Source organism: Adiantum capillus-veneris, chromosome 19 (genome assembly GCF_014529385.1).
Source record: "Adiantum capillus-veneris isolate H3 chromosome 19, ASM1452938v2, whole genome shotgun sequence".
NCBI classification, from domain to species: domain Eukaryota; kingdom Viridiplantae; phylum Streptophyta; class Polypodiopsida; order Polypodiales; family Pteridaceae; genus Adiantum; species Adiantum capillus-veneris.
In genome coordinates, this window is record NC_140949.1 from 9,607,299 (window position 1) to 9,751,477 (window position 144,179).

Below are 144,179 nucleotides of genomic sequence, written 5' to 3' on the forward strand. Positions count from 1 at the left end.
CAAGCTTGTTCCTTGGTTATAGCACAAATTACTTCAATAACTTTAGAAGTCTGTGTGCTTATCCTCTTATCCATCTCTTCCTCTCTTCTTTGCACTCCACTCTCCATAGCTATGTCAATACAAGCCACTATTCGCTTTCGTGCATGAGCTCGACACTTTTTGGTCACCGTGAACTTCTTTGAAATTTGACAACAAGATCATCTTATCATAATCCTATTAGCAGTTAATTTACAACATTGCTTTTGTTAGAAATAATGTTGTGCCTAAACACAATTATATAAAGTAGAATAAGTTATGTAGATCATTTCAAGACCTTGGAGAGCATATTTGCGCTTGTTACTTGATGATTGATTGTGGATAATTTGAAGGCAAGAAAATTGATTGCTAAAGGGGTTGAATATTTTGGCTCACCCTAAAGATTCTCATCTTTCCCTTTCAGCCTTGCTTGGTTGTCTGACCAAATTGGTCAACATACTCCAAATGGAATTGTCATTTCAAGTGAACTTAGCCAAAATATTGATATGTTAACAAAAATACTTAAACACAAAAGAACACCAATTCGAAAGACGGATGCCTTTAGACAACACCAAAGTATTTTCACAAAAACCTTTTTGCATTTGAGTAATTTTTGTACAATAAAGTAAAAATGAGGAAACATTCCAATTACCACATACATTAAGACAAAAAATGAGTCTATGGATAAACTAGGTTTTCATCTTCAAGGTCAAATTGATGACTTTACCTCTTCAAGGAAGGATGGTATTCTTACATGCATCCATATAAACACGACAATATATTTTGTTAGCCTTGGATACATATTACAAGTACCCAAGAACCTATTAGTTGTTGCTTACAAATTTTTAGATAAGCTAATATCATATTTAACTTAGGAATAGTTTTGATAGTAAAGTTCTTTTGCAAAAAAGTATTTTAGCTCTTGATTTCCATCAAAAGTCCATTATCCCTTTTGATTAGAATGTCATTAAGTGTTGATATTTTTTTCTAGTCATTTTTTTATAAAATTCTTTAGATCACCTTCTATGCTTAAGAGATCATCCTTTCCCTTTTTAAAAAGGAACAACCAATTTTTCAAAAGAAATCTAAAGTGATCCAATTTCAACACCAATAAGTTTGAGGAATAGTTCAAGAGACCATCACTCTTTCAAAACCAGACTTCAATTTCCTCTTTCTCATGAATCAAGTAACAAAGATAGCTCCATACTTTCTAATTGAGGTTATGGTTAAGGAGGATAGGTACTAGTAGCATTCATAGGTATTAAACATAATGATATGTTAACCACATGACTCAAGTAACAAAGATTGCTCCATACTTTTTGATGTGGTTATGGTTAAGGAGGATAGGTACTAGTAGCATTCATGGGTATTAAACATAATGATATGTTAACCACATGACTCAAGCAACAAACATGTGGTTATGGTTAAGGAGGATAGGTACTAGTAGCATTCATGGGTATTAAACATAATGATATGTTAACCACATGACTCAAGTAACAAAGATAGCTCCATACTTTTTAAAGAGGTTATGGTTAAGGAGGATAGGTACTAGTAGAATTCATGGGTCATTGTGATTCATTGATATGTCATGGCTAGTTCTCTATGAATTTATTAGCCCATGGTTCACAAGGTGATCACTTTATTTTTCCCTAGGATCAAAATTGGAGTACAACATCATAATCAAGATAGCGTTCAATGCAATGACATGATCCATAAGATGTAGAAGCAGAGGGTTCATGGGGGTAGGGCTTATCCTACACTTTCATAGTGGTATCTGAACAATTAGAAGAGACATCTTAGTAACTTCTAATCATCGTAGAGCATACTTTGCCAAATATCCATCCCTTATACTAAGTAAAACATGGATAAAAAATGAAAGGTCCTTTGACACTTGTAATGTGTATCCAAGGGTAAGAAAATTTATTGTTTTGTTTATATAAATGCAAGAAAGAATCCTATCCTTCTCTCTATCTTTCTTGTTGTTGGTGACTCTCTATCATGCCTTATATATAAAGGGGAGAAAGTGGAGAAGGGAATCACCCTAGCATAGACTAATAACTCGATTCCCTTTGGAGTACTTGGCCTTAAGTTCAAAAAAATTCAAATAGATATGGTCTTTTGCTAATACCTCACTATCACCAAATCCCTAAACACACATAACTGACCCAATGACTACCTATGTGCTAAAAGAAAGATTACCCTAGAGCATAGAGGAAGCTTTTAGCTTAGGTGGTTAAATCCATGGCAGCGACACTAAACGTTAAACGAGTTTACAACTCCACTCTAACCATATTGCAAATATAGTGAGAACTTTACATCAATGTCAATACAAAGGACATGGTAGACTCAGCTAGGACATGGAGGCAACAAGACCTTGTTAGGCTCTTGGAAAGCAATATCAATGCAAAATAGATCCAAATATCCACTCTTAGAAGATCACAAAATCATCAAAAATTAGAATGTAATTGTAAGTTAATCCCAACCATTTCACAATAGATCCAAATATCCACTCTTAGAAGATCACCAAATCATCAAAAATTAGAATGTAACGTAAGTTAATCCCAACCATTTCACCTACCAAATGATACCCAAATGTAACCAAAATTACTAGAATGATAACCAAGACTACAATGGCCAATTCTATATAGTCTCAAAATTGGTCACAAAAATTATGCTCAACTTTACCCCTAAGTTTAGCAGGTCAAAATCAGCATTTAAGGTATCCTACAACTTAGGAATGTTGAGCTCTACCTAGCTCAATCAACAATTCATTAAAAAAAAACTAAAACTCAAGATATAGCACCAAAAAACACGTAGGGATTTATGAACCAAATTTAGAAATAGCGTGAGATACTTACATCAATGCGAAGATGTCACCTAGCAATGCTCAAAATTGAAATGCAATGTTTTATGGCGGAGATACGAGTAGATAAAGTCCATAAATACACATAGCTTAACAGTATGCTCGAAAAATTATCTTCAATGAAAATTAAGAGTCTAATTTACAAAAATGACATTTATACTTGGCCAAAGTTTGGAATTTTGGTCCTTGGTCCAAAATGGCTCACAACTAGGTTATGTTAGTGACGACACTGAAGATAATTACAACTTGGAACCTTGTAACCCTCACTAAATAATAATGGCTCATGTATACATCTGAAAGAATAAAAAATTACAACTCGAGAAACAAATTTAAGTGTCCAATATCATATAAAAATGGAAAATTTTACAAAGTAGTGCCACAAAATCTTCACGTGGCTACTAATGTTAGCTTGGCAACTAAGATCCTGTAGGGTAACAAATGTCAATTTGAGGATCACATTGGGTAAGTAGGATTGGACCTTGGTCCAGGTAGGGAATGGGGTCCCTATTTGAGGTGTGTAACAGAGTGCAAGAGGATGCCTCCTCGTGCTATGGACTCTACCTTATATCTTGTGAGAGTCTGTGTAACTCCTCTTATCCAATCAGATCCTATGTGGCAACTGGTATGTGATATTGGTGAAGTGTATAAGGACCCAAATGAGTTGTACTAAGAGCCAAAGGAGTCCCCTACCTTCATGGGTTGAACTCCCTTTTCTAGGGACTAATTTGGGACCTTCCTTGTGGCCTCAAAATTGTACACATTCTAGTGTTCAGTTTCAATAAAGCAAGTCTAGTTTGTTTTGGCTTATCTATATCCAAAACCTAACAAGTGGTATCAAAGCCACAAAGGGTTATCCAATACTATTCCATTTCGGCCTCATTAGTATTAGTAATAGCCACTCTCTCTAATGATTTTGTGAGATTAATAAAGCGTGATCATGTTCTTGGGTTTAATTTCCATGAACCACTAATCATCTTGGTAAATCAAGTCTTGATTAATAGGTAATTAGGCTCACTTAGTGTGAGTGTGTGTGTTGTGTAGTTTGCATTACATAGTTTTGCATTAATCTCCTTCTACATTTCCTAATTGCACCATTGATTGAGTCAATTTTATCTCTCAATTATAAGTTAGGGATTGCCCAAAAATATTTTACATTTAGAAACCCTTTTGAGCTTCATTCACTTTTGATTTGCATGTGATTTTGCTTGCATCAATATCCAAGCACAATGAAAAGCCCCATCTTGATAGCTTGAATATCCTCTGCACAAGCCTTTGATGGAGCCCTTATTAACCACCTAAATTTGAGCCAACTAGAGCTTTCTATTCAATTACCCAATTTTATTTGTGTGTGTGTGTGTGTGTGTGTGTGTGTGTGTGCACGTGCGTGCATGAGTGTGCGTGCGTGCGTGCATGCGTGCGCGTGTGTGTGTATAAAAAACTAAGAATAAGGAGTGTATTTTTGGCTCCTCTCACATACACCACCCATATGGGGTGAGGTGGGTAGCCTATATGCACTATAATTGGATTGTGATTTTGTGGGTTTGATGGCTGCCATTCCTAATTTGAGAGTGGAATTGTGGGTGAATCTCAAGCACTCAGTCAACTCCGCCTAAATTTGTGAATTCAAGTCCATGGTGTCTAATCACAAACAACACTACCTTATTGGTGGCATTCCTAATTTGAGAGTGGAATTGTGGGTGGATCTCAAGCACTCGGTCAACTATGCTTAAATTTGTGAATTCGAGTCCACGGTGGCCAATCACAGACAAAGTGGCGTCCCAAATGTCAAGACCAAATTCAAACTGGCTTTAGTGCTAGACCGGGTCTGTGTCCCCTCAAGCCAATCAAGCACTTGGCACATCCTACAAGAGGCTTCTCCCACCAAGAGCTGATGCTAGATTTCTTGCCAAGGAAGCAGTCCCACAATAGTCTATCCAGAGAAGACGTAAGAAATCACGTGCTAAAGATCCACTCATCTAAGACTTTACTTCAAAGGGAAATCTTTCTCACCATTCCTCTCTCTCTCTCTCTCTCTCTCTCTCTCTCTCTCTCTCTCTCTCTCTCTCTCTCTCTCTCTCTCTCTCTCTCTCTCTCTTAATTGAAAATATTTGTTATCCAAGCACAAAAAATATTTGTATGCAACATTTTTGAGTTATTGTGCTATTGTGAGGAGCTAGACACTAACCTTGGGGAGTCCCCAAGTGTCAAGACAACTCCATAGGTGGGACACACCATCAAGGGGAGGAGAATAAACTAGCTTAGCATTTTCATCTAATAAAGGAAAAAAGGAGTGCTATGAATGGAAGAACCTCGGCATATAGTTAGGGAACATTCCAATATCAAAACTTGCACACATTCTAGAAAGAAGGGGGATCCCTCTATGAAATGTAAAATGGATGAAATTAGCATTTTAGGAGTCAAGGATGATGAAATAAGTTGTGCATTTGTATCTAATAGAGGAACAACAAAGTGCTATGAATGTAGGAAACTTAAGACATATAGCTAGGGACTATTATCAAAATTTGCACACATTATGGGAAGAAAGGATGCTCCTCTTCCAAATGTCAAAGGGATAGTAGCACCAAGGAAGTAGCTGTTACCATATACATGTGGTCGTGATGTGTGTGAACACACTAGGACCGCCGGGGCATTTTTTCCCTCTTTAGGAGGTTTTTCCCCCGTGCATTGTATATACGCCCATCACTCTAGGGCTATCTATCTTTCCATTGCACACTAAGTAACACACTCTCTATTGTGTGCCTTGAGCTTCCTTCGTCTTCTCCAAGCTGTGTGCGTTTCTCTGCAACCCTAATTCCAACAATTGGTATCAGAGCAGGTTGCGTCCTCCCAGGCTTAGTCGCCAGCTGCTCCAGTACACGCTTGCTCACTTTCTCCGATTTCATTGAGCTTTGGCAAGTGTTCGCAGGTCGACAAATATTTTGGGACAACTTGTAGAGCTTGGTCTACTCAGAATTTTGATTTGGGCTCATTTCGGCCTCCGTTTCCACTACAGGCAGTTTTGCACATGCTATTTTGTCATTTTGTGCAGAATTTTTGTGACTGCCATTTTTTGCATAACAGGTGCCTTATAGTCTTCTACGGTTTGTGCTATATAGCACAGGTTGTTCCCGCTCTGTTTCTCCTATTTTCGGGCAGTTTTCACATTAGGTGCAGCATTTACCATGGCTGACAACAACAACACAGATGTGTTCAAGATGTTTGCTGCTGAGGATAGGTTGGATGGGGACAACTACCCTATGTGGGATTATATGATGCAACATGTTTTTGTGTCAAAGGGTGTCTGGAACATTGTGCAGGGCATTGATGTACGTCCTGGTTCTGAGGATGTAGGCGATGTTGAGGATATTGCAGGTCTTGCTGCAAGGATTGCAGTTGTTAGAGTTGTTTTGCCTATGGTAGAACAAGCTCCTTGGGATGTTTAGGATGCGCAGATTCATGCATTGATTGCGTTGTCTGTGAAGCGCACCATTGTTCCTCACATCCATTCAACAAAATCTGCAAAAACAGGCTTGGGATATTCTAGCAGGTCTTTATGCAAGCCGCAATGAGGCTAAAATTGCTTTGTTGCGTAAAGAGTTGGAGTCGAAGATTATGCATGAGGAAGATGATATGGACACTTTCCTTGCTAGTGTCAAGGATATCAATGAGCAACTTATTTCTGCAGGTGAAGTCATTTCAGACAGTTCCCTTGTGCAGACTGTTCTTGATGCCTTACCAGATTCCTACCAGACTTTTGCTAGTACTTGGAGACTGATGACCCAAGGAAATCCTGAAGTTGTCAAGTTTGATGCATTATGCACATTGCTATTGCAAGAGTCACTTTCTAGAAACAACAGGACTAGGCAGCATGCAGTTGAACAGGCTTTTATTGCTTCTCAAAGAAAGGGTGGTAACAGTAATGCAGCCACTTCTTATGGTTCTGCTGCGAGTGGAAAAAATTATGTTCCTAATGCTTCTGCTGGCACCACTTCGTCTGGCAATTTTGGTGATAAGGGCAAAAAGAAGATGCGTTGCCATTATTGTAAAGCCAATGATCACTTGATCAAGTCGTGTCCTAAGTTGAAGGCCAAAGAGGCTAAGAAGAAAGAGGGTGGTTCCACTGCAAATGCTAGTTCCACTACAAATGCAGCCCTTATTGAGTCTTCTGTGAAAGGAGACTGTGTTGTTGATGTTGATGCAGAATGGGCTTTTAGCGCAGAGTGCACTTACAATCCTACTGTCCATGATGCATGCTTGTCAGTTGGTGCAGATTCACATGTGTGGTATTTCGACAGTGGTGCTACAAAGCACATTACCTCACATCGTGAATTGTTTACCTCTCTCGAGTCTGTCCCTCATGGGAATTCAGTCACTTGTGCCAACAACGCCTCTTATCCAGTTCAGGGAGTTGGAAAGATTGTGCTCACTGCTGCTAATGGCAGTTCCTTTACACTTGTTGATGCACTTTATGTACCTGGGATCAAGAAGAATCTCTTGTCTGTATCCGCACTTGCTAGACTTGGACTTGTAGTCAAATTTGTGGATGACCGATGTACAGTTCATGATCTCAGTTTTGGTGATGAAATTGTTGCATCTGGGCTTTTGTGCCGTGGGCTGTATAAGCTCACTTTGTATGACAAGTGTGGACAAAATTTTGCAAATGCTGTTGTAGATTCAAGGGCTATTTCAGATGCAAAACTTTGGCATGCACGTTTTGGTCATATGAATTTTGCCAGTTTGCTGCGTTTGCAGAAATCTGATATGGTTGCTTCTTTGCAGCCTCTTGAAGCACCTGTTAAACATGTTTGTGAAGGCTGTATTTTGGGTAAGATGCAGCGTTCTAAATTTCCAAAGGATGGTTCAGTTTGGGCCACATGCAGGTTGCAGCTTGTGCATAGTGATGTTTGTGGGCCCATGCAAACTCCGTCCTTGGGCAATTACCTGTACTTCATGACTTTCATTGATGATTACTCCAGGCATGCATGGGTATTTCCGCTTAAAGCGAAGTCCGAAGTTTTTATGTGCTTCAAACAATTTCTTGCTATGGCTGAAAATGTCTCGAAATGTACTATGGGCACCCTCCGTTCAGATCGAGGGGGGGAGTATATGTCTCATGAATTTAATGCATTTCTGGCTAGTTGTGGGATAAAACACCAATGTACAGTGCCTTATACACCTTAGCAAAATGGTGTTGCTGAGAGGAAAAATAGGTCACTTACGAAAATGGCACGATGTATGGTCAAAAGTCAAGCTTTGCCGCATTCTTTTTGGCTTGAGGCCATCATGTGTGCCACTTATGTACTTAACAGGTGTCCTACGAAAGCTTTGTAGTCTATTACTCCATATGAAGCATGGCATGATAGAAAGCCTTCTATTGAGCACATGCGTGTTTTTGGTTGTTTGGCATATGCTTTGGTGCCACAAGTGCAACGCAAAAAATTGGATCATAAGGCTGTCAAATGTATTTTTGTTGGTTATAGTGCTGAAAGCAAAGGTTACAGGTTGTATCATCCGCAAACAAAACGTATTCTGGTTTCACGGGATGTAGTGTTAGTGGAAGATTCTGTTCAGCCCTTGCTGTCATGTACTAGAGATAATAATGTAAGCTCACAGGACATTTATGACACTTTGTTGCCTCTTTTCAGTGGTGGAAATACGAATGTAAGTTCCAATGAGGCAAATGTACAGCCTATGGGGGTTTCTGAAAATGTTTTAGATCAGCCTATTACTGATGCAGATGTACATGATGTACTTGATGAGGAAAGGGCTGAAAATGAGCAAGCTAGAGGTATGCCAAAATGGCTGGTGCACACTTTGCGTGATAGTAAATTGGATACACCTTTGTCTAGTCGTACTCGTTCAGGCTGTCGCCATGCATCTTATGCATCAGATTGTTATGCTTTGGCTGTGTCTAGTTTACATGATGTTGAGGAGCCTCTGTCTTTTGATGAAGCACATAATTTAGAAAATTGGATGGCTGCCATGCAATCAAAATATGATGCACTTATAGAGAATGACACATGGACTTTATGTGATTTGCCTCCTGGCGAAAAGGCCATTGGTACGAAGTGGGTTTACAAGTTGAAATGCAAGCCGGATGGTGAGATCGATCGCCATAAGGCTCAACTTGTTGCAAAGGGTTATGCACAACAAAAAGGCATAGATTATGAAGAGACTTTTTCTCCCACTTGTCGTATGACTACTGTGCATTTTCTATGTGCATTGGCAGCTCATTTTGGTTGGGATGTACATCAATCAGACATTGTTACTGCTTTCTTGAATGGTGACATATTTGAGGAAGTTTATGTAACGCAGCCTCGCGGTTTTGTCATAAAAGGACAAGAGGACAAAGTGTGCAGATGTAAGAAGGCTTTGTATGGGTTGAAGCAATCTCCTCATGCTTGGTATGAGAAAGCTGACACTCATTTGGTTAAACGAGGCTTTCGTAACAGTCTAACAGAACGCACATTGTATGTAAAGCGTGAGGGTGATGTACTTCTCATTGTGGTTCTTTATGTTGATGATTTGTTGATCACTGGACCAAATGAGAGACATATTGCTGAATTTAAGGCTGATTTGAATGCTACTTTCAAGATGAAAGATTTGGGGCTGTTGCATCATTTGTTGGGTATGCAGTTTAAGCAGTGTGATGGTGGTATTGCCTTGTGTCAGAAAAGTTACATAGAGACATTGCTATGTAAGTTTGGACTTGAGGATTGCAAACCTATTGCCACCCCCATGGAAACAGGTTTGAAGTTGAGTCTACATGATGTTGGCGATCTTGCTGATGTCACTCTTTACCAAACTGCTGTTGGCTGCCTCATTTATGTATGCAACACGAGGCTGGATATTCAGTTTGCAGTCTCACAGGTCATCAAATTTATGCATAGCCCAGGGTCTAAGCATTGGCAGGCTGTCAAGAGGATTTTCCGCTACCTTAGTGGCACTTTACATCTTGGCTTGTTTTATCCCAAGGGGGGATCATTGCCGCCAGACTTACATGCTTTTTCAGACTCAGATTGAGCTGGTTGTTTTGACACACAAGTGTGCACAAGTGGTTTTTGTTTCATGCTTGGCAGTTCATGTATATCATGGTTGAGCAAGAAGCAACCTACTGTGGCCACTTCGAGTTGTGAGGCTGAGTACAGGGAGGTCTTCACAGCTACGGTTGAGTGTGTATGGCTCAGACGCCTTATGGCTGATTTGGGTGTTGGACAAGACACTACCAACACTATCTACACTGACAGTCAGAGCGCATTGGCAGTTGCGAGGAACCCAGTTTTTCATGCTCGTAGAAAGCACATTGAGTTGCATTACCACTATGTCAGGGAGAGGCTCTCAGCAGGAGAGATCATCTTGGCTTATGTGCCAACACAGGACAACCTTGCAGATCTTTTCACAAAGGCATTGTCTCGTGAGAAGCTTGAAGCTTTCCGCAAAGCTTTGGGCTTACTCCCCTTTGTGGACTGATCTTGTCCTCAGGGCATGGCACTTCCCTTTACTCATGTGCCAGCTCTCGTTCACCACATCACTCCAGGGGGGATTTGTTACCATATACATGTGGTAGTGATGTGTGTGAACACACTAGGACCACCGGGGCATTTTTTCCCTCTTTAGGAGGTTTTTCCCCCCGTGCATTATATATACGCCCATCACTCTAGGGCTATCTATCTTTCTATTGCACACTAAGTAACACACTCTCTATTGTGTGCCTTGAGCTTCCTTCGTCTTCTCCAAGCTGTGTGTGTTTCTCTGCAACCCTAATTCCAACACGAGAAGCTACCCCTTGAGTGTGGCCCTAATTGTGAGTTGTGCCATCTAGGGTCTCTGCAAGTTGACCCTAAATGGCTGGTATGGCCCAAATTGTGAGTTGTGCCATCTAGGGTCTCTGCTGCAAGTTGACCCTAAATGGCTGGTATGGCCCAAACTGTGAGTTGTGCCATCTGGAGTCTCTCCAAGCTAGCCATGAACATGCATCTACATGTCACTAACCCCTATACACCATTTCATGTGATTTGGATGTGGAATGAACGACATCTCTTTGACCTATTTTTGGTATTGATGAGCCTTTTTCTACAAGTGATGTGATATGATGCCCTTGGTGATAGTGATATGATGCAAAAAATATAAGGAAAGATTATTTATACATGCTAAAAATGTTGTGTGAGAAGTCCGATACAAAACAATTGAGATAGCCTAAATTGCAATTCTTGGCATGGTTCAAATTACTATTTGTGTCGTGATGGACATTTGGTAAATTGCTTGCACCATCAGGTTCCCCATTTCTTGTTGAGTACTTTAATGAAGTTTGGACTTCAAGTTTGATAGGTTTCTGACTTTTTCAGTTGTTTGTCATAGATGAGTCTAGAGGTGGACTTTGGACCTAATTTTGGGCATGAAGATGATGCCTTATGAGTTATATACTACTATGAGCCTCTTGTGTTCATCATTTTGTATCTTTGGCCCTATTCTTGTAGAGCACTAGACTCCAAAAGTCTCTAATTGGAGCATGGGGGATAAGCCAGTGGCTATAAGCATTTAAGCTTTCTTATTTGGCTGGTTGGAATGCTTGTGGTGGTGTTTTGAGTGGAGTTGCCCCTTCTTTGATGTTGAAATTTGGACTCTCGCGTCAAGCTCTCTGACTTCCATACATGGACCATATGCAATCATGACGATGATTTGAGACTAGATAGGTGGCCTCCTAGGTTCATAGGTCGTTCGCTTTATGGTGGTTGCACATTTCCTTGTAGTAGTTGTCTATGACCCAAATTGTGAATTGCACGAATTGTGATTTGGGTCAAATAAAGACTTTGGAAAAAATTTGATATCTTTTGGAAGCTATTTTGACATGTCTTTCTAATTTTTCATGATTGCATTAATTCTTGAGTTGGGAAGGTCTTGGTGAATGATGGGTTGCACTCTTTGAATACTGCAAATTTTACCATGCTAACTCATTCTGTTGTTTTGAAGTACAAGCTATCATTTTTCCAATCTATATGTGCTTGATATAGTCTCTTCCATGTTTCTCCCAATAATAGATTTGCTTCCATATGTCACGGCGGCATGACCAAAACTTATGTGGGCATTTGAGACCATTGACATATATTGGTAGTACGAGTTATGTTGGCAAACTAGAAACTTCACATGTAAATGAAAAAATATCATTATCCTCTTAATGTAGTGTGCCATTCTGTAGTTGTTTGTGCACCTCATAGCTGACGATGTTTGCATGTGCTCCCAGGCCAACCAGTGCATTGGTCTCTACTAGGTTTTGTCTCACATAGATCTTGTTGTAAGGAGCCACATTCTTCTAGTCTAGTCGTTTGTTTGATCTTGAGCTTCACAGTTTGTGGATCCAATGTAGCATCTTGATGCTTGCATTTGGCAGATCATCCCTTGACTTTTGCTTGTGCTTTCTTAATGATGTGTTGTTGCTCTAGTTTTTGCTCCATAGTTGCATGAGTCATTTTAGTGGTTAGTGACATATGGTATTTCTTTAAACAAAAACCAATAATCCAATTTGTCATCTCTTTGTCATCAAGTTTGATGATACCACTCAATGACATGGAGTTGATTATGAATGGGTCCATCCCTTGGCCTTTTAGCTTCTTAATGGTCTACTTTAGAGTGTATAGTGACACAAAACCACCTTTTTTAATTTTTATTATTGTATATACCTAGCATGAAATTCCTTCATTCTCCTCTTATGCACATGAATTCCTGTGATAAGTCTCAAAGTCAAAACTCAATCTAACTTTTCTAACTAGTTAGAAAATTTTGAAAAGGCATGGCCAATCCAATCTAATCGTATTGCTATTATAGTGTCGGAATAAGGAATTTAATGGGTTCTTAAGATGGCATTAAATTTAAACCAAGTTAAATGGCATATTACTCAATAATGTCTTTTATGTAGCTTTGATGCTTGAATCTGAGTTTTGATCCTAGTTTGATCTTGAGTCACTCATAACTTAGTCATCACTACTTTAACTATTTTTTCAGCTAAGAATGACCGCTAGCTTGTCCTTACTTTGCTTTCGCTACAAGATAGGCAAATATTCACCTTCAGGAGCACGTAATCTCAACTAATCATTTTCTCCTCTCTTGTAGAGTCATAAGCAATAAGGTTGCAATTGTGTATTGAAATCTTAATAGTTTTTGTATGAAATTTTCCCATGCCTTCAAGGAACCTCCTACTGGTTAAATACTCAACAATGTAGTTTTTCCATTTGGGCATAATTGAGACATCAAACAATGTTGCATACAAAATGGGTGGACATTTTTGAGTACGTTTGCTGACATAGACATGTACATCTCATTGCATCATAGCCCAAAACACCACAAATCTCATGAACCTTTGATAGGCCTATAGTCTAGAGCAATGGAAGCTAGATGGCTCCAAGTCCCTATCAATATACTTCAATGCACTCAATGCCTTACTCAATGCACAATCAGAGAGAATACCATTTGATCCCAACTTGTGTAATCTTGCACCAATTAATAAATGCAACCTAGTTTGCTCAAATAACCTTTTCTCCTTGCTTATTTTAACTTTCTCTCTAAAGCTTCCGTATATTGAAAGATAATTACATCTTCACTCCATTGGGCACAAATTCTATGTTTAAGAGATATGCATAAAAAAGATCATCATCCATTCCTTTTGACAATTCCCAATTGAGGACCCAAGTATGTAATGTAGCCAATACTACTACCAATAGGCTTGTTTGGGCATTCAGGGTGTTAGAGAGCGATGGTGTGTATGCCTATCTAGGGTTCAGGGGTAAGGGCATCTGCGATGGAGAGCATGAGCGACCAGACTAGTGTGGGTATGCAAGCCACTACCTATAGCCTGATGATGAGAGCTTTCTCATCATTCTATATGGTTGGGTGGAGACCCCAAACCTAGTCCCTCCCACGATTCGAAGCATCCATTGGTGACTTGTTTGGTTAGTAAGCTAACATTGATATTAGAGCTTGGCTTTATAGAGTGCATCGTCAATTCCTTTTGCATTATGCAGCCAACACAAATTGAGCTAAGTCCCACTTGTTTTTCTCTTTAGCATTATTCTATTCAATGATTATTGAAATCGAGCATAAGGTTATTTGTGATTTTCATTGTATAGGAAAGTAACAAGTAGAAGGTGACCAATTGAAGCCCATCATTAGGACAATCCAACCAAATACTTACCACTATATTAATGCCACACCACCGTGGATTAAAAAAGGGGAGCACCATGGCCTCTTGAAAAGGGGCTGTCTCGGACCACCTGGCATTGCCAAAACGTGGCCACATGACACCCCCATTGGCAATGCCAAAAGCTACCTAAGCAGTGTCACAGTTAAAGAGAACGTTGTAACAGCACCTAACGGTGGATGATGCGCAAGTGGCACCATATAGGACCATAGGGGGGAGGAGAAGGGACTGAAGGGCACCACACAAAGAGAGATGAGCCACGAGAAAGATCTATAGGGTTTCCTACAACCCCATTGATCTCCTTCATTGAGTTATTCCATGCATTGTATTGTTAAGAGACATTTTTGATCCATTTGTTTGGAAATTGAACTATTCACTAAATATATTTTATTGTTAAGAGACACTTTTGCTAGTTATAAGATAAATGATGTAGTCACTACACAAAGGAATTAAAGGATCTCTAAATATGCTTCATTGTTAAGAGGCATCTTTGCTAGTTATAAGGTGAATTATGGGTAGTCATAGTCACCACACAAAGGAATTGAAGGATCTCTAATAAAATATTCCACCAAGAGTGGATCATGTACCAAATCTTAATTTTCTGGTTCAATCTAGTATTTTAAACATTTTTCTTAAAGTTGCTAGTTTCTAACAATTGTAAACAAGGAGACACTCCACAAACGTTTATATTGGGGTTGCTCAAGTTGTTTTCTCATGGTTTAATCTTCTAGGATTTTTAACATCTTTCTTAAGGTTGCTATTTTCTCACAATTGTTGTAGACACGGGAGACACGTGAAGCTTGTAGTTTTACTTGGAAGACATGTAATTTTACTTGTCAAGAAATTGCATCTAGTCAAATCGTAGGGACTTACTGACCTTCATTAATTAATTTGCAACCCCGATTCGTTTGGAATCACGAATTCAGAAGGGAAAGTGACCCTCCACGTCACAGGGCCTCGTCACCCTTGTAGCATCAAATCTCTGATGGCCATGGACGCTCGCCTGCATCATCATCCTGCCTGCCTTCTCCAAGGCCAGAGCAAAGCGGAGCCTGACTTGGCGCATCTCCTACCTGACTCGGCTCCCTTCCCTGCCTCACTCGGAATAGTGTTAGCGGGCTGCAAAAAGAAGCCTGTTTATCCTCTTCTCTTTCTTGGGTGAAAGAAGCCGCGCCTGGAGAGGCGCTTTTCCCATCATGAATCAGTAGCATCCGTCAGCTCGAGACTTCTATTGACTCTCTCTCTCTGGCCTGCCCAGCCTTGCGCATCTACCAGCGTTGCCTTTGTCTGCCCCTCATCGGTATGTCGCCTGCCCCTGGCCCCTCATGGGAAAAACGGCGCATCTCCTGCCATGAGATTCAGTCCGCCATCGCAAGCGCCATCACGACGTAGTCGATGCAGAGAATTGCAAAACTGCCTTGCCAAAAAATCATGTTCAATTATGACAGATGCCATCTCTCTCTCTCTCTCTCTCTCTCTCTACACGTGCCCTACCCTCGATTTTCTCTCTCTCTCTCTCTCTCTCCACATGTGTCCTCCCTCCCTCTTTGCTCCACAAAATTCTCAAGAGCATCTCGGTAGATTCTGCTTAATTAGACATGCTCGAAAAATTTGGGGGACATACTCATGGGATAGAGGTCTTATCCATTTTAGTGTGTTGCATTTTCTTATACTCATATTTTTAAGTAGCTTGGTATGAGTTAAATTTTGAGTTTGTATCATCACCCTCCAGCAAAATTTTTATATTGCAATTGCATATATCACTATGTTATGGCCAAGCAATCAAATAGGTATAACCTTCATATTCATAGTAGTTAAAATGGACGGCTTTGGATTCTTGTTTTAGTCTTAGTGTTACTGAGGAGAAAATACTTATCTATTACTAAATGATCGGTGCTGATTTAGTGTTTGCAAAAATGAGAGCAAACCTTTGTTTAAGTTAGCATTTCTATATACAAATCTGGAGTCACATAAATGTGACATACGTTTTCAAATACGAACAAGTACAATGCATGATGTCTCACTTTTTCTATGGCCATACAACCATAGGTCTTCTAACAGTGGTATAAGAAGACAAAGGTTGCTCTATTTGCTTCTTCTCCTAGTTCTAAATCAACCAAAAAACCAGTTATACACGAGATGCTACTAGGGGTGCCCAATTTTGACAAGCAGGTGAATTAACAAGAATGTAGGAAGATTCTCCAAAGGGTGAGGAAAAAAAAAAAAAGGCTTGGAAGCCACCAAGAGAGGGGGAGATGCCATGTGTAAAAATTATTTTATTGCGACGAGGCGTAGAGAAGGAAATTGGGGATGCACACTTGTCGGATGTCTTTTGCAGGGTCGGACTCGCAGGCCAGGGCAGTGCGCGCGAGGTAATTGGGGATGCGCACTTGTCGGATGTCTTTTGCAGGGTCGGACTCGCAGGCCAGGCTAGTGGACGTAGGTGAAGCAGGGCATGGGCTTCAATATTAGTTGCATGCTCGGCATGAAGGTGAAGCTTTGCAGTCAAGATGGAAAAAGACAGGAGCATGATATTATGCTTGCCGACTTTGGTACGGCCGCGGTGCTCTCGCACGAGCAAACCTAGCTGTTTAGATCATGCAGTGCAAGAGGGCAAGGGACGTCTCTGTCTCTCTCTCTCTCTCTCTATGTCTCTCTGAGCGTGCGCAGGGAGAACACATGCATGCTTGTGTCTTGCTACTTTGAGCTCGGATGTGCACAGCCAGAGGAGGGGGGGGGTTTGCGCTGATCCGCGATAGAGCTTCTAAACACGCGGGCGGAGACAGAGGAGAGACGAAAGAGAGAGGAGAGAGAGAGGCGCTCTTTTGGGGAATCTCGTGAGATTCCGCTTAATGCGCATGCTGATCGAGATGCTATTATCATGACACAAGAGACTTTGTTTTCTCTTTTTGATATCTTAATGTTTGCTTTTGTCACATAAAATTTCCACTACAAGGTTGATAAAAGGTTGGCACGCCTCCTGAGTCTAAGTGCCTCTTGATTAATTAATTAACGTCGAAGATTCCACTGAGCCTAAAAGCTGGAGTCGATGCATGCGTGCTGTTCCCCCTGCTTTAGGACGCTTAGATGCAGAGCCCGCGCCATCTCGCAGCTAGCTTGTTGACTGTCCCCCCTTGCTCACAAGGTGCCGCCATTCTCAAGCAAACTCACGAAGTTTGCTTCCCTCACTCAGACAATCCGCTTGCCTCGCTTGCCTTACCTTGGTTCATGACTAGCTCTCTCTCTCACACACACACAGCCATGAAGGTCATGCCATCCATCCACCTGCTCGCAGCATATCTGTGTCACCTCCTTCGCGCTCACCCATGGGCTCCCCTGCAGATCACGAACGAGAGAGACAGAGAGAGATAGAGACAGAGATGGATGCAGACGTTCTCTGTGAGCCCCTTTGCCCTCACTCATGGCGTCCCCGGGCAGATCACGAACGAGAGAGAGAGAGAGAGAGAGAGAGAGAGAGAGAGAGAGAGAGAGAGAGAGAGAGAGAGAGAGAGAGAGAGAGAGATGCAGTGAGATGTTCTCCCTGCATGCGCTTCGCTGCTTCTGCCTGGCTGCAGTCCACGACACACACACAAAAAAATTGTAGCTCCCTCTCTCTCAACACCTGCCGACACTCGTCACTGCACTTTCCCTTTATTTATCTTTTTGGAGGGTATCTCATGAGATACTCTATAGTTTGACCTGCTTACAAAGATTTGGACGACATATTGGGCTATGGCTGAAAATGTCTCGAAATGTACTATGGGCACCCTCCGTTCCGATGGAGGGGGGGAGTATATGTCTCATGAATTTAATGCATTTCTGGCTAGACATGGGATAAAACACCAATATACAGTGCCTTATACACCTCAACAAAATGGTGTTGTTGAGAGGAAAAACAGGTCACTGACGGAAATGGCACGATGTATGGTCAAAAGTCAAGCTTTGCCGCATTCTTTTTGGCTTGAGGCCATCATGTGTGCCACTTATGTACTTAACAGGTGTCCTACGAAAGCTTTGCAGTCTATTACTCCATATGAAGCATGGCATGATAGAAAGCCTTCTATTGAGCACATGCGTGTTTTTGGCTGTTTGGCATATGCTTTGGTGCCACAACTGCAGCGCAGAAAATTGGATGATAAGGCTATCAAATGTATTTTTGCTGGTTATAGTGCTGAAAGCAAAGGTTACAGGTTGTATCATCCGCAAACAAAACGTATTCTGGTTTCACGGGACGTAGTGTTTGTGGAAGATTCTGTTCAGCCCTTGCTGTCATGTACTAGAGACAGTAATGTAAGCTCACATGACATTTATGACACTTTGTTGCCTCTTTTTCAGTGGTGGAAATACGAATGTAAGCTGCAATGAGGCAAATGTACAGCCTATGGGGACTTCTGAAAATGTTTTAGATCAGCCTATTACTGATGCAAATGTACATGATGTACTTGATGAGGAAACGGTTGAAAATGAGCAGGCTAGAGGTATGCCAAAATGGCTGCTGCACACTTTGCGTGACAGTAAATTAGATGCACCTTTGTCTAGTCGTACTCGTTCAGGCTCTCGCCATGCATCTTATGCATCAGATTGTTATGCTTTGGATGTGTCTAGCTTACATGATTTTGAGGAGCCTCTCTCTTTTGATGAAGCACAGAATTCATAAAATTGGATGGCTGCCATACAATCAGAATATGATGCACTCATAGAAAATGACACATGGACTTTATGTGATTTGCCCCCTGGCAAAAAGGCCATTGGTACAAAGTGGGTTTACAAGTTGAAACGCAAGCCGGATGGTGAGATTGATCGCCATAAGGCTCGACTTGTTGCAAAAGGTTAAGCACAGCAAAGAGCATTGATTATGAAGAGACTTTTTCTCCCACTTGTCGTATGACTACTGTGCGTTTTCTATGTGCATTGGCAACTCATTTTAGTTGGGATGTACATCAATCAGACATTGTTACTGCTTTCTTGAATGGTGACATATTTGAGGAAGTTTATGTAACGCAGCCTCGCGGTTTTTTCATAAAAGGACAAGAGGACAAAGTGTGCAGATGTAAGAAGGCTTTGTATGGGTTGAAGCAATCTCCTCATGCTTGGTATGAAAAAGCTAACACTCATTTGGTTAAACGAGGCTTTTGTAACAGTCTAACAGAAAGCACACTGTATGTAAAGCGTGAGGGTGATGTACTTCTCATTGTGGTTCTTTATGTTGATGATTTGCTGATCACTGGACCAAATGAGAGACATATTGCTGAATTTAAGGCTAATCTGAATGCTACTTTCAAGATGAAAGATTTGGGGCTGTTGCATCATTACTTGGGTATATAGTTTAAGCAGTGTGATGGTGGTATTGCCTTGTGTCAGAAAAGTTACATAGAGACATTGCTATGTAAGTTTGGACTTGAGGATTGCAAACCTATTGCCACTCCCATGGAAACACGTTTGAAGTTGAGTCTACATGATGCTGGCGATCCTACTGATGTCACTCTTTACCAAACTGCTGTTGGCTGCCTCATTTATGTATGCAACACGAGGCTGGATATTCAGTTTGCAGTCTCACAGGTCAGCAGATTTATGCATAGCCCAGGGTCTAAGCATTGGCAGGCTGTCAAGAGGATTTTCCGCTACCTTAGTGGCACTTTACATCTTGGCTTGTTTTATCCCAAGGGGGGATCATTGCCGCCAGACTTACATGCTTTTTCGGACTCAGATTGGGCTGGTTGTTTTGACACGTGAGTGTCCATAAGTGGTTTTTGTTTCATGCTTGGCAGTTCACGTATATCATGGTTGAGCAAGAAGCAACCTACTGTGGCCACTTCGAGTTGTGAGGCTGAGTACAGGGCAGTCTTCACAGCTACGGTTGAGTGTGTATGGCTCAGACGCCTTATGGCTGATTTGGGTGTTGGACAGGACACTGCCAACACTATCTACACTGACAGTCAGAGCGCATTGGCAGTTGCGAGGAACCCAGTTTTTCATGCTCGCACAAAGCACATTGAGGTGCATTACCACTATGTCAGGGAGAGGCTCTCAGCAGGAGAGATTAGCTTGGCTTATGTGCCAACACAGGACAACCTTGCAGATCTTTTCACAAAGGCATTGTCTTGTTAGAATCTTGAAGCTTTCCGCAAAGCTTTGGGCTTACTCCCCTTTGTGGACTGATTGTGTCCTCAGGGCATGGCACTTCCCTTTAATCATGTGCCACCTCTCATTCACCGCATCACTCCAGGGGGGATTTGTTACCATATACATGTGGTAGTGATGTGTGTGAACACACTAGGACCGCCAGGGCATTTTTTCCCTCTTTAGGAGTTTTGTCCCCCGTGCATTGTATATACGCCCATCACTCTAGGGCTATCTATCTTTCCATTGCACACTAAGTAACACACTCTCTATTGTGTGCCTTGAGCTTCCTTCGTCTTCTCCAAGCTGTGTGCGTTTCTCTGCAACCCTAATTCCAATAGTAGCACAATAGGAGAGAACAACAAAGAGAAAATACTTGATGGCGATAGTACCAATCGATAGACCATATGGGTGCTCCTCGGGCTCATTAACATAGCCTATATGGATACCTTGGTTTTATGTGGTTTTTTTGTTTGAGGGAAGGGATCTTCAACCTAGGTGGCACAGTAGTTCAATGAGGACTTCTATAGCCTATGTGGATACCTTGGTTTTATGTGGTTTTTTTGTTTGAAGGAAGGGATGTTCAACCTATGTGGCACACTAGTCCATTGAGGAATTCTATAGTCAGTGTGGTGGTGTTGTTTTTGTGCAGTGAGTCATTGGTCCGTGAGGTTCATTGGGTGTGTGGGATTTCTCCCATGACATCAACTCCTCTTTCAGAAAGCTCTACCTTGTATCTTGTCATGTGTAGCACCTCTTGTCCAGTCAAATCCTATGCGGCAACTGGTCATGTGATATTGATGAGGTGTAGCTGGATTCAAATGATTTGTCCTAGGAGCCAAAGGAGTCCCGTACCTTCATAGTTAAAACCCTTTTTCTAAGGTCTTATTCGAGAGCTTCCTCGTATCCTCATATGCATGTACTACCTTTTTCTAATAGCACACTAGATGTTCTTGCTACTCCTACTTAAGGAGCCATCTCTGTTCATTTTCAATAAGGCACGTCTAATTGGTTTTGGGTTCTTTCTTTTTTCATTAATTAATCTCTTTATTTCTATGAATGCTTCATTGCTTTATCCACCTCCTAACAAGTTGTATCAAAGCCAAATAGGGGACTACTTGCTAAGTCATTTGGGGATAATCAATAAAAGTAATAGTCATTCTCTCTAATCTTTGTGAGATAAACCAAGCGGGATTATGTTCTTGGGTTCTACTGCCATGAGCCACTAATCATCTTGGCAACTCAAGCTTTGAGTAGGGAATAAGATGCAATTTATGTGTGGATCTTGCATTACATAGTTTTGCATTAATCTCCTTCTACATTCCCTAATTGCACCATTGGTTGAGTCACTACTATCTCTCAAATTAATTAGGAATTTCCCAAAAAGATTTTGCACTTAAAACACCACTTGAACTACATGCACTTTCATTTCTGTGGGATTTGGTGCAACCTTGCAAATTCCATGCACAATGAAAAGCCCAATACTTGACCATTTGCATAGGTGCTTTAATACCCTTTGCACAAGATTTTATTGAAGCAAACTTGAGGCCACTTTCTAACATTCACGTTCTTCTCATTTAGCTTTCATAGTCAATATGGACCTCATTTTATGGGCTTGAATATTCGCAATTCTAACAAGATAATATTGTGTGACAACACCCAAAGCGAGAAGGTAGTAAGGACCTGTACAAAACAAAAGATCATATGAATGGGAAACTTCTAACCATCGAGACTCACATCAAAGATTTAAGAGAGTCTAGGGAGACTGCTTTAGTTCCATTACCTAGATGAGTGGGAGAATGAAGACCACTTCATTAGTGAAGAAAATCGTCACTACTTCACATGCCAAAGAGTACATGTTTTCTAGAAGAACCAAAAGATGGGGTAGACATAGAGACCATAGGCAAAAGACATCATCCCATAACCCCTCTTGAGACGACCTTCCTTTTGATAGGGGTTAAAATCTTTCCTTAGAGGGGGCTACTAAAGTATCTTTGTTTCATTGAAATGGTTATGTCCATATCAAACGTTCAAACTATAATATAATGCAATAAAGTTTGGTTTCAAGTTTTCTAGAAATTTTTCAAGTCTTAAAAATGTGGGGTACATTGTGAATGTTAGTAGACCTTTGCATGAAACATGCTAGAAGTGGTCAAAATTCACGTTTTGAACTTTTTGTCATTTGAGACCTCTGTGTATGCTATATGGGTGTCCACTATGCACTTTTAAATGTACTTGAAACCCAAAAGATCGATTTGGGCCAAAATTCAAAATTCAAATCTGACTAGAATTTTGAATGATTTTCTTGCAATGAAAAGAATGCTAGCCATATAACCTATTGTAAAAATCTTCCAAGAGAAAGCTCTAGTGTTAAAGCTACATATTTTGTTGCCTTTATTATCCCTTCAATTTACAAGCCTTTTATAAAAGAAAGACCTAAATTGCATATACTTCAAGAGCTTATAGCTAGCACATGGATGTAGGCACATTTTTTATAATGGTTCTCTAGTGAAACTAGCAGCATTTGTCAAGCTCTTTGGAGCATCTAGAGTACGGGAAGAGTCTTGATAGTGACCACCTTCGAGAGGTAAGGCGTTACTTCAATTTACAAGTCTTGGAATTGCTTTAACGGGTTGCTAAAAAATAGGGTGACCCATATAGCTTTGGCATTCAAGAACTCTTACATTACATTGCACCACAACCACTTGCTACAAATTGGGGACAACACAAATACACTTATAAATACAAGCAAGACTTTAGTAGCCCATTTTTATGGCCAAATGTGTTAAGTCTTTTGATATTGAGCCTCATGAGACTTTCTTGTAATCTAAAAAAAGTGCTTAGGCAAGAAACACTTTTTGATTTTCATATATTCCTATATTTAGCTTACACCTCCAATGAGACTTGTGGAATAAAACATAGACATCAACTTGAAAGAATGCGCAATGGACATTTTGCACATTGCTTAAAAGGTGAAAGATGAACAGATTGCAGATTTCCATACTCAGTATGAGGGATTTGAATTGACATTAGAAGGAACGGATTTGACGTGGATCCAACCACTACATAGAGATGTCCTGTGAGAGAGTTACCACAAGATGAGAGGTTATCAATTCTCTTCATAGAGCTTCCTTCACTTATCTATTTAATCAAGTGTCCATAATTTGGTGCTACATGAAGAAGGTGAGGGAGTGGAGCAACGACAAATTTCTACTTTGAAAATTTGGCAAAGTTATGGAGGGAGAGATGGGGGGCGGGGGGGGGGGGTAAGCTTTATCCCATTAAAACCACAATTCCTAAAACCCTTTGTAACAATTCCTAGAGCCCCAAGAAACTTTCCATGAAAACACAAATCTTGTTTTTAGAAGGAAAAAACGCGTGTGAATAATTCCATAGCGGATCTAGAACCATTTTGCAATGCAATGGCAAGTGTTTAGAGCAAAAAGTAACATGAATGTCTCTTAGAAAGTAATTAAGGTACTTGGAAGTGCTATGCTTGGACACTACCAAAATATCTTACAAGCCTCAAATCCTAGACCAACCATTTGTGAATCTCAATGAGGCTTCCTATCGTAGTTATTTAACATTTACTCCATAGTTCTGGCAACCAAAAATAAAATGAAAATGCTAGTGCAATATCATGGTCCTTCGAGCTTCTAACCTCCCAATCAATTCTCAATCTTGAAAGGTTGAGCATGGTTGTTTGCCAGAAGCATGTCCTCATCCTAGTACAAACACCAACCTACTTTGGTAGTGCTTGAATCAATAGATGTCAACACATGACTCTCCAAGTCAATCACATAATCAATTCCACAGAGGAAAAGACACTAAATGTGAGCTTTACTTGAAACCCTAATCAATCAAACAAGCACTTATCAAACATAAGGGATTCCCAATCCATCCATCTCTTTCAAAGCATAGTTGTCACCAATTTGTAATTACACAAGAGACGAGTTGCAGAAGGAAAGAGGATTTCTGAATAATATCTTACCATCACAATTTTCAAGTGTCATTTATCATAAGTTGGATGATACACGAGATGCTGACAGATGTGTCCGAGGTTACCTTCGTTTCAAAAGATCAAGAGCATAATGGACTTGAAATAAAGTGCGCTACTAATATGAATCTAACTTGCTCAAATAGACTAAGAAAACTTTGGGCTCAATTCACAATCTTCCATATGGAGTCCCTCTCATGGAGCAACATTATCCAGACTTGGGGAATAGTTTATTCGTGATCCAAAAGATGGTACCTTTTGCATGCAACCACAAAGCTAATAGATAACTGAAAAGAGATGATCACCCAACCTTGGAATCAATGCCAATCCTTGCAGAGCAGCTTTGATGTCATAGCATTACATGAGCGTTACAAATTGCACTACAAATCATTTAGGTATCTACATAGAAATACTGCCGAGCTACCAAGATTTACATGCCCCACAAAGGGAGGATCTTCAAATAGTTACATCCATAAAATATATTTCATGTCCCTGGTGTTGTAGCAAAAAGCACAGCCAGATCCATGGCATCCATAACAAAAGCAATCCATGCCATTCCATGTGATCTGCCACACACTAAGTGAAGCATACAGCTCTCTGCAATTTGGCATCAAAGCAAACAATCATATAATGACAGTTAACTGGGTCAGTCTACTTTTGGGGAACTCTTAACCCACCAAAGGCCAAAATGCAAAAAGTAGTCTTCAAATAACTTATCCACATTAACGTGGTGAGTTATGGACAACCTTCATTCCAAACTGCAAAAGGCCAAAGAAGAAGAGCTTAAGTATCTTTTGCACTAATGAAAGCCACCCATATTAACACAACCAATTCGACCCCAATATGCACCAAGGATAGAAGGACCAGACTTAAGTCAGCTGTTAACTAGACATCAATTTGATTCGGCTTGGATAAATGAAAGAAACCTTCTTGTGACTATAAAAGGTTATGACATTGCAGGCAGATTGTTTCAAATGTTCTCCCTCAATTGACTTTTCTGATGAAGCGGTGAAAGTCATTTGATCAGTCAATCACTAAGTAAAAAATAAGGCATGCAATCTCCTACATGAAGTACAAAATATTGCCCCTTACCATTTGTTTACAAAGATGTAGTCAACCAATCTCCCTTCACAACAAAGGAACTAGATTGTTTTTCTTTCAACATCGTCCCAGCTCTATTTTTCTATAGAAGGCTGCCTCCATAAATTTCTCTAGTTGCTTCCTGAAAAAGAAATGATTACATACATAAACTGGGATGTGAGAGAAACTCAAATCCACACACTCATCCAGCCTTTGCTTGCCTCTCCTCATTTTATTTACCTGTATGGAAGGAAGGATCACGCGAAAAATTTTGTCCCAGAAGTGGCCTTCCCTGGCTAGACTACATTTCAAAAAAATTGACATCAGAAACATCTAAGGCATGTCTTAATGTATGGAATGTCCAAGAGAATTGCATTACCGTTTTAATACCCGAACAACTGTGAACACTTCCTCTAGATTGCCGGAAACTTGTGGCAAAAGATACTGTTTAAACAATTCCAGGCAGCACCTGAATGCTACTGAATCTTTGCTATCTTGCTTTACACCATTATACACAATGAACTTGTGAAAACACATTGCATGGAGCAGAATGCATGAAAACTGTTTAGGACAACCACAATCAAAGAAAGCTTTTGAGAGGAGGTGAAGAGCGTCAGTTCCAGCTCCTTCCATTGTCTCAAACTGCAAAACCCATTTGGGAGGGTCACCACACCAGAGACCATCAAGTTGAAGAACATCTTTGGAGATACTCGCTGGATTGGATATCTTTGCCAAGGGCAATATGGACTGTGGTTGTTCAGGCACCCCCAAGAGTTCCACTTCACTTGAATTACTGCACCGATGTGGAGGAAGAGATCTTAGAATGTCCTTCCTTAGTTCAAAGGGCAATTCCTCCAAAGTGGCCATATCAACTTGGGATAAGGACAAAGGAGCAATTGACTCTGAGTCAGCTCCTGTGCCTCCTAAGCAAAATGTTTGAGCCCTTTCATCCAATGGGCAGGATTCCTGCTAAAACAATTACTCAATCCAGCTATTCACAATACCTTAGTGAAACAACTACAAAGTAATACACACCATGTTGGATATCCTTAAATGACCATCTAAGGCTCCAGAGAATTCTTCTTCTTCTCTAATGAGTTTGATAGCATAGTTTTTGTTTGCAACAGCTACAACAGACTCCGGTTGCACTAGAGCAGGTGGTCCACCTAACACTGAAACAGTGGTTAAAGAATGCGGCTTCTGGGTTGATGAAAAATGTTGAGTCACTGCTCGATTATAGACATCATCCAACTCTTCTATAATATCTGGGGGCAAGGATGCCAAAACAGACTGGTCCAATTCTGAATGATGGGGCAAACAGCTAAGAGCCTGCTTGCCTTTTTCCTTCCTTAAACTGGATCGTTTAAGGCCAGAAAAAGGGCCCTTGCATATTTTTCCCAAGCTTAGCATTCCCTTCTTTTCCTTGAGTTGGCTTCTGTTGATGCCCCACAGTAAAGCTGCATGTTTTCCAGAACAAAATGAGAAAGACTGGTGCTTGAGCTGATGTTAAAACAAAAACTGTGAAATAATGCCATGCGATTGGCAGCTAAATCAAGCTCTCCTGTGATTGTTTTGGCAATCACTTACCATCCTCCACAGATGACAGTGTCTCTTTTGATGGTTTAGTCAAGCTTTTGTTGTCCACTACACATTTTCTAGAGTTGCCTGTTGGAAAAGATTGCAAACATGCCCCCAATGCCTTCTGATGCTGCTGACCTGCACAATCAAAATACGTTGACACACAATCTGCAGCCCTAACGAATGCAAGTCTGGACAGCTAAGGAGCTTCCCTACCTTCATCAGTGGAACGTGTTGGGTGTGATTCTAGCCTGGTCACTTGAAGGCCCATTCCTCGAATCTCGCGGACATCTGCGCTCTCTCTCTCTCTCTCTCTCTCTCTCTCTCTCTCTCTCTCTCTCTCTCTCTCTCTCTCTCTCTCTCTCTCTCTCTCTCTCTCTCTCTCTCTCTCTCTCTCTCTCTCTCTCTCTCTATGTGTGTGTGTGTGTGTGTGTGTGTGTGCGCGCGCGCGCACGAATAAAAGTGGGGCTTTGACCCTTCGCATCACATAAAAATCGACCATTGGTCCATATACAAGAAATATGGGAAAAACCCTAAAAGATGTACAATGAGATCATAGGGAACATACCACATGAAACATTTGGGTATAAAAGATACTCTAATCAGGGACATTTGTTGGAGATGGGAAGCCTATTGAATAGTTGAAATGCTCTCCAAACTGCGAAGACTCACTCATCTGCTCCCCCCTGAACAGTGCCTATGTTGAGAGGCGCCTACGACTGAATCTCCAAGAGATCCAAGGTTTGTTGGACTGTCCTATTCTAGGGCAACTCAGTTTTCTCCTGGACTGCCATCAACTGTTGGTCCTCCTATATCCCTCCGTCCAACTGTCCTGGTACCTCTTCTCGATCCTAGTCTGGTATCCTCTCCTCCGAGGGTCTGTCTGGGGGTTGCTCTGCCTCTGCCACTTTTGTCTCACTACCTTTTTTGCCAGTGCCACAGCAGACAAGGAAACTCACACAGCCAATAGAGCCCGTTGAGTCTCAAGCCCAGGTCCTTCATGCGTCCCAGCAAGATAGGGAGCACTCGCACGCTGTTGGGGCTCCAAGACAGGTTCCTTCCGTCCATGAATAGGTGGTTAGGATGCCAATTCCACAGGTTTTTCCAAGTCATTCTGCCACCTTTCAAAGTCCACATGTTGCATTAAATGGACAAGGAACCAGTTTCCAGGCAATGCATTAGGTTTTTCCACCACCCACGGTACATCATGCGTATTTCGGGGGTGGATCTGTGTTCCAAGTATGGCAAGTTATGTGCCTAAAAACCAACAATATATGCCAGGAACAATCTTTTGGGGGTATGCAAGGCATGATGCCAAACCCCATGTATGGTAATATCGGCATGCAGCAAGGCTTTCAGAGCAATCAGGGCCAGTTTGGAGTGCCACAGGGCAATTCTGGCATGGCTGGTTTTTCTGGACCGCAGCCAAATATGGCACCTACGACGCAAAATGTCAATGCCCAAGGGGCGCCGATAAGCCCCATTATGGTGCCCATGTTGCAGGCAATACCCTATGATAATCTGGGAGCTTTGGAGAAGCCATGGAGAGATGTGGATGCCTTTGTGCGAGCATGCGTGATTTTCCAAAAGGTCAAATTTGACACACAAAAGGCACCAGGGTTGTTACAGCCACTGCCGATTCCAGATAAGCCATGGGAAAGCATTGCTATGGATTTTATTTTTTATCTTCCAAGAACGCTGATAGGGAATGATGGTATATGGACCATTATCTACAGGTTCAGCAAACAAGCCCATCTCATTCCTATCAGAAGGAAGATAAAATCCGATCAAATAGCATGGTTGGTCATGTACAATGTGTTTAAGTACCATGGTATGCCACAGTCAATTGTCAGTGATCGTGATCCTCGCATGACGAGTTTGTTTTGGAGAGGATTGTTTAAGAACATGGGCACTACGCTCAAGTTCTCGTCTTTGTTTCATCCACAAAGTGATGGACAGTCAGAAGAGGCTAATTCTACCCGTCTTGGATCTACTGAAATGTTATGTGTCAAATAATAAGGGCAAGTGGAACAATATTTGCCTATGCTTGAGTATACGTACAACAATATGGTGCATTCGTCCACAGGCAAGGCACCTTTTGAGATTGTTGAAGGTGGCAAAAAGGTTCCTCCCATTTTGCATACAAAGGGCAAGATCTTTGAGGCAGATCGATATGTTGAGAACATGGATGAAATGTATAGAAAAATCAAAGTTGCCTCACGCAAATCAGAAAAGGGTTGTTGATCGTCACCGACGTGAACTGTTGTTTTCACCTGGTGATTGGGTTTTATTGAGGTTTGAAAAGGCAAGCTTAAAGAAGATGAAGGGCAAGGAACGGTTGTTTCCTAAGCTTAATATGCGCTACTTGGGCCTTTTCAAGTGCTTGATAAGATCAGCAATGCTGCTTATAGGCTGAAATTGCCTGGCACTTGAAGATTCATAATGCGTTTCACGTGAGTCTTCTAAGACCCTTTGTGGGTGATGTGTTAGAAGATATGCCACAAGAGGATCAGCCAGAAGTTGATGAGCTTGATGAGGTTTTGGTTCCTGAGCAGATTTTGGCACATAAGGAAAGAAAAGTTAAGGGACAGGTTGCAATACGCTATTTGGTGAAGTTCAAGAACTATCCACCTATGGATGCAAAGTGGATGGAAGAGTATGAACACTCAGAGTCACCAAATGTATTGCAGCTTTACCTTGAGGTCTCTAGGTTACAGCCTACGTATGTCCCAACCCAACGTGTATAAAGCAGGGGTAATGACGGAGCTAGCACATCAAATGTACATATGGATTTAGTGTAATAGAAGTGTGCATCGCTCTTCAAGTGTTAAAGGTATAATGTTCACTTCTATAATAGAAGGAAATGACAAGAGTATAAAGGTCTCATTAAGTCATTTGTATCTATGTTTTATGACCTTTCTTGCAGGTACATGCGATGATAAAAGGGTGCTAACAACACAAGATCATCAATGGCATGTATATATGGCATGCAATCAAGGACGTTTGCGATTTCAAGAGGGGGGTATGTGACGAGGACGTGGCAACTGCTAACCTTAGTTGTTGGTTTCTTTCCGATGATTTTTAGTTAATTTTTGGGACCCTCTTTTTGAAGTTGCAACTAGGCGGACATTGTCTAGCAAGTGTGAAAGGGCCGACGGCCGAGAGTTTCACCTGCAGACGGGAAGGCCTTGTCGCCACGAGTTGGTCGGGCCGACCGGCACTGGAATCCATGCAGTAAAAGTATGTCTAGGCTCAGTTCAAAGTCATGTAGGCCTCGCACGACACTTATAAGTTGGTGGGTACTAGGAAATCAACTCAAAAGAGACAAAGTGGACACATGGCGGCTCCAGGTCAGTTTGCCAAGTCTAGCAGCAAGAGGGGACGCCCAAAATGAGAGAGGAGGCTGATTTTATTGACTGTGAGCTCTACTGAGTGTGTGTGTGTGTGGGAGTAGTTGATGCACGGATGAAGCTAAAATGGAAAGCTTGCCTTTTTCCTTGCACAATGTAGCACGACAATACCGCTCTCGCGCACACCTCTCCCCTTTTGAAAACAAAATCATGATGCCCCGCTCGAGGGCTACTCATCTGTATGTATAGTTATGTGGGTTAATGCACGTATGCTGTCACAAAACGGGAGCGTACACGAGCACTTGAAAATCTGAAAATTAAAATACTTTGCAAATGTGAGAGAAGGGAGAAGATCGACACAGTATTGGGGACCAGAAGATGGGCTAGTCCCCCCCCGTTAAGAGTATTCTTTTATTCAGGGAGAATTCGTATACAAGCACGAGAACCCGAGGAAACCCCTCCGTGCTGTAATCTTAGACCCGAAGGTCGTTCCTTCCCGTAAGGGACTTAGGCACGAGGCCGTACTTTCCCGTAAAGGGACTTAGGCATGAAGCCGTACTTTCCTGTAAAGGGCTTGGGCACAAGGCCGTTCCTTCCAGTAAGGGACTTAGGCGCGAAGCCATACTTTCCCGTAAGGGACTTAGGCGTGAAGCCGTACTTCCCGTGAAGGGCCTTCCCGTAAGACGGGAGATTCCTGCAAAACAAACCACACAAACACGCGACAACAATTCGTATGGCGAATCCACAATAGATACCTGTCACTCTTGCGCGGGAAAAGCGACTTCCGTGCTTCGTAGTCTCGTGATCTCTTGCGGCAGAGTCTTCTCTTGCTGATGTTGGTACCTCCCGTGAGTGAGGGCATGTGGTGCTTTTATAGCTCCCTGGCCACGGCACGAATAACTGCTCGCGTCGAGATCGCGGGTTTTTTTTTTTTTTTTTTGCGCTGTTCTACCCGAAATAGGGAGAGAGAATTTGCTGGCTGGTTTTGTTGCTTTATTTTCTAAGTGGCTGCCCACTTATTAGGTGGGCGGCCGGCATATTTTAAAATTGGTATGAACCTGCCCAAAAACTCAATAAAATCTTATAAGTTAAAACCAATGCATTTAACAACACTTCCCAGGCGTCCCTGGATGCAACCACATGCACGAATGCAATGCAAACATAGATTCCTCGCGGGAAAGCGTCTGCCTTCTCGCGATTGTTCCTGCTTTTCGTAAAAAGATTCATTGGACCCATCTTTATTCTTGTGCTTGCGTTCTTACGCGTATTTTCTTACTCAGTTCGGATTTCCTCCTTAGCCTATGGGATGCCCCCTTACTGATCCACCCGTCACCCATCATGTGACGCATCGGGGGCACTCATAACCCGGCCCTTTCCACCTAACTTACGGAAACTCCTTCGCAATGTTTACCGTCACCCATCAAATGACACATCAGAGTTGTCCGTTCCTGATGGCATTTCCTGTAGCTACAATCTTTTAACAGTTCTTAGTGTACACATTAAAATATCCTAATTTCATAAAAAGAAATTAATCATTAGAAATAAGAAATAGTCCAATTAGCAACATATGCAGAGGAAAGAGCCTCTTGTCCAGGTACTGGATTAGCGAATTGCTAATCCCCCGCAGGTACAGGTGAATTCGGAGAGATTTCTCACGAGAAATCTCGTCCGATTCAAAGGGCAAGTAGCCCAACAGGTACGGGAGTACGAGGGCTCGCTACGAATGCGTTCGGCTCGTAAAACAGAGCCCAGAACAGGAAATTACAGCCTGCTGTGTAAATTTGTAGGTTTAGGCCGCCCTAAACGGTCCCTAATACCCCCAGGAGGTTCGCAGAAGCGAGGGGATCGTTAGATAGGTGATCTGGCCCAATTTCAGGGCAGAAAACAGAGAATTCAGCGGGGAAAGTCATCCATTGCGTGGGGATTTTGTCTATGAAATTTCCTAGTACGGTTATGCTCCCGAAATCGGGCCAGAACAAGTCTTTTTCAGCTCGGATTATGCGGGACAGCTCGTAGGAAATCACATAATTTATTCCCTTTTTTATAATAATAAAGAAATACCGAAAGGGGCGCCAATCTTTGGGGCCAACAGGTTGTTGGCGTTTGCTTGGAGCGCTCTAGCTTCCAAGCCGTGTGTGTTCGAAGTGTTAATTCCAGTTACAGGTTTTATTTGCAAAGTTTCTTTGTGTCCTAAAGTCTAAAGTAAAGTTTCGGGTGAAAGCCAAAGTCTACCGCCCTACGGGCCTGTACACACATATCATGTGTTAGGAGTTAGGGTAGGTACCTATGGGTAGGGTTACTTCCCAACAATCCTCCCCTTAAACCTAGTTATGGTGTACATAGGACTATGATTCATCTAGGGTGTGATGATCACTTAGTCCCTAGGTTCAACTAATGTCATTGTCATGGAGTCGAGGTTCATGCTTGTCGTCGTCTTGATCTCCTTGATGTTGCCTCTTCATGATGGTCTTGGTCGTTTGATCATCTCGTTCATAGTCGTAGCTTGATATTTTTCCTTGTAATTACCAAATCTCCTTCCCTTGAGCTTGGGCTAGGAGGTAGCTCATGCTAGAAGCACCTCCTAGTGAATTGCCTTGATAGGCATGCCATACAGCGGAATGGAATTTGGTGCTCTTCATTTGTGTGAGTATCCTCAAGAATGGTATTACCTTGATGCAAGGCAGCCTCTGATTCTCCAAGGCATACGATTACAACAGCATACATTGCAGGACAATGTGTGATAACACACTTAAGATTTGTGCTAACGAAGGGCTAAGGCATGAGTGCTAGACTCTCTTAGGGGGGAAACAAAAAAGTTATTTGATTATGAGGAGCCAATTACGGCTACAGTAGAGGAAGCGTGGTTGTAGAGGATGGCACAACACCCTGAAATCCTGGCTTGTGTTGATGAGGCTTAAGCTTGGGTTAAGCTCAAAGGCTAAGGCGTCCTATTGACCTCCAACTATTTGTATCTTGGACGAGTTGATTATCAAGCTAAAGTAGCTTGATTGGTAGCCATAAGCTATGCTTGATGATAGCGCAATCGCTTTTCTGTAGCAGCACGTGAAGAGGCTCAGATTTTCTATAGCAGCTCGTGATGAGGCTCTGAATTTTCTCTAGGGCAGCCAATTGACGAGGTGATGGCAGGCTTGCAATGGCGATGGTGCACGCCAACTTGGCATACAATACGTGTGCAGTGGCCTAGTGTGGCGCAGGAATAGCTATGGCTATGGCGAGCTTGGAGCATACGTTGCTGGGCCGAGCCCATGATGCAAGAGGAGCGAGCAAATTGGGCACGGTAGTCTAATCCACTGTGACAACTTGAGAGCAACCAAAATGGTGGGTGCAGGTAGTTAACCCTATGCTGCAACCCGTAGACAGCTCGAGGGTGATGATGACAGATGTGCAAAGCTCAAGGTAGTTGAGGTCGAGCACAAAGCCGATATAACTGGCCTGTACACAGTAGAGGCCAGGACGGTACTATTTCAATTACCTGTTAACATTACACAAAGCACTGTGAAGAAAAGAGAACACAAATACATCCAACGACTCGAATGTCACTGCGCACACGAAGACCGACACCTTATAGGCCCCAAAGACTGGCGCCCCTTTCGGTATTTGTTTATTCAATTAAGAACAGACGATCCGAACACAGAGATCAAAGTCTCACAAAGCTGTTCAAACTTGGCGAGGGCTGAAATTGCAGGTTTCAGACCCAATTTCGGCAACATGACAATGCCAAAACCCCTGTAGGTCAAAAGCACATGTCTAGGACGGATTCCCTCGCAATTAAAGAACAGCGTGCTGTAATTCCCTGTTTTGTCACTGCCAGGTGCCCAAAGCCCTGTCTAAGCATCCCAAGGACTTCTCGAGGCTCCCCCGGTGTTCTCTTGCAGTTTAGGTGGAAAAGCTTAACCCTGCAAAAAAACACAGCAGGCTATAATTCTCTGTTTTGGATCGTTTTTAGCGGAGCGAACACGTCTACGCGTGTCCCAAGGGCTCCCGCACACAATGGGCCAGTCCCCCTGTGACTTGGATGAGTTTTCAAGCGAGAAAACTCTCCAAATTCGCAATCTTTTGCAATGGAACTGTGCATACATGTGGGGGATTAGCAATTAGCTAATCCCGGTTTCTGTTCAGAAGGCTCTTGCGTTGGCAAACGCGCATAGAACCCCCAAAATTGTACATAGTCGACAGAGAAGCCCAACTAGTGGGGCATTACCATATGTGCAAAGGGGAGAGAGAGATGCACGAGAGCAACTCATCGCGCTACATGAGACAAAGGAGAAGGTGTCACAAATTGCTAACGTGTCAAGTCAGTGAAGAGCCAACCTTCACATCACGGCCGAGGGGCAGAGCAAGCAACAATAGAAGAAGAAGTCCTACCAACTTATGGGACCCCGTCCAATGGGGCCCAAGAGACATAAAAGAATTAAAATAAAGCAGGACCCACACACACACACACACAAAGGCTTGCGCAGCCAACTGATGACGGGGCAGACCTGTACGGACGCTCCGAAAATTGTGCTGTCATGATGACGTGGCAGATTGTACGGATTTTCGCGTTTTGCGCTGAGATAAATGATATCTCCGTTAGACTAAAGCTGCCCGATACTTGGAGAATTCACAATGCTTTTCATGTGAGTCTCTTGAAGCCTTTTAAAGGCGATGTGCCCGATGATGGGGAGCTAGATGAGCAACCCGAAGTGGAGGAAAGCGAGGAGATACTCGTTCCAGAATAGATCTTGGCACATAAAGATAGAAAGATTAAAGGTAAAGTGATGAGGCAGTTCTTGGTTAAACTCAAGAACTATCCCGCATTGGATGCGAATTGGAGGACCTAGCAGATACTCCTCAGATTGTGAACCTTTACCTTGAAGCATTCGGTTTAGCATAGTCTACTCCGATAGAACCCCGATTTCAGCATGGGCGAATCCAGTGCAACGGGTTTGCACAAGAGGGGAGTCACTCCGCTCCTTTGTCGACAGATTGCCCCGATTTTTCATATAGAGTCATTGATGTCCCTTTGGGTTTCAGGGATACTGCTGGGCTGGTAGTACTCTGTTGTATGACTTTATGAACTGGAATTCCCGAAAACGATACTAATTGCTTTGTACTGACTTGTTTGAGTGCAGGAACTGATAGACGAAATGACTGTAGCATTTCGGTCTCATAAATCTCTATAGACATGATTGCAATATGGATAAGTTAATCGAGCATCTGTGAGGTCCCGACTGGATCTAGATGCGATTGCTAAATACGTTGTCGATTAATCATGGTTTAAGATTTGGAATGAATTTTTTAATGTGATTTGTCATGTGATGTCCTGTGATGTGACTGTCGATTGGTACATGTGCTACATGTGTTGTTCCTAGTGCGTCGATACTAACAGTCAGTGTCTGCTAAGACAGTTTATGGCCTCTGTCTGTTTTGTAGGCGTAATCGAGGTCGATTACAATGCTTTCAAGAGGGGGGTATGTCACAAATGGGTGACGTGGCATGCTCTTGGACACACATGGACACGTGGCAGCAGTACGCACCCCACGCACCATGCACCGAAAGGCTATACGGACTGCCATACCGATTTCCGGATTTTGCGGCGCAAAACGCAGAAGCTGCTAATGTGGCATTTGCGTACGGAAATTCTGCTTTTAGGCTGGCTGGATTTACGCTGGCTGAATTCACTTATAGGCTTTTGGGATAATTGCTTTATTTGAGCAAGCTTTTGATTTTGGGGCTCTGCTTTTGGGCATCCCTTATATCAAAAAATAAGTGGGTCAGGCCCTCACTTCTCAAAGCATTTGGACGCAGAGTCTGAGAGTTAGCACCTACCCACTCTCTTGTACATTGAACACAGATTAATACAAAAAGAAATACTAAAAGGGGCGCTTGTCTTTGGGGCCAATATCTCTAGGCACGGAACTCCGCCGGGCCGTGTCGAATCAAGTGTGAATTGTGAACTGTTTTGAAGCGAATCTCCGCTGTGTCGCAGTAGAATCTTGACTTGGAGTGTCCAAGTTTGTTACATAGTGGGTGCGAGTTTCACATCTTAATTAAAAGCTTGCCTTCTCCGTTGTCTCATGTAGAGTGACCATTTGCTCTCGCGCATCTCTCTCTCCCCTTTTGCACATATGGTAATGCCCCACTAGTTGGGCTTCTCAGTTGACTATGTACAGTTCTGGGGGGTTTATGCGCATTTGCCAAGGCAAGAGCCTTCTGAACAGGTGCCGAATTAACTAATTGCTAATCTCCTAGAGGTACGCACAGTTACATCGCGAAACTTGTCCGATTCAAAGGGGAATTGTGCCATTGCGTGCGGGAGCACTTGAGACATGCGTAGGCGAGTCGCTCCGCTCAAAACGATCCAAAGCAAAAAATAACAGCCTGCTGTGTTTTTCCGCAAGTTTAGGGTTTCGCACCTAAACTGCAAGAGATTACCAGGGGAGCCTCAAGAAGCTTGTCATCCCCATAGCATGACCTATCTTGGTTGCAGTAAGGGGTGTGGCCTTTGACTTTGGGAAAAAATTTCACAAGCTCATTACCATATAGATGGGTACATCATTTGGTAAGGTAGCATCAACCAGTGCCTCCAAGCCCAATGTCTACAGCTAATCTCGTGATAGGACATTGCGCGAAGATATGGACTAGGGGGTTGCACGTGAAAATTGAGTGAGAGCTTCATGTGGCTCTTAGTCTTTGCAAGTCGGTTAATGTTAGTCCCTTGTCGGATCCATCCTGCGCACATGACATGACACAGGTCCAACTCACACCTAGACACACATAGTGAACGGACATCAGGCTCACCTCCCAGCCATAGAGCCAATACGGGCTCACCCTCGAGCCTACAACCAAGCGGGCTAGTCTTTGCCACAAGGGCCGGTGTCCCATACCACCAAGCCCACACCAATATGGGTGTGTGGGCAGAGCTACCAAGGGCCTAGAGTCCAAGTGTAGTGATTACACAAGATGTCTCACAAATGAGACTCGAGTCATATTTATAGGACTTCATAACCAAAGGGGGAGGTTCACACTGGTCGGACATAGTGCAACGCCCTTCCTGATGTCTGGGGACGTAACACTCCCCCTCTTATTTTTAATTGGTGTCCTCAGCAATATCCTCGGTTATAAAGCCGGGGAAACAATTCCTTAAGGATTTAATTGACTCCCAAGTGGCTTGGGATTCATGATGATGCTTCCACTTGATCAAATATTTGGGGTACGAAGATCTGCGAAACTTGCGGACCCTTTGATCGAGAACTAATACGGGTTCAAGTGGAATGTAATGGGTGGTGTCTTCCAAGTTCGGAATTTGCTGAGGAGGAATCATTAGGTCATCCTGCCCCAGCCGTTCCTTTAGACGGCTTACGTGGAACATGGGATGTACAACAATGCCTCGAGGCATGTCCAACTTATAAGAAACCCCACTTATCTTCTTTGTGATCTGAAATGGACCACAATAATGAGAAGACAATTTGGAGCATTGGCCAGTTCGGATCGTTTCGGACTCCTTCGATACCCTAAGGTACACCCACATGCCCTCGAGTTTGCGGGTCGTCGATGTTGATTAGCGTAAAAAGTGGCTCGATCTTATGCCGCTTTCTTTTGCAATCTGGAGCATTTCTTGCATCTCATGCAAGAAATCGGCTACTGATCGCATCTTGATCCCCTTGAATCCAGTGGCGATTGATGGTTTCGGCTCATAATCGTACATAAGCATACACGGGTTGTAGCCATTAGCCGAGTGCTTTGTACTATTATAAGCCAACTCAATCAGCAGGAGATAACGTTCCCAATCAGGTTGACGTCGAGAGAGGTATGCTCGTAGCATGTCCTCCATAGTTTAAAACCAGTACTGGGCCAATCGTCAACTTCTCTTTGAGAGTCTTTAAACGTTGCAATCGTAGATGGTCCCCAAGTGAAAGGATACCCTTTCTGTGTCAAAGCATGTAGAGGAGAAGCAATCTCCACAAATCTTCGAATGAACTGTCGGTAGTAAGAGAACAAACCCAAAATGCTTTGACCTTCATGAACATTCTTCAAATCAGGCCAATCTCTGATGGTCTTTGTCACAAACTGCTAACGTGTCAATCCATTGAAGAACGGAGCGAACCTGCAGATCCCGGCTCAAAGGCCTAAACCCTAAGTAAAGAAGCCTGCAGAAAAAGTTTTACCGACTTACAAAGTCTTGCCAAGTGGCATATTTTTAAAGAAGAGTTCCCACCAACTTATGGTATCCCGTCCGATGGGGCCCAAGTGACACAAAGACAATAAATAAAGCTAGACCCCACGATTTGCGTCGATGACGTGGCAGCCGGTACGGACTTCCGCGAATTGCTTTGTGACATGGCAGGTGTACAGATTTCCGTAATTCGCTTGACAGCTTTTGGGCAAGTTGCTTTCGAACCATATGCTTTTGAGTTTGAAGCTTTTCATGTAAACCACTTTTCATAGGCCAAGGACCTTTAAATATGTGCACAAGGCTCATTCTCTGACACGCTTCTGGGTGAAGGTGCAGAGTGTTTGAGTACCGGCATTGTACAGAGTTCAAGTAATATAAAGAAATACCGAAAGGGACGCCAAGGTTTGGGGCCAATACTCTCGGGGGTGGAATTCCGCCACTCCGTGTCACGTGTGCTCTCTCTCTCTTTCAGTTCAGTTGTTATTGAAGTGCTAAAAGTCTGTTCATTCTGTTCTTTTCCATTGGCACGTAGTGCCCGCCTCGTGACAGTGGTATTAGAGCTTCTGTCGTGTGCTTTTCTGAAAGCATACCGGTCCCACCAAAGAGCAGACAGAGTAAACCGGCCCTTCCAAAGTCTATTGGAATTTTATTTGGAGAATCTTCGTGCCACGACCCTGGACTTATTAGCCACTCCCACCCTTACTTCATCGCGCATCGGGCACGCTCCCGTCTTCACCGCTCTGTCTTACACAGCATAATCCATAAAGAACCCAAGACATGGCGTTCATGGATTCAGCATAATACTTGCAGTTTCTCCTCAATGAGCTTCGGGACATTCTTTTGTGGCATCCTCAGCAGAATCTTCTGATACTACAAAGTTTTTAACAGTTTTTGGACTACATGTTACCCTTGTTGGAATTAGGGTTGCAGAGAAACACACACAGCTTGGAGAAGACGAAGGAAGCTCAAGGCACACAATAGAGAGTGTGTTACTTAGTGTGCAATGGAAAGATAGATAGCCCTAGAGTGATGGGCGTATATACAATGCACGGGGGAAAAAACCTCCTAAAGAGGGAAAAAATGCCCCGGCGGTCCTAGTGTGTTCACACACATCACTACCACATGTATATGGTAACAAATCCCCCCTGGAGTGATGCGGTGAACGAGAGCTGGCACATGAGTAAAGGGAAGTGCCATGCCCTGAGGACAGGATCAGTCCACAAAGGGGAGTAAGCCCAAAGCTTTGCGGAAAGCTTCAAGCTTCTCACGAGACAATGCCTTTGTGAAAAGATCTGCAAGGTTGTCCTGTGTTGGCACATAAGCCAAGCTGATCTCTCCTGCTGAGAGCCTCTCCCTGACATAGTGGTAATGCACCTCAATGTGCTTTGTGCGAGCATGAAAAACTGGGTTCCTCGCAACTGCCAATGCGCTCTGACTGTCAGTGTAGATAGTGTTGGCAGTGTCCTGTCCAACACCCAAGTTAGCCATAAGGCGTCTGAGCCATACACACTCAACCGTAGCTGTGAAGACTGCCCTGTACTCAGCCTCACAACTCGAAGTGGCCACAGTAGGTTGCTTCTTGCTCAACCATGATATACATGAACTGCCAAGCATGAAACAAAAACCACTTGTGGACACTCGCGTGTCAAAACAACCAGCCCAATCTGAGTCCGAAAAAGCATGTAAGTCTGGCGGCAATGATCCCCCCTTGGGATAAAACAAGCCAAGATGTAAAGTGCCACTAAGGTAGCGGAAAATCCTCTTGACAGCCTGCCAATGCTTAGACCCTGGGCTATGCATAAATCTGCTGACCTGCGAGACTGCAAATTGAATATCTGGCCTCGTGTTGCATACATAAATGAGGCAGCCAACAGCAGTTTGGTAAAGAGTGACATCAGCAGGATCGCCAGCATCATGTAGACTCAACTTCAAACCTGTTTCCATGGGAGTGGCAATAGGTTTGCAATCCTCAAGTCCAAACTTACATAGCAATGTCTCTATGTAACTTTTCTGACACAAGGCAATACCACCATCACACTGCTTAAACTGTATACCCAAGTAATGATGCAACAGCCCCAAATCTTTCATCTTGAAAGTAGCATTCAAATCAGCCTTAAATTCAGCAATATGTCTCTCAGATGGTCCAGTGATCAGCAAATCATCAACATAAAGAACCACAATGAGAAATACATCATCCTCACGCTTTACATACAATGTGCTTTCTGTTGGACTGTTACGAAAGCCTCGTTTAACCAAATGAGTGTCAGCTTTCTCATACCAAGCACGAGGAGATTGCTTCAACCCATACAAAGCCTTCCTACATTTGCACACTTTGTCCTCTTGTCCTTTTATGACAAAACCGCGAGGCTGCGTTACATAAACTTCCTCAAATATGTCACCATTCAAGAAAGCAGTAACAATGTTTGATTGATGTACATCCCAACCAAAATGAGCTGCCAATGCACATAGAAAACGCACAGTAGTCATACGACAAGTGGGAGCAAAAGTCTCTTCATAATCTATGCCTTTTTGTTGTGCATAACCCTTTGCAACAAGTCGAGCCTTATGGCGATCGATCTCACCATCCGGCTTGCGTTTCAACTTGTAAACCCACTTCGTACCAATGGCCTTTTTGCCAGGAGGCAAATCACATAAAGTCCATGTGTCATTCTCTATAAGTGCATCATATTCTGATTTCATGGCAGCAATCCAATTTTCTGAATTCTGTGCTTCATCAAAAGACAGAGGCTCCTCAACATCATGTAAACTAGACACAGCCAAAGCATAACAATCTGATGCATAAGATGCATGGCGAGAGCCTGAACGAGTACGACTAGATAAAGGTGCATCCAATTTACTGTCACGCAAAGTGTGCACCAGCCATTTTGGCATACTTCTAGCCTGCTCATTTTCAGCCCTTTCCTCATCAAGTACATCATGTACATCTGCATCAGTAATAGGCTGTTCTAAAACATTTTCAGAAACCCCCATAGGCTGTACATTTGCCTCATTGGAACTTACATTCGTATTTCCACCACTGAAAAGAGGCAACAAAGTGTCATAAATGTCCTGTGAGCTTACATTACTGTCTCTAGTACATGACAGCAAGGGTTGAACAGAATCTTCCACAAACACTACATCCCGTGAAACCAAAATACGTTTTGTTTGCGGATGATACAACCTGTAACCTTTGCTTTCAGCACTATAACCAACAAAAATACATTTGACAGCCTTATCATCCAATTTTCTGCGCTGCACTTGTGGCACCAAAGCATATGCCAAACAGCCAAAAACACGCATGTGCTCAATAGAAGGTTTTCTATCATGCCATGCTTCATATGGAGTAATAGACTGCAAAGCTTTCGTAGGACACCTGTTAAGTACATAAGTGGCACACATGATGGCCTCAAGCCAAAAAGAATGCGGCAAAGCTTGACTTTTGACCATACATCGTGCCATTTCCGTTAGTGACCTGTTTTTCCTCTCAGCAACACCATTTTGCTGAGGTGTATAAGGCACTGTACATTGGTGTTTTATCCCACGACTAGCCAGAAATGCATTAAATTCATGAGACATATACTCCCCCCCTCGATCGGAACGGAGGGTGCCCATAGTACATTTTGAGACATTTTCAGCCATAGCCAAAAATTGTTTGAAGCACATAAAAACTTCGGACTTCGCTTTAAGCGGAAATACCCACGCATGCCTGGAGTAATCATCAATGAAAGTCACGAAGTACAGGTAATTGCCCAAGGACGGAGTTTGCATGGGCCCACAAACGTCACTATGCACAAGCTGCAACCTGCATGTGGCCCTAACTGAACCATCCCTTGGAAACTTAGAACGCTGCATTTTACCCAGAATACAGCCTTCACAAACATGTTTGATAGGTGCTTCAAGAGGCGGCAAAGAAGCAACCATATCAGATTTCTGCAAACGCAGCAAACTGGCAAAATTCAGATGACCAAAACGTGCATGCCAAAGTTTTGCATCTGAAATAGCCCTTGAATCTGCAACAGCATTTGCAAAATTTTGTCCACACTTGTCATACAAAGTGAGCTTATACAGCCCACGGCACAAAAGCCCAGATGCAACAATTTCATCACCAAAACTGAGATCATGAACTGTACATCTGTCATCCACAAATTTGACTACAAGTCCAAGTCTAGCAAGTGCGGATACAGACAAGAGATTCTTCTTGATCCCAGGTACATAAAGTGCATCAACAAGTGTGAAGGAACTGCCATTAGCAGCAGTGAGCACAATCTTTCCAACTCCCTGAACTGGATAAGAGGCGTTGTTGGCACAAGTGACTGAATTCCCATGAGGGACAGACTCGAGAGAGGTAAACAATTCACGATGTGAGGTAATGTGCTTTGTAGCACCACTATCGAAGTACCACACATGTGAATCTGCAGCAATTGACAAGCATGCATCATGGACAGCAGGATTGTAAGTGCACTCTGCGCTAAAAGCCCATTCTGCATCAACATCAGCATCACAATCTCCTTTCACAGAAGACTCAACAATGGCTGCATTTGTAGTGGAACCAGCATTTGCAGTGGAACCACCCTCTTTCTTCTTAGCCTCTTTGGCCTTCAACTTAGGACACGACTTGATCAAGTGATCATTGGCTTTACAATAATGGCAACGCATTTTCTTTTTGCCCTTATCACCAGAATTGCCAGACGAAGTGCTGCCAGCAGAAGCATTAGGAACAGAAATTTTGCCACTCGCAGCAGAACCATAAGAAGTGGCTGCATTACTGTTACCACCCTTTCTTTGAGAAGCAATAAAAGCCTGTTCAACTGCACGCTGCCTAGTCCTGTTTTTTCTAGAAAGTGACTCTTGCAACAGCAATGTGCATAATGCATCAAACTTGACAACTTCAGGATTTCCTTGGGTCATCAGTCTCCAAGTACTAGCAAAAGTCTGGTAGGAATCTGGTAAGGCATCAAGAACAGTCTGCACAAGGGAACTGTCAGAAATGACTTCACCTGCAGAAATGAGTTGCTCATTGATATCCTTGACACTAGCAAGGAAAGTGTCCATATCATCTTCCTCATGCATAATCTTCGACTCTAGCTCTTTACGCAGCAAAGCAATTTTAGCCTCATTGCGGCTTGCATAAAGACCTGCTAGAATATCCCAAGCCTGTTTTGCAGATTTTGCTGAACGGATGTGAGGAATAATGGTGCGCTTCACAGACAACGCAATCAATGCATGAGCCTGCGCATCCTTAACATCCCAACGAGCTTGTTCTGCTGTAGGCAAAACAACTCTAACAGCTGCAATCCTTGCAGCAAGACCTGCAACATCCTCAATATCGCCTACATCTTCAGAACCAGGACGTACATCAATGCCCTGCACAATGTTCCAGACACCTTTTGACACAAGAACATGTTGCATCATATAAGCCCACATAGGGTAGTTGTCCCCATCCAACCTGTCCTCAGCAGCAAACATCTTGAACACATCTGTGTTGTTGTTGTCAGCCATGGTAAATGCTGCACCTGATGTGAAAACTGCCCGAAAATAGGAGAAATGGAGCGGGAACAACTTGTGCTATATAGCACAAACCGTAGAAGACTATAAGGCACCTGTTATGCAGAAAACGGCACTGACAGAAAATCTGCACTAAATGACGAAATAACCTGTGCAGTACTGCCCGTAGTGGAAACGGAGGCCGAAATGAGCCCAAATCAAAATTCTGAGCAGACCAAGCTCTTCGAGCTCTCCCAAAATATTTGTCGACCTGCGAACGCTTGCCAAAGCTCACTGAAATCGGAGAAAGTGAGCAGGCGTGTGCTGGAGCAGCTGGCGACTAAGCCCGGGAGGACGTGACCTGCTCTGATACCAATTGTTGGAATTAGGGTTGCAGAGAAACACACACAGCTTGGAGAAGACGAAGGAAGCTCAAGGCACACAATAGAGAGTGTGTTACTTAGTGTGCAATGGAAAGATAGATAGCCCTAGAGTGATGGGCGTATATACAATGCACGGGGGAAAAAACCTCCTAAAGAGGGAAAAAATGCCCCGGCGGTCCTAGTGTGTTCACACACATCACTACCACATGTATATGGTAACAACCCTCTCTGATGCCCCACGTGGTACCTCCTCCTCTGGCACCAGAAAGTACGAGAGCTTCAATTCGGCAACCTTCCCAACCGTCTGTTCCGATCGGGGGAGTCCTCAGGAATATGGTGCAGACATCTGACCCTGACCCTATGCAACCGCCTTTGCCACCGACGTTGCCCCCACCACCACCGCCACCAGGCTACAATGGTTGGAGCCCATATGGATACCCTTATTATCCACAACCGGGATACGTGCCTACAGAAAAATCCAAGATTTCTCAAGCAATGGGATTTCTTAAAGATAATGCGATGCAGTGGTGGAGTTCAATCGCGACACAACCGCATGCTCCAAGGACCCTGCAAGCTTTCAAGGTAGTATTTGCATGCAGTTATATGACTTCTCTCTTTGAAGTCCGAATTTTGGCAGAGTGGGGCAAATTGAAAATGCTTGCCACCAAAACCATGGACGACTATAACTCAAAATTCTCTCTTTGAAGTCTAGATTTGGCAGAGTGGTGTCCTTCTTTAGGTTCGTTCCCTTGGACGCCCAATGCGAGTGATACACCATTCGACTACCATCACCATTGCAGGAATATTGTCTCTCCAAGCAAGTCTCCACCATGCAAGAGCTTATGGACCATGCCGCAGTTGGCTACAAACTGATGAAGGGAAAGCTAGAGTTTACCACTGAAGAACCTCCCGTGACTACCACTACTATCGACAACAACGAACAAATTCTCGAGAGCCTCGTGAAAGTCAACCGCAAAGGCCTCGTTTGACGCCTCAACAACGCCGGAGCGGATTTTACTGTCTTTACAGACCATCAGAGTTTGCACTACTTCTTGTCACAGAAGCAGCTTTCGGAAGAGCAGATGCGGTGGGCGAACATCTTGTCACAGTTTCACTTCCAGATTGTCCACGTGCAGGGACAGAAGAATGTGGTGGCAAATGCTTTGTCTCGGAAGCCGTTGGTTCTGGCTATTTCCGCAATACATCATAGGAGCTTCGAGGATATGGTTGACCAGTATGCCACAGATACAGATTTTGCAGATATTTTTACACGGATATGGGATGGGGAGACAGTAGCAGGATACTCCATTCGGGAAGGCTACTTGATGAGAAAAACCATGTTGTGCATTACACAACCGTTGAGGGAAAAGGTTATGACTGAATGCCACTATCCACCTTTTACGGGTCACCGCGGCATTGCTACCACCATGAAAGGGGTAGAGAGATACTTCTTTTGGCCGAGACTCAAAAAGGATGTGGAAGAGTTTGTGCGCAGTTGCTTAGTATGCCAGAAGGTCAAGTTTGTAACGCATAAGGCACGGGGATTGTTACAGCCTTTACCCATACCCACTCGCCCCTGGGAAAGTATTGCAATGGATTTCATTTTTGATCTCCCAAGAACACAGAATGATCACGATGATTTTCCGATTACATGGCATGCCTGAGACGATTGTCTCCGACAGAGACCCCAAATTTACGAGTTTGTTTTGAAAGGCAATTTGGGAGAACATGGACACGCGGTTGCAAGTTCTTGTCATCATTCCACTTGCAAACTGACGGGCAATCTGAGATTGCCAATTCAATGGTTCTAGATTTATTGAAGTCTTATATCTCAGATCAGAAGACTCAGTGGTTCTGATCTTATATCTCAGATCAGAAGACTCAATGGGAAAAGTACCTACCTTTGGTGGAATTTGCCTACAATAACACGATACACTCTTCGACGGGGGAAGGCGCCATTTGAGATTGTTGAAGGTGCTGTGAAGGTTCCACCCTTCCTAAGCATGAAAGATAAGATCTTTGAAGCGGATGAATATACGCAAGATTTGGTACGGCTTTTGCCAAGGTTCGCGAGACTTTGCAGAAGTCTCACGAACGACTGAAAAAGGCAGCAGATCGCCATCATCGCGACTTGAAATTGAAGGAGGATGATTGGGTGCTCTTACGTTTTGAGAAGGCACGCCTAAGAAAGAAAAAGGGAAAGGAGAGGCTTTTTCCGAAGCTTAGTATGCGATACTACGGACCTTTCCAGATCATTGAAAAGATAAATGATGTCTCCTTCCGACTGAAACTGCCAGATACTTGGAGGATTCACAATGCATTCCATGTGAGTCTCTTGAAACCTTTTAAGGGTAATGTGCTTGATGATGGGGAGCCTGATGAGCCCCGAAGTGGAAGAAAACGAGGAGATCCTTGTTCCTGAACATATTTTGGCACATAAGGATACGAAGAAAAAAGGTAAAGTCCAAAGGCGGTTCTTGGTTAAGTTCAAGAACTATCCTGCATTTGATGCGAAGTGGATGGAGGAGAGGACCTAGCAGATACTCCTCAGATTGTGAAACTTTACCTCGATGCTTTTGGTTTAGCATAGTCTACTCCAAATGGAACCTAGAATTCAGCTTGGCCGGAGATCTGGTGAAGTGGGATGCACAAGAGGAGAGTCACTCCTCTCCTTTCTCAACAGATGCCTCGATATTGATACTAAAGTCATTGATGTCTCTTTGAGCTTCAGCGATACTGAGAGCTGACAGTATTCTACTGCATGACTTTATGAAATGGAATTCTTAATTAGATACTGATTTGTTATTGACTTCTTTTGAGTGCAGGAATTGATAGACGAAATGACTGCAACATTTTGGTCTGATTGATCTCGAATAGACATGGTTGCAATAGGGGTTAGTCAATCAGACATCGATGAGGTCCCGATTAGACCTACATGCAATTGCTAGCTACATTGCCGATAAATCATGGTCTAAGATCCGAATGAATGTTGAATGTCATGTGATGTCTAGTGATGTCCTGTGATGTCGTGTGATGTGACTGTCGATTTGGTACATGTGCTAGATGTGTGTTCCTGGTACGTAGGTACTAACAGTCAGTGTCTGCTAAGACGGTTTATGGCTTCTATCGGATTTTGCAGTAGGCGTAATCGAGGGCAATTACAATGCTTTCAAGAGGGGGGTATGCCACAAAGTGATGACGTGGCTACCGAGGGCAGATACTGCCAAAAACCCTAATTTGCAGAAACCCTAATTTCTGCCAGAAACCCTAACCCTAATTGCTGGCTGAAACCTTAAAGTAGTTGGAAACCCTAAAACAAGCGGCAGAAATGCCACGTGGCAGCAGTACGGACCTCCGGATTTTACGGCGCTGTAAAAGGCTGATTTGGGCGACGCAAATTGGGGATAGAGAGAGAGAAGGAAAGCTCTGCTTTATTTTATTAAAGCCACAGAGAGAGAACTTATGAGAGAGAACACTTGCTTTTGTTCTGGAAGATTTTGGGGCTCTGCTTTTGGGCATCCCTTGTAATCTTTAAATAAGTGGTTTAGGGCTCACTCTGTAGAGCATCTGGACGCAGAGTCTGAGAGTGAAACCCTAACCGCTCTTTGTACTTTGACATTGATTTAATACATAAAGAAATACCGAAAGGGACGCCAGTCTTTGGGGCCAATATCTCTAGGCACGGAACTCTGCCGGGCCAGTGCAAATCTATTGTGATTTGTGAATTGTTTTGAAGTGGTTATTTGGTGCTATCGCAATTGATTCTTGACTTGGAGTGTCCAAGTCTGTTACAGTATCAGGTGCCCAAAGCCTTGTTTAAGCATCCCAAGGCCTTCTCGAGGCTCCCCTGGTGATCTCTTGTGATTTAGGTGCGAAACCCTAAACCTGGAGAAAAACATAGCAGGCTGTAATTTCTGTGTTGGATTTCTAAGCAGAGCGAACACGCCTACGCGTATCTTAGGTGCTCCTGCATGCAATGGGACAGTTTCCCTTTGAATCGGCAGTTTTCATGCGAGAAAACTCCCCGTTTTCGCAATCCTTCGCAATGGAACTGTGCGTACCTGTAGGGGATTAGCAATAAGCCAATCCGGTACCTGTTCAGAAGGCTCTTGCCTTGGCAAACGCGCATAAAGAGAAGCCCAACTAGTGGGGCATTACCATATCTGCAAAAGGGGAGAGAGAGACGCGCGAGAGCAAATCGTCGTGCTACATGCGACAAGGGAGAAGGCAAGCTTTCCATTAACTCTGAGAAACATGCATGCGCTACTCACACACACTCTCTATGATCACAATGAGCCAAAAAGCAATCTCCCCTCTCAAAATTGGGCGCCCTCAGCTCGGATGAGTCTGGAAATTTGCTCTAGAGCCGCCATGTGTCCCCTACACCCTTAGAGTTAAATTCCTAGTACCCACCAACCTATAAGTGTCGCGTGGGGCCTAAATGACTTTGAACTAAGCCTAGCCACCCTTTAACTACTCGATTTTAGTGACGATTGGCCCAACCATTTTGTGGCAACCTGCCCTTCATTGCTACGGGTGAAACTCTCGGTCGTTGGCCGTTTCACGCTGGCCACACAATGTCCGACCATTTGTGACTTCAAAAAGAGAGTCCCAAAAATTAATTAAATATCAAGGAGAAAAAACCAACAACTAAGGTTAGTGTCACAAATTGATGACGTGGCAGACTGTACGAGCTGATGACGTGGCAGAATTGTACGGCAGGCCCGCATTTTGCGCTGACAATGCTAACGTGGCAGCACTACGGACTTCCGCGATTTGCAATGTGCCACGTGGCAGGCTGTACGAATTTCTGTGAATCACGCTGGTTGCTCTTGGGTCAGCAGCTTTTGAGTTAAAAGCTTTTCATATAAAATTGCTTTTGAGTTTGATGCCAAGGGCCTTTAAATAAGAACCCAAGGCCTCTCTTTTCCACAGTGTGCTGACGAGCAACTAAGCAGAGAGGGCCCATGGGAGTTGTAACTAAAAATAAATACCGAAAGGGGCACCAGATTTTGGGGCCAATAGCTCTGGGCACGGAACTACGCCGAGCCGTTTTAACTCTCTAATTAAAAGTGTGATAAAATTGTGAAGTATTTAAAGGGATATTTGTGTTAGCCGTTGGCTGCACTTTATAGTTGTATGTATGCTCAATTGATTTAGTTGTTGTAGGCATCCTAGATGTATGAGTCATTGAGTCTTGAGTCTTGTGTTCAGTCTAGCACTTGCACATCTGCACTCTCCTTGCAAAGTTGAAGCCTCGACACCCCCATTGTATCTGTGAGTCTTGGCTTGGAGCTGAGTGACGTACAAGCCAGAGTCTGGATTGGTTCCATGAGTTAAAAGGAGTTCCATTGAGTTTGAAGTCTACTATTTTGTCATTTGAGTACAGTTTTTCTTTGTTCCATTGCTCTATAGTGTCTATTATATTTAAAGTGAGATTTCTTGCACATTGCACTGAGGAGAACCCACAATAGAGAGCACGACATAGTTTTCTTGCTACAAGAAACGGTGCACTCTACCTACCTTGTCGTTACCCAACTTATGGCAGCACTGCCTTGGGGGCTCTAAATGGCAATTCCAAACAATTGGGGAGATTAATCCTTTGCAGACGACTTTAATATGTACCCTGGCACTATAAGTGGCAGAGTAGCCTTGCTCCTACCATCCACTGAGATTCAGCCCGCTCCCACACTAAGTTGTCCCCTCTCCACATTGCACCATGAAGTTCAACCTTGCCCTTGGCCTATGAGATTGGCTAAGTTCCCCCCTCCCCTCCCCAACACACATGCACGCACGCTTGCGCACCTCTAAAGCCCCTTGTCCCTCTCCCTGAACACATACGCAGGCACACATGTGGACCTTACACACACACACACACACACACACACACACACACACACACACACACACACACACAGAGAGAGAGAGAGAGAGAGAGAGAGAGAGAGAGAGAGAGAGAGAGAGAGAGAGAGATCTGAGGGGGCGGGGGGGAGGGGGGGGTTTGTGTGTGTGGCATAATCAAGGATAAAGGACCAACCAAGGTGGAAAGATGCAAAGACTTGCTTGCTCACACGAAGCATAACATGGACACTATTTGTCGCGCAACCCAACTGCATTTACAAGAAGTACATTTGTGAAAAGCAGAGAAACCATGAAGATAGTCAATGTGTACTGAATAGGTTGTTACCGTGATGGATTTGCTTAGATTGTCACAGGTTCCACATCCCATGAATTTCTGGGGTTCTGCAGCACCTTCTTTTCTCCTTTTGATCTGAAAAGATTCATCTATTGTATGTAAGCAAGAAGGCAATTCAAAATGAAAAAACGATTCACACAGACATGATTTTGACATTCAAGGTTCACCCTCCAATAGATAACCAGTGCATTGTGGAACATATAAAATGAAACTACAAAGCTTCATTCCACCTTAATAGTAAATGTTCGGCCAGCAACAAGAGTATTTTGCAACCTTTCAGAGACCTCTTCGCATAACTTGGTCAAGAAATGTTCTGCCTGAAAAAATATAATCAAATACTGGCAAAGATAGAATGGGTCAAAAGGAAAAACAAAAAGATAGACCTTACGTCAGAAGTAGTTTCGAAACGAACCCCCCAATTGACCTCTGCGCCTATCGACTTACGTTCCTGAAAATCCAAAATAACAAGTATAGTATTCATAAATGGCTCACCAAACTTCATCAGAGTTGCTTACTTGATGAGTTACAACTTGGCGGTTATCAATTCCTCGTGCATAACACCACAGCATATCACCGGTTTTTACACCAAAATCATGTTGCAATGTCTCCTGCAAAATTACAATCCCAGACAGAAGGTCTTAACATAGAGGTTCGTTACACAGTCTTTATACCTTGGCAGCAGTAATAACAAAGGATACAGGAAAAAACATCCAAAAATAAAAACCCCACAGTTGGAGACTACTGAGAAACCCTTTGTTCTATATAGACAATTATGTTCCACGACAAAACAAGTTTGCAAATCACTTCTTTGGCTAAAGCTAGTACAGTTACGCTATGTTATTAAATGCAAAGAAGAAACTATGCAGAATTCCTCGTGTGGAATACACAGTTCATTACAAGATTACAATACCTGTATCATAATAGTTCTGTGTAAAGAATGCCAAAAATTATAGTCACGCCAAGAAAATGAGACTCAACCTTGGAAACACACTGGAGTTGCTTGCAATTGTAAATTTTCTTGCTATGCAATCGCTCTTGCAATGACCACCCAACTCCAGGCAATTCCTTGACTGACAACCCTGAAAGAAACCCTTCCACCTGAGAAGGACAAGTGAAGTTAAATCTTCTCACACGTGACGGAAACCCTTCCACCTGAGAAGGACAAGTGAAGTTAAATCTTCTCACACGTGACGGAAACCCTTCCACCAGATTAATGGCAATGTTCACAACAAAGTTGGAATGACCGGGACAAAGAGTAAAATCTTAACCAGAGCAGCAAGGGCTGGAAGAAAGGCATAGAAAGAGGTGTGATGGTGCACTGATTAATAGTAGTGAAAACATAAGAGAAAATGTTAAGAGTGAGACAAACACAAAATCTGAGAAATAGCCAACAGGCACAGTAGCTCTCATACATGACAAGGAAGAATTCTGAATTGGCCGTCTGGTTTTGCCTTCTTCGTCGCCATTCGTGCCAGCAATAAGTTTCCAGCAATGCCAACACTTGCAGTACACCTTGTCAAATCAAACACTTCTTCCCGGATACATGAAGCCAAGGTCTCTGGATCTTCGACACCTGTGACATCCACATATGCTTCATCACAACTAACTGCCTGCAAGAAATATCAGCCTTGTAAATCCACCAAACAGGCAGCATAAAGCAAATAAGAGGAAACGTGACACAGGCAAACCAGATGAGACTCACCTGTACTTTCTTGCAATGCTTGTGAAGAACATCATAGAATTGATCAGCCACCTGCTTCAAGAATTATCTGAGCATAAATAGACTTTTATTCCATGAAGATATAATGTCACTCATTAAGCACAGATCCTGCCTTCACTACACCCCAAAATTGGCATTGTTGCTTTTTTCTAAGATAAAAAATTAACATCCCACACCCATCATAATTGCCACAAACTGCTGACGTGTCAAGCCACTGAAGAATGGAGCCAACATGCAGATCCCAACCAAGGGGCCAAGACCCTAGAAGAAGCAGCAGAAGAAGTTTTACCAACTTGCAAAGTCTTGCCGAGTGGCCTATTTTCAAAGACGAGTTCCCACCAACTTACGGGACCCAATTCGATGGAGCCCACGGGACCTAAAGTCATTAAACTAAAGCGGGACCCACACACACACACACACACAAAAAGCATAGAAGATGATCACGTGGAAACCTGTACAGAAGACCCACAAATTTCGTTGGACTGCTGACGTGGCAACCTATACAGAATTCCCAGATTTTTCACTGACATGATGATGTGGCAGCTGTACCGATTTTCAGAAAACACGCTGGCAGCTTTTGAGCGCTAAAGCTTTTGGGACCATATGCTTTTGAGTTTGAAGCTTTTCATGTAACTGCTTTTCATAGGCCAAGGGCCTTTATATATGTGCAGAGGGCTCACTCTCGCACTCTTCCGGGTAAAGGTGCAAAGCGCGAGTACCGGCATTGTACCGAGTTCAAGCAATATAAAGAAATACCGAAAGGGGTGCCAAGGTTTGGAGCCAGTGCTCTCTTGGGGTGGAGCTCCACCATTCCCTGTCCTGTGTCATGCATCTCTTTTCGTTCAGTTGTTATTTGAAGCGCTTAAACTTGTTTAGTCTGTTCTTTTCCGTTGGCACGTGGTGCCCGTCCCCATAACAGTGGTATCAGAGCTTCAAGTGTGTGCTTTTCTGAAAGCATACCCCTACCAAAGAGCAGACAAAGCAAGATGGCACTTCCAAGTTTTTACAGGCAATCCTATTGAAGAATCTTCGTGCCTTGACCCCGGACTTACTAGCTACTCCCACCCTTACTCCATCGCGCATTGGGCGCGCTCTGTCTTACAAGGCATAAGCCATAAAGATCATGGTCGGCTACAACCTTATGGAAGAAATATAACCCTAATCTTGGTGCAGGTTTCAGGATGGAAAGCCAGTCGTCTTTTCGAGCTTGACTAATGTAGAGATTGCTTTTTAAGTTTGAGTTGTATTTGAGAACTTGTTTGGTGATCCTCTTTGGAATTTATTTGAAATGGATGGTATCTGTTTTAAACCTGTCTTGGTGCCGATTTGAATTGTTTGACTCTAGTTTCAATACTAGTTTCAATGATTGGTGATTTTGCTCCCGAGCGGAGTAGTGAGAAATGATGTTTGAGAATGCTTGCTCATACTCATGTGGTTATTTATGGGGGGAGTAGTGAATGTTTGAAAAGTGTTGTTTTTACTGATGGCCCGGACCCTTGTGGTTATTTACGGGGGGAGTACTGTTGTTGTTACTCATGGCCCGGACCTGGATGGTTATTTACGGGGGGAGTATTAATAAGTCTGAGCAGTGATTACTCTCAGCACCTCCAAATGACGCAAGATGCGGTCTGGGGGGCGTTTGGTTGTCAAAAGGCCTCTATATCTCATGGCCGGACCTTTTTAGGTTATTTGCGGGAGGAGTGATGAGGGAGTCGTTGAACAGCTCATGCATTGTTCGTTGTGTCTTGTTACATGCATAAGTGAGCATTTGGGTTGCATTGTGATGTGCCAACCACTAAATATTCCTTATTGGATGAGATTTTTCTGGGAAGCCAACGACCCAGGATATCAAGAGCTCCAATCTGGATTGAGAAAACTGTTTGTCCCTCGGAAATTTTTGAGCCTTTTGCAGATATGATGTAATCGCGAACGATTACTTTCTTTCAAGAAGGGGGGATGTGAAACCGGCATGTACTTTTAGAAAAGGGCAATAGACCTTAGACTTGAACCTTATTTGCTTTCACCCATTTAATTTATCACCCACTTTACCTGTACTTTCAAGACACAACAAAGGGGAAAGGGATACAGGCTGCTAGAATGCACTTGTACTAGAAGACCGACACCAGATTGGCCCCTAACTTAGACGCCCCTTTCGTATTGTTTAAAAGAGGGAATAAACATTGTGGTTCCCTACAAGCTGCCCCGCACAAGCTTGGCTGAATTTCAACTGTTCCGGCCTGATTTCGACAACATAACTGTACTAGGACCCTTCACAGTCAGTATTCCCACGCATTGAATGACTTTCCCGACGCATACGAGCACTTTGCAAAACTTGGCGAGAATCTGCAGCACGCTGAATTCTCTGTTTTCAGCCCCGAAAATGCGCCAGATCACCTGTACAGCGGTCCCCTCGTGTCCCTGAACCTCCTGGGGGTATTAGGGTCCGTTTAGGGCCAAAACCCTAAACCTGCAAAAATACACAGCAGGCTGTAATTAAATGTTTCGGGCTCTGTTTCGCGTGCCTGTCGCATCCGTAGCAAGTCCTCGAGCTCCCGCACCTGTAGGGCTACTTGCCCTTTGAATCGGACGAGATTTCTGGCGTGAAACCTCTCCAAATTCACCTGTACCTGCGGGGGATTAACGGCTAACTAATCCAGTACCTGTGCAAGGGGCTCTTGCCTCGGCAATCGCGCATGAGCCCACACAACCGTACATTGGTCAATTGAAAAGCCCACTAGAGGGGCATAACATACTGCCATAGGGGAGAGAGAGAGCAGTGCGTAGCGTGCAGGGCATCACTCCTGGCACCACACTGTACACAGGAGGGAAAGGAAGCACTCCATAGCTCTTAACCTGTGACAGGAACTTGCAAAATGAGCCTCCCAGCTATAAATTCAGCGCCACTTCTTCTTGCATGAGGAAAGTGCACAGAAATGTGCCACTTGGCACATTTACAGCCTATTTCCCGTTTCGGGGTTGCCGCCTAAAAATTTCCCGACCGCTTGCCCAGTTGACTTCACTGCAGAGTAATAAAATATTCCCCTTGTCATTCCGGAGGTAATGACGCGAACACATTTTCAGGTCCCAAAATAGCAGTTCCCTAAATTTTAGGAGATGCTGCCATTGTATCTTTCTAGGTCATCTGACCCCCTTTGTACACTACAACCACACCCAGAACTGAAATGTAGCCTCTGTAACAAAGGATTCCACTTTGGCTAGTCAATGATCCCACTTTGCCTAACCATAGTCCTTGTCCAACCTTAGTGCTCTCTTGCCCTCAGGCCTGGACTCCCTCTGCACAGTTCCACACTAGCTATGACATAGTGGTAGCTGCGCACTCTGCCATTGCTTTGAGTCACTAACTTTCCAATGACAAAATGGTAGCCACACATTTTGCCACTGTCTTATAGTACACGTTGTGAAGGAGTACGAGCGGAAGTGCGACGCGAGAGAGAGTGCGAGAAGAAGAGCACGACGATATGGTGAACTCGCTCTACTGTAATGTGTAGAGCATAGTGAGTTCTTATTAGGTTTTTACAAAAGAATATGTGTACATACCTGGCGGCCCGCCCACTTACCTGGGCGACCACATTGGGCTTTATACCCCAACAACCTCCCACTTAAAGTCCAATGTGGTACTTTAAGTGTGAGAGAAGCTACTATACAAGCTAATATACAAGAGATGTAGAGAAGTGATATACTACCCTACACCTATCTGCTTGCGAAAATGCACAAAGCTCTCTGAGGGAAGCCCTTTTGTAAGTAGATCAGCAGAATTTTCTATGGTGTGAACTTTGACAAGCTGAAGTTGCTTATCCTCGAGCATTTCCCTGATGAAATGATACTTCACATCCACATGCTTTGTCTTTGAGTGATAAACTGGATTGCGAGCCAATTGTATGGCACTTTGACTATCACAATATAACACAGGCATCTCTTCTTTGATTCCCAAATCTGTTACTAGTCGATTAAGCCAAATTGATTCTTTGCATGCCTCTGATGCTGCAACATATTCAGCCTCTGTAGTAGATTGAGTAACACAATCTTGTAATCTAGAACGCCATGATACTGCTCCACCAGCCAATGTAAAGACATACCCTGACGTAGACCTTCGGTTGTCTAGGTCACCTGCATAATCTGAGTCTGTAAAACCCTTTACACTTAGCTCCCGACTCCCATAGCATATACGCATACTCTTTGTAGCTTTCAGGTATCTCAATATTCCTTTCACTGCCTCCCAATGTTTCTTGGCTGGGTTTGACATGTATCGACTTACTACTCCCACTGCAAATGCAATGTCTGGGCGAGTAGCAATCATTGCATACATCAAACTACCCACTGCAGACGCATATGGAATCTTATCCATTCAGCCTGTTCTTCCTCAGACACAGGACAATCCTGTTTGCTAAGTTTCACATATGGTGGCCATGGAACACTCAATGCCTTTCCCTTCTCCATATTGAAACGTTGCAAAACCTTGTCAATATACTCTGTTTGAGATAACCAAATCAACTTCTTTGATCTGTCTCTCTCAATGCGCATACCAAGTATATGACTTGCCTCTCCCATGTCTTTCATGTCAAACGATTTTGCCATCTTTGACTTGAAAGCTGAAATTTCTTCCAAGTGGTTGCCAGCAATCAACATGTCATCCACATACAAAATAAGGATCAGCCAACTACCATCCTTAGCCTTCTTTGTATATAGACAGTGATCGAACTCACTACGTTTGTAGCCTTGAGAAAGCATAAACTTGTGGAATTTATGATACCATGCCCTCGGTGATTGTTTTAAGCCATAAAGACTCTTTAACAACTGGCATACCCAATCTTCCTTGCCTTTCTCAACAAACCTTTCTGGCTGCTGCATGTAAATTTCCACATCTAAATCACCATGCAAGAACGCTGTCTTGACATCCATTTGGTGCAACACCAAATCTAATATGGAAACCAATGCAAGAAAGCATCTCAATGTAGTCATCTTGACCACCGGAGAGAAGACTTCATCAAAGTCAATGCCTTGTTCTTGCTTAAAGCCCTTGGCAACAAGCCTTGCTTTGTACTTTGGCTGACTATCATGAGCGGTGATCTTATACCTGTAAACCCATTTACAGGGTAGAGCCTTTTTGCCCCGTGGTAATTTAACTAGCTTCCATGTCTGGTTTTTATGCAGAGCTGTCATCTCTGACTGCATGGCCAATTGCCAATTCCCGGAGTCCTTCATTTGCACTGCTTCCTTGTAACATGAAGGCTCATTGCAATCAGTCAACATGACATAATTCATAGATGGAACAAACCTATCAGGAGGTCGCGTGACACGTCCAGATCTACGCACAATAGGTGGCTCAGGCTCAGCCACAACTTGTGATTCCACTCTATCCTGTCCTTGCTCCTCTTGAGCCCTGACATTATGTCTTGCATGTGCAGGTCCATCTTCTTGGAAGACAACTCTTCTAATCTCCTCAACCCTCTCTGGTTTAGAATGATATTTGGATTCATTAAAGTGAACATCATTGCTGCGGACAACCTTTTTGGATTCGGGATCCCAAAGTCTGTACCCCATCTCACCAGAATTACCATAGCCTAGAAAGATGCACTTTCTACTCTTTGGCTCAAGTTTGTTCCTAAATTCCTTTGGAACGTGAGTATATGCCTCACAGCAAAAGACTCTGAGATGTTTGTATGAGGGCATTTTGCCTGACCATACCATCTCTGGCACTGAATCCTTCTGCAAAACCTTGCTAGGAGATCTATGTACAAGATGAACAGCTGTTGATACAGCTTCAGCCCAAAACCCATTTGGCAGTTGGGCATTAGACAACATACTTCTGACCTTCTCTTGTATGGTCCTATTCATCCTCTCAGCAACACCATTTTGAGGAGGATTGTAAGGAGCAGTAAGTTCACGTTTTATACCTTTTGACTCACAAAAGTCCTGAAAGGCCTTTGAAACATACTCTCCACCATTGTCAGTGCGTAAACATTTAAGCTTCTTGCCACTCTGATTCTCCACAAGTGTCACAAACGTTTTGAAAACACTAAACGCTTCATCCTTGTGCTTGAGAAAGTAAACCCATACTTTCCTCGAGTAATCATCTATAAATGTCATAAAGTAAGAAGCTCCCCCTAGAGATAGGTTAGGCATAGGTCCACACAAATCACTATGAACAAGTGCCAACTGTGTATCTCTTCTACTGCTTCTATGCTTATGTGGCTGCTGTGTTTGCTTACCATACAAACAATGTTCACAGAATTCAAAATCATTAAATGAAAAGCCAGGTAAATAACCAGAACGAGACAAGATTTCCATTCCCTTCTTGGACATATGTCCTAACCGGCTATGCCACAAAGAAACGTTCGGCTGCTCGGTTACATTGATTACATTTTTAGAGACATTTGATACATAAATCATGTAAAGTCCTCCAGACTTTACTCCATGTGCTACTGTCATAGAACCCTTGGATATCTTCCACATGTTCTGTCCAAAAGTGGTGACGTAGCCAGCATCATCAAGTAAACATACTTTGAGCCGAGTTCTTGAAGCAGGTCTCACAATACTTTAGAAGCACTTTGCCCCCCAACCGCTTCAAGAACTCGGCTCAAAGTATGTTGTGGTTGCTGATGAAAGCAACCACCTTGGACGTGGATGCAATGAGAGGCTCTATCCAAGGTAGTTTGCCAAAATCCTTCAAGAGGTTGTTAAGACAATGTGTCATGCAAAAGGGCACCGTGATGTGAGGATAAGCGCCTTCCAAAATAGCTTCGGCTGCCCTATTTGATGTCTCCCCATCGGTGACTAGACCTATCACAAGGTCTGACCCAATGGTCTCTACGGCGGAGGCCCACTCACCCGCAAGGACATCTGCTGATTTTCCTGTCTCAGTGGCGTCATGGGAGTGGGCAAAATACATCTCCCCTTTGGAATAGGCAATGCACTTCATCCCACCATGAAGCTTCATCCTTCTTCTTCTTCGCGCCCAAGGACACACATTCACTTGATACGGAAGCTTGGGCCATGAGACTCGTCACTCGAGAGAGGGAGGGAGCTTGAGAGAGAGAGAGAGAGAGAGAGAGAGAGAGAGAGAGAGAGAGAGAGAGAGAGAGATTGTGGCATGGAGCTTGAAACTTGAGCCTTGAGGCTTGAGCGAAAGAGGGAGAAATGAAATGAAATGAAATGTTATATTAACGTCTTCAAAAGGCCAGAGTGACCTATGAGACCAAACTGATACAAAAGTGGTGAATCTGTTACAATGTCTGAAAAGTGTGAAAGTGTGAAAATAAATGCGAAAAACTAAATACAAAGTATTAGATAAACTTCTTAGGAGCATTCTTGGTGCCTTTGGTATGAATGTGGGTACTCCTTTGTGCTTGCTGCTGGCCTCTTGCTTCTCCTTCCATTCTTGCGTCTCTCGATCCAAAGAAATCTGTGATCTGCCTCTGAGGCTCTAGTGCTCTTTGTCTTCTCATTAGATTATTTGTCACCAGCCAGTGGCATTTTTGTTTATTTTCTCTTTCTTTGGGGAATTTCGTTTGTTTTACCTTTTGGAAACACCCCTCTGGAAATCTAACTGCCCTGCATTGCATAGCCAGTGTGGAACTGTTCAGAGAGAGTCCAGGCCTAAGGGCTAAAGAGCACTAAGGTTGGACAAGGACTATGGTTAGCCAAAGTGGGGTCATTGGCAAGCCAAAGCGGAATCCTTTGCTACTTTCACTTCTGGGTGTGGCTGCAGTGTACAAAGAGGGTCAGATGACCTAGAAGAATGTAATGGCAGAAACTCCTAAATTTTAGGGATTGCTATTTTTGGACGGCAAAATGTCTTCGCGTCATTACGTGCAATTTGACATGGGGATCATTTTGTTACTCTGTGGCCAAGTGAACAGAGGCTGCAGGTGATATATTTTTAGACCCGAGGGTCTAAAGCGGGAAAATGCACAAATGAGTGACACTTGGCACTCTGAGGCCAGTTTACTACTTAAAGAGAAGGCAAAAACGTGATTTTCAGCTGTGAGCTCGTTTTTGAGTGCTGTCACAGGTGGGAGAGCTTCAATGGAGTGCTGGTTTACCCTCTATGTACACTGAGGTGCAGGATGTCATGACCTGCACACCTCTCACTGCTCTCTCTCTCCCCTATTCTTTATGGTTATGCCCCTCTAGTGGGCTCATCAGATTGACCAATGTACAGTTGTGTGGGTTCATGCGCGATTGCCGAGGCAAGAGCCTCTTGCACAGGTACTGGATTAGCTAGCGGCTAATCCCCCGTAGGTACAAGTGATTCGGAGAGGTTTCACGTGCGAAATCTCGTCCGATTCAAAGGGCAAGTAGCCCTACAGGGCGGGAGCTCGAGGACTTGCTACGAATGCGACCGGCACGCGAAACGGAGCCCGAGACAGTGAATTGTACAGCCTGTTGTGTATTTTTGCAGGTTTAGGGTTTTGGCCCTAAACGGACCCTAATACCCCCAGGAGGTTCGGGGACGCAAGGGAACCGCAGTACAGGTGATCTGGCGCATTTTCGGGGCAAAAAACAGAGAATTCAGCGTGCTGCAGATTCTCGCCAGGTTTTGCAAAGTGTCCGTATGCGTCGGGAAAGTCATCCAATGCGTGGGAATACTGATGGTGAAGGGTCCTAGTACAGTTATGCTGTTGAAATCAGGCCAGAACAGTTGAAATTCAGCCAAGATTGTGCGGGGCAGCTTGTAGGGAACCACAACTTTTATTCCCTCTGTTAAAGAATAAAGAAATACCAAAAGGGGCGCCTAATTTAGGGGCCAGTTTGGTGTCGGTCTTCGCATACAGATGCATTCTAGCATCTGTATCCCATTCCCCTCTCTTGTGTCATTATAGCACAGGTAGAATAGACGACTAATAATGGGTGAAAGCTAAATCAAGGTTTGAAGTAAAGCCTACCGCCCTTTTTGAAGTTAAACAAGCCGGTTACATTATCCCTGTGCCGATGTAGTTCCAGTAGGTACAGGCCTAAGCACCTTTGATCTTGGTATTGCATGACTCTATCTAGAGGTCCAAAGCCTTCTTTAAATAGGCAATGGAAACGCCCACGTATCTCATAGTATACGGTGCAATGGCATATGTAGTGTAATTCTGTCTCCGGCTCCATTCCGCATAACTTGCAAATTCTGCTCTCATGTGGGATTCCCCTAAATCTGCCAAATTCAATTTCCAGCTGGTGTGAGGATGTACGAATCTGACCAGTAGCACATCTCAAACCATGAGACAGGTGGGTATCCATGTAGCTCGGGCGAATCACAAAACCATCTTCAGATAGCTGTAGGAAGTTTTCTTTGTAGTCGGCCATCTTCGTGCCCAATTCTTGTGTAGGGTCTACCCGTGTCCAACTGTATAAGATCTTGGCGGATGATTTTATTAATCTCCGCTCGTGTGATTGCCAGTGATGGAGCCTCAAGAGAGTATTGGAAGGGGGGTAATCTTTCCATACTGAACCCGTGTCTCTGAAACCACGAGGCCAGTTGCGCATACCAGCATGATGTATCTCCTTTCGTTGCTAATTGTCGAGAGGATTCGAGGGCCAATCTAGTATATCGGCAATTATTTGTATCCCATAAACCATGTATAAAGGACACTGATCTGGTAAGAGCTTCAATTTCTATCGGAGGGGTAGCTAGTTCCGCTCGGATAATTGCGTGTGGTACGGAGGCCTTGGCTCTAATCATTCGGGAAATCATAGATACCAAAGGTCTCTCCATTGACTTCCAAGTATCTTGATCCACAAATGGTCCCCAAATATGGACCCCATAAAGCATAGTTGAAGCCACCTCAGTATCAAAGAGCCAAAGTTTTGTTCGTGGTTCCTGAAACTGCACTTGTGACACATCCTCTCCAACCCTCCCAAGGCCGCAGAGGCTCTGGACAATCTAGCATCTGTTGCTTTCTTAAGAGTAAACTTCGGTCCTGTAAATACCACACCAAGGTATGTGTATGCATCTGTGTACTCTACTGTATCCTGGCCATATGCAAATGTAGGTGCCGATCTCCTAACCCACTGCGGTGTGGTGTTAAACACCATAACTTTGGTTTTACCCAAATTTACCGACAGTCCGCTGTCCTCCGCGAATTTATGTAATGCATCTAACTGCCTCTGCATTCGATCCGGTGATTCTGCTATCAATACAATATCATCTGCATACAACAACAAAGGGATCCATGACCCTGCAAGTGGGGCACCTCTGTCACCCTCTCTATCAATGTAATCTGATACCTCATCTATATACATACCAAATAAAGTAGGGGACAGTGGGCATCCCTGCTTTACTCCAACGGTGGAATGAACAATGTCGGAATCCCCTTCTGGATTACGTACATAACCAGTTACTGACCCGTATAAGGCCATGATCCCCCAGATAATCTCTTTGGGGACCCCTAACTCTTGCATTCTGCGCATCAATCTGGCCCTTGGTACTGTATCAAAAGCTTTCCGAAAATCCACAAAGCAACAATACATCCTTCTCCCGCTTGCTCTTCCTTCCTCAATAATGGCTCTGAGCGTAAGAATATGATCTAAAGTGGAATAACCTCTCCTGAATCGAGCTTGTCCTGTTGCCCTTATGCCCTCATTCTCTGCCCATCTACTCAGTTTTTGTTCCAGAATGGATGCGTACAGTCGGGTCAATGTGTGACCCACTGTAATGGTACGGTAGTTCCCGGGTATCATAGGATCTCCCGACTTGAAAATAGGTACGATAGTAGATAATTTCTAAGATTCAGGTAATCCTTCACACATGCCCGATTAAACAGACGAGCAAGGACTTCTGAAAGTAGATCCCTTGCATGGGTCAGAGACTTGAAGCTTGAGGGCTTGAAAGTTGACTCTTGAGCCTTGAGGCTTGAAAGTTGAGGCCCAAGTGGCAAGAGAGGGGGGGAGAGACCGTAGACGAGGGAGAGAGGGAGAGACTTGAAGCTTGAGGGCTTGAAAGTTGACTCTTGAGCCTTGAGGCTTAAAGCCTTGAGGCCCAAGTGGCAAGAGAGGGGGGGAGAGACCGTAGACAAGACTTAGAGGGAGAATGAATGGAGAGAGCTCCGAGCTTCAAGCTTGAGCCTTGAAGGCTTGAGGCCCAAGGGATGGGGAGAGGCTAGAGCATGTGAGGCTTGAGGCTTGAGCGACGTCACAGGCGGCGGCGAGCCTTGAGGCTTGAGGTTGAGTCTTGAGAGCTTGAAGACTTGAGGGAGGGATGAGGCATTATATAGGAAAGCCACCCCCCCCCCCCCCAAAAAAAAAACGTTCTAACACGCTGCCACGATCGGCTCTTTTTTTTTTAAACGATCATAAATTTTCAAATGCCGTTTCGTACAGGCTGCTGTTCCGGCGTTCCGACTAACATTCCGGCCCCGTTCTGGTTACACAGTTGGGCGTAACGCTGTTCCGTGTATGTTCCTGTTTCGAGTGCATGGCTCGGGTGGGAACACGTTCCGGAAACGGCAAGGGCCCGTTCCGGTCGTTCCCTGTTACTCTGGTATAACCCCCAGAGGAGACATTATGCCAGGTATGAGCCAGAGACAGAGGAGCACTATACCTGCCAATGCACAGCATACGATGAGATCCGCAGGCGTTTTCATTGCTTATTCAGAGAGGGCTTTGGCCCCTTATCCCGCATCATGGATTACTATGATCAGAGGTGCCTAGGTCTCTTCTTGCTCGAGATCCGTGGACTCAGAGAGACTACCCTTAGAAGCAGAGAACCTGCACATAGAGGATCCATACAGAGCCCGATCACTACTTTGTAAGGGACTACTCGGGATGGCCTACCACAGGTTACCCACTCACACCCTCATTGGGGCATTCTTCTTGATCGAGCCATCCAGCTTGGCCGCTCATGACCCCCGGGGATGCAAGGATCTTCACACCATAGACGAGGTCTACATCAGAGGCTACGGAGCATCATTGAGCAAAAGCGAGCACGCCCACGCCCCCCCCACCCCCCCCCCCCCCCCCCCCCCCCCCCCCCCCCCCCCGGCCCAAAGAGCTGACCATGGAGGACACTAAGGTCATACTGAACGGACCCATGAGAGAGCTCATGAGATGATCACCATTGTCTACTATCCTGGGTGCACCTCATTAGACCTTGTGTGATTTTAACCCTCACCATATGTTTTCGTGTGATTTTATCCCCACTGTGCACCTCATTAGCCCTCGTGTGATTTTACCCCTCCCCATATGTTTTGAGCTGATGCATTATGTGATGCCGATGTTGATGACAATGAGGATGTAGGTTAGGCTTGCATACCTACCTAGTCTAGGGGTTTTCAGTGGATGCACCATCCCTCACCCTCACACATTCAAAGATAAGCAAGATTATTAGACATGATCTTATTCAGCTTGATACTGGGAGGACTTGGCTGTCTCTGTCACATGAGTTGGGGACAAAGATGGCTTCTTATCGAGATCATCTTCTCCAGACGACAGATGATGGGTTTATCTCACGCCCCAAGTATATGGGCACCCACCTATCCCACGGCATTAGATGTGTTATTGATCAGTTACGGCGTACGCACCTCATCTCACCAGTTGGGGATCATAACCTCTGTGAATAGCCCATGTGCCAACCCACCAGGAGCAATTAACCATCCATATTAAATACATGATTCTGGGAGCTACTCTGCCCTTTCAAAAATTGTGCTTCAAAATCGATCAAATAACCGGGAATGGAGGCAAGTCGGTTAAATCCAAGTGGAATCTCAAAAAACAGAGACAACAGCATTAGGAGATGACCAAACCCACTGGTCTGGAATCCAAAAAGCTGACCCCATGGTTTTCCTTCTAAATCCGTAATCGCCATTGATCAGCAACCACAAAAGAATCCGCTGAAAAACTGATTCCTACTTATTGAAACAAAGAAGTGACAGGCATCTGCACAACAGTCATTTTGTCCTTTCAAGCAGCATGTTTACTTGAAGATAGAAAGGGTATAAGGTGCACTAATTAAAGTCGGAAAAAACTTGTCACAAGCCCCCTTGAGACACTGCTTAAATGAAAAATGGATCCAAACTAAGCACGGATCCCATGAAGTACTTTAGTGGATGTAGGCTGCACCTGTTCATAAGCTCCAAAATCATAGGGAACAACCTGTAGTTCAGGGCATAATGCTTTAGCATCTCGGATGAACATGCCAGATCTGACACCTACAAAACATGCTTTATCGATGAGAGCGCACAACAAAACCCTGGAGTTTCAAGTCGATCCAATAAAAGCTTTACAAAAGCACCAAACACATAAATTAAAGGGATTATGTGTTGCAACAAGACCAACAAGATGCATACCAAACGCACGTGCTGCATAGTTAGATGATGAGATCTCAGCTGTCCCCTGTGTTTTTTCTGAATGGCATACAACAACTGGCTTTCCAGCAAGTTCAGACTGATTCCTCACTACTACAGAAACAAAGAAGCAGTCCTGTCCATTGAACACTGGTGCTGCTTATAGTTTTGACAAGATTCAACTCAGAACAGACAAATGTTTGGCTCAGCAGTACTACACGGCTTACCATGTCAACATGCATGACTATTCGATGCCCATTGTCAGCTAGCATACGTGAATTTTCAAGCTGTTGATCTTTCTCTACCCTGCTACTATTAAAACGATTATGATAGCGTGATCTCCAAGTTCCAATGAAGTGGAGCCTCGAGTTCTACCCAAAAAAAAAAGGATAAATTGTTGCCATCTCCAGGAAAAATGTACACCATAACTGAAAATTTTGAAACTCAGATGAAATCAAGAAAATTGTCCTTCATCAGCTCCATTTCCTGATACTACAACATTGCCACTAATGTCATCAATTCACAACATTGGGTGTTAGAAAGAGATGAAATATATCCTCACATGCATCCAAACACATAAGTACACCGGCATATACATTGAGACAAAGGTCTGGCTATTAAGTTCCTATCGTGGCTCCAGAGGTGCAAGACAGAGTTATCTAGTATGTACCAACGATCCTACCCTTCTCTAAAACTTGGGCCACTCAGCGAGGATCTGTAAGTTAGCGAGAACTTCGTCTTGTTCTGCTTCTATTAGGGTTTGAGCCCCTCAGCCAGGTTGGCTAGGGTTAGGCTCGGGGAGCCCTAACCCTCTGGGTCTTCAGTGGCTTGACACATCAACAGTTTGTGACACCGTCCTTGTCGAGCTTGCCTTTGCCTTTGTCCTCTAGCAAACTCGTGCATTTGCCTTTGGCTTCACATTCCCGAGCCAAACAAATTGACGGATTCCTTGAGAGCTTCATCCGTGCATAGGCTGCTAATTGGGTGCTGGTCGAACCACTTTCCATAGCTGAGAGTTCGTTTTGGTTCGTCTTCGTTTCTTGAGATCACCTTGAGAACAACCTCTTGCCACTGTCCTTTGGGCCTCTCATGCCATGCACTTCAAGATGGAATACATAGAAACCCCCCTCCTTCCTCCAGCGTTTCAAAACGCTGCCCCTTGCAAGTAGCAAAAGGAAGCAGTGTTGGCCGTTGGAGCTTCACGGTGATGAGGTTGTTGCAGACGGCATCTCAAAACCCCGCAGAAAGCACTGTCGAAATCCACCCCTTGCGTCGTCGGCATATCAAAACGCTGTGGGCAGTGGCCAAATTCGGTGCCGCTGAGGACCTGCCTCTAAGAACACACCTGAAAACGATGACCGTGGAGGCGCCACCACTTGGAAGGTCGAGCGGGCATCTCAAAACGCTTGTGCCGATGGAACCCAAAGACAATGCTGCAGATCAAAACGCAAGCAACCTGGAGCCGATCTTCTATTCCTCTTCTCCATGCAGCAATCTCCTCCCTTGGCTTTGATACCATGTCAAAGTCGGAAGCGTAGAGCAATGGGAAGAATACACGAGAGAGAGAGAGAGAGAGAGAGAGAGAGAGAGAGAGAGAGAGAGAGAGAGAGAATGAAATGAAATGAAATGTTATATCAACGTCTTCAAAAGGCCAAAGTGACCTATGAGACCAGAAAGTTACAATGCGGTGTATCTAATACGAAGTTAGATTAACAAAATAAATTAAACTAGGATAACCAAATATAAATACTGCGGAATCCTAAACTAAGCTTATAGGTGTGAAAGGTGAAAGCGTGAAATGTGTGAACTAAGCAGTACAATGTGTAGACAATATGGGAGGAAAGTAGAGATCCATCTTCATTTGCCCTCTGGACGACGAAAAAGTATGGCTCGAATCCTTTGTTGTAGCCTCCTTCGATACTGTGTAGCTCCTCTTCTCCATCGGGGTCGTCTAGATCTGCCTAGCTCCAATGCTCGGTCTATGAGAATGCCATAGTGCGGGCAGACCTCTCCACTGTTGGCTGCTCCTCTATCTGTTCTTCTGGGTGAACACTATCTAGTGTGAAGAAATCTGTGATTTGTCTCTGGGGTTGTCTCTCTTCAGCTCTCCTCAGTAAAGTTTCTCTATGCCTATGTAACTCAAGTAGATATATCCCAAGACATCTCCTGATCCTCATACCTCATGACCCTAGCTAGAGGCCCAAAACCTTCTCTGAATAGACAATGAAAACGGCCTCGTATCTCATAGTACATTGTGCAATGACATAAGTAATATCATAGTTACCCGGAACGCGGAACGGGAATGGCAACGGGATCCCCGCGGAACGGGGGAACGGCTAGGGGTCCGGAACGGGAACGTCGCGGAACGGGAGGTATAAAAAACACCCAAATAGTGAAATTTTTAGCTCCTTGTGTTTAAATACAAGGAGTATTAGAGTGCTTTGACTCTAATACTCACAAAAAACTCGTTTTGAAGACCATTCAACCTTGCTATGACTAGATGATGAGAGAGAGAGAGAGAGAGAGAGAGAGAGAGAGATGGAGAGGGAGAGATTTGAGAGAGTGGGAGGGAGAGGAAGAGAGCTTGAAGGCTTGAAGCCTTGAGCCTTGAGAGAGTGAGTCTTGAGAGGGAGAGATCTTGAGAGTGAGAGGGAGAGAGCTTGAGCCTTGAGGATTAGCTTGTGAAGAGAAAGGGGGAGGGGGGTGCATTTTATGAGTCCTTGAGGCCTTGCACACTTTCAAAAGAAGCCCAAACATTAACTTCAATTTTTTCAATTTTTGCCAAATTTGTTTGTAGCCGTTGGCCGTTCCAGGGGCATTCCGGAACGTTCCGGGGGCGTTTCGGAACGTTCCGGAACGGCCGTTCCGGTTTGCATTGGCCACCCGGAACGTCAGACATTCCGGGACGTTCCGGAACGTTCGGGAAGGGAACTGCCCCCCGGAACGCCGGAACGAGGGCTAGGGGGCGTTCCCCGGTAACTATGAGTAATATACCTCTGTCTCTGGCTCTAGATGGCATAAGCGGCATATCCTGCTATCTGCTGGTGTCTCTCTGAATCTGCCAGTCTCAATCTCGAGCTGATGTGAGGACGTGCGTATCTGGCCAATGGCACAACGCAAACCATGAGAAAGATGCGTGTCCATATAGCTAGGTCGAATCACAAACCCCTCCCCCGTGAGGTGGAGAAGATGCTCTCTATAGAAAGCCATCTTTGTGCCCAACTCCTGTATCGGCTCTATCCATGTCCGAGAGAGAGAGAGAGAGAGAGAGAGAGAGAGAGAGAGAGAGAGAGAGAGAGAGAGAGATTGTTGAACCAGCCAACTAGAAAATAAATTAGTAATTTACAATGGGGGCTTGGATGCTCCTTATATGCTAGCTTTGCGGGCCTTAAGTACCCCCCTCAACAAATTGCCCTACCCAAGTCTTTGACAAATCAATAGAATATATACCTAAAGCCAAAATAAATATTCGGATCACGTAGGGCTATTCACTTGAGATGCTATGAGGGGAGGAAGGGGGGGGGGGATAGATATCCCTCTTCACATATGTGCACACACACACACATACATATATACATGTATACATGTGTGTGTGTGTGTACATATCCCTCTGCTTGGGACGGGGTTCAATGTATAGTACAATGTTGCCCTCTTCCTAGGTTTTCTCTTGTCTGGGCCAAGCAGCTTTTGCTCATAGAGAATATGTTTTCAATCTTGTCGTACCTAGGTTCAGTGAGCTTTCAGTTGTGCGAAAGTTGGGTTGTGTCCTGTTATGTAGGTAGCCAGTGAGGTAAGGTTTGGGTTTGATTGTCAACACCTTCATGTTTCTCTTTGCTATTCGTAGTGCATAAAGAAAGTTGAGTTTTGCTGAGTCACATTACATCGTCACCTGGGATAATATCAGCCATTGAATTGCTTTGTATATCTGAAGATAAGATGCTTTACCTGGCATGCTATGAGCTTGTATTAGCTTGCCATGTTAATCTTGATTTTCTTGTCATCATCATGTAAACATTTTTCGTTTGCGATGTAGTCATTATTATACGCTTGTATGTTTGTACTAAAAAAAGTGTGTGTGTGTGGGGGGGGGCTTTCTGATTGGCATCTCGGCCATATTAGGACGAACTGCATATCCGCTGGGTCTGTTTATGCCTTGTTGTAGTCTGATGCATGGATTGTGGCTCATGGAAATCAATTGTGGTCACTCTCCAAATATCAATTGTGGTGGCAAAAAACACTCTCTCGCATTTGGAAGAATCAGTTACCACTCAAGGAACGCGTTTTCTTGTGGAGATGCATGGTGGGCTCTCTACCGGTTGGTACTTTGTTGCATGCACGACGCATTGCTTCCACTCGTTGTGTCCGGTGTATTGGTGTTGACGAGTCTGTTACGCATTTGCTTTGGGATTGCCACTGCTCCGGGACTTTCATCATGCAGGTGTCCTCTGCTTTGCGCCTTCGTTTCCCATATGGAATCTTTCATAGATGGTTTTGGATTTTTGGCGTTCTTCAACCGCCACAGTCTCAGTTTGAGACCTTCAGTTGGGTCAAATTTTGGGTTATGTGGACCATATGGCACCAGCCCAACTCTCGGATGTTTCATGCATTACAAATTGACCCTTTCCCTTACTTCAAGTTTTTGCTCGGACAAGCCCTACATTATGCTTATGATGTGGAGATATCTCTCTTGAAGCTTACAAGATTTTCTTTGATTGTTTCTAGCTATCGGAGCATCACAAAGCTCCGCTTGTTGTACTTTTTTACTGTGGGTTTTCCTCGTTTTGAGGTTTCCCACTTGTAAATCAAAGCATGATTTACACAAAAAAAAATAAAAAATGTGTGTGAGCGCGCGCGTGCAGAATATGTTATGTCAAGGAAAGTGCTCCAACATGTTTATAGAGAAAAGCTTGGAAAATAAAAACCTTAAAGTAGTTCTGTACAAAGTTTGCATCTCCCAATGCACAGTGTGATCGAACATTTTCTGAACAGCTCACAGGCTTTTTATCATCCCGTGCACCTGAAGAAACCAAGTTCTTTATATGCAAATCAGACTCGAGGTTTTCTTTGCACAAAGGTTCTTGAATTGATTGCAAGTGCCTCGTATCATGCACCACATCAGTATTGACTATGCACTCCTGTCCCTCATAAGGTGTCTCTTCACGGATGCATGTAGATGGTTCTGACGCTGGAATGATGCCTCGATAGTATGAGGGCTTTCTTGCATCCTCTTTTGTGTAATCAAAAAATTTTGACATCGTAAGTTGGTTGGGATGACTGTGTGCAATCCGCTCATGAGCATACAATGAAACTGTCGGGCAACAAAACATAGCATCAGTTCACAACAAGAGAGGAGACAAGGAGAAAAGCAGCAAATGCAGATGACTAACTAGGTAGAACTCTTCCACAAGATATGGAATCCACAATCCATGAAGGCTTAACAATCGGCAAGCCTCTACTGAAAGACCTGCCACCACAAAATAAAGACCTTATCAATTAATGACTGTTGATATATAAAAAGCAAGAGTTTCATTTCTTTGAATACCTATGATCTCTTATTTTGCTGTCAGGAAGAGTGGTACATATTATGTGTGTCACAAGATCCCGCGAGAAGTAATTTTGAAACATCCCCCCATGTTCGAGCATGAGATCGCGCAAATCCTGGAACGTACACCACATTGCTGAGATCTGAACTCCAGCAAGCAAAAACCCTTTTTTCAAAGCCTACCTGATGAGATGGAGTAGTGAAACCGTCCACAAAGATTGAGATTCCGTTAAAAAGCTTGGTTAATTCATTACATGGAACTGCTGCATTGGAACCATTGACACTTGTAACAAGCTCTGCAGTCCAGGATGATGAACCAAAGGTAGACGATGTCGAGGTACTGGCACAAATATGTTAACGCTCCCACAGTCAGATTGCACCGTAAATAGGAGACAGCAAGAAAATTGCAGTTTTGCTAGACGAGGAAACTGCACCTTAGAACTCTGTTGCTTGCATCAGCTTGGTACTGTAAGGCTAACTTTCTCTTCTTCTCAGCCATATACCTAGCAAAAGCATTCAAAAGAACACTTGAAAAATGCAAATCCTCTCTCTCTCTCTCTCTCTCTCTCTCTCTCTCAAATCTCTCAAATCTCTTTTAAAACTTCGATGGGCAATAGGTACATTATGAATTCTAGTGGTCGTTAGCTAGTAGCATTAATTAACTTGCTGTGTTTTTTGTAAAAAGAGAAACTCAATAAGACCTCAAGGGCATGGCATTGGTGGGATTTGTGGGGTTCTCTCTCTCTCTCTCTCTCTCTCTCTCTCTCTCTCTCTCTCTCTCTCTCTCTCTCTCTCACCAGCGTGTGACTACTATCTATCCTTTTTGTTGATTTCTTTCTTATTATCTATTTACTTTCACTTTTTGGAAACACCCCTCGGGAAATCTAACTGCCCTGCATTGCATAGCTAGTGTGGAACTGTCCAGAGGGAGTCCAGGCCTGAGGGCAAGAGAGCACTAAGGTTGGACAAGGACTATGGTTAGCCAAGTGGGGTCATTGACTAGCCAAAGTGGAATCCTTTGCTACAGAGGCTACATTTCAGTTCTGGATGTGGCCGCAGTGTACGAAGAGGGTCGGATGACCTAGAAAGATACAATGGCAGCATCTCCTAAAATTTAGGGAACTGCTATTTTGGGACCTGAAAGTGTGTTGACGTCATTACCTCCGGAATGACAAAGGGAACATTTTCTTACTCTGCCGTGAAGTCAACTAGGCAGCCGGTTGGGAGATTTTTAGGTGGCAACCCCGAAACGGGAAAATGCTTGTAAATGTGCCAAGTGGCACCTTCTGGTGCACTTGCCTCATGCAACAAGAAGTGGCGCTGAATTTTAAGCTGGGAGAGCCTCATTTTCAGTTTTTGTCACAGGTTAAGAGCTATGGAGTGTTTGCTTTCCCTCTTATGCACAGTGCGGTGCCAGGAGTGATGCCCTGCACGCTACGCACTGCCCTCTGTCTCCCCTTTGGCAGTATGTTATGCCCCTCTAGTGGGCTTTTCATTTGACCAATGTACAGTTGTGTGGGTTCATGCGCGATTGCCGAGGCAAGAGCCTCTTGCACAGGTACTGGATTAGCTAGTGGCTAATCCCCCCGCAGGTACAGGTGAATTCGGAGAGGTTTCACGCCAGAAATCTCGTCCGATTCAAAGGGCAAGTAGCCCTACAGGTGCGGGAGCTCAAGGACTTGCTATGGATGCGACCGGCACGCGAAATGGAGCCCAAAACAGTAAATTACAGCCTGCTGTGTATTTTTGCAGGTTTAGGGTTTTGGCCCTAAACGGACCCTAATACCCCCAGGAGGTTCGGGGACGCAAGGGGACCGCTGTACAGGTGATCTGGCGCATTTTCAGGGCTGAAAACAGAGAATTCAGCGTGCTGCAGATTCTCGCCAGGTTTTGCAAAGTGCCCGTATGCGTCGGGAAAGTCATTTAATGCGTGGGCATACTGACCGTGAAGGGTTCTAGTACAGTTATGCTGCCGAAATCGGGCTGGAACAGTGGAAATTCAGCCAAGTTTGTGCGGGGGAGCTTGTAGGGAACCACAGCGTTTATTCCCTCTTTTGAACAATAAAGAAATACCGAAAGGGGCGCCTAAGTTAGGGGCCAATCTGGTGTCCGTCTACTCATACAGGTGCAATCTAGCAACCTGTATCCCTCTCCCCTTTGTTGTGTCTTGAAAGTACTGGTAAAATAGACGACTAATAATGGGTGAAAGCTAAATCAAGGTTTGAAGTAAAGTCTACCGCCCTTTTTGCATTGAACAGGCCGGTTACATGGTTCCATCGACGGGATTAAATCACTTTTTCCCATAGAAGTGAGCCTTGGTCAGGTTGGGCTTGAAGACACAGGGGATCATAGACCAGACACAGGGAATTGCAATTATGGCTGACAGACCAGATGATGTGACTGAAGAGGTTTCCTCTTCACAGGGTCTACAGACACATGAAGTGGGTGAGTCCTCAAGACCACCACAGACGGATGATGATATATTCAGGACCCAGTTGGCCACTGCTGTGGCTATGTTCACACAAGTAATGCAGAACCTGAGGCTTTTAGCCTTTCTGCAACCTCCTGTTCCGTCTCAGCAAGTTGGGTCACTGGATCATATTCAAAAGCTTGTTAAGGCTCGAGCACAGGTGATTCATACCGCACAGTCAATGGAAACACCTGCACACTTGACGGAGAACATGCAGTCTCCACAACCTGTGCCTAAGGTACAAGAACAGGTGGTTGAGATGCCAGTCTTTCAAGCTGTACCAGTTCAGCCCGCCACCTTTCAGCAGCCTAGAGCTGGTTCTAATGGGCAGGGAAGCAACCTACAAGCTATGCAACAGGTCTTTCCACCACCTTCAGTACACCCTGGCTATTTTGGAGGTGGATCGGTATTCCTGAGCATGGCTGGTCATGCACCTGGAAATCGGTTTTACACGCCAGGAACAGTGTTTGACGGTGCTCAAACGATGATGCCTAACCCCATGTACAGTGTCATGGGTATGCAACCAGGGTTTCAGAGCACTCAGGGCCAATTTGGGATGCCACAAGCAAATTTTAGTATGGCTGGAATTACAAATCAGCAGCCAAATATCGCATTTCCAGGTCAAGTTAATAGCGGCCAAGGAACACAGATGAACCCTAATAGTGTTCCCATGTTTCAGTCACTTCCATATGACAATTTAACGCCGCTAAAGAGGCCAACTCCGTACAAAGAAGGTGGCAAAGGTGTGACATTCACGACCTTTACAGGGTTTGATGACAGGAAGAAGGCTCTCTCATTCCTCCAGCAGTTTGACAAGGCTTATGCAGGGGGAAACTTTACAGAGGCTTCAAAGGTCCGCAAGGCAGCCACTTTCTTGACAGGGAATGCGGGACAATGGTGGACAACTTTATTGGTTCAAGGGCAAGCTCCGTCCACATGGATTTACTTCAAGCAGATTTTTGCAGCAGCATGGTTATCTGATGACTTTGAAGCAGATGTCATGACAGAATGGCACCAGCTAAATGCTGCCACTTGCAGAAATCTGGATGATTACAATCGGAAGTTTTGGAAAGCTCTACTTCCAGTAACTTCCTATAGGTTTGTGCCATTGACAGAACAGATTGAAAAATACTGTTGTGGCCTACCCAAAGGATTGAGAAAGTACTGCACGAAGACAAAAGTCACTACTTTGACGCAGCTCATTGAGGTAGCAAACACTGGCAATGGTTTGCTCAAGGGAGAAGATTGTGAATTTTACACTGGCGTCAAGGCAGGATCAGGTAGGAAAAATTCAGCCAAGAAAAACGTTCGCAATGAGGCTCCTAAAGGGACTCAGGAGTCAATCAGGGAAAGACAAAGCTACGGCTGAATCAGAAAAAGGACCAGCAAAGAAATGGAAAAGACGTTTTCCTCGCAAGTCAGAAGAGCAAAAGGTCCTGAGGACAAAGAACAAATGCTTTATATGTGAGCAGCCTGGCCACATTGCTTACAATTGGCGTACAAAGAAAAGGCCAGCTGATTCTGATGACAAGGAAGACAGGAAAGGAAAGAAGCCCATGGCTGGTCTAGTGCCAGATATGGTGGGCGACAAGCCAAATTCAGATGCAAGTGAGCTTTGCAGAGCATGGGGAAAGGTCAAGGATCAAACAGTGCTTATCTTCTTTGATCCAGGTGCCAAAGCCAACTTCATTTCCCCAGAATTGGCTTCAAAGTTGGGAATCAGAGCTGAAGAGATGGGGTATACAGCAGAGGCAGGTTTGGCATGTCCTGGCCATACAGAGGCTATGACGCCCATCATTGGAAAGTTGCGTCTACATATCCAGTCCTATGTATAGATGCTGAAGAATTTTACATCATGCCACTGGACGGATGTGATGTGTTGTTAGGTATTCCTTGGTTGTTTCGTGTACAGGGAATTCTTGATGCCTACAACAAAAAGATCACTGTACAGAGCAGGAGAAAGACTCACATTCTGGATGTAAAGCTTAAAGGGGAGTCTATTCCTACTGTATCAGCTTCTGCTATTACTTCTGTAATGAAAAAGCATCTTTCTGCGTACTTGGTTTTTGCACGTGAAGTGTCAGATTGTGATGAATCAAATTTATCTGTGCTAGATAAAGAAAGGTCAATGTTTTTACAACAGTACAGTGACTATTTTTCCGATTCATTACCGTCTCAATTACCGCCAGAGAGACCCGAGGACCATGCGATAGATTTGGTGCCAGGCAGTAGCCCACCAAATAAGCCTCCGTACAGGGTTAGTGCGGCTCAGCAGAAAGAGATAATGGGCCAAGTACAGGAGCTGTTAGAAAAGGGGCTGATTCAGCCCAATTCATCTCCATTCTGTTCTCCAGTGTTGTTGGTGCAGAAAAAGGATGGCTCATGGCGTATGTGCATCAACTACCGTGCACTGAACAAGAATACCATCAAGAATAGGTTTCCAATACCTAGAATTGATGATATTATGGACAAATTAGAAGGAGCAGCTATATTTAGCAAGATAGATCTAAAGAGTGGGTACCATCAGATCCGCATTAGATCAGAGGATGTGCACAAGACTGCTTTTAGAACAACGTTTGGCCTTTACGAATTTTTAGTGATGCCCTTTGGTCTCACAAATGCTCCTACTACATTCAATAGGATGATGGACAGAATTTTCCGTCCACACTAGCAGTTTGTTGGTACATTCTTTGATGACATGATAGTCTACTCAAAGAATGAAGAGGAGCATAGGCATCACTTGGCCATTGTGTTCAAAGAGCTACACAGTCATAGGTTGCTCATCAATGCAAAGAAAAGTGAGTTTTTTCTAGAAGAGATTCACTTTCTGGGAGACATTGTCTCAAAGGATGGTGTCAGAATGGATCCTGCAAAAGTTGAAGCGATCAAGTCATGGCCAAATTTGAAGACGGTGCATGATGTCCGAAGCTTTTTGGGACTATGCTCCTATTACAGAAGGTTTATCCGAAAGTTCGCTGAGATTGCTTCACCTTTACATGCTCTTCAAAAGAAGGCAGTCACCTTTAGATGGACACACAAAGAGATTTCAGCTTTTAATCTCTTAAAGGAAAAGATGACTTCAGATCCAGTCATTGTGTTGCCAGATCTTAGGAAGTCATTTGTGGTCCAGTGTGACGCCTGCGGTAGCAGCATTGGTGCAGTGCTAATGCAAGATGGCAGGGTAGTAGCCTATGAGAGCAGAATTTTGCAAGGGCCAGAGATGACCATGTAGGTCTATGAGAAAGAGTTACTGGCTGTGATTCATGCGCTCTTAAGTTGGAAACACTACTTGCTAGGTGCAGATTTCGTTGTCCAAACGGATCATCAGACCTTGCGATACTTCTTGACACAAACAAAGTTATCTGAGAAGCATATGCGATGGGCAAATATTTTGTCCATGTTCCATTTTCAGATTGTGCATGTGGAAGGCAAGAAGAACGTTGTGGCTGATGCCTTGTCAAGGAAGCCACAAATTTCAGCTGTGTCGATTCCTTATCATCATGAACTTGATGATATGAGAGAACAGTATGCAAATGATGAAGATTTTGCAAGGGTCTTGGAGCAACTAATGGATGGACAACGTCATGAACACTATCTTCTTAGAGACGGGTTCATGATGATGCATGGCAGATTGTGTGTCACAAAGCCATTGCGACGGAAAGTTATGGAAGAGAGTCATGTCCCACCGTATGCAGGGCATCGTGGTATCGATGCTACAGTTAAAGCGGTTGAGACATTCTTCTATTGGCCTACATTGAGAAGAGATGTGGATGCCTTTGTGCGAGAATGCCTAATATGCCAAAAGGTCAAGTTTGACAGGCAAAAGGCACCAGGGTTATTGCAACCACTACCTATTCCAGATAAACCATGGGAAAGTATTGCTATGGATTTTATCTTTGATCTTCCGAGAACGCAGACAGGAAACGATGGTATTTGGACCATTATTTGCAGATTCAGCAAGCAGGCTCATTTTATTCCTGTCAGGAAGAAGATAAAGCCAGATCAGATGGCACGCTTGTTTATGAGCAATATTTTCAAGTATCATGGCATGCCACAGTCGATTGTTAGCGACCGTGATCCACGCATGACAAGTTTGTTCTGGAGAGGTTTCTTTGAGAATATGGGCACCACGCTCAAATTCTCTTCGTCATTTCATCCTCAAACAGATGGACAGTCAGAAGAGGCAAATTCTATTGTCCTAGATCTGCTGAAGTGTTGTGTGTCAGAGCATAAAGGAAAGTGGGAGCAGTATTTGCCATTGGTGGAGTATGCATACAATAATACAGTGCATTCATCAACTGGCAAGGCACCCTTTGAGATAGTTGAAGGTGGCAAGAAAGTTCCTCCCATACTGCATACAAAGGACAAGATATTTGAAGCAGATAAGTATGTTCAAGACATGGATGAAATGTACAAGAAGGTCAAAGTGGCCTTAGAAAGGACTCAGGCAAAGCAAAAGAAAGCAGCTAATCGTCACCGTCGTGAAGTGGTATATTCACTTGGTGATTGGGTGCTTTTACGCTTTGAAAAGGCAAGGTTAAAGAAGATGAAGGGCAAGGAAAGATTGTTTCCAAAGCTCAGCATGCGTTAATATGGGCCTTTTCAAGTATGCGACATAATCAGTGATGTTGCATATAGGCTGAAATTGCCTGCCAGTTGGAAGATTCACAATGCGTTTCATGTGAATCTTCTCAGACCCTATGTGGGTGATGTGCTAGAAGATATGCCAGCTGAAGATCAGCCGGAAGTCGAGGAACTTGATGAGATCTTGGTCCCGGAACAGATTTTGGCACACAAAGAAAGGAAAGTGAAAGGCAAGGTTGCTAGGCGTTACTTGGTAAAGTTCAGAAACTATCCACCAATGGATGCTAAATGGATGGAAGAAGGTGAACTTGCAGAGTCACCAACTGTGTTATCACTTTACCTTGAAGCCTTCGATTTGCAACCTACCTTGACCCCTTGAGTTTCAGAGCTAAATGGATTGTCAGTGTGACAATGGCTTCTGAAACAAATGATGTACATGGTATTTAAAGTGAGCTCAAATGAAATACCTGTTACATGAATGTTAGAGCTGTACAGATTGTCAGTTTGGCAATTGCTCTTATGGAATGTCCAAAAGTTTGGTTAGTGCTATAGAAGTGAGTATTTCTTGTCAGTTTGTCAAGGATACAGTGATTGCTTCTATTGAAGAGTACATGTGTAACTGCATTCTTAAACTGTCGGTTTGGGTATGCTCGAAAGTGTTACGGGATCCAACGTGTACTATAAGACAGTGGCAAAATGTGCAGCTACCATTTTGTCATTGGAAAGTTAGTGACTCAAAGCAATGGCAGAGTGCGCAGCTACCACTATGTCATTGGGACAGGGTTCACACGCAGGCAATACATGAGTCGACGAGGTGTTGAGTACACCAGGGTTGACAATGAGCATGTATGTGTCGTATATGTGTCGACAGGTGTTGAATACATCAGTGTTGACAGTAAGCATGTACGACATAGATGCAAACGAGGACGTTTGAGATTTCAAGAGGGAGGTATGTCACCAGCGTGTGACTACTATCTATCCTTTTTGTTGATTTCTTTCTTATTATCTATTTACTTTAACTTTTTGGAAACACCCCTCGGGAAATCTAACTGCCCTACATTGCATAGCTAGTGTGGAACTGTCCAGAGGGAGTCCAGGCCTGAGGGCAAGAGAGCACTAAGGTTGGACAAGGACTATGGTTAGCCAAGTGGTGTCATTGACTAGCCAAAGTGGAATCCTTTGCTACAGAGGCTACATTTCAGTTCTGGATGTGGCCGCAGTGTACAAAGAGGGTCGGATGACCTAGAAAGATACAATGGCAGCATCTCCTAAAATTTAGGGAACTGCTATTTTGGGACCTGAAAATGTGTTGACGTCATTACCTCCGGAATGACAAAGGGAACATTTTCTTACTCTGCCGTGAAGTCAATTGGGCAGCAGGTTGGGAGATTTTTAGGCGGCAACCCCGAAACGGGAAATGCTTGTAAATGTGCCAAGTGGCCCCTTCTGGTGCACTTGCCTCATGCAACAAGAAGTGGCGCTGAATTTTAAGCTGGGAGAGCCTCATTTTCAGTTTTTGTCACAGGTTAAGAGCTATGGAGTGCTTGCTTTCCCTCTTATGCACAGTGCGGTGCCAGGAGTGATGCCCTGCACGCTACGCACTGCCCTCTCTCCCCCCTTTGGCACTATGTTATGCCCCTCTAGTGGGCTTTTCATTTGACCAATGTACAGTTGTGTGGGTTCATGCGCGATTGCCGAGGCAAGAGCCTCTTGCACAGGTACTGGATTAGCTCGCGGCTAATCCCCCCGCAGGTACAGGTGAATTCGGAGAGGTTTCACACCAGAAATCTCGTCCGATTCAAAGGGCAAGTAGCCCTACAGGTGCGGGAGCTCGAGGACTTGCTATGGATGCGACCGGCACGCGAAATGGAGCCCAAAACAGTAAATTACAGCCTGCTGTGTATTTTTGCATGTTTAGGGTTTTGACCCTAAACGGACCCTAATACCCCCAGGAGGTTCGGGGACGCAAGGGGACCGCTGTACAGGTGATCTGGCGCATTTTCAGGGCTGAAAACAGAGAATTCAGCGTGCTGCAGATTCTCGCCAGGTTTTGCAAAGTGCCCGTATGCGTCGGGAAAGTCATTTAATGCGTGGGCATACTGACCGTGAAGGGTTCTAGTACAGTTATGCTGCCGAAATCGAGCTGGAACAGTGGAAATTCAGCCGAGTTTGTGCGGGGCAGCTTGTAGGGAACCACAACGTTTATTCCCTCTTTTGAACAATAAAGAAATACCGAAAGGGGCGCCTAAGTTAGGGGCCAATCTGGTGTCCGTCTACTCATACAGGTGCAATCTAGCAGCCTGTATCCCTCTCCCCTTTGTTGTGTCTTGAAAGTACAGGTAAAATAGACGACTAATAATGGGTGAAAGCTAAATCAAGGTTTGAAGTAATGTCTACCGCCCTTTTTGGATTGAACAGGCCGGTTACACTCTCTCTCTCTCTCTCACACAAAATAAAACCCCCCCCCCCCCCCCCCCCCCCCCCCAAGGACGTTGAAGGCGACTTTCATGCTCACACACAAACGGCTCACAAAGATGGAGTGGAAAGCGGAGATGGAAGGTTGGAGGAAGGAAAAGGCAGTTTTCCTCCACAGAGCAAGCGAGCCTCGCAGCAGAAGCGCCTCCAGGCAACCTCCGTCATCTGCAAGATTCTCGGCACCAGACCCAGCAGAGAAGAGCTGCGTGATCTTCTCAAGGCCGCCTTCTCGCAGAGGTGGGCAAGATCTTGGATGTTCAGTTCCTCGGACGTGGCTACTATCAGATAGAGTTTGAGACCTCCGAGATGGCGTCCAAGGTCATCGCAATGAGCCCCATGACCATCCGAGCAGTTCGAGCCCACTTTCGACAGTGGAGACATGGTTTTGACCCAGCTTCAGATGTTCTGGTAGAGGAGGTAGACCTCCCCATCTCCGTCTGCTTTCCTGGTTTGAGGAGGGAGTACCTACCACTTTTGTCCGGGATAGGCTCAGCAATTGGGACTGTCCTGGAGACGCCTCGCACGGCAGCCTCAGTAGCTGCCAAGGCGGCCGGCATTCCCTCAGTACGTGTTCTGGTTAGGGACACCCACACTCTCTTGAAAATCATCCTTCTTCCTCGGGTGAGTGGGGGTTGGTTTAGACAAAACGTGGAGTATTTGGGCCTCCCGAATCAGTGCTTCATTTTTCGACAGATGGGCCATCTTGCGAAGGCGTGTCCGCAAAGGAGGCCCCAACCTACACCACAGGCACAGCCCCAGTCCTCATGGGCTGGCCAGCAGCAGCAGGCAGAGCCACAGAGCACACAGATAGAGCCACCCTCCGAGCCTGGGGCTCAAGCGGAGGAGGGCTCGCAGTAGGTTCGTGGTCGACGCCGGCAGGGGCCACCGCGAGACAGCCTGGCACTCAAAGTGGTCCTTAGCCACCTGCCCAGCGCAGTGGGTTCCCACGGGGAACCAATTCGGCCCTCTTCAGCAGGACGAGGTCCCTGCTACAACCTCCACCTCAGCCTCACCCTCGACAACCCCTCCTCCCCCCAAGTTCCCCCCCTCTACAGCCCCCCCCCCCCCCCCCCCTCCTTCTCCCTCCGCCTCTCCACCTCGCCCTCCTACCTTTACCGATCCCCCTCGCTCCCCCCCCTCTTCCCCTGCTCCCACACCCCCTCCGCTCCCGTCTCACAGCCGTCCCAAGCGGCAGGGCCATCCTTAACTGCTAGGAGATCTCTTCGCAACGCCTTTGCCACGAGTCGCTTAGCGAGAGAGGGATAGCCTTTCTTGCGACCCCGTCTTTTGGTGCAGACGTCTCCCTTTGCAACAATTCCTCGTGGTCTGGCGAGCTTTGACGTTTGGCGTCGGTGGGACTTCTTTACCTACGACTTTACACGGTTTCTCGGCGACCCCTCACCAGACCTTGAAACAGCCTGCTTCAGAGTTCATGTACTGTTTCTTGCAGCTAGGGGGATAGAGGCCTTGGACTCGGCGGTTGGCTTCTCTTTTCCCCTTTGCGGCAAGGACTAGACTGAGTGGACTATAGACTCAGTGTTGGAGTGGCTACAGACATGGGCCTTAGAGTTCTCTCATCACATGGGAGACCTAGGGATTACAGACATGCTTCAGACTCTTTGGCCATTGGCCAAGTTTGTTGTGACACCTCCAGACGCAACAGGATGTAGACACATTGTGGTTTATTTTTTTGTTGATACACAGTGCCCGCCTTCCTATGTACACATACATGAGGACTCCTGGACAGAGGAGGTTGCTTTACGCACGGCTCGGTCTACTTGGGCTTGAGCTAAACACTCTTTGCAGTCACGCCTATCTTGAGGACGCTCGGAGAGGTTTTGTATAACTCTGCAGGTTTCACATGTGTGGCAGCATTCCAGCTTTGTGAGGCCCCCAGACTATAACCGGCCTGTACAACGTAGAGGGCGACTACTATTTCAATTACCTGTTAACTTTACACAAAGCACTGAGAAGGGAAGAGAACACAGTTGCGTCCAGCGACTAGAATGTCACTGCGCACACGAGACCGACACTCTGTAGGCCCCAAAGACTGGCGCCCCTTTCGGTATTTCTTTATTCAAATTAAGGTAGACGATCCGACCACTTCGCACAAGCTTTCACAAAGCTGTCCAAACCTGGCGAGGGCTGAAAACGCAGGTTTTCGACCTGATTTTGGCAACATAACGGCGCAAAAACCCCTGTAGGTCAAAAGCACCTGTATAGGACGGATTCCCTCGCTATCTGGAAGCTTTCTGGTGAGCTGTCACAGAATTTCAGCGGGCTGTAATTCCCTGTTTTTCACTGCCGGGTGCCCAAAAGCTTGTACACGCATCCCAAGGCTCTCATGAGGCTCCCCCGGTGTTCCCTTGCAATTTAGGTGCGAAACCCTAAACCTGCAGAAAAACACAGCAGGCTGTAATTCGCTGCTTTGGATCGTTTTTAGCGGAGCGAACACGCCTAAGCGTGTCCCAAGGGCTCCCGCACGCAATGGGACAGTTCCCCTGTGAATCGAACGAGTTTTCACGCGACAAAACTCTCCAAACTCGCAATCTTTCGCGATGGAACTATGCGTACCTGTGGGGGATTAGCAATTAGCTAATCCGGTTCCTGTTCAGAAGGCTCTTGCCTTGGCAAACACGCATAAACCCCCAAAACTGTACATGTTCATCTAAGTAGCCCAACTAGTGGGGCATTACCATATGTGCCAAAGGGGAGAGAGAGATGCACGAGAGCAAATCATCGCACTACATGAGACAAAGGAGAAGGCAAGCTTTCCATTAAAGCTGTAGACCTGCACCCACTACTCACACACACTGTAGGTCACTTCTGTGTGAAAAATCAGCCCCCTCTCTCTCTTGGGCGCCTCCTCCAGCTGAGGTGTCCTGCAGACTGACCTCTTCCTGCCAAGTGTCCAGTTTGCCCCTTTGAGTTAATTCTCTAGTTCCCACTCACTTATAAAGTTGTGACTTTCCGAGTGGCCCAGATTTCGTTTGGTGGGCACAGGCTTCCATACTCATCAGAATTCAGTGCGAACTGGACCGACCAGTCCCAGACTGACCGACCCAGACTCCCACTGTGAGAAACCTATTCGGCCGCAGTCGTTTCACACTGGCCATGCAATGTCCACTCGCACCTTTTCAAGGGTTCCGGGGAAAACAAGTAAAAGTAAAAATAAATAAAAATATCTAGTACTTATTTATGGAAGGCAACAGGAAAAATACACCTCTTGGTGACACACCCCACGCTTGAAATACTGCAAGCGACCTCGCTTGCATGCCAATGCAATATCTCCTGATATCACATATATTCTATGATGGGAAACCAAGATATACATGCTTCCGGAAATGTAGTGTTGGACGATTAAACAATCCCACCAACCTGGCTACGACACATATATCAAGCATAGAAGCCTTCTAGTGTACTCTGAAGCACAAACTTCTCTAGCTAAATTCTGTATGGAAAGAGTAGATACAATTGCTTAACTACTCTCTTGAGCATCATGAACCATGCTCTTGCCTTGCTCCAGAAAAGGCTACATCAAGTCACAGTGGGTTCCATCTGAAAGGCTTCAAGATACAATTGCAATAGCTGAGGTGAATCAACCAATTCAGACTCTTCCATCCATTTGGCATCCAACGATGGATAGTTCTTGAACTTCACCAAATAGCGTCTTGCAACCTTTCCTCTAACCTTTCTTTCTTTATGTGCCAATATCTGTTCAGGAACAAGGATTTCATCCAATTCTTCCACTTCGGGTTGTTCCTCATCAAGCATATTCTCTTGCACATCACCAACAAAGGGTCTTAGAAGGCTGACATGAAAAGCATTATGTATTTTCCAGCCTTCTGTTAGCTTTAACCTGTAAGCTACATCGCTGATCTTTTCTGAAATCTGAAAAGGACCATAATATCGCATACTGAGCTTAGGAAACAAGCGTTCCTTGCCTTTCCTTTTCCTTAACCTGGCCTTCTCAAAGCACAAAAGCACCCAATCACCAAGTGAAAATACAAGTTCACGACGGTGACGATCAGCAGCTTTCTTTTGCTTAGCCTGAGTCTTCTCAAGAGCAATCTTTATCTTCCTGTATGTTTCATCCATATCTTGCACATACTTGTCTGCCTCAAAAATCTTGTCCTTAGTCTGCAAAATGGGCGGGACTTTCTTCCCTCCTTCCACTATCTCAAATGGTGTCTTACCTGTTGAGGTATGCATAGTGTTATTGTAAGCATATTCAACCAATGGAAGATGGTGTTCCCAAGTTGCCTTGTGCTCTGACACATAACATTTGAGCAGGTCCAGAACAATAGAATTTGCCTCTTCTGACTGCCCATCAGTTTGCGGATGAAACGAAGAAGAGAACTTTAGCGTAGTGCCCATGTTCTCAAACAATGCCTTCCAGAAAAGACTCGTCATACGTGGATCCCTATCACTGACAATTGACTGAGGCATCCCGTGATATTTAAAGATATTGCTCATAAATATCTTGACCATGTGTTATGGATTTATCTTCTTCCTCACAGGAATGAAATGGGCCTGCTTACTGAACCTACAAATGATAGTCCAAATCCCATCATTGCCTGTTTGCGTCCTTGGAAGATCAAAGATAAAGTCCATTGCTATGCTTTCCCATGGCCTATCTGAGATCGGCAATGGCTGCAACAATCCCGGTTGCTTTTGTCTGTCAAATTTGACTTTTTGGCATACTAAGCATGATCTTACAAACGTGTCAACATCTTGACGCAAAGCTGGCAAATAGAAGAATGCCTCAACCCCTTTCACTGTCGCATCAATTCCACGATGCCCAGCATAAGGTGGAGCATGACTTTCCATCAAAATCTTTGGCCGTAACTGTTTAGTAACGCATAACTTTCCATGTATCATGAGAAAGTCATTCTTAAGCATATAGTGCTCATGATGTTGCCCATCAACAAGCTGGTCATAGATCCTTGCAAAATCTGAATCTTCAGCATATTGTGTCTTCATCTCGTCTAGTTCACAATGGTACGGAATTGACACTGCTGAAATTTGGGGCTTTCGTGACAACGCATCAGCCACCACGTTCTTTTTCCCTTGCACATGCACAATCTGAAAATGGAACATTGACAAGATATTTGCCCATCGCATGTGCTTCTCAGACAACTTCGTCTGTGTGAGAAAATATCGCAAGGTTTGATGATCCGTTTGGACAACAAAATCAGCCCCTAGCAAATAGTGTTTCCAACTAGTGAGAGCATGAATTACTGCCAGCAATTCTTTCTCATAGACTTGCAAGTTTCTTTCAGTCTTCAAAAGAATTCTGCTCTCATATGCGACTACTCGGCCATTCTGCATTAGAACTGCACCAAGACTATGGCCACACGCATCACACTGAACGACAAAAGGTTTCGAAAGATCTGGCAAAATAATTACCGGGTCTGAAGTCAGCTTCTCTTTCAAGTGTTTGAACGCTAAAATTTCCTTCGCTGTCCACTTGAAAGTAACTCCTTTTCCTTGTAGTGCATGGAGTGGAGAAGCAATCTCAGCAAAATTTTGGATGAACCTCCTGTAGTAGGAACATAAGCCTAGAAAGCTTCGAATGTCATGTACGTACTTCAAGTCTGGCCATGACCTAATTGCTTCCACTTTAGCAGGATCCATGCGTACCCCATCCTTTGAAACAATGTGCCCAAGGAAGTGAATCTCTTGCAAAAAGAATTCACTCTTCTTCACATTAATGAGTAGCCTGTTCTTACGTAACTCATTGAAAATTGCAGTCAAGTGATCCCTATGCTCCTCTTCAGACTTGGAATAGACAATCATGTCATCAAAGAAGGTACCCATGAAGTTTCTATGTGGTCTAAAAATTCTGTCCATCATTCTATTAAACGTGGCAGGAGCATTTGTGAGACCAAATGGCATGACAAGAAACTCATAGAGACCAAATGTTGTCCTGGACGCAGTCTTATGGACATCTTCTGGCCTAATGCGTATCTGATGGTACCCACTCTTTAGGTCTATTCTTGTAAACAATGACGCTCCCTCAAGCCGATCGAGAATGTCATCTATCCTCGGTATGGGGAACCTATTCTTGATGGTATTCTTATTCAAGGCGCGATAGTCAATGCACATGCGCCATGAACCATCCTTCTTCTGCACTAAGAGTACAGGCGAACAAAAAGGGGATGAACTGGGCTGAATCAGCCCCTTCTCTAACAGCTCGTTGACCTAACTCATAATCTCTTTCTGCTAGGCTGCACTAACCCTGTATGGTGGTCTATTCGGTGGACTAGAACCTGGCACAAGATCTATAGTATGATCCTCAGGTCTCTCAGGAGGTAACTCCCCTAGCAAAGAGTCCGAAAAACAATCATTGAAACCACTCAAAAAAGTTGACCCGTCTTTATCTAAGGTAGACAAATTAGATACAACTTGAGGTACTTCTTTTGCAAAGATCAAGTACGCAGAAAGATGATTCTTTATTACACATGAAATAGCAGAAGCAGAAACAACTGGAACAGACTCGCCTTTAAGCTTTACATCAAGGACATGAGTCTTTCCTCTATGTACAAGGGTAATCTTTTTGTTGTAAGTATCCACCATAGCATGCAACCTGTAACACCATGGGATACCCAGTAACACATCACAGCTATCACCAGCGTGTGACTACTATCTATCCTTTTTGTTGATTTCTTTCTTATTATCTATTTACTTTCACCTTTTGGAAACACCCCTCGGGAAATCTAACTGCCCTGTATTGCATAGCTAGTGTGGAACTGTCCAGAGGGAGTCCAGGCCTGAGGGCAAGAGAGCACTAAAGTTGGACAAAGACTATGGTTAGCCAAAGTGGGGTCATTGACTAGCCAAAGTGGAATCCTTTGCTACAGAGGCTACAGTTCAATTCTGGGTGTGGCTGCAGTGTACAAAGGGGGTCAAATGACCTAGAAAGATACAATGGCAATATCTCCTAAAATTTAGGGAACTGCTATTTTGGGACCTGAAAATGTGTTTGCGTCATTACCTCGGGAATGACAAGGGGAACATTTTCTTACTCTGCCGTGAAGTCAACTGGGCAACCGGTTGGGAGATTTTTAGGCGGCAACCCCGAAACGGGAAAATGCTTATAAATGTGCCAAGTGGCACCTTCTGGTGCACTTTCCTCATGCAAGAGAAGGGGGCGCTGATTTTTAAGCTGGGAGAGGCTCATTTTCAGCTTCTGTCACATGTTAAGAGCTATGGAGTGCTTGCTTTCCCTCTTATGCACGGTGCAGTGCCAGGAGTGATGCCCTGCACGCTACGCACTGCCCTCTCTCTCCTCTATGGCAGTATGTTATGCCCCACTAGTGGGCTCTTCATTTGACCAATGTACAGTTGTGTGGGTTCATGCGCGATTGCCGAGGCAAGAGCCTCTTGCACAGGTACTGGATTAGCTAGCGGCTAATCCCCCGCAGGTACAGGTGATTCGGACAGGTTTCACGCTCGAAATCTCATCCGATTCAAAGGGCAAGTAGCCCTACAGGTGCGGGAGCTCGAGGACTTGCTACGGATGCGACCGGCACGCGAAACGGAGCCCGAAACAGTAAATTACAGCCTGCTGTGTATTTTTGCAGGTTTAGGGTTTTAGCCCTAAACGGACCCTAATACCCCGAGGAGGTTCGGGGACACGAGGGGACCGCTGTACAGGTGATTTGGCGCATTTTCGGGGCTGAAAACAGAGAATTCAGCGTGCTGCAGATTCTCGCCAGGTTTTGCAAAGTGCCCGTATGCGTCGGGAAAGTCAGTCAATGCGTGGGAATACTCACTGTGGAGGGTTCTGGTACAATTATGCTGCCGAAATCAGGCTGGAATAGTTGAAATTCAGCCGAGCTTGTGCGGGGGAGCTTGTAGGGATCCACAGCATTTATTCCCTCTGTTAAACAATAAAGAAATACCGAAAGGGGCGCCTAAGTTAGAGGCCAATCTGGTGTCGGACTTCTCATACAGGTGCATTCTAGCATCTGTATCATTATAGCAGAGGTAGAATAGACGACTAATAATGGGTGAAAGCTAAATCAAGGTTTGAAGTAAAGTCTACCGCCCTTTTTGGATTGAACAGGCCGGTTTCATGGTTCCATCAACGGGATTAAATCACTTTTTCCCATACAAGTGAGCCTTGGTCAGGTTTGGGCTTAAAGACACAGGGGATCATGGACCAGACAGAGGAAATAGCAATTATGGCTGACAGACCAGATGATGTGACTGAAGAGGTTTCCTCTTCACAGGGTCAACAGACACATGAAGTGGGTGAGTCCTCAAGACCACCACAGACAGATGATGATATATTCAAGACCCAGTTGGCTACTGCTGTGGCTATGTTTACACAAGTAATGCAGAATCCGAGGTTTTTAGTCTTTCTGCAACCTCCTGTTCCGTCTCAGCAAGTTGGGTCACTGGATCATATTCAAAAGCCTATTAAGGCTCAAGCACAGGTGATTCATACTGCACAGTCAATGGAAACACCTGTACACTTGACGGAGAACATGCAATCTCCACAACCTGTGCCTAAGGTGCAAGAACAGGTGGCTGAGATGCCAGTCTTTCAAACTGTACCAGTTCAGCCCGCCACCTTTCAGCAGCCTATAGCTGGTTCTAATGGGCAAGGAAGCAACCTACAGGCTATGCAACAGGTCTTCCCACCACCTTCAGTCCACCCTGGCTATTTTGGAGGTGGATCGGTATTCCAGAGCATGGTTGATCATGCACCTGGAAATCAGTTTTACACGCCAGGAACAGTGTTCGGGAGTGCTCAAACGATGATGCCTAACCCCATGTATGGTGTCACGGGAATGCTACCAGGGTTTCAGAGCACTCAGGGCGAATTTGGGATGCCACAGGCAAATTTTGGTATGGCTGGAATTACAAATCAGCAGCCAAATATGGCGTTTCCAGGTCAACTTAATAGCGGCCAAGGAACACAGATGAACCCTAATAGTGTTCCCATGTTTCAGTCACTTCCATATGACAATTTAATGTCGCTGGAGAGGCCAACTCCGTACAAAGAAGGTGGCAAAGGTGTAACTTTCACGACCTTTACAGGGTTTGATGACAGGAAGAAGGCTCTCTCATTCCTCCAACAGTTTGACAAGGCCTATGCAGGGGGAAACTTTACAGAGGCTTCAAAGGTCCGCAAGGCAGCCACTTTCTTGACAGGGAATGCGGGACAATGGTGGACAACTTTATTGGTTCAAGGGCAAGCTCCGTCCACATGGATTTACTTCAAGCAGATTTTTGTAACAGCGTGGTTATCTGATGACTTTGAAGCAGATGTCATGACAGAATGGCACCAGCTTAATGCTGCTACTTGCAAGAATCTGGATGATTACAATCGGAAGTTTTGGAAAGCTCTACTTCCAATAACTTCCTATAGGTTTGTGCCATTGACAGAACAGATTGAAAAATACTGTTGTGGCCTACCCAAAGGATTGAGAAAATATTGCACGAAGACCAAAGTAACTACTTTGACGTAGCTCATCGAGGTAGCAAACACTGGCAATGGTTTGCTCAAGGGAGAAGATTGTGAATTCAATACTGACGTTAAGGAAGGATCAGCCAAGAAAAATTCAGCGAATAAGCACGTTCCCAATGAGGCTCCAAGAGGGACTCAGGAGCCAGCCAACGTAGGGAAAGGCAAAGCTTCGGCTGAATCAAAAAAGGGACCAGCGAAGAAATGAAAAAGACGTTTTCCTCGCAAGTCTGAAGAGCAAAAGAAGGTCCTGAGGACAGAGAACAAATGCTTTATATGTGAGCAGCCTGGCCACATTGCTTACAATTGTCCTACAAAAGAAAAGGCCAGCTGATTCTGATGACAAGGAGGACAGGAAAGGAAAGAAGCCCATGGCTGGTCTAGTGCCAGATATGGTGGGCGATAAGCCAAATTCAGATGTAAGTGAGCTTTGCAGAGCATGGGGAAAGGTCAAGGATCAAACAGTGCTTATCTTCTTTGATCCAGGTGCCAAAGCCAACTTCATTTCCCCAGAATTGGCTTCAAAGTTGGGAATCAGAGCTGAAGAGATGGGGTATACAGCAGAGGCAGGTTTGGCATGTCCTGGCCATACAGAGGCTGTGACGCCCATCATTGGAAAGTTGCGTCTACATATCCAGTCCTATGTAGATGCTGAAGAATTTTACATCATGCCACTGGACGGATGTGATGTGTTGTTAGGTATTCCTTGGTTATTTCGTGTACAGGGAATCATGGATGCCTACAACAAAAAGATCACTGTACACAGCAGGGGAAAGACTCACATTCTGGATGTAAATCTTAAAGGGGAGTCTATTCCCACTGTATCAGCTTCTGCTATTACTTCTGTAATGAAAAAGCATCTTTCTGCGTAATTGGTTTTTGCTCGTGAAGTGTCAGATTGTGATGAATCAAATTTATCTGTGCTAGATAAAGAAAGGTCAATGTTTTTACAACAGTATAGTGACTGTTTTTCCGATTCATTACCGTCTCAATTACCGCCAGAGAGACCCGAGGACCATGCGATAGATTTGGTGCCAGGCAGTAGCCCACCAAATAAGCCTCCGTACAGGGTCAGTGCGGCTCAGCAGAAAGAGATAATGGGCCAAGTACAGGAGCTGTTAGAAAAGGGGCTGATTCAGCCCGGTTCATCTCCATTCTGTTCTCCAGTGTTGTTGGTGCAGAAAAAGGATGGCTCATGGCGTATGTGCATAGACTACCGTGCACTGAACAAGAATACCATCAAGATTAGGTTCCCTATACCTAGAATTGATGATATTATGGACAAATTAGAAGGAGCAGCCATGTTTAGCAGGATAGATCTAAAGATTGGGTACCATCAGATCCGGCATTAGATCAGAGGATGTGCACAAGACTGCTTTTAGAACAACGTTTGGCCTTTACGAATTTTTAGTGATGCCCTTTGGTCTCACAAATGCTCCTGCTACGTTCAATAGGATGATGGACAGAATTTTCCGTCCACACCAACAGTTTGTTGGTACATTCTTTGATGACATGATAGTCTACTCAAAGAATGAAGAGGAGCATAGGCATCACTTGGCCATTGTGTTCAAAGAGTTACGCAGTCATAGGTTGCTCATCAATGCAAAGAAAAGTGAATTTTTTCTGGAAGAGATTCATTTTCTCGGACACATTGTCTCAAAGGATGGTGTCAGAATGGATCCTGCTCAAGTTGAAGCGATCAAGTCATGGCCAGATTTGAAGACGGTGCACGATGTCCGAAGTTTCTTGGGACTATGCTCCTATTACAGAAGGTTTATCCGAAATTTCGCTGAGATTGCTTCACCTTTACATGCTCTTCAAAAGAAGGCAGTCACCTTTAGATGGACACACAAAGAGATTTCAGCTTTTAATCTCTTAAAGGAAAAGATGACTTCAGATCCAATCATTGTGTTGCCAGATCTTAGGAAGTCATTTGTGGTCCAGTGTGACGCCTGCGGTAGCAGCATTGGTGCAGTGCTAATGCAAGATGGCAGGGTAGTAGCCTATGAGAGCAGAATTTTGCAAGGGCCAGAGATGACCATGTAGGTCTATGAGAAAGAGTTACTGGCTGTGATTCATGCGCTCTTAAGTTGGAAACACTACTTGCTAGGTGCAGATTTCGTTGTCCAAACGGATCATCAGACCTTGCGATACTTCTTGACACAAACAAAGTTATCTGAGAAGCATATGCGATGGGCAAATATTTTGTCCATGTTCCATTTTCAGATTGTGCATGTGGAAGGCAAGAAGAACGTTGTGGCTGATGCCTTGTCAAGGAAGCCACAAATTTCAGCTGTGTCGATTCCTTATCATCATGAACTTGATGATATGAGAGAACAGTATGCAAATGATGAAGATTTTGCAAGGGTCTTGGAGCAACTAATGGATGGACAACGTCATGAACACTATCTTCTTAGAGACGGGTTCATGATGATGCATGGCAGATTGTGTGTCACAAAGCCATTGCGACGGAAAGTTATGGAAGAGAGTCATGTCCCACCGTATGCAGGGCATCGTGGTATCGATGCTACAGTTAAAGCGGTTGAGACATTCTTCTATTGGCCTACATTGAGAAGAGATGTGGATGCCTTTGTGCGAGAATGCCTAATATGCCAAAAGGTCAAGTTTGACAGGCAAAAGGCACCAGGGTTATTGCAACCACTACCTATTCCAGATAAACCATGGGAAAGTATTGCTATGGATTTTATCTTTGATCTTCCGAGAACGCAGACAGGAAACGATGGTATTTGGACCATTATTTGCAGATTCAGCAAGCAGGCTCATTTTATTCCTGTCAGGAAGAAGATAAAGCCAGATCAGATGGCACGCTTGTTTATGAGCAATATTTTCAAGTATCATGGCATGCCACAGTCGATTGTTAGCGACCGTGATCCACGCATGACAAGTTTGTTCTGGAGAGGTTTCTTTGAGAATATGGGCACCACGCTCAAATTCTCTTCGTCATTTCATCCTCAAACAGATGGACAGTCAGAAGAGGCCAATTCTACTGTCCTAGATCTCCTGAAGTGTTATGTGTCAGAGCATAAAGGAAAGTGGGAGCAGTATTTGCCATTGGTGGAGTATGCATACAATAATACAGTGCATTCATCAACTGGCAAGGCACCTTTTGAGATAGTTGAAGGTGGCAAGAAAGTTCCTCCGATACTGCATACAAAGGACAAGATATTTGAAGCAGATAAGTATCTTCAGGACATGGATGAAATGTACAAGAAGGTCACAGTGGCCTTAGAAAAGACTCAGGCAAAGCAAAAGAAAGGAACTGATCGTCACCGTCGTGAAGTGGTATATTCACTTGGTGATTGGGTGCTTTTACGCTTTGAAAAGGCAAGGTTAAAGAAGATGAAGGGCAAGTAAAGACTGTTTCCAAAGCTCAGCATGCGTTACTATGAGCCTTTTCAAGTGTGCGACATAATCAGTGATGTTGCATATAGGCTGAAATTGCCTGACAGTTGGAAGATTCACAATGCGTTTCATGTGAGTCTTCTCAGACCCTATGTGGGTGATGTGCCAGAAGATATGCCAGCTGAAGATCAGCCGGAAGTCGAGGAACTTGACGAGATCTTGGTCCCTGAACAGATTTTGGCACACAAAGAAAGGAAAGTGAAAGGCAAGGTTGCTAGGCGTTACTTGGTAAAGTTCAGAAACTATCCACCAATGGATGCTAAGTGGATGGAAGAAGGTGAACTTGCAGAGTCACCAACTGTGTTATCACTTTACCTTGAAGCCTTCGATTTGCAACCTACCCTGACCCCTTGAGTTTCAAAGCTACATGGATTGTCAATGTGACAATGGCTTCTGAAACAAATGATGTACATGGTATTTAAAGTGAGCTCAAATGAAATACCTGTTACATGAATTTTAGAGCTGTACAGATTGTCAGTTTGGCAATTGCTATTATGGAATGTCCAAAAGTTTGGTTAGTGCTATAGAAGTGAGTATTTCTTGTCATTTTGTCAAGGATACAGTAATTGCTTCTATTAGAGAGTACATGTGTACTTAAACTGTCGGTTTGGGTATGCTCGAAAGTGTTACGGGATCCAACGTGTACTATAAGACAGTGGCAAAATGTGCGGCTACCATTTTGTCATTGGAAAGTTAGTGACTCAAAGCAATGGCAGAGTGCGAAGCTACCACTATGTCATTGGGACAGGGTTCACACGCAGGCAATACATGAGTCGACAAGGTGTTGAATACACCAGGGTTGACAATGAGCATGTATGTGTCGTACATGTGTCGACAGGTGTTGAATACATCAGTGTTGAATAGGAGCATGTACGACATAGATGCAAACGAGGACGTTTGAGATTTCAAGAGGGGGGTATGTCACCAGCGTGTGACTACTATCTATCCTTTTTGTTGATTTCTTTCTTATTATCTATTTACTTTCACCTTTTGGAAACACCCCTCGGGAAATCTAACTGCCCTGTATTGCATAGCTAGTGTGGAACTGTCCAGAGGGAGTCCAGGCCTGAGGGCAAGAGAGCACTAAAGTTGGACAAAGACTATGGTTAGCCAAAGTGGGGTCATTGACTAGCCAAAGTGGAATCCTTTGCTACAGAGGCTACAGTTCAATTCTGGGTGTGGCTGCAGTGTACAAAGGGGGTCAAATGACCTAGAAAGATACAATGGCAATATCTCCTAAAATTTAGGGAACTGCTATTTTGGGACCTGAAAATGTGTTTGCGTCATTACCTCGGGAATGACAAGGGGAACATTTTCTTACTCTGCCGTGAAGTCAACTGGGCAACCGGTTGGGAGATTTTTAGGCGGCAACCCCGAAACGGGAAAATGCTTATAAATGTGCCAAGTGGCACCTTCTGGTGCACTTTCCTCATGCAAGAGAAGGGGGCGCTGATTTTTAAGCTGGGAGAGGCTCATTTTCAGCTTCTGTCACATGTTAAGAGCTATGGAGTGCTTGCTTTCCCTCTTATGCACGGTGCGGTGCCAGGAGTGATGCCCTGCACGCTACGCACTGCCCTCTCTCTCCTCTATGGCAGTATGTTATGCCCCACTAGTGGGCTCTTCATTTGACCTATGTACAGTTGTGTGGGTTCATGCGCGATTGCCGAGGCAAGAGCCTCTTGCACAGGTACTGGATTAGCTAGCGGCTAATCCCCCGCAGGTACAGGTGATTCGGACAGGTTTCACGCTCGAAATCTCATCCGATTCAAAGGGCAAGTAGCCCTACAGGTGGGGGAGCTCGAGGACTTGCTACGGATGCGACCGGCACGCGAAACGGAGCCCGAAACAGTAAATTACAGCCTGCTGTGTATTTTTGCATGTTTAGGGTTTTGGCCCTAAACGGACCCTAATACCCCGAGGAGGTTCGGGGACGCGAGAGGACCGCTGTACAGGTGATTTGGCGCATTTTCGGGGCTGAAAACAGAGAATTCAGCGTGCTGCAGATTCTCGCCAGGTTTTGCAAAGTGCCCGTATGCGTCGGGAAAGTCGGTCAATGCGTGGGAATACTGACTGTGAAGGGTTCTGGTACAGTTATGCTGCCGAAATCGGGCTGGAACAGTTGAAATTCAGCCGAGCTTATGCGGGGCAGCTTGTAGGGATCCACAGCGTTTATTCCCTCTGTTAAACAATAAAGAAATACCAAAAGGGGCGCCTAAGTTAGGGGCCAATCTGGTGTCGGACTTCTCATACAGGTGCATTCTAGCATCTGTATCCCATTCCCCTCTCTTGTGTCATAGAAGCATCTGTATCCCATTCCCCTCTCTTGTGTCATTATAGCACAGGTAGAATAGACGACTAATAATGGGTGAAAGCTAAATCAAGGTTTGAAGTAAAGTCTACCGCCCTTTTTGGATTGAACAGGCCGGTTTCAACAGCCCTCAAGTGGCATAATATGAAACTCTTCCGCATCCACATAGCTCTGAATGTGCAGACGAAGCTTTCCCAAAATGGGAGTAACGGGCTCTGAATGACTTGGGCATGCCAAACCTGTTTCCCCTGTCATACCCATCTCCTCTGCACGAATGCCCAACTTTGATGCCAATTCTGGTGATGTGAAATTTGCACGGGCTCCTGGATCAAAGAAAACCAGCATTGTCTGGTCTCTAACTTTGCCCCAAGCTCTGCACAGCTCCGTGGCATCTGTGTTTGGCTGGTCTCTAACCAAATCTGGAACAAGTCCTGCACTTGGCTTTGGCTTCTTCCCTTTATGGTCTGACTTGTCATCCTTATCCTGTGACTTCTTCTGTGGGCATTCATTTGCAAAATGTCCTTCCTGTTCACAAATGTAGCATTTCTTGGCCTCCCTAAGAGCTTTCCGTTCTTCAAAAGTTTTGCCAGAAAAATGCCTCTTTTGTCCTTGTCCTTGTCCCGAAGAAGACTTAGACTGCTTCTTGGACGTATCACCTTCTTCAGTGGAGGGCTTCTTTGTGGGAGGCTCAGAAGGCTTTGCTGCAACATTGCCCTTGGCTGAAAACTGTTTGCCCTGGGACCCTTTCTTGTGGCTATTAAATCCATCAGAATCGCCCTTCAACAGATTGCTGGCCACTCTTGCATTCTCTATCAACTGAAACATATTCATGACAGTAGTCTTTGTGCAGTAGTCCCTGATTTTCTTGGGCAATCTGCAACAGTACTTCTCAATCTGTTCTGACAATGGCACAAACCTGTAAGAGGTGACTGGCAACAGTGCGGCCCAAAACTTTTTATTGTACTCTTCCAAGTTCGCACACTGTTTAGCATTCAACTCGTGCCATTCTGTCATCACATCCACTTCAAAAGTGTTCGTCAACCATGCAGGCGCAAAAAGCTGTTTGAATTGACCCACATTGTTGGGGCTTGACCCTGGTTCAACAATGCGGTCCACCATTGAAGCGCATTCCCTTTCAAGAAAGTGGCAGCCTTGCGTATCTTTGAAGATTCCGTGAAGTTTCCTCCAACATACGCTGCATCGAACTACTGTATGAAGGTCAAAGCCTTCAATTGGTCCTCAGTTCCTCGGAAAGTTTCAAACTTCACTCCCTGCCCACCTTCCTTGTAATCCTTAAGCTGACTCAAAGGAGCCACATTATCATAAACAGGTGCCTGTAACAGTGGTGCTCCATGAGTGTTCATTCCAGCACTCGCATCAACTGTTTTCCCTGTCATATCTGCATTTTGTACGTATGGCTGCGCAAAACCATCCATACCAAATTGTGTTCCAGGCACTCGAAACTGGCCATAGGCACCCTGAAAACCTGGTTGGACACCCATGTTCGCGTACATAGGGTTACCCATGCCTGTTTGCATTGTCCCGAACACATTCCCTGTGGAAGGTCCAGCCATAGCTTGAAACACTGAACCACCTCCAAAATAACCAGGATAAGTAATAGGTAATGGAAGGGTCTGACGCATAGCGTGTTCATTACTCCCTTGACCATTCACAATTGGTTCCTGTCCTGCTAAAGCAAGTTGCTTTGGATCATTGGACACCGCTAGTTGCTCAACCACATGGGCTTTCCCTCGAGCATCATGAGTCCTCTGCGCATTGGAAATCTCCTTTTCCTGCAACGGCTCAGTCGTGCCCTGTGTAGGAGGCTGAAAACCCTGTGTCGGAGCCTATAAGAACTCCTGCATCCTTGGGTTGTTAGCCAACTGCTGAAACATGTCCATGCAGCAACGCACTTGAGTTCTAAACAACCTGTCCTCTTCTTGAAGAGTTGAAGGAACTTTCTCCGTGCCATGTGAGGGCTGAAAATGCAGGTTTTCGACTTGATTTTGGCAACATAACGGCGCAAAAACCCCTGTAGGTCAAAAGCACCTGTCTAGGACGGATTCCCTCGCTATCTGGAAGCTTTCTGGTGAGCTGTCACAGAATTTCAGCGGGCTGTTATTCCCTGTTTTTCACTGCCGGGTGCCCAAAAGCTTGTACACGCATCCCAAGGCTCTCATGAGGCTCCCCCGGTGTTCCCTTGCAATTTAGGTGCGAAACCCTAAACCTGCAGAAAAACACAGCAGGCTGTAATTCGCTGTTTCGGATCGTTTTTAGCGGAGCGAACACGCCTAAGCGTGTCCCAAGGGCTCCCGCACGCAATGGGACAGTTCCCCTGTGAATCGGACGAGTTTTCACGCGACAAAACTCTCCAAACTCGCAATCTTTCGCGATGGAATTGTGCGTACCTGTGGGGGATTAGCAATTAGCTAATCCGGTTCCTGTTCAGAAGGCTCTTGCCTTGGCAAACGCGCATAAAGTTTAAACCCCTAGAACTGTACATGTTCATCTGAGTAGCCCAACTAGTGGGGCATTACCATATGTGCCAAAGGGGAGAGAGAGATGCACGAGAGCAAATCATCGCGCTACATGAGACAAAGGAGAAGGCAAGCTTTCCATTAAAGCTGTAGACCTGCACCCACTACTCACACACACACTGTAGGTCACTTCTGTGTGAAAAATCAGCCTCTTGGGCGCCTCCTCCAGCTGAGGTGTCCTGCAAACTGACCTCCTCCTGCCAAGTGTCCAGTTTGCCCCTTTGAGTTAATTCTCTAGTTCCCACTCACTTATAAAGTTGTAAGTGACTTTCTGAGTGGCCCAGATTTCGTTTGGCGGGCACAGGCTTCCATACTCATCAGAATTCAGTGCTAACTGGCCCGACCAGTCCCAGACTGACCGACCAAAACTCCCGCTGTGAGAAACCTATTCGGCCGCAGCCGTTTCACACTGGCCATGCAATGTCCACTCGCACCTTTTCAAGGGTTCCGAGGAAAACAAGTAAAAATAAAAATAAATAAAAATATCTAGTACTTATTTACGGAAGGCAACAGCAAAAATACACCTCCTGGTGACAAGACAGCCTGGCCTTCTCTCGTTCGGACGGTAGAGTGGGAGGCGTGAATCTATCTAGGATAGATCGCTTCTACACTAGTGACCACTTTTGTGACTTGGGTGGAACTCTGGCAGGGACTTCCTTTTTGGACCATGCACCAGTGATCCTTACAGTGACTAATAGGCAGAGGAGGGGAGCACGATGCTTCGCATCCCAAAGAGGGTCTTGCTGGACTCAGCACTTAGAGAGCAAGTGGAGGCTCTTTGGACAGAGAGCTTAGACGTGCAGGATTCTCCTGCTGACAGAGTGGCCTCGGGACTTGCTCAGCTTAGTCGACTCTTTCTTCAGGAGTCTTCGGCTCGCCTAGCTGCAGCGAGAGAGGAGGAGCAGAGTCTCCGACGAGGCGTTGCTTCCTTGCAGAGGATACAGGAGCAGCATCCAAATAGTCCAAGGTTGGAGGAGCAGTTACAGCAGGCTCGTCGAGAGCTCGTCAGCACAGAGAAGAGGATCCATGAGTTTGCTTTTCATCGACAGGCATCTCAATGGACCCAGGTGGGTGACAGAGTGACAAGCGCTTTCTTTGAGGCAGTGGGACCTCGGCATTCGCATCCCATGGTCAGTCAGGTGAGGAGGCCCGACAGGTAAGTTGCTTCGGAGCCAAAGGACATGCACGCAGTTGCTACTGACTTTTATCGTGATCTACTGTCAGCAGAGCCCCACTCAGAGCGTCAGGATGCATGCAGAGAGCAGGTGTGGGCACAGATGCCTTGTCTTGTGACTGAGGAGATGCACCAGAGGCTTGAGCTGCCTCTTCAGCTAGAGAAGCTGCACACGGCTCTTAGTGCACTTCCCCGTGGTAGCTGTCCAAGCGAGGATGGCTTGACTCCCAGCTTTTTCTTGGAGTACTGGGACTTGCTTGGCTCAGATCTCTGTAGTGCTTTTCAATACATTTTGCACACAGGAGAGATGCCTGACAACAAACGTCACTGTCTTTGGGACTGTCCTTTGGCACAGCAGGTGTGGCTTCGTATTCTTCGTCTGATGCCAGCTCTTTCCACAGCTCGGCAGTACACATGTGGAGAAACTGTTCGGTCCACTCTCACGGGCCCGGCACTTCAGTTTGAGCTATCCTCCACCAGCAAGATGATAGTGATGCAAGGGGGTCGACCTACACTCCAGCCTACTACAAAGCTTACTCCACAGGAGTAGTGCAGTGAGAGAGAGGAATGTTGGGACCTCATTAGCGGCCTGACACTCTGGTTCATCTGGCGGGCCCGCTGCTTCCGCATCTTCGAGGCTCGCCCTGTACCACCAGCAGAGTGTTCGGGATCTTTGGTTAGAGCTAGTCCATACTCTCAGAGGACAGTTTGAGAGACCCAGGGCAGCTCTGACCACATGCGGAAGCGCGTTCCTTCGACTCTGACGTCCTGCGCCTTTCTTCACCATGGTCCAAGGCGTGCTCAGATGGCACTACCGTCCACCTGTGTGGCTTTTTCCTCCTCCCATCTCTTGATTTAGCCCCTTTGTACATATGTTGTTTTTTCATTGGGAGAGTCCCCATCATGATGGTTGTAGCCCTCTCTTACAAAGGTGGTTGTAGCCCTATGGGCAGTTTTCATTAGCTAATAGAAGGATCTTTTTCTCGGAACAAAAAAGACTCGCCGACAACACATAAGATTTGCCCGAAGCAACCATTGAGGCTTTCGCGACTCTTAAGGTTGCGGTGACAGAAGCGCCGTGTCTTATCCTTGCCCCTTGGGATGACCCCTTTGAGGTATGGACAGATGCGAGCAATGTCGCCATAGGCATTGTGCTTCAACAGCATGGTCGTCCAGTTGCTTTCCTTAGTCGGAAGCTCAATTTGCAGAAAAGAACTAATCGGTTTATGATAAAGAACTTTTGTCTGTCATTCACTCTCTTAAGCATTGGAAGCATTTTCTGTATGGTAGAGAGTTCACAGTTCGCACAGATCACCAAGCCCTCAAGTGGCTCGAGTCTATGCCTAGTGCACATTGGAGTGATCGCCAAGCACGGTGGTCACAATTTTTTGAGCAATTTGGAGATTTGACTAAGTATGTGCTTGGAAAAGCTGACCCGGTTGCATATGCGTTAAGTCGCAAAGGACAGATCCTTGCTCTTGAGTCAAGATCCACAGTTTCTCTTCAGGGTGTGTCTTTCGACAACATGAAGAACTAGTACGCAGATTCCGAGTTTGGTAAGCAATGGTTGCAGGCTCTTGCTTCCCAAGGGCCTAGCAACTATCTCATTCGTGATGGTTTGTTGTATTTTTGTCACTGTCTATGTGTGTTGCCCTCTCTCGGGACAACCGTCTTGCACGATGCACATGACTCTCTTATGGGTGGGCACAGAGGAATGAACATCACTCTCGAAAAAATAGAAAGATTCTTAAAATGTGAAAGGATGTGTTTCGTTATGCACATAGTACACTATTTGTCAAAAGGTAAAAGCTCCTTGGGGTAAGCAGCGAGGCCTCTTGCTTCCACTGCCTATTCCCAATGGACCTTTTCAGGATATTTCCATAGATTTTGTGACTAACCTTCCACCTAGTTTGCATTCAAGGAACACTCAATGTTTGACAATTGTTGATCGTTTCAGCAAGTTTTGCATGTTGATTCCTTGTAAGGCCACAGTCACAGCGCAAGATGTAGCACGATTGTTCATTAAGCATTGGTACCCCCTCTGTGGTTTGCCAAAATCGATTGTTTCAGATAGGGATGTTAAGTTCACGTCCAATTTTTGGCGCGCACTCTGTGAAAATTTTGCCACTAAGTTGAACTTTTCATCGGCTTTTCATCCACCGTCAGATGGTCAAACAGAGATTTACAATCAGTTGGCTTTTGATGTTTTAAATGTGCATGATCAACAGTCTCATTGGAAGCTCTATCTCCCATTGTTTCAGGCTATTTTGAACGACTCTTATTCCTCTGCCATTGGTCGAGCTCCGTATGAGGCAGCTTTTGGCCGTCCGTTGCAGTCACTTTTGACTCGCTCGATCAGTCAAATGCCTGATGCCAATGCTAAAAGTCGGTCGTTGGATGAGATTTCTAAGAGTGTGAAGCTTCGGCTAAGCAAGGCTCAAGAATCTTACTCACGACAGGCTAACAAGCATCTTCACGATGTTTCGATCAAGGAAGGGGATTGGGTTTATTTAAGAATCATGAAGCAACGTCTTAAGCAAGTTGGAAAGAAATGTCCTCAGTTATCTTTTAGAATGTATGGTCCAGTTCCTATCATTAAAAAGATAAATAAGGTTTCGATGAAATTGCAATTGCCTAACTCATGGTCAATGCACAACATTTTCCACGTTTCTTGGTTGAAAGTGTTTCAGGGAACACCTTCGAAGGACATTTCCGAAGAAGAAGAGCCGGAGATCATCGATGAAGCTTAAGTCATGGAGCGGGAGCAAGTGTTGTTGCATCGGTTTCGCCATGGTTCAAAGAAGTAAGTCAGACAGTACTTTTTGAAGTTCAAGGACCCTAAGTTATTGGCAGCCTACAAGAAAGCCATGCACATCGATACCAGTACCTCACTTTAAAAAGGAGGGGATGTCACGTGCACATCTAACCATATGTGCATGTGGACAAGCTACTTCAGGTCCAGGGTTCAGGTCAGCTTAAGAAGTGTTCTAGCACCTTTGTGAGCATGTGCACAGGCCGTGCATGTCCAGGCACTCGGAGTGGCTGCATGTCCTCTGGTTGCACACAGCATGATCATCAGCATTACAATCAGTAGCCATCATGAGCATTTTTCAGTGCACAGAACCCATTTTCCCTATTTTAGCCATTTTTCATTTATTATTAATAAGTGACTTTGTTGGGAAACTGGGTAGGGCAAATTTGCTAATCTCTATAAAAGATACCTAGCGCTAGCACTTTCTGGCAAAAGAGGCAGAAGTACCTACACTTGCAGTGCACCTTCTCAGCAAGACCGACAGATTTCCTTAGCGTTTTCAGCCATCAAGACCGGCCATCGTTTTTCTACGAAAGATAAGCCTTGGCATTTTTGCAGCAAATTGCCTGGCGTTAGCAAATTCCCAAGATCAGCCTGGCGTTTTTGCAAGTTGCAGATTGTCACGTGACACATCCCAACCCTATGTGTCCGTGGACAAGCTACACCATAGCAGGGTTCCCGTCAGTCAAGTCAATTAGATTAGCAGTGATCTGGCACTTTTGTGAGTCTATTCGTAGACCGTGCATGCCCATTCACTTAGTGTAGATGCATATCCTCTGGTTGCACACCGCATAAGCATAAGCATTTCCATCAGATTCCATCAGAGTCAGTTTGGGGATTTTTCAAGTGACTTTATCCCATTTTTCACTTATTTATTAAGTGACTTTTGTTGGGTACTCAGTAGGGCAAATTGGGTAAGTTAATATAAAGCAAACCCAAGTTAGCACAAATTGGCAGATGAGCCAAGGAGCACAGCGGGCTACCAAGCAACAGGTGTTCCCTCCCTCTCTCAGCAAGACCCTCTCCAAGCCATCTTGGTAAGGCCCCTTTCACCCACAGCCACCAGATTCCAAGATCGCCATCTAGCATCTCACCTCTGGCGTTTCTTCTCCAACAACCATCGCCAACAAGCAATGAGCCTAGCTTTTATCTGATCACCATCAGCGATTTTCAACCATTACTAATGCCAGGAATCATCAGCAAGTTCAGTGTTTTTCATCAGCAATTGCAGCAGAGTAATCACAGCCTGATAAGGATCTACTAACGCTTGAAGGGCTGCCATTTTCAGCAAGAAAACACCTACTGTTCCAGCGTTTTTCAGCCAAGGATATCTCTCCAAAAACACAGCTAAAGAGCAGGTACACCAGCGTTTTTCATCAGCACATCAGCCCCGCCAGATCCACCATTTTTCAGCCATGAAAACAGCAAGAAAACAGTCATTTTCAACCACCAAGACAACCACGAAATTCAGCCAATAGAAGATCACAGATTTCAGCCTAAGTCGCCGTCGTCATCACCGTCGTCGTCATCGGCATAGTCCCATTGCATCAGTCCATTGCATACGCATTGTACACCTTTGTGCAATCAAAGTAGACCACTCTCGCCGACGAAAGTGAGGCCTTCGGAGGAGGGTTTTACAACCTCTCGGGTGTCATATCTCTTCTCTCTCCTTCTCTCAGTCTCATTCACTTGCACGCACAATCCACTCACTTTGTTCGTGATCATAACACTCTCCATAAGACGGAAGACTCTCTTCTTCCCTAAGAACTAAAAGGAACCTTGAGCAAATAAAGATCACTAATCTTGAGAAAATACAACATTCATTCCGCTGCACCTAACATTGGTATCAAAGCTTTGGAAGTGTTCTGCATTACTCAAGGAAAGAACCACAAGAACCACAAGAATTTTTTTTGCTTGTTGCGGTCGCACGAACCCAAGCTCGCTTGGGCGTGTCGATTCCTAATCGTGTTTTGTTGAAGAGTGACAGGAATCCCAAGAAAGAAGGGCTTGTCCAGCCTCCCCTTGTGTCTCTTTTCACTCACTGAGAGCGGACCATGCACTTAGCGGCCAGCCAATCGACGTGAGGTGGAAAAAAGCAACCTTGGTGTGAGCGCAAGGCTGCCAAGGGGTGCGCCCGCAGAAAAGAGTAGAACTCGGGTGAAGAGAAGATCCTTCTCCAACACGATTTGCAAGCGAAAGAAAACCTCAAGAACCTCAAGAACCCAAGTTCCTCGCGAGCTTAAGACCCCAAGATCATAGTGCATGGTCGTCACCCAAAGCGGAATGGATACTTCGCATACAGGTGATGAGCATGAGAGAGGCGACGAAGACTCGTCCCCAACCGGACATGATTTCTTCAACCCTCCCCCTTCACCATCTACGCCACCAAGTGCACCAGACCCTATGGAGGCAATGGTCAAGCAGATGATGGCCATGATGGATAGACAAGAAGACAAGCGCCTTGCTTTAGAACGCGAGCGCGACGCAAGAAAAGAAAGAAAAGAACTAAGGAAGGAGGAAGCGGCAGCAAGAAACGCGGCATTGGAGGCCGATCGTGCCGCTCATAGATCGGCTTTGGAGGCCGAGCGTGAAGCGCGACGAGAGCTACGCACTCAAGAATTGATTGCCCAAGTCCTAGCCTCGAAGACCGAACCACCCAAAGATCGTGGGAGTTCCTCTAGTGGTGCAAGCCACGATGCGGATTCCAACCACCCAGTCACAGAAAAGTTGACTTTCAGTAAGTATGACGGTAAGATGGATGCTACTGTTATTCATTCTTGGTTGCATCAATTTAATGCTTATTTTGCGACAACTAAGAAAACAAGCAATAGCAAAGTTTTGACGGCAGCTATGTACCTTGTCAGTGATGCCATTAATTGGTACCAGGCATAGCAAGAGGCACAGCTAGCTGCGCACCTAGAGGTAGCCAATGATTTCACGCCCCTCTCTTTTAGTTGGGCTGATTTCCAAGACAGCTCAAGGCACGGTTTAGGCCACCTCAGTACCTTGCACGATTGAAGGACGATTGGCGAGCTCTCAAGCAAAACGGTATGCCGGTTATGTCTTTCTCTAATCGTGTTTTGCAGCTCGGCACTCAATTACGCAAATTAGATGTGAAGCGCAAGGAGGCATTTCTTTACGGATTGGACGAGTATATCAAGTATGATGTCGAGGTACTCGATCCAATCGATCTCAACAAAGCGGTAGCAATTGCTCTCGCCCACGAGATGAAGCACAACAAGGGAAAGCCTAAGGAGAACAAGACTTCCACAAGTACCTCGCAGACTTCTCAGAACCCTCAGAACGGTAAGAACGGTAAGAATGATAACTCTTCTAACCAATCTTCCAACAGTCTCTCATCAAAGAATTCGTCCAATGAATCTAAGGGTAAGGCTAACACAATTGCTAAACCTAAGCTTACTCCAGATGAAAAGGTAGAACAAGGAATTGTAGGAGGATACATCACTTCGAAAGAACAAAACACTTATTCTATGGAAGGTCGTTGTTTTCATTCACATTAAAGGTCACATAAAACGAACATGTCCTAAGCTTGAATCGAATGAATCTAAAGAACCCACAGCACCCACTACATCTGTCAATGCAATGAATGATAACACGAGTGTGCCCATAGTTTCTAAGGACCCTCCCGTTGATGATTCTCTCATTAAATGTTATGGTCGTACGTCGGGGCACCGTTTTGTCATATTGTTTGACCCAGGTAGTATGCATGATGTGATCAGTTCCTCTCTTGTTGAGAGAGCCCGCCTCGAAGTTAGTCCAAGATCTCCTATCGAGGTCTCTGGCTTTCGTCCCGGTATGGACGCTCTCATCACAAAGGAATGCCTTGATATGTTGTTTGCAATTCAACAGACTGCCTTCACTAGAAGATTTGTTGTTTCTCCTCTCTCAGGATGTGATATGATTTTGGGCATTCGATGGTTTCGTGATAACAACGCTCTCATGAAATTTTTGGCTGACACTATAACTCTCAATGCCGACAGTGATTCTCCTATTGTCATTCATGGAGAGGACATTGCTCCTTCTCCATCTCTCATTGCTAATATGCAGGACAAGATTGAAAAGATACGGGATAAGGAGATTCTCTCAATCTCTTTTTCTCCACAGCATGACACACAGGATTTGCATGATTATGAGAAGCATGATGATTTGAAGGATAATGATTTGCATGATGATTTGGATGACAATGACAAGCATGATGATTTCCATGATCAAGATGTGATTTCTCACAAGCATGATGAGCTGCATGAAGATGATGTGATTGTTCACAAGGATAATGTGTTAGTGGATGCTTTACTAGCGAAGCTAACCTCGTTGTAGATTCGATCAAGCACCAAGAATTGAACTTGGCTTTCGAGTCGAGGTCCACAGGTCCCCAAAAAGAAGATTCGATAGATCCCGAAGAAGCAATCTTGGCTCTCGAGCCTTGGTCCAAAAAGCCCTTACAGGAAGTATTGTGTGTTTGCATGATTGATACGCACGCATTGTTCGAGTGTTTCATTCGTGACGGTTTCCTGTATTTTAGTCAACGTCGTTATGTGATCCCTTTTCCTAGGCATGACATATTGTATGTTGAGCACGTTTCTCTCATGGATGAGCACGAATGTATGCGGATTGTTCATGAAAAGTTGAAAAGTTTGTATGTCAAGAAGTCACATTCCATGTCTCTTCCTTGGCAAGGCACAGTTTCCGAAAGAGCACGTGATTGTATGAGCACCAAGCATGGGCATTTCCATTGTGATTTGCCACAGTTGATTGATTTCAATCAAACAGAAAAGATTCATTGTTTGCATGTGTTTGATGAACGGGTTGTCACTCCGTCTCTATGTTCATCTACATTGCATGCACAGTCTTTAGAGAAGACAAGATTTTTTTCCTTCACTTTACATGGAATGGGTATGTTCATGGTTTTGTGTTGAAGATGGTTTCAGGAATTTTCAGCCATGGAGATTCTTGAAGACGAAAGAAGTAGGACTCTAGACGAAGTTGAAGCATCAAAGAAGCCACAGAAGACTTTGAGTCGCTTTCGGCGCGGCCCAAAGAAGTAAGCGTTGCAGACCTTTATGAAGTTTAAGTACCGCTCGACCCACACAGCAGAGTGGGCCGACAAAGAGGATTCCGGATGCTGTTGGCGGTCTCCCTCGACGCCATACAGTTTGGTACCAATACCTCACTTTGAAAAGGAGGGGATGTCACGTGACACATCCCAACCCTATGCATCCGTGCACAAGAAACACCATAGCAAGGTTCCCATCAGTCAAGTCAATTAGATTAGCAGTGATCTGGCACTTTTGTGAGTCTATTCGTAGACCGTGCATGCCCAGTCACTTAGTGTAGATGCATATCCTCTAGTTGCACACCGCATAAGCATAAGTATTTCCATCAAATTCCATCAGAGTCAGTTTGGGGATTTTTCAAGTGACTTTATCCCATTTTTCCCTATTTTTAACATTTTTCACTTATTTATTAAGTGACTTTTGTTGGGTACTCAGTAGGGCAAATTGGGTAAGTTAATATATAAGCAAACCCAAGTTAGCACAAATTGGCAGATGAGCCAAGGAGCACAGCGGGCTACCAAGCTACAGGTGTTCCCTCCCTCTCTCAGCAAGACCCTCTCCAAGCCATCTTGGTGAGGCCCCTTTCACCCACAGCCACCAGATTCCAAGATCGCCATCTAGCATCTCACCTCTTTGGCGTTTCTTCTCCAACAACCAATCGCCAGCAAGCAATGAGCCTAGCGTTTTTTATTTGATCACCATCAGCGATTTTCAGCCATTACTAACGCCAGGAATCATCAGCAAGTTCAGCGTTTTTCATCAGCAATTGCAGCAGAGTAATCAAAGCCGGATAAGGATCTACTAACGTTTGAAGGGCTGCCATTTTCGGGAAGAAAACACCTGCTGTCCCAGCGTTTTTCTGTAACAGACTTGGACACTCCAAGTCAAGAATCAACCGCGACAGCACCAAATAACCACTTCAAAACAATTCACAGATCACAATAGATTTGCACTGGCCCGACGGAGTTCCGTGCCTAGAGATATTGGCCCCAAAGACTGGCGCCCCTTTCGGTATTTCTTTTTATATTAATCAATCATCAAAGTACAAGAGAGCGGTTAGGGTTTCACTCTCAGACTCTGCGTCCAGATGCTCTCAAAAGTGAGACCCTCACCACTTATTTAAAGGTTACAAGGGATGCCCAAAAGCAGAGCCCCAAAAGCTTTTAAAATCAAAAGCAGTAGTCCTCTCTCTCTCTTTAGAGAGTCTTTTCTTTTTTTATATAAAAAAAAAAAAGCAAAATTCGCGTCGCTCATCATTTCAAAAAATATATATATATATATATGTCACAAAGTGATGACGTGGCTACGGACAACAGAAACCCTAATTTCTGCCAAAAACCCTAAAATTCCTGCAAACCCTAATTTTTGTCAAAAACCCTAATTTCCGGAAATCGCGGAGGCTATTAAAAAAAAAAATTGAAATGATGAACGACGCGAATTTTGCTTTTTCTTTTTTTATATATAAAAAGAAAAGACTCTCTAAAGAGAGAGAGAGGACTACTACTTTTGATTTTAAAAGCTTTTGGGACTCTGCTTTTGGGCATCCCTTGTAACCTTTAAATAAGTGGTGAGGGTCTCACTTCTGAGAGCATCTCGACGCAAAGTCTGAGAGTGAAACCCTAACCGCTCTCTTGTACTTTGATGATTGATTAATATAAAAAGAAATACCGAAAGGGGTGCCGGTCTTTGGGGCCAATATCTCTAGGCACGGAACTCCGCCAGGCCAATGCAAATCTATTGTGATCTGTGAATTGTTTTCAAGTGGTTATTTGGTGCTGTCGGGGTTGATTCTTGACTTGGAGTGTCCAAGTCTGTTACAGTGGTATCAGAGCACGGCCGATTTCTCTTCTACAGGAAATCTGATCCCCGAAATTTTTTTTTTCCGCGGCACCTATGGCTTCAGGCAATGATCAGTCGACTCCCTCTGCATCTGGAGATGCGGGCTTGGATCACAACGAAGATTCAGACAGAGAGTATGGCCCGCCTCGGACTACTCAGGCGGAGCAAAGAGAGATGGAGCGTTGTCAATTGATTGGCGATGCAACAAAGATGATGTCAATTTTGCCAAGGACCCGAAGATGGAAAAATATATGAACCAGACCTCTTTGGAAGAGGTACAGATGGAGTGGCAAAGAACCACAACACCACTCCCGAAACCCGCTCTCAAGAAATCTTCTGCCTCCAAGAAATATACGGAGAAGGAACTGGAGAACGTGGTTGATGCATGGATTGTTCAGCTTTTCGACGTGCAAAAGAAAGGCAAAAAGCACGGCAAAAAGCAGAAGAAAGGCACTGACTTCTCGGGATATTTGGGTCGTCGGTCGACATTTGACAAGGCAAAGAAACAGAAGAAGCGTGTTCGATTTGAAGGAGTACCCAGTTCTTCTTCTTCTTCTTCTTCTTACAGTTCTTCTAGCTCTTCAGATTCGAAGCGAAGAAGACAGAAAAGGTAAAAAGCGAAGCAAGAAACAAAGCTTCGGAAAGGGCAAGAAGAAGGCTACATCTCGCCCAGAGACTGACAGTTCTACTGAGGACTCGTCTACAGACAGCTCAGATTCCGATGACGGAAAGTTTTATGCGAACAAGAAGAATTTTTACAAAGCCAACCAGTATGACTTTCTCGAAGATAAAAGCAAGAAAGTCCGAGAGTTTAAGGAAGGTGGCCACTCGATCAAGTTTGATACTTTTTCAGGATACTCAGATGCTTCGAAGGCTTTGTCTTTTATACAGCAGTTTGACATCGCTTTCGTGGGAGGACGCTATTCAAAGCACTCCAAGATTCGAAGAGCTACCTCTTACCTTAAGGGGAATGCTCGTACTTGGTGGTCCACGCTTCTTTTAAACAAGACTGCGCCAGTTAAATGGCTGAAATTTAAGAGGCTTTTTATTTCTTCTTGGTTGACTCAAGAGTTTGAGCGAGATATACGAGCTGCTTGGAACCATCTTCGGATGACCAAGAAAGATACAATCAATGCTTATTGTGAAAGATTCTGGAGCTCTTTTCTACTCGCCTCTTCATTCAAGAAGATCTCATTCAGAGAACACATTGAGCGGTTTACCTTGGGTCTACCTACAGAGATCCGAGATCACTGTTTGGAACAGAAGTCAGCTTCTATTCAGAAGTTGATGAGTCATGCGAAGCGGGGCTTTGCCATTCACTCTGGCAGTATGACCTACCCCACAGATGAGGCCATGACACAACGAGCCGAACAGACTTCTGGGAATGGAAGTAGAAAGAAAAAGAGCAACCCAGAGAAAAATGATGCACGACCCAAGCTTACTCCCGAGGAGAGAGCTCGCTTCATCAGGGAGGGGAAGTGCTTTGGATGCGGGGAACAGGGACATATCTCCCCGAAGTGCCCTAATAAGGCACAGAAAGAACAGAATGATAAAGACAACGACAGGTCTGAGAGTTCGAGAGCAGCTGCGGAAAATGGCAGAGAAGGCAGATAGAAAAGCAGAATTGGTACCACATGGCGTGGGACCTGCACCGAATCTAATGAATGAGAGTACAAACTTTGCCGCTTTTGGGGCAAAGTGACGGATGAGGAAGCTCTTTTGAAGGAGCCAAGGCCAACTTCTTTTCACTTGGAATTGGCGGCTCGATTTGGAATTACGCCCGACAGATTGACGCCACAGGCGGAGGTAGTTCAACTGGCACCCGGATGGGATGTTGCCATTACACCAAGCATTGGCAAACTTTGTTTGCAATGACAAGGGTGTTCAGGGCACGCGAGTGACGTTCTACTCAGGATCCCTTGGTACCACAAGAACTACGCCGTGGTTGACTACCAGGCCGAGAAAGCGACTTTGATAAATGAAGGGCTTAGAGATTGTACTTGATGAAATTCAGTTTCTTACTCATGTTTTGACCTGATCAAAAGAACGCCAAGATTTTTCTCCACACTCATGCCGATTGCTTTTCAGAGGGCCTGAAGATCAAACCATTGATCTGATACCTGGAAGCACGCCACCGAATCGGCCACCTTACCGTGTGAGCCAAGTACAGAATGAAAAGATTATGAACCCAATGAAAGACCTCTTGGAAAAGGGTCTTGTCCAGCTTAGTACTTCACCGTATTGCTCTCCAGTGTTGTTGGTTTTGAAGAAAGACGGATCTTAGAGAATGTGCATCAATTATAGCACTCTCAACAAAATCACCATCAAGAACAGATTTCCGATTCCTAGGATCGATGATATACTTGACATGTTACAAGGATCCTCGTGCTTTAGCAGGATTGACTTGAAGAGTGGATATAATCAGATCAGGATAGCGCCAAGAGATGTCTACAAGACAGCTTTTCGGAAGACTTTTGGGTTATTTGAGTTTTTGGTGATGCCTTTTGGCTTAACCAATGCTCCTGCGACATTTAACCGAATGATGGACAGGATTTTTCGAGAGTACAAGCTATTTGTTGGCACTTTCTTTGACGACATCATTGTTTTCTCCAAGAATGAGGCAGAATACAGAGATCATCTACTTCAAGTCTTTCAGGCATTACGAGATCACACGTTAGTGATTAATGCAAAGAAAAGTGAAATTTTCCTACCAAAGAAACACTTTTTGGGACACATTGTGTCAGCAAAGCAAGAGTGCAAATGGACCCGGCCAAGATAGAGACTATCCGTGATTGGCCCGATTTGAGGAATGTCCATGAAGTTAGAAGCTTCTTGGGACTGTGTTCGTACTACAGGCGGTTCATATGAAAGTTTGCAAAGTTGCTTCCCCTTTGCATACCTTGACACAGAAAGGAGTACCTTTTTCATGGGGACCCACAAAGGTGACTGCCTTTCGGACATTGAAAGAGAAATTGACTACGGGACCTATTTTGACTTTGTCGGACTTGCAGAAGTCATTCGAAGTATATTGTGATACTTGTGGTCGTAGTCTGGGTGCGGTCTTGATGCAAGAAGGCCATGTCATAGCTTACGAGAGCCGTTTGTTCTCTAGGGCGGAGATGACAGCACAGATCTATGAGAAAGAGCTTTTGGCGGTTATCCACGCTCTTACTCAGTGGCGGCGTTACCTACTCGGAGCGGATTTTACTGTCTTTACAGACCATCAGAGTTTGCGCTACTTCTTGTCACAGAAGCAGCTTTCGGAAAAGCAGATGCGGTGGGCGAACATCTTGTCACAGTTCCACTTCCAGATTGTCCATGTGAGGGACAGAAGAATGTGGTGGCAGATACTTTGTCTCGGAAACCGTTGGTTCTGGCTATTTCCGCGATACATCATAGGAGCTTCGAGGATATGGTCGATCAGTGTGCCACAGATACAAATTTTGCATATATTTTCACACGGATACGGGATGGGGAGACAGTAGCTGGATACTCCCTTCGGAAAGGCTACTTGATGAAAAAGACTATGTTGTGCGTTACACATCCGTTGAGGGAAAAGGTTATGACTGAATGCCACTGTCCACCTTTTACGGGTCACCGCGGCATTGCTACCACCATGAAAGGGGTAGAGAGATATTTCTTTTGGCGGAGACTCAAGAAGGATGTGGAAGAGTTTGTGCGCAGTTGCTTGGTATGCCAGAAGGTCAAGTTTGACAGGCATAAGGCACAGGGATTGTTACAGCCTTTACCCATACCCACCCGCCCCCTGGGAAAATATTGAAATGGAATTCATTTTTTTTTATCTCCCGAGAACACAGAATGATCACGATGATTTTCCGATTGCATGGCACGTCTGAGATGATTCTCTCCGACAGAGACCCCAGATTTATGAGTTTGTTTTGGAAGACAATTTGGGAGAACATTGGTGTAACCGGCCCGTAGGGCGGTAGGCGTTGGCTTTCACCCGAAAATCTTTACTTAAACACACACACAGAGCACTTTGCAAAGGAGACCTGTAACGAGAATTAACACTTCATCACACACACGGCTCGGAAGCTAGAATGCTCCGAGCAGACGCCGACAACCTGTAGGCCCCAAAATTGGCGCCCCTTTCGGTATTTCTTTATTCTTTAGGAGGGTAAATTACAAGGTAAGGTCCTGGGAATCCTTCACGTGTATCCACCTAGATACCATTTGATTTGGCCAAATTTCGGCAGCATAACAGCCCCAAAACTTGCGCGAAACCAATTCCCCTGCTGGAACTCGCTTGCACTGTCGTATACCCTCTGATTCCTGTCCAAAAACAGTAAATTCAGCACGCTGTATTTACTGGTTTTTGCCCTGTTTTCAGCCCCAAACAGTCCCCTAACTGTCCTTTGCCAGTGGGGCACGATTCCCAATGATCCTGGCGTCCGTATGGCTGAAAAATAGTCAAATTACAGCGCATACACATCGCTGATTTTGCACCTGTACGGTGAGGTTATGACCCTCACCAGTGCCTGCTTTGGAGCAGCAGTTAGCTACCCCTGTTCCTGCTCAAGGAGGCTCTTGCCTCAACACAAAAGCATGAACCCACACAGCTGTACATCAGTCAAATGAGTAGCCCTCTTGTGGGGCATCACATAACTGCACTTAGGGGAGAAAGAGAGAGCAGTATGTAGCGTGCGGGGCATCACTCCCGTCACCATACTGTACATAGAGGGAAAGAAAGCACTCCATAGCTCTTAACCTGTGACAGGCTCTCAATGAAGCATCCTCCCAGCATAAATCGAGCGCCCCCTCTTCTGCCCTTGACCTGTAATGCATCTGTGAACAAATAGATGCAAAAAGAGGAAGATTTCCATGGCTGCCAAAACCTGCGTATCGCTGAAAACGCAGCAAAACAGCCCTGTAAACACGCATCTGATGCCTTCCAATGCTGAAAATGAGCTCCTTGGACCTAGGCAAAGTCATGGGAAGCTCAAAAATGGAGAGAAATGGCTGAAAATCCAAGTTAACAGCCTCCAAAACTGCTCTCAAAAGTCAGTTACGGGTTCTGTTCTCCCAGACTTGGTAAATTGACCACAAAGTGCCACTTGGCACTCATACATGCAATTTCCCCGCATTGGGCTTCCTGCTTAAAAATCTCTCAACTGGTGCATCAGTTGACTTTGCAGCAGAGTACTAAAATGTTCCCTTGGTCATACCGAAGGTAATGACGCGAACACATTTCACGGCCCAAAATAGCAGTTCCCTAATTTTTAGGAGATGCTTCCGTCGAGCTCCCGCTGGTCTTCTGACCATCTATCCTCATTGGGACCGCATCCAAAAGTGCAATATGACCCAACTGTCGGATACTTTCTGTTGGTGATCCCACCTTGACTTTATGCCTTTATTGAGTTCACTTCCTAGTATCCACCAACTTGCTAAGTGCGACGGGGGGGACCTGTATGATCTTGCTCTAAGCCTAGACATCCTCTTACTGTACGAATTCCAGTGCCGACCAACTTCCCGTCTGCGGGTGAAACTACCGTTCACATTGGCCATACAATGTCCGACCATTTGCAACTTCAAAAAGAGGGTCTCAAAAATAAAACAAAAATCATTGGAAGAAACCAACAACTAAGGTTAGCAATTGCCACGTCCTCGTGACAATTGGCACGCAGTTGCAGTTGCAGTTCTCGTCATCGTTCCACTTGCAGATTGACGGGCACTTTGAGATTTCCAATTCAGTGATTTTAGATTTATTGAAGTCTTGTATCTCGGATCAGAAGACTCAATGGGAAAAGAACTTACCTTTGGTGGAATTTGCCTACAATAACACGATACACTCTTCGACGGGGAAGACGCCATGTGAGATTGTTGAAAGTGCTGCGAAGGTTCCATCCTTCCTGAGCACGAAAGATTAGAAATTTGAAGCGGATAAATATTTGCGAGATTTGGATACGGCTTTTGCCAAGGTTCGCGAGACTTTGCAGGAGTCTCAAGAACGACAGAAAAAGGTAGCGGATCGCCATCGTCGCGACTTGAAATTGAAGGAGGATGATTGGGTGCTCTTACTTTTGAGAAGGCACGCCTACGAAAGAAAAAGGGAAAGGAGAGGCTTTTTCCAAAGCTTAGTATGTGATACTACGGACCTTTCCAGATCACTGACAAGATAAATGATGTCCCTTCCGATTGGAACTGCCAGATACTTGGAGGATTCATAATGCATTGCATGTGAGTCTCTTAAACCCTGTTAAGGGTGATGTGCCTGATGATGGGGAGCCTGATGAGCAACCCGAAGTGGAAGAAAACGAGGAGATCCTTGTTCCTGAACAGATTTTGGCACATAACGATACAAAGAAAGGTAAAAGTCCGAAGGCGGTTCTTGGTTTAGTTCAAGAACTTTCCTTCATTTGATGCGAAGTGGATGGAGGAGGAGGACCTAGCAGATACTCCTCGGATTGTGAAACTTTACCTCGATATTTTGGTTTAACATAGTCTACTCCAAACGGAACCCAAAATTCAGCTTGGCCAGAGATCTGGTGCAGTGGGATGCACAAGAGGGGAGTCACTCCGCTCCCTTGTCAACAGATGCCTTGATTTTGATACTAAAGTCACTGACGTCTCTTTGAGCTTCAGGGATACTGAGAGCTGACAGTATTCTGCTGGATGACTTTATGAAATGGAATTCCTGATAATGATACTGATTTGTTCTTGACTTCTTGTGAGTGCAGGAACTGATAGACGAAATGACTGCAGCATTTTGGTTTGATTGATCTCGAATAGACATGGTTGCAATAGGGGTTAGTCAATCGGACATCGATGAGGTCCCGATTGGACCTAGATGTGATTGCTAGCTACATTGCCGATAAATCATGGTCTAAGATCCGAATGAATGTTGAATGTCATGTGATGTCTTGTGATGTCTGGTGATGTCCTGTGATGTCGAGTGATGTGACTGTCGATTTTTGTACATGTGCTAGATGTGTGTTCCTAGTACGTAGGTACTAACAGTCAGTGTCTGCTAAGACGGTTTATGGCTTTTCTCGGTTTTGCAGGCATAATCGCAGTCGATTACAATGCTTTCAAGAGGGGGGTATGTCACAAAGTGATGACGTGGCTACGGATAGTAGAAACCCTAATTTCTGCCAGAAACCCTAAAATTCCTGCAAACCCTAATTTTTGCCAAAAACCCTAATTTCCGGAAATCGCGGAGGCTATTAAAAAAAAAAAAATTGAAATGATGAGCGACGCGAATTTTGCTTTTTTTTATATAAAAAAAGAAAAGACTCTCTAAAGAGAGAGAGAGGACTACTACTTTTGATTTTAAAAGCTTTTGGGGCTCTGCTTTTGGGCATCCCTTGTAACCTTTAAATAAGTGGTGAGGGTCTCACTTCTGAGAGCATTTGGACGCAGAGTCTGAGAGTGAAACCCTAACCGCTCTCTTGTACTTTGATGATTGATTAATATAAAAAGAAATACCAAAAGGGGCGCCAGTCTTTGGGGCCAATATCTCTAGGCACGGAACTCCGTCAGGCCAGTGCAAATCTATTGTGATCTGTGAACTGTTTTGAAGTGGTTATTTGGTGCTGTCGCGGTTGATTCTTGGCTTCGAGTGTCCAAGTCTGTTACATTTTCAGCCAAGGATATCTCTCCAAAAACGCAGCTAAAGAGCAGGTACACCAGCGTTTTTCATCAGCACATCAGCCCCGCCAGATCCACCATTTTTCAACCATGAAAACAGCAAGAAAACAGTCATTTTCAACCACCAAGACAACCACGAAATTCAGCCAATAGAAGATCACAGATTTCAGCCTAAGTCGCCATCGTCGTCATCGGCATAGTCCCATTGCATCAGTCCATTGCATACGCATTGTACACCTTTGTGCAATCAAAATAGACCACTCTCGTCGACGAGAGTGGGGCCTTCGAAGGAGGGTTTTACAACCTCTCGGGTGTCGTATCTCTTCTCTGACCTTCTCTCAGTCTCATTCACTTGCACGCACAATCCACTCACTTTGTTCGTGATCATAGCACTCTCCATAAGACGGAAGACTCTCTTCTTCCCTAAGAACTAAAAGGAACCTTGAGCAAATAAAGATCACTAATCTTGAAAAAATACAACATTCATTCCACTGCACCTAACACAGATTGCTCTAGCGTTTTGCAGTTTCTTAGCGTCAAATCAGCCATTGCATCAACGTTTCCAGATTTCAGCACTTAGACACAGCAGATCCCGCCTCTAGCCTCGCAGATCTCACCTACCCGCAGTAGACCCTCGCCGCACGGTCAGATCAGCCAGCGTTTTCAATTTCAGCCCACTATTCGCAGATTTCAGCATCTGCGTTTTCAACGCATCGTCGTCGCATCATCACCATCGGCGTCCTCACCGACACAGTTGCAGAATTCAGGAAATTTGCAGATTTCAGCCCCTAGCGTTTTCAGTTTTCAGCCCGCCTCGTCGCCGTCATCATTGTCGTCGACATCATCGGCAAGTCCATTGCACTTAGACCATTGTACCAGATTTGTGCAATCAATAGCATAGACCTCTCTTGCCATAGAGAGTGGGGCCCTTGGAGGAGGGTTTGACAACATTCTGGTGTCGTGTACTTCTCTCTCTCTCTCTCTCTCTCTCTCTCTCTCTCTCTCTCTCTCTCTCTCTCTCTCTCGGGATAGTTTCCTACGACGTTAAAACTCTCTTCTTCTCGGGTGTGTGTGTGTGTGTGTGGGTGTGTGTGTGCACCAATAAAACGAGGAAAATGGTATAACCTTTCTATCACCCAAGTGTGGTAGATTGGTTATGCCATTTCCCTTTTGAATAACAGGTCTTGAGTTCAACTCCTCGTCGGCTAGATCTTTAAGGTCTCTTGGGATAGTTTCCTACGACGTTAAAACTCTCTTCTTCTTCTTCTTCTTCTTCTTCTCTCTCTCTCTCTCTCTCTCTCTCTCTCTCTCTCTCTCTCTCTCTCTCTCTGCACCTTCATTCACAGTGTCATTCACTTTGTTTGTGATCATTTGCACTCTCTCACTAAAAGAACGGAAGGCTCTCCCTTCTGTAAGTAAAAGGTTTAAGGAACCCTTGAGCATAGTTCGGAGCACTCATCTTGAGCAGAGTTCAACATTCACTAACAGACATTTATGCAATTTTTGTACCCGTTGCTTCCAAGGAATTGTGCAAAGCCTATAAAAAGATTCATTGCCATAAAGCACTTATCTTCTTTGATCCCAGAGTCACCAAAAATTTTATCCATCCACAAGTTCCTCAAGCTCATGGACTTTGAGCACGACTAGTTTGCTGGAGGCACTGAGGTAGAGCTGGCCATGGAAGATACCAGCAGAGTTGTCTCACTTATTGGTGCCCTTCCTTTAACCATTTAGGGATACCACAGCAAGGCAGATTCTCACATCATGAAGTTGAGCCATTGTGACACTCTTTTTAAGATGCCTTGGCACGACAAAAATGATAATACCATTCAGACCCACCATCGAACCATTACCTTGAACTAGGATGTCCTTCGAGTTCGACATACAGAAACCAACCCTCACTGATTCTTGTCTTGCTTTGTATTTAGACACTTTTTGGAACATTATGCTGTTTGTAGATTGTTTGGAATACATTATATCTATTTTGAACTTGTCTTGGTGCTGATTGAATTTCTTGTGTTGTCTTGGATAGCCTCGTTGTTGTTGTTGTTGTAGACTAGCCCATTTGTTTTCTAGCCTTTTGACTGAGGGGAGGCATGTTGTGTCATAGAGCCTTGTTGTTGTAGATATTCTCAAAAAAACATTCGAAGAAAATTGATGGGGATTTTAGTCCTCTTTTGCTCATGTCCCATGAAGAAGAATATCAATGTCATGTATGATCATAAAGGTTTACCCCTTTATCCCGTAATGCTTAGCCAAATGTAGAAGAGCCACACTCGTGGGTTGCCAACTCAAAATTCACTTATAGCCTCCAACTCCTTCCTCCAACGTTAGACAGTTCCAATCTTCCTCTGTGTGCCTTTATAAAGGCCCAACTTATGTACACTTCGAGTTGATGTATCTTGAGTTATGGGGTAATGAGATTGTCTAGTTTGTTGTTTATCATTGTGTTCATTGGCATGATTCGTGTGTGGATTAGTCTTGATTAAGTTTACATGGATGCTCTAGCCTCCTCAACCACCACGATTTCAAGTACCACACAATCCATGAAGCACTATACAGAGAATCTCACATACTTCACTTCTTGGGCGTATGATTGACTCATATCCCACACCATGACGTGAGATCTATGCATCCAACGCCAAATATGAAGCAGCTCACTTAGCATTCCACACTTGGAGTGTGTAAAAGGCACCACTCCTCCATAACAAAATCTAGTGTATGTAATAGATTTACCTAACAATAAAGAGACATTTTATTTTAAATTATGTTAAGGTAAGATTTGGATGATACCCTGCGTGACAAGCCTCTAGAACCAGGAAGAAAAAGCCCCGAGTCCCCGCAGAAAGAGACCACAACTCCACCACCCAAACTAGTGGCTTGCTTACCATAGCTTTGGGACTACCCCCGCTGAACACGGGTTGAGTGATAGTTTGCACTCGATCTTATCTTCATCTTGTGATACCACCTTCCACACATAAGCATCTATAGCTTAAGCAGTGGTTTAGAGAATCAAATGTGCAATATATTCAAAAATAGAGGAAAATTGTCCAGATGATAGCCGGAGCAAGAACAGCAAGGCAGTCATAGCGTTATCGATGCAAAGCAGACAAGGTGCACTCGTAGCAACTCAAAACCAAAGTGATCAAATGGTGTCCAAGAAAGAAATTTTCTTTTTACTGAATAAGGTATCCTCTAATTACTGAATCATCACTTGAAGAGAGCATAGCAAAACGATTCCACAAGCCAAAAACAAAATTGAGCAGACGAGGAAATTTACTTTCCAAAATCTTCAAAGCCGCCTGTTACGTTGTTCCTGCGTGTCTTCGAGGGAGAATTCGAACCCCACACCATGCCTGAATGTCCTTCAGGTTGCCCATCAATTCGCTTCCTTTTTAGGCTGCTACTCGCAGCGACCTCCTTGTTGGGCAGTGCCATGGTGGAGACTGACACTAGTTTTAAGAAATTTTGCGTCGTTAATATATTAGTAGCTTTATAGTGTGCACTAGAGAAAGAGAGAGAGGCGGCGGGCCACACTAGTACTAAAAATGTAGGTGAATGCTTCAACTAGAAACTAGGAAAAGTGTATGTTACTTCTGAATTTAGTTTCTCTAGGAAGCTTGTAATATTTGAAACAAGGTGAAGAGACACGAAGGTCTACTAAAGATAAGACCCATCACCAAGGGGGGATGAGAGTTATGGGGAGCGGATATGGAAGAGTGCTTACAGTCACATGTCATTTTTTTGTTATTTAATGAAAAATTTTATTGTTCATTATACACACATGATCACAAATGGCTTATATGTTACGGAGGGTCCCACTTCTATCTATACTATATAATGCAGCTTAAAATTTTTGAAGAAAGAGAGGGCCTCAACGCATCACTCATTGCTTCACTTCAAAGAAAACCCTATAAATGTCTCATTCCTATGAAGCTTGGAACTTGTGAACCCTCATAAGCTGAAAAAAAAGGAGTTTTCCGTTTTAAAAGCCAATCGACGGGTGGCTCAACTTTGCCTATAGAAGGCCAATGGCCATAAAAGTTTCAAAATTAGGAAATTGTTCGTATGTACACTAACAAAAGTTTATCGGTTTACTTCAAGGCGAACTTGGAATCTAACTAGGATTTTGCAATTTAAGCCCGTTAAAAATACACTAAACTCCATTTTTTTATCGAACACTAAACTCAAATAGCCCCAAAATGGTAGGGAATGTATATGTGTTGCTCTTTTAAACTAATACTTATACACAACGGAACATATCATTCAAAGGACAGTCGGCTCTAGAAAAAGGACAGAGAGAAGCACAAAAATGCCTCGGTCTTTTATTCATTTTTGCACTTTACAATGAGACTGAAGTATCATTCCAATGTTCTTGTACCGAAGATAGTTACGAATAGTGATGTCTATAGTAGAAAGGGTTAAGGTACACCAATGGTAGACATCAGCTTTAAGCCGAAAAGACCCTAAGTAAAGATAGAGTCCTCACTTGCATCCATATAAACAACTTAACAAATTTGTTAGACTTGAATACGTATTACAGGTGTCAACGAACTTATCAATTGTTATCCATGTTCTACTTAAAATCTTTTTACCTTAAACCTACCGTCCAAATTATTATTTTTTTGTCACATGACTTATGTGAGAGGGTATCGTCAATTTTTTACTCATTTTATGTACTAAAGGTCATTACTCTTTCAGTTTCTATTTTGAAATAAAATCATAGGTTATAAATAAAGATAGCACGTGATCCCATTTTTTAGAAAAGAGTTTATATTTATTTAAATAAAGTAAATTTTGATCAGAGGGCCACCACCCCTTCTAATCCAAATGTCTTCCCAAAGATCATTGTCCCACAAGGTTCTTTTGCCTCTATTATGGTACCAATTATTTACTTAGTTAGCATACATACATATTCAAAAAACGGGAAGCACATTCGTCCACGTGGTCTGGGTTTTTTAAGGGTTCCATAGTCAGCTCTCGCTCGCCTTTTTAATCTCAGGCAAATAACAGCAACACACGCTTTTTTTTATCGACGCCCTTTTGACCTCGCAACTCTCTCAAGCTTCGGCACACAACAAATCCTCCACACACATGAGCACTACTTGCATACTATTTTTTGGCCACGATGCTTTTGGAAACGCAATCACGCTATTCTGTATTGGGTGTGAGAACTAGGGAACTACAAAAGGCAGTCGAAATGAACCAAATAGCGACACCAGAACCTGTGCATAGCAATTCCATATAGCCTCACTATGTCATTGACTCCGATCATATGCAGGCATGCAACAAACTGGAGTTATTGAACATTCGACAAGCACCTTTTGATACATGTCTTGTCAGCATTAGGTCCCCCCTCATCGACAGCAAGACAAAGCCCCCATACTCCAATGAATGTCAAAAACAATCCAGAAGTACGATCAGCTATCATTGGGCATGAACGTCTTTCAATTCACGATGCATTACGCTCTCAAGAAGTTGTGATTACGATTGCAAGCACTTGCAACATCAGCCCTCTTTCATGGGCAAAGAAAAGTTGAGGGCACTTCCCCAACTACAATAAAATACTCCCAACATGGGAGTGGCAAGGAACCTCTCGTTGTTTTAACCAGATGCAAAGGAAAGGCCTTGTTCCAAATGCATTCACCCATCATGGGTTTGAGAATTCATGATGAAATTGCTAGTCATGGGCCGTTGGAGGGAAACATCATGTTTGGCGATGTTTTGACCAATATGTATGCCGAATGCCGTGCCCTCACAAAAATCCAAAAATTTCTTGATTGGCATCCTCTAATGGATGCATTCTCTAGGAGCGCATTGATTGGAGGATATGCCCAACATGGTTGTGGCATGGAAGCCGTGGGATGTTTTAACCAGATGCGAAGTGAGGGTTTCTCACCAGACGAAATCTCTTGGAGTTCTTTTATAGGAGGATGTTCCGAACAAGGGCTGCTCCATCAAACTCTAAAATGTTTTGGTTAGATGCAACAGGAGAGTACCCCCCCAACTGCAAGCACTTTTCTTAGTGTGCTCAATGCATGTAATCACTTAGGTCTATTGGATGGGCATTGAAGCTCTGGGTTGTTTTAACCAGATGCAAAGGAAGTCCCGCTAGTCATGGGCCGGAATGTCATGCTTGCTAGTGTATGCCGAATGTGGTGCCCTCATGAAAACCCAAAAATTTCTTGATTGTCATCCTCTCATGGATGCCTTCTCTTGGAGCACATGGATTGGAGAATATGCCCAACATGGCTGAAGTCATGGGTTGTTTTAACCAGATTCAAAGTGAGGGTTTCTCACCAGATGAAATCTCTTGGAGTGCTTTTATAGGAGGATGTGCCGAACAAGGGCTGGTTGATCAACCTCCGAACTGTTTTGGTTAGATGCAATATGAGGGTACCTCCCCAACTACAAGCACTTCTCTTAGTGTGCTCAATGTATTTTAGTCACTCACATCTATTGGATGGGCATTGAAGCTTCGCCATCTCCAAGCTGGTCTTCACGTTGCTGCAAGCTTATCTTTTCAAAATGCATTGTTGCAAGCTATTCTTCAACTTGCATTTGGGCTTCATGTTGCTCCAAGGCTTTCAGGTCTTTCAGAAAGAAAAATCATTGCTTTTAGGAATCCTCTATACGATGTTGTCTCTTGGAGCGCTTGATTGCAGAATATGCCCATCAACATGAAACCGAGTCAAAAGCAACAAGTTTTTCGTTTCTAACCGGACTTATGTGCTCAGAATAAGGATATGTGCCAAGTCAAGAGAATAGACAATGAGCTCCACAATGGTGGGTTACTCAGGGATGCACATATTTTAGGAGCATCACATTGGTGAATGTGTATGCCAAGTGTTTTACCCTTGCCCGAGATGTTCTCACTTAGAATGCGCTCATTGTAGGATATGCCCATTATTGCTCAGACAAGGAAGCTGTCGGTTGTTTTAAACAGATGCAAAGGGAGGGCCTCTCTCCAGATACAATCACCTATGCTTGCACCTTGAAGACCATTGGCCTTACACAATATGTTGACATGGGAGATAAATTTTATGATGAGGCTTCTAGTCAGGGACAGTTGGAGAGATCTATCATGCTTGCTGACAATTTGTATGGAAAATGTGGTGCCACCCATCATGGTTGTGGCAAGGAAGCTCTGGGCTATTTTAACCATATGCAAAGGGAAGACTTTTCTCTAAATACGTTCACATTTGCTTGCACCTTAAAGGCTTGTGACCTTACCTGGAAGATGTAGTGCTTGCCACTACTTCAATTGATATGAGTGCCAAGTGTGGTGCCCTTACAAAAGCACAATTTTTTCATGAAGACCCTTTTGTCTGAATTGTCATCTGTTTGAATGTGATGATTGCAAGATATGTCCAACATGGCTACAGCAAGGAGGCATTGCGCTATTTTCATTGCATGCACAAAAAGTCCTCTCTAGGATGTCATGACTTGGAGTTGTTCTTATTGTAGGATATGTCCAACATGGTTGTGGCAAGGAGGCTCTGGGTTGTCTTTATGAGACTTGAAGGGAAGGAGAAACAAGTTGTGCTTGATAATGCTTTGCTCGATATGTATGCCAAATGTGGTGCTCTTTTGAAAGCATAATTGAACATAAGTTTCTTGATGAGATTTCTATGTAAATTGTTGTCTCTTGGAGTGTGTTGAGTGTAGCATATACCAACATGGTTGTGGTGGAAGGAAAGCTATGAGGTATCACAAGATGTGACATGAGGATTTCTCACCAAACGAAGTCTCTTGGAGTGTGTTGAGTGTAGCATATACCAACATGGTTGTGGCAGGAAAGCTATGAGCTATCACAAGATGTGACGTGAGGATTTCTCACCAAACAAAGTATCTTGGAGTGCGTTATGGGAGATATGCCCAAAAACGACTAGCCAAGGATGAGTTGATTGGAAAATATGTGCAACATGGTTGTGTAGCAGGGAAGCTCTGGATGTGCTTCCTCTCCCAGATGTTTTTGTTTTTTAGGAAATGCCCAACATGGTTGTGGCAAGGAAGGAAAGTGTTATGCTCATCATAAAGTGTTGGCTTCTCTCCACCAGTTGAAGTGGGGCTGTTGGTGAAAAATGTTGTGCGTTCTAGTGCTTTGGTCAATATGTATGCCAAATGTTGTGTCGTTGTGAAAGGACCAAAATTTCTTAATGGGTGTCCTCCCTACATCATCGGGAATGTGTTGATTACAACCTATGCCCAACATGGCAGGACAAATCATTGGCTGGTTTTTTCACCCAATCCCATGGTGAATAGGCCGTTGGAAGAGTTACAGACTATTAATCTCATACACCACAAACAGCCACACAAGTCATTGTTGCAAGCTTGCTCTGATACAAAGTCAGAGTTTTGCTCTTGACATTTTAGTCATTATGAAAAATGATGAATCTTGTTGCGAAATAGCATTGTTCTTGGCTTGGTGCAAATACTCAAAAATTGTTCTAATTTTTATTTTAACTGTAAAACGCTCAAAGTCAGGAAAATGTTTCATCCATCCTACTTAAATTTCAAACTTTCCTAATGATATTATGTTTTATTACAACCAATATATAAAGAAGCCTAGACACAATTCCTGTACATTTACATACACAAGATATTTGAATGTACAATGAGTAAGAACTACCACATTCTACTCTTGATTACTGAGAACGCAGTGAAATGAATACAAAATTTTAAAATTGCATGTTGTCACATTCCCTCGTATTATAAAAATTGGGGAGGACTGTGCAAACTCTCCCTTGCAAGGAGACTTGCATGTTTTCCTTTTGTCTTCCAACATAAAAAGGGAACAACATCTAAAAGTGAATATATTTCAAATGATCCATATCATCACTTTATATAAATTCTAACCCTTCTGATGGTTCTTTCGAGAGGTACATGGCTCAAAATTGAGACATCACGATCGTAATGTATTAGAGACATTATTAATTAAGGAACAAGAATCTCTCTCTCTCTCTCTCTCTCTCTCTCTCTCTCTCTCTCTCTCTCTCCATTTTCTTCTCTAGGGATATATGCTCTTATTGAATCTTCAAATGACACAACCACACTTATACAATGACGAGAATGCACATATTAGAGAGATTAAATCAAAGAATTAATACAATTTGAAATTTAAGGACATATTTAGAACTATTAAAATTGGGACATGAAGATCATGGCGTTGTAAACATAGGACCATGTCAACTTAAGGTAATAGGATTTGTGGAAACAAAGTACAATCTCTCTCTCTCTCTCTCTCTCTCTCTCTCTCTCTCTCTCTCTCTCTCTCTCTCTCTCTCTCTCTCTCCAAGCTTTTCTCTTCTAGGTTCTTGTTTTCTCTTACCCTATGACTCACTTCAATTCAATACAAATGCGACTAACGAAGTGCTCTAGTTACTTCGTTAACATATAGAGATTCAAAAATCTATGAGGACGATCATCCACGTGGCCTTGAGACTTTGTAACGTTTTATTTTTGCTGAGCTCACCTATCTTTTTACGTTCATCAACTATTTTCGTCTACGCGCTCAATTTTTGCTTCCTCGTTGCACATTAATTTTCATGGTTGATGAAGATCGTGTGGCAAGAAAGCATTGATTGCGCAACAAGAGAAGGGCCATAACTCGTAGTCTATTTTTAGTAGATGCAAAGCGAGGGCGTCTCTCAATATGCAATCACATATGCAGGCATCTTGAAGACATGTGGCTCTACACAAGATGCTGATATCGACACAAAAATTCACAATTACATTGTTGAAGAAAGATGTCATGCTTGGCACTGTCTTGATTGATATATATGCCAAATGTGATGCACTTGAGAAAGCACAAAAAGTGCTTGAGGGGCTTCCTGTCCAGAATGTCAAGAACTCATATTTTTCTTTTTTAGCAGATGCGAAGCAAGGGCCTCTCTCTAGATGCAATCACCTACGCATGCATCTTGAAGGCATGTGGCTCTACACAAGATGCTGATATGGACACAAAAATTCAGTCAAATGCTGTTGAAAAAAGATGTCGTGATTAGCGTTGTCTTGGTCGATATGTATGCCAAATGTGGTGCACTTGATAAAGCACAAAAGTGCTTGGGAACTTCCTAGCCGAAATGTTGCCTCTTGGAATACACTAATTGCACGGCATTGTTGGCACAAGTAACTGAATTCCCATGAGGAACAGACTCAAGAGAGGTGAATAAATCACGATGTGAGGTAATGTGCTTTGTAGCACCACTGTCAAAATACCACACATGTGAATCTGCAACAACTGACATGCATGCATCATGGACAACAGGATTATAGGTACACTCTACACTAAAAGCCCATTCTGCATCAACATTAGCATCACAACCTCCTTTCACAGAAGACTTAACACAATAGCTGCATTTGTAGTGGAACCAGCATTTGCAGTGGAACCACCCTCTTTCTTCTTAGCCTCTTTGGCCTTCAACTTAGGACACTGCTTGATCAAGTGATCATTAGCTTTATAATAATGGCAACGCATCTTCTTTTTGCCTTATCACCAAAATTTCCAGACGAATTGTTGCCAGCAGAAGCATTAGGAACATGTGATTTTCCACTCGCAAAAGAACCATAAGAAGTGGTTGCATTGTTGTTACCACCCTTTCTTTGAGCATCAATAAAAGCATGTTCAACTGCATGTTGCCTAGTCTTGTTTTTTTTTGGAAAGTGGCTCTTGCAACAACAATATGCACAATGCATCAAACTTGACAACTTCAGGATTTCCTTGGATCATGAGTCTCCAAGTACTAGCAAAAGTCTGGTAAGAGTCTGGCAAGGCATCAAGAACAGTCTGCACAAGGGAACTATCTGAAATGACTTCACTTGCAAAAATAAGTTTCTCATTGGTATCCTTGACACCAGCAAGGAAAGTGTCCATATCATCTTCCTGATGCATAATCTTCGACTCCAGCTCTTTACACACCAATGCAATTTTTGCCTCATTGCGGCTTGCATAAAGACCAACCAGAATATCCCAAGCCTATTTCGCAGATTTCGTTGAACGAATGTGATGAGTAATGGTGCACTTCACAGACAATGTGTAACATTTAATGGCCTGAAAACTTGTGTGTAGCGGAAATTAGCATGAACATAGTGGGAATTTCATTAGAATAGATTCCTAATGAGAATTACAAGAGTGCTTGGGTGGAGAGAGCAACAAAAAGCATAACACCTAGTTAGATAGCATCAACAATACTTTCAAAAGAGAGAGAAATTAAGCTATTGACAACAGTTGAGGACCGGATTTGCATGGAGCCGGTCCCCCCTCCAAAAGGCTTTGTATTATGGTTTCTCCCATCAAGAGAAACATTGTACAATACAATTCTTTGTGTTCCTTCAAGACTAGCTAGTGCAATGAAGATGAAAGCTTCATGCACTAAGCAATACACTTAGCAAACACAACTTTAATTATCCCCGTTCTCAGACCCAAGACCTCACACACCTTCGAAGATGGTGAGAGCTAGCAGGGTATGAGAGTAGATTGAGAGGAAGAAGGGGTATCTTACGAGAAACATGTACATCTCCTCACATAATCACTCATATTAGCATAGCTTAGCTTAGTAATTAGCTTGGTAGAGGAGATGAGCATGCATTGAAGCTTGGATCTTGGTTGGATTTGCATCCATATGCCAAGAGTGTGTTGATGTAGGCTTCTATCTCACAAGCTTGGAGTAGGTGATGAGTTCTCCATTAAAGCTTGGGAAGAGATAGTCTTCTCTTTCTTCACACATGAGATTGTGTGAGTGTGTGTGTGATTATGCTTTGCAAAAATCAGCCCCCTCTCTCTCTTGGGCGAGCCCTCTTGCTATTTGCTCTTGCTCCAGCCTCATTGGCCCTCCCCAAGTCAAGCCAATGACCATTAAGCAGCATAAGTGATAGCCTTTTGACATGTGTCCCCCTTTCCCCTTTTGTGAGAGCTTTAGGTAATTTAATAATTAAACTAAACTCTCATTGGACCCCTTTGCCTCCTGGCCAATAGGAATCAGGCAAGCCATTAGGCTCCTGAATGCTCATTGGAGCCCTTGGGAGACTGCCCAATAGTCTTATAGGAGACTTAATTCTCATTGGTTCTTTTATTAAGTGTTTTTAAATTAATTAAACTAGATTTACTCTAGCCTAATTCTCATTGGTCCACCGGCCATCCAATAGGAATTGGGCACACCTTGTGGGCATTTGGGCTAGGGAGCTGACATGTGTCCCTAATTCCCTTTGTGTAAAGGGAGCCTGTGTGTGTGTGTGTGTGTGTGTGACTTTCTCTCTCATCCCCTACTCCCAAGGCTCGCCCCCTCCTATGTAGGGATTTGAAAAGACTTTTTGGTCACACACAAAGCATCCAATTTCCCCTAGGGTTGACCTTTGGACACAACCTTTGAATTTTGGAACCTTAGCATTTTGGAAGTCTTAATGGGCTGAACCTTAGGGTCTTTTTAGCCCATTGTTGCACATGGCTCTTTTGCAGATGGCCCCCCCTTTGGATCCCTATTTTCCCTTCTTTGGATCCCTACTGTGGCCGGTTTGCTAGCTTAACCAATATTCTAGCTTTTTCTCCCCTGGCACTTTCCCACATTAAATGATCAGTTTAATATGAGAAAATCATTTAGGAGAATTAGATATTGATTATTATGACATTACCTCTCTCTTGAAATCATAGTCGTCCTCGACTATGGTGTAGAGAAGATAAAGAATATTCATGAGTCCTTTTCTTACCGGGTAGAGGATCCCTATGCTACCCTACGACATCATTCCACAATGGATGACTAATCTATTTGGTGCTTGAGAGCCTAAGTCTTCCGCAAGCATGTCTACACATTAGTCCTATCAATCTTCCATAGTAGAGTGACAAGCTCTACTTGGTGTTTGGGAGAGGTCGTCTCCGCAAACTTGATCTAAACATGCATACTACTTCATTTTTGTGCACAATAAAGAAAAAGAGAGTCTTATAAGACAAAAAACTTTGTACATTTTTTAACATTTTGTACATTTGCTTACTCTAGGGAAGCATTGTAAGCATTGACAAGGTTTAGGTTATCCTTTAATTGTATGCCTTGCATCCATCTAGCATCTTCAAAAGGATAATTTTTAAACTTAATAAGATATCGTCGTATAGTCTTACCGCCTCTTAGTACCTTGTCTTCATGTCGGAGAATGGACTCGGGCTGCAACACCTCCTCTTGGTCCTCGATCTCCGGTGGGTCTTCAATAGTTGGTTCTTGAGGTGACTCTCCTTTGTAAGGATTTAATAGGCTCACATGGAAAGCATGTTGTATGAGCCAGTGATTGGGCAACTTGAGTTGATAGGCCATTTCATTGATTGGCCTAAGAATCTAGAAGGGACCATAGTACCTTTTTGCTAGCTTAGCATAGTACTTTTGGTGGCCCGTAGGATTCTTGCCCGTCGTGTGCCTCAATCGAGCCTTGGGAAACTTTAACAAGACCCAATCGTTTTCTTTAAAGGCTTGGGCTCTTCTGTGCTTGTCAGCAGCAGCCTTTTTCCTTTGCTGTGAGATAGGGATAGCATCCTTAATCTTTTGAAAAGATTCTTGTAGGTCTCGGCTATACTCATCTGAAGCGAAGATCTTCCCATGTACCTTAAGTAGCAAGGGACTTTTTGATCTCCCCTCAATTACCTCGAAAGGTGCTTTTCCCGTGGAAGTATGTACAGTGTTATTGTAAGCATACTCCACTAAGGGTAAGTACTTCTCCCATTGGGATCTTTGATCTACTTCCGTTACATAGGCTTTTAGTAGATCGAGAATGGTTAGGTTAGCTATTTCACTTTGGCCATCCGTTTGTGGATGATAGGCCGAAGAGAAGTTTAGCCTTGTCCCTAAATTCTCAAAGAGACCCTTCCAGAAATTACTGGTCATTCTAGGATCTCTATCTGACACTATGGACATTGGCAAGCCATGGTACTTGAAAATTTGTGAAATAAAGAGGGTTGCCATCTTTTGCCTTTGCTGTGAGATAGAGATAGCATCCTTAATCTTTTGAAAAGATTCTTGTAGGTCTCGGCTATACTCATCTACAGCGAAGATCTTCCCATGTACCTTAAGTAGCAAGGGACTTTTTGATCTCCCCTCAATTACCTCGAAAGGTGCTTTTCCCGTGGAAGTATGTACAGTGTTATTGTAAGCATAGTCCACTAAGGGTAAGTACTTCTCCCATTGAGATCTTTGATCTACTTCCGCTACATAGGCTTTTAGTAGATCGAGAATGGTTAGGTTAGCTATTTCACTTTGGCCATCCGTTTGTGGATGATAGGACGAAGAGAAGTTTAGCCTTGTCCCTAAATTCTCAAAGAGACCGTTCCAGAAATTACTGGTCATTCTAGGATCTCTATCGGACACTATGGACATTGGAAAGCCATGGTACTTGAAAATTTGTGAAATAAAGAGGGTTGCCATTTGATGGGCTTTGATAGTCTTTTTGACAGGTATAAAATGAGCTTTTTACTGAACCTGTCTACTATCGTCCGTATTCCCATGGATAGACTTAGGCAATCCAAAGATGAAATCCATGGATATTCTCTCCCATGGTGAATTAGGGATTGGCAAGGGTTGGAGCAATCCAAGTTGCTTCCCTCTATCAAATTTTTTCTTTTGGCATACCACACATTTAGCAACATACTCTTGTATGTTCACTTTCATGGTAGGCCAGTAGAAATATGTTTCAATTCCCTTTAAAGTAGACTGAATCCCTCTATGCCCCACATAAGGTGGAGCAGGAGATTCATACATTACTTTCTCACGTAGTGAGTTAGTAACACATAGTCTATTGCCATAGAGAAGATAACCATCTTGTAAAGTAAATGGTTCTTCTTTCTTCCCTAATGCAAGGACTCAAATCACATCTCTAAAATCGGGATCAATAGCGTACTCATCTATCATTGAAGATAGATCATTGTGAGTTGCTATGGAAACCGCATTCACTCTCGGCCGTCTTGAGAGTGCATCAGCTACTTGATTATGCTTGCCAGCAATGTGAGCAATATGAAAATGAAATTGCGAAAGGAAATTTGCCCACCTCATTTGTTTGTCGGAGAGCTTGGTCTGCGTCATGAAGTACTTAAGACTTTGGTGATCCGTTCGCAGAATGAAAGGAGTCCCCAATAAATAGTGCTTCCATGAGTCTAAGGCATGTAGAACTGCAAAAAGTTTCTTTTCATATATGCCTAGAGCTTGCTCAACAGGGTCGAGCCTTCGACTCTCATAGCCTATGGCATGCCCTTCTTGGAGCAAAACAGCTCCAAGGCAATCACCACAAGCTCACATTGGACCTCAAATGGTTTTGAGAGATCCGGTAGTGTAAGCACAGGTTGAGAGATAAGCTTTTCTGTAAGCTTTTCGAAAGCATTGTTCTCCTTAGCAGACCATGTATACCTAACACTTTTCTTTGTTAAGTCATTAAATGGTCCCGCAATTTGTGAGAACTTTTCTATGAAGCGTCTATAGTATGCACACATACCTATAAAGCTTCTTAGTTCATGAAGATTCCTTGGTTTAGGCCATCCTTTTATTACCTCTAACTTTGATGGATCCATTTGGATGCCATCTTGAGAGATAATGTGACCTAAATACTGAATCTCTTGCAAGAAAAATTCACTTTTCTTTCGATTAACATAAAGTTTATTCTCTCTTAAAACTTGAAATATTACCTGGAGGTGTTGCTTGTGTTCGTCTAATGAATTAGAGTAGATGATAATATCATCAAAGAACACTCCAGTGAAGGTTTGATGAGGCCTGAACAGCTTCTCCATCAAGCGGTTGAATGTGGCTGGTGCATTGGTCAAGCCAAAAGGCATGACAATGTATTCGTAAAGACCAAATGTGGTGCGAAATGCAGTCTTTACAATGTCTTGATCAACTATCCTTATTTGATGATAGCCACTTTTTAGGTCAATCCTACTGAAGTAGGTCGATCCTTGTAGCTTATCAAATAGGTCTTCTACCCGTGGAACGGGAAACCTATTCTTAATAGTGATCCTATTTAGTGCTCTATAGTCGACACACATACGATATGTGCCGTCTTTCTTTTGCACTAATAGCACAAGTGAGCAAAATGGAGATGAGCTAGGCCAAACCATGCCCTTCTCAACTAACTCATGCACTTGCCGCATAACCTCCTCTTGTTGAGCTTGAGAAACTCTATAAGGAGGTTTGTTAGGCGGTGAACTTCTTGGAAGAAGTTCAATTGCATGGTCATCATTACCTCGTTTAGGAGGTATCTCACAAGGGATGTCGTCAATAAAAACATCTTGAAACCCCTTGAGAAAATTGGATAACTCTAATTCCTTTTGGTTACTTTTATTTTCCTTTGCTAAAGCATTAGGTTCTTTTTGAGAATCTTTAACAAAAATCATGTACATGGAAATAGAGCTCTTTATTGACTTGTTGAAAGCTGGTGTATGTACAATGGGGATAGTGTTACCCATTTCCTTAGCATCTATATACATGTCTTTTTCCCTGAACTTAAAGGAGATTCTCCTTTCAGGAAACTTAACATCGACAGCCAGGCGGTCAAACCATGGTGCCCCTAGGATTACATCCTCATGCTTGAGAGGAGAGATAAAGAAGTCCTCTTTGTCCACATAGCCTTGGACATGAAGCCTCAATTTCCCGATTAAGGGAGTGACTGAAGCTTCTTGCCCCTTGAAGGCACTGTCTGCGGGTAGGACATCTCCCATCTCGTAGGACTGTATGCCTAGCTTGGTGGCCAACTCTATAGATATAAAATTGTGAGTAGAACCAGGGTCAAAGAGAATAAAAGCATCATGTTTCTTACCTTTCCCCAAGCATGGCATAGAGGGGATCCTTTGTGATGAGTTTGGTGAGTCTCCTCCTCTTGGATAAGGAAGCTCTAGGAGGATCTTGGCGGTTGTTCTTTTGGGGACAAGCGCGGTACGCATGCCCTTGTTCGCTGCACTTGAAACACCGGTTATCCTTGCGATAAAGCTCAAGCTCTTCAGGAGAGAGTTTGTTCTTACCTTTGTAAACTCCCTTCTCTTTAGCTTTGTTGGAGTTACCTTAGGAGACTTTTGGACATTGTCCTTCCCCTTAGGCTCGTTGGAACCCTTGTTTTCCGTGGGCTTATTATTTCTTTTAGTCCCCCGTTTGGAAATTGATTCGAGAGGCTACCATAGTATGGTGTATTACCGTCGATATGGTACGTGGCCTTTAGGAGTTGACATACTCCGCCATTTCTTCGGTTAAGCCCGCACAAAATTGTTGCTTTTGCTCTCCAAAATCCAACTTTTTGAAGACAGTGGCCATTCGGTGAGTACTTTGTCTTTGGCATCGGTGGCCAAAAACTGCTTCATAATGGAAGCTCTTAAAGCTTTCCATGTTCGTGGAGCTTCACCGTTGGCTCGTAGGCTAGACCACCATTGCCTGGTGGACTTTTGAAAGTGCATAGCTACATGGCGTAGCTTAGAGGACTCCGTGAAGCCCTCATCTCCAAACGCCGCATCGAATTGTTGGATAAAGGCCAAAACTTTGTCCGCAGCACCAAAGGTACCATCATAGGTAAGGAAAGAGATGCTCTTCCCTCCCTCTTTGAATTTCTGCAACTTGGACAACCTCTTCCATGCGGCATAGGATTTCCTATGGCCTCTTATTTTTTATGGTTCAAAGATTGCACCATCACTTTCTTCAGAAGGTGAAGAATTTGAAGATGGTGGAGAAGAGGGTGACCTCTTTCTCGCCTTTTTCTTGTCTTGATCTTCGTTGTCTTCACCATCACTTTCATAAGAGGAAGAGGATGAAGAAGATGGAGAAGAGGGTGTCCTCTTTCTCGCCTTTTTCTTCTCTTGCCTTTTATCATCCCTCTTTGAATTATGGCGTGGAGAAGAGTGTGATGGTCTTCTCTGCTTTGGTGGTGATGGAGAGCGTTTAGCCCGCCGTCTTCGTGGAGCCATCTCCGTCGAGGTGGCGAGAGACTCACTTCTTTCTCGTTCCTTCGATGGAGGCTCTTGAGTTCTCCTTTGGGAAGGAGATGCATCATCAAGAAGTAAATTCTTGAGCCCTTCGTACGGATTCTCTTCTTCTTCCCGAATCGGAGAGAGACCTCTTTTGGGAGTCTCACAAGGAGGCTTCCTAGGTGTTCTCTCGTCATGGTGATGAGCTTGGAGAATCCCCTGAGCACGGAGCTGCCGTTGCACTTCACTTTGGAAAGATGGATTGCCCATGGCTTGTTGAAGCCTAGAAACAAGATAGTTAACAAGCATTGAAGCATCATTAGTAGCTTGCTCATGAGCAAAATCAAAGTTATCAACATTAATTTCACTCTCTTTACTATTGTCAGCCATTCTAACAACTTTTAGGTGTAAACTTTTTAAGTGTACTTTGGCACTTCAAGCCCTAGTTGCTACTCCTCTTTACCCCTTTAGAAAAATCACTCAAGCTACTGTACCCGCGGCTCGAATACCATTTATTGCAAGGAATAGAAGAGAGGGTCTTTCCACACCAAAACAGCACCGGCTCCTGTCAAGTTTCTAATAGCTCAATAGTGGTTAAGCCATAGGCAAGCCCCGTAGGACTCCACTATTAAGACCATAGCTCTCGACGGTGATGCCCCGTTAACTGCACGAAGGCAGGCGCACTGCAAGGCTCAAAAATCCCTATTCTACTTACTCACAGGCAATTAATAATACCAACCATTCGTAGCTAGCTTGAGGACCTCCCTTCTTGAGCAAGAAAAGAGAAACCTTGTGCTCTGATACCAATGTAACATTTAATGGCCTAAAAACTTGTGTGTAGCGGAAATTAGCATGAACATAGTGGGAATTTCATTAGAATAGATTCCTCATGAGAATTACAAGAGTGCTTGGGTGGAGAGAGCAACAAAAAGCATAACACCTAGTTAGATAGCATCAACAATACTTTCAAAAGAGAGAGAAATTAAGCTATTGACAACAGTTGAGGACCGGATTTGCATGGAGCCGGCGGTCCCCCCTCCAAAAGGCTTTGTATTATGGTTTCTCCCATCAAAAGAGACATTGTACAATACAATTCTTTGTGTTCCTTCAAGACTAGCTAGTGCAATGAAGATGAAAGCTTCATGCACTAAGCAATACACTTAGCAAACACAACTTTAATTATCCCCGTTCTCAGACCCAAGACCTCACACACCTTCGAAGATGGTGAGAGCTAGCAGGGTATGAGAGTAGATTGGGAGGAAGAAGGAGTATCTTACGAGAAAGATGTACATCTCCTCACATAATCACTCATATTAGCATAGCTTAGCTTAGTAATTAGATTGGTAGAGGAGATGAGCATGCATTGAAGCTTGGCTCTTGGTTGGATTTGCATCCACATGCCAAGAGTGTGTTGATGTAGGCTTCTATCTCACAAGCTTGGAGTAGGTGATGAGTTCTCCATTAAAGCTTGGGAAGAGATAGTCTTCTCTTTCTTCACACATGAGATTGTGTGTGTGTGTGTGTGTGTGTGTGTGATAATGCTTTGCAAAAATCAGCCCCCTCTCTCTCTTGGGCGAGCCCTCTTGCTATTTGCTCTTGCTCCAGCCTCATTGGCCCTCCCCAAGTCAAGCCAATGACCATTAAGTAGCATAAGTGATAGCCTTTTGACATGTGTCCCCCTTTCCCCTTTTGTGAGAGATTTAGGTAATTTAATAATTAAACTAAACTCTCATTGGACCCCTTTGCCTCCTGGCCAATAGGAATCAGGCAAGCCATTGAGCTCCTTAATGCTCATTGGACCCCTTGGGAGACTGCCCAATAGTCTTATAGGAGACTTAATTCTCATTGGTTCTTTTATTAAGTGTTTTTAAATTAATTAAACTAGATTTACTCTAGCCTAATTCTCATTGGTCCACCTCCAAGGCCATCCAATAGGAATTGGGCACACCTTGTGGGCATTTGGGCTAGGGAGCTGACATGTGTCCCTAATTCCCTTTGTGTAAAGGGAGCCTGTGTGTGTGTGTGTGTGTGTGTGACTTTCTCTCTCATCCCCTACTCCCAAGGCTCGCCCCCTCCTATGTAGGGATTTGAAAATACTTTTTGGCCACACACAAAGCATCCAATTTCCCCTAGGGTTGACCTTTGGACACAACCTTTGAATTTTGGAACCTTAGCATTTTGGAAGTCTTAATGGGTTGAACCTTAGGGTCTTTTTAACCCATTGTTGCACATGGCTCTTTTGCAGATGGCCCCCCCTTTGGATCCCTATTTTCCCTCCTTTGGATCCCTACTGTGGCCGGTCTGCTAGCTTAACCAATATTCTAGCTTTTTCTCCCCTGGCACTTCCCCACATTAAATGATCAATTTAATATGAGAAAATCATTTAGGAGAATTAGATATTGATTATTATGACACAATGCAATCAACACATGATCCTACGCATCCTTTGCATCCCTATGAGCTTGTTTTGTCATAGGTAACAACTCTAACAGCAGCAAGCTTGCAACATCCTCAACATTGCCTACATCCTCAGCAGAACCAGGACGTACATCAATGCCTTGCACAATATTCCACATGCCCTTTGACACAAGAACATCTTGCATCATGTAAGTCCACATAGGATAATTGTCCCCATCCAATCTGTCCTCAGTTGCAAACATCTTGAACACATCTGTGTTGTTGTCAGCCATGGTAAATGCTGCACCTGATGTGAAAACTGTCTGAAAAGAGGAGAAATGAAGTGAGAACAACACGTGCTATATAGCACAAACCATAGAAGACTATAAGGGACCTATTATGCAAAAAATGGCATTGATAAAAATTCAACACAAAATGACGAAATAGCTTGTGCAATACTGCCTGTAGTGAAAACGGAGGCCAAAATGAGCCCGAATAAAAAATCTGAGCTGTTTGAGCTCTATGAGCCTCCCCGAAATTTCTTCGACCTGCGAATGCTCGCTAAAGCTCACAAAAATCAAAGAAAGTGAGCAGGCGTGTGCTAGAGCTGCTGGCGACTCAGCCCGAGAGGACGCAGCCTGCTCTAATACCAATTGTTGGAATTAGGGTTGCAGGAAACACACACAACTTCGAGAAGATGAAGGAAGCTCAAGGCACACAACAGAGAGTGTATTACTTAGTGTGCAATGGAAAGATAGATAGCCCTAGAGTGATGGGCATATACACAATGCACACGGGGGAAACCTTTTAAAGAGGGAAAAAATGGCCCGACGGTCCTAGTGTGCGCACAACATCACTACCACATGTATATGGTAAAAAAGGCTAAGTGAGGGGAAAAGCATCCCTCACCTATACTTATAGTGTTTGAGGCCAGCGGAAGCAATAATCAAGAGAGCAGAGGATCCTGCAATTAAGCTTCCCAAAATTGGCTCAGTAACCAAGGCTACCACCTACACAAAGTAAGCTAAGTATGGGAATAGAATAGTATCACCAAGATGTTTAATACCTTAGAGAGAATCCAATTGTCTACAACATGTAGACCCCCAAGTATAGGCAAGACTATTTGCAGGAATCTCCCGACAAGCCACCATAATCGGTGCAGGGTATGAGACACAAAGTGAGCGAGGAGATTCCGATGCCAAGACCTCCCATAGATTGCACGGGTACGAGGCATGAAGGAGTGGGCACGTGATACAATAAGAGATTAGTATGCCTGATCAGGAGAAGGGAAAGGTTTTAAAAGCTATGGTACCCAAAAAAACTACTACCTAATTTTAACCAAGGTTTTAGGGCATGTGCCCATAGGGTGATCAATTACATAGCACAAGTGCATATTCCAAGTGAGAGGGATTCGGGCGGGGAGGGAGGGAGTCGTTTTAGTTTGGGTTTAGGTGGGTGTTTTTTATATAAACCTTTTTTGGATTGTTGGAGAAGAGCTTTATTTCAATCTAGACCATAGATTTTTCGAGTTACATTCAATATCTTAAAAAGTAGGATATTTTGAAGTGCACGTTTCTAGTAGGACACCTCTAAATTGCAAACTGTAATAAGTAATGGGCAATTTAATGTAATCACCCCTAAGATACAATAACCATCAGCTACATTTGTAAGTGTTAGCTAGTGTATATCTAGATGCATCACTTCCTGGGAGATGAAAGTATAGCAAGGTCTAGACTACAAGGTTCCCATTCATAGGATAGGATATACATACTTGCTATAGCAGTAACCTAAATGTTTGTTGTGTAGCTGGATGAATTTCTCATAGTCAGATGAATGACCAAGTGTGTGTGTGTGTGCGTGTGCGTGTGTGTCTGTGTGTGTGTGTTGGGAGAAGAGGGGGAGATCGACCGCTTAAAGTACTCAACATAAGCTTTCAAGCCATCACCATCAAACTGTCCACCTCTTCTTCCAATTTCCAAGCACACACACTCACCTAGACTATGACACCCACACACAGTAAACAGAGAATTGATATAGACAAGCTTGTAAGGAGGTGTAAGAGATGTGTAAGAGATGGAGACTAGATTAGAGAGTACACAACAAAATAACCATAGCTTAAGAGAGTAGAGAAGAGAATCTGCAAGAGAAATGCCTAAATCTAGCCCCAAACTCCACGGCACCTCTCTTGTGGAGTTGGTATTTAATATATTATTTTTGAGTTTGAGGTGCCAAAAATTGAGGCCCCTCTTTTACAACCACTTCACTTTTGTAAATGAGTGAAGCTCATTAGTTCTTGCATGACCCATAAGGGGAGTTCCCACTACAAATATTTACAGAGCCATAGTGGCTTATTGAAATGAGATTCTAAGATACTATGCAACTATAAAATGGCCAAGAATAATTGCCGTCACCTCTTCATCAACTCCCCGCATTCCACTCTACAAAATCATCATCAACTCAATTAGTAAAATAAATAGACAGCACATAATTAACCATTACGCCCAGCTATCCCAATTGTAGTTAACCACTACAACAGGAGGGTGCCCAGTCTCGTAACATCCCTCCCACCAGGGATAGCAACTGTCCTCAGTTGCTCAATAGAGAAATCAAATGGACCGTGAGTGATGGAAAGTGTGGAGAAGGTTGGGAAAGTTGCGAAAAAACTTTTCAGGCATCCATTTGGCATCCTCTCTAGGGTGGGCCTTCAAAATCAAAAGGTAACGGCGGTGATAAACCATACGAGTACGTGATGCGTAGGTAGGGGTCCTCTGAAAGGTCTTAAAAGACTAATGTGAAATGCATTGTGAATGTGTCTGTGTGAAGTTAATTGACTATTAAAATGCATTACAAGGTTATGCTTCTTGTTTAAATAAAGACCATGACCCAAAATATAGTGAGTATCCAAGCATGAGCTAAGGACACGAAGAATGCACAAAATCTTAAGAGTCCTCATGCACAACATATCCTGCATTACAACCACAGAAGGTGGCACATAAGGTGGCCACAAGTGTGATTATCTGAAAAAAAAAACTTTACCAAAAATTCAGTATCTGCTAGGGCCAATAAGCATAAAGGTACAAGATATGCAATACCATAGCAACTTGTTAAACTTCACTTCTCTATCAAATAAGTAAATGTTGTTATATAGATATGGTTCTATGTAGAAATAGAGTTAGCATACTAGTAGTAAATAAAGTAATGATGTCATTTTAGCAACTTAATGAGTTGGCATTCAGCTTTTTGAAAAGAATGTAAACCATAGTAAATCTGGTGTTTGAAGCTCACAATTCTCGAGAGAATTTTGTACTTACAAGTGATTGTATTTGTGATCTTTCAACATTAGAAGTAAAAGTGGCCTTTGTGCCATGATAAGTAGTATGAAGATTGAAAAACATACAATATGGAATTATCAATGATAGATCACAGTTGCCAAGTATAATACATAAATGATAGCAAACTGATTATTACCATGAATGAATAATAGCAAATTTGTTCTAAAAAGATAGAAGGGAGAGAACTTACAAATTATATTCAGCGACATACATCCGTCATGGAATGTGATTAGTTTCACCACAATCAAGTGTCTTATCCCTTGTCTTGGATAGCTTCCAAATACAAGGGAAGAGAAAAACTCATAAAAACGTGAATATAGGAATCAATGAATATATTGCATCAGCTTAGAAATGCATGAGATACGAACAAGTATAGAGTGAAGTAACAATGGTCGATGAAAAATAAAAGAAAAGATGCATTACCAAAAATCGGCATAGACTTTTAGGATACCTGTTTAAAATTGGCATCAAAACTAAAAATAAAATAATTCATATTATCTCAAGCTCTTGGTTCATGAATTGACTTCAATACAGAGATTTGATTGTTGGTGGTTAGGTTGTCCAAATGGTTTCAAATACAGACATGAATTTAGTGTTTTCTTCCACTGTCTTCTTGGTGCCATCTTTGTAACTTACAAATAGAGAAAACTCCATGGAGAGTTAATAGTACAAAGTTCATCTGATAAAACTTGTTTAAACACATGTTTCAAGAAAATTCAAGAAAATGTAATAAATTTAAATTAATTTACCTGGGTGTCAAATCTACTAGGCTTCTTTGTAAGCCCTTTTGACAGTTTCTATCTACTTTGAGAGCTTTTGAACATCATCAGCATTAGTGGTATTTAATTTGTACAATTAGCTTGACAATGGTATTGTTCCTGGCAATCGTCAGAACAAAAGCCACTACTTCCAAGTTCTCTTGGAATGATAATGTCAATGTCGCAAATGATTTGTAAGTTTGTTGTCTTGTTTGGTTGTTGAGTGAAATTGGAATTTGAAATTGGGTCTGAGCTTTTATGAATCAGGATGCATCGACTTGGGAGGCCAACTTCAAAGGCCTTGGTGGGAATGTGGCCAGCTTCTCATAAAGTCGACTTTAAAATATCATTTTTAATAAAATAGTGCAAGATTATCATGGGAGACTAGTAAGCAAGAGTTAGATGGCAAAGAATTGTCTGTTAAATGACTAGGCAGCCAAGAGTGGTAAGGGCGGACAAAATAACTAAGGTTAGGCGGTCAAAATAAGGTGTAAGCTGGGTGGTCGAAAAAATAAAAATAAAAAATTTAAGTGATTGGCTTTGAAGTTTGGTCAAGTGCAATTCAGGTTGGGTAATCTACCTTGAGAATTTCTAAATGGGACAGCTAGTCAACGGTATAATAGGGTGGACATGTCCTTGAGGATTTGACCCTTGAGTACCAAGTGGGTAGTCAGCAGTGTTTGAAAAATATCATTCTTGTAAACATACAAATTCTTTTTCTTGAATTTGCCAAGAGGAGGTGGAAAATTAGGGTTTTTGTTGTTGGGGGTGTTACACTATTTTTCTCTATTTTGGGGTGAAGTTTCTCCTTTTCCCCTTGCCCTCAACCGACATTTTCAAAATTTAAAAACGAAACGATATTAATTGAGACACAGTTTTCTCAAACACGAGTAGTCGACCATGAAGTCGAGGGGGGGTGACTGCATAGTTAAAGTCTTGGAAATGAAGGGACGTCCAAGGGTTTTGGGCATGCTACCGACCATGATCTCAAGGGTGACTACACCTTTCAGGACTAAAAGCCCCAATGAGCGGCCAGTTAACACATTGTTTTTGAAGCTAAATATAAAAGAATGCATGCATGTCGACAGCGAGCAGTAAAACGCTGCAGCAAAGTCGGCTTGAGGGAGATGATGCGCCAGCAGGGCCGTACGCGAATGATGGCCGGAAACAGACACCTTGCGAGGCTTGGGCAACCAAAGTACTGCAGCTCAGAATAGGTTTGGTGATGATGATAGCTGCCAGAGGACAGAGGCCGATAGTGTGGGGCAAAACAAGGCTCCCATGCCTCATTTGTTGTGCCTTTTGGGCGGAGCCGCAAAGGGGAAAAAAAAACTGCATGCCTCGTTACTTGCAGAAGCGCCACTGGATCATCAAAATTACCCGCTTGTAGTAGCAGGTAATTCTGATGATAATATTGAAAACAAAAAGCCTTTTGAGGCTTAGGCGATCTTGTTCACAATAGGTCGAGTGAGTTTTGGTGATGCCGAGAGTTAGAAGAAGGTAGCCTGCAGTGTGGGGCGAATCAAAGCCTCCATTGCCTCGTTGGTCGCGCAATTTGGGCTTGGGTGCAGATGAAGAAAACGATGGTGCATTAGCTACGAAGTTCTAACTCTTAAGCAATATGGTACCTTTTTCAAAAATTGACTGATAGCACAAGCTTGGGGCTTGTTCCCACAACTGTGGAGTCTGAAACTTGAATGTCTATTATGATTGAGTTTGGGGTACGAGGTCGCTTGGAATCATCTCGGCAACTCTTCCAAAATCCTCTCTTTTTTTCTACAACGGCACGAACAATTCTCTCTACCATTTTGCCTCTCTATTGCTGTGTTCGTCAATTTAATCCACCTTCTTCTTTATGAATATTCCCTATATATCAATATGGTGTTGAGAATCTTCTTTGACATCTACCCTTGTGTTGATTCCAAATTATTATTATTATAGGTTCGGCCATGGATTTTATCCCGATCAAGCTTACAAATGTGAATCATATCATTAATTTGACGCAATTTTCACAATCTTGATGCTGTATTCTTAGATCTAAGTTGATTTCTCTCTTGTTGGCTTATTGGATAGCTCTCTTCCTTGGTACCAAGACTAGCACGAGGGAGTAATTATTGATTGGTGTCCTCAATTTAGATGCATGCGACACATCCTTAAAACTAACCTTAAGAATAAATTACATAAAGATGTAAACAAAATTAAACTTAGCTGTAATGATTGATCAACAGGATCTTCGTGGTTGTGAATTGTTGTTCCACCAAGAGGATTTCAAAAGCTCTAATTTCCAATTTAAATCTTCATCCCCATGGTTGTTGCATTTCTAAGAGCATCGCCTTGCTCTGATACCACTGTTGGGAGAAGAGGGGGAGATCGACCGCTTAAAGTACTCAACATAAGCTTTCAAGCCATCACCATCAAACTGTCCACCTCTTCTTCCAATTTCCAAGCACACACACTCACCTAGACTATGACACCCACACACAGTAAACAGAGAATTGATATAGACAAGCTTGTAAGGAGGTGTAAGAGATGTGTAAGAGATGGAGACTAGATTAGATAGTACACAACAAAATAACCATAGCTTAAGAGAGTAGAGAAGAGAATATGCAAGAGAAAGGCCTAAATCTAGCCCCAAACTCCACGGCACCTCTCTTGTGGAGTTGGTATTTAATATATTATTTTTGAGTTTGAGGTGCCAAAAATTGAGGCCCCTCTTTTACAACCACTTCACTTTTGTAAATGAGTGAAGCTCATTAGTTCTTGCATGACCCATAAGGGGAGTTCCCACTACAAATATTTACAGAGCCATAGTGGCTTATTGAAATGAGATTCTAAGATACTATGCAACTATAAAATGGCCAAGAATAATTGCCGTCGCCTCTTCATCAACTCCCCGCATTCCACTCTACAAAATCATCATCAACTCAATTAGTAAAATAAATAGACAGCACATAATTAACCATTACGCCCAGCTATCCCAATTGCAGTTAACCACTACAACAGGAGGGTGCCCA

General features: G+C 43.9%; 1 protein-coding gene across 4 annotated transcripts; it reads right to left on the reverse strand.

The window, feature by feature from the left end:
• Positions 1-24,331: 24,331 nt before the first annotated feature.
• On the reverse strand, positions 24,332-120,283 carry REV1 (DNA-directed DNA polymerase). Of its 4 annotated transcripts, none has more exons than XM_086490213.1 (24): positions 120,048-120,282; positions 71,419-71,487; positions 71,168-71,324; positions 70,985-71,100; positions 70,830-70,906; positions 70,365-70,750; positions 65,670-65,813; positions 65,446-65,578; positions 65,219-65,307; positions 52,139-52,189; positions 51,849-52,046; positions 51,415-51,588; positions 50,952-51,044; positions 50,825-50,884; positions 50,667-50,753; positions 50,428-50,511; positions 50,278-50,350; positions 27,061-27,135; positions 26,854-26,982; positions 26,302-26,723; positions 25,646-26,235; positions 25,507-25,567; positions 25,279-25,408; positions 24,332-24,944 (listed from the first exon to the last, which is right to left on the reverse strand). In XM_086490213.1, exons 1-23 carry the CDS (start codon positions 120,203-120,205, stop codon positions 25,370-25,372), a joined length of 3,465 nt encoding a protein of 1,154 aa, XP_086346339.1. In that variant the 5' UTR covers positions 120,206-120,282; the 3' UTR covers positions 24,332-24,944; positions 25,279-25,369. The 4 variants fall into 4 exon arrangements, with proteins under 4 accessions (XP_086346339.1, XP_086346340.1, XP_086346341.1 ...); XM_086490214.1 differs by having other exon boundaries at positions 51,415-51,534; positions 120,048-120,281; XM_086490215.1 differs by having other exon boundaries at positions 25,646-26,232; positions 51,415-51,534; positions 120,048-120,279.
• Positions 120,284-144,179: the final 23,896 nt, after the last annotated feature.

Excerpts from the sequence above, each read along its gene's own strand:
- REV1 (XM_086490213.1), bottom strand. The coding sequence starts at position 120,205 with ATGGCACTGCCCAACAAGGAGGTCGCTGCGAGTAGCAGCCTAAAAAGG. Across the intron at positions 65,579-65,669 it reads TAGTCATGCATGTTGACATG|GACTGCTTCTTTGTTTCTGT; the intron begins GTAAGCCGTGTA and ends TTCAATGGACAG. Across the intron at positions 52,047-52,138 it reads AGCATTGCAAGAAAGTACAG|GCAGTTAGTTGTGATGAAGC; the intron begins GTGAGTCTCATC and ends TATTTCTTGCAG.